The sequence below is a fragment of the Tiliqua scincoides genome, chromosome 10, assembly GCF_035046505.1.
Source record: "Tiliqua scincoides isolate rTilSci1 chromosome 10, rTilSci1.hap2, whole genome shotgun sequence".
Classification (NCBI taxonomy): domain Eukaryota; kingdom Metazoa; phylum Chordata; class Lepidosauria; order Squamata; family Scincidae; genus Tiliqua; species Tiliqua scincoides.
This window is the reverse complement of record NC_089830.1, coordinates 8,770,991-8,910,565: the sequence shown is the minus strand read 5'-3', so window position 1 is coordinate 8,910,565 and position 139,575 is coordinate 8,770,991. Positions and strand designations below refer to the sequence as shown.

General features: G+C 48.0%; 6 protein-coding genes and 1 pseudogene across 12 annotated transcripts in view; 6 read left to right on the top strand and 1 right to left on the bottom strand.

The window, feature by feature from the left end:
* Window positions 1–10,406, top strand: part of SF3A3 (splicing factor 3a subunit 3) — a 13,826-nt gene extending 3,420 nt beyond the window's left edge. Inside the window, exons 6-17 of the mRNA XM_066638437.1 lie at window positions 86–177; window positions 375–457; window positions 872–1,010; window positions 1,185–1,253; window positions 6,468–6,535; window positions 6,729–6,836; window positions 7,018–7,087; window positions 7,173–7,337; window positions 7,437–7,547; window positions 8,347–8,437; window positions 8,805–8,860; window positions 10,159–10,406. Of these exons, the coding sequence (XP_066494534.1) occupies window positions 86–177; window positions 375–457; window positions 872–1,010; window positions 1,185–1,253; window positions 6,468–6,535; window positions 6,729–6,836; window positions 7,018–7,087; window positions 7,173–7,337; window positions 7,437–7,547; window positions 8,347–8,437; window positions 8,805–8,860; window positions 10,159–10,236 (1,130 nt within the window). The 3' untranslated portion in view covers window positions 10,237–10,406. The remainder of the gene's footprint in view (window positions 1–85; window positions 178–374; window positions 458–871; window positions 1,011–1,184; window positions 1,254–6,467; window positions 6,536–6,728; window positions 6,837–7,017; window positions 7,088–7,172; window positions 7,338–7,436; window positions 7,548–8,346; window positions 8,438–8,804; window positions 8,861–10,158) is intronic.
* A 17,511-nt stretch (window positions 10,407–27,917) lies between these two features.
* Window positions 27,918–38,623, top strand: LOC136661146 (type II inositol 1,4,5-trisphosphate 5-phosphatase-like). Of its 5 annotated transcripts, XR_010794919.1 has the most exons (8): window positions 28,299–28,345; window positions 29,447–29,504; window positions 30,109–30,188; window positions 31,249–31,346; window positions 32,941–32,970; window positions 33,646–33,759; window positions 36,301–36,587; window positions 37,505–37,570. XR_010794919.1 is itself a non-coding variant. In XM_066638167.1 (7 exons), the coding sequence occupies exons 2-7, from the start codon at window positions 29,448–29,450 to the stop codon at window positions 37,549–37,551; spliced, it is 426 nt and encodes a 141-aa protein (XP_066494264.1). In that variant the 5' UTR covers window positions 27,918–28,001; window position 29,447; the 3' UTR covers window positions 37,552–38,623. The 5 variants fall into 5 exon arrangements, 4 of the variants coding, with proteins under 4 accessions (XP_066494264.1, XP_066494265.1, XP_066494263.1 ...); XM_066638167.1 differs by lacking the exons at window positions 28,299–28,345; window positions 36,301–36,587 and adding an exon at window positions 27,918–28,001 and having other exon boundaries at window positions 37,505–38,623; XM_066638168.1 differs by lacking the exon at window positions 36,301–36,587 and having other exon boundaries at window positions 28,292–28,328; window positions 37,505–38,623.
* An 8,007-nt stretch (window positions 38,624–46,630) lies between these two features.
* On the top strand, window positions 46,631–66,521 carry INPP5B (inositol polyphosphate-5-phosphatase B). 2 transcript variants are annotated; one of them, XM_066638165.1, is made up of 17 exons: window positions 46,631–46,748; window positions 48,414–48,584; window positions 50,369–50,470; window positions 50,712–50,826; window positions 51,731–51,847; window positions 53,095–53,282; window positions 54,715–54,826; window positions 57,805–57,914; window positions 60,158–60,293; window positions 61,449–61,559; window positions 61,846–62,008; window positions 62,350–62,585; window positions 63,203–63,316; window positions 63,680–63,764; window positions 64,475–64,602; window positions 64,755–64,872; window positions 66,007–66,521. In XM_066638165.1, exons 2-17 carry the CDS (start codon window positions 48,421–48,423, stop codon window positions 66,129–66,131), a joined length of 2,124 nt encoding a protein of 707 aa, XP_066494262.1. In that variant the 5' UTR covers window positions 46,631–46,748; window positions 48,414–48,420; the 3' UTR covers window positions 66,132–66,521. The 2 variants fall into 2 exon arrangements, with proteins under 2 accessions (XP_066494262.1, XP_066494261.1); XM_066638164.1 differs by having other exon boundaries at window positions 63,680–63,766; window positions 64,471–64,602.
* Window positions 49,252–49,365, top strand: LOC136661856 (5S ribosomal RNA; annotated as a pseudogene).
* Window positions 66,522–70,059: 3,538 nt separating the features above from the next.
* On the top strand, window positions 70,060–94,505 carry MTF1 (metal regulatory transcription factor 1). Of its 2 annotated transcripts, XM_066638972.1 has the most exons (11): window positions 70,060–70,173; window positions 72,882–73,343; window positions 82,491–82,729; window positions 83,363–83,494; window positions 84,376–84,449; window positions 84,846–84,979; window positions 85,988–86,065; window positions 86,348–86,456; window positions 87,273–87,805; window positions 88,072–88,135; window positions 89,378–93,174. In XM_066638972.1, exons 2-11 carry the CDS (start codon window positions 72,933–72,935, stop codon window positions 89,833–89,835), a joined length of 2,232 nt encoding a protein of 743 aa, XP_066495069.1. In that variant the 5' UTR covers window positions 70,060–70,173; window positions 72,882–72,932; the 3' UTR covers window positions 89,836–93,174. The 2 variants fall into 2 exon arrangements, with proteins under 2 accessions (XP_066495069.1, XP_066495070.1); XM_066638973.1 differs by lacking the exon at window positions 88,072–88,135 and having other exon boundaries at window positions 93,084–94,505.
* A 3,809-nt stretch (window positions 94,506–98,314) lies between these two features.
* Window positions 98,315–104,863, top strand: YRDC (yrdC N6-threonylcarbamoyltransferase domain containing). The gene is made up of 6 exons (XM_066638705.1): window positions 98,315–98,458; window positions 100,206–100,401; window positions 101,347–101,461; window positions 102,067–102,186; window positions 102,494–102,636; window positions 103,899–104,863. Exons 1-6 carry the CDS (start codon window positions 98,344–98,346, stop codon window positions 103,966–103,968), a joined length of 759 nt encoding a protein of 252 aa, XP_066494802.1. The 5' UTR covers window positions 98,315–98,343; the 3' UTR covers window positions 103,969–104,863.
* Window positions 104,864–105,985: 1,122 nt separating this feature from the next.
* Window positions 105,986–112,159, bottom strand: MANEAL (mannosidase endo-alpha like). Its single transcript, XM_066638683.1, has 4 exons — window positions 111,483–112,159; window positions 108,744–108,853; window positions 107,809–107,885; window positions 105,986–107,221 (listed from the first exon to the last, which is right to left on the bottom strand). Exons 1-4 carry the CDS (start codon window positions 111,988–111,990, stop codon window positions 106,585–106,587), a joined length of 1,332 nt encoding a protein of 443 aa, XP_066494780.1. The 5' UTR covers window positions 111,991–112,159; the 3' UTR covers window positions 105,986–106,584.
* Window positions 112,160–139,575: the final 27,416 nt, after the last annotated feature.

Here is a 139,575-nt window from a genome sequence, read left to right as displayed (position 1 = left end):
TGTTGGGTCCCGTTTTTTTTTCTTGCTATCTCTCCTTTCTTGCTGTGACAGTTCTAAGCTATCTCTCGTTGTCTTCTTCCTACAGATCTGGTGGAATTTACTGATGAAGAAGGATACGGCCGTTACTTGGATCTACATGACTGTTACCTCAAGTACATTAATCTCAAATCCTCAGAGGTGAGAGATTCCCATACTGTTGCCTGGGCTTGGGTGGACATTTCTTGGCCTCTCTCTTGCCCTCTGTGTATGCTCCCATCTGCCTGCCTTCTGGGCCTTCTCAAAGTGGGAACTATCCAGAGAACTGCTGGCAACAGATCACGAAGCTCTGCATTAATCAGCATGCTGATTAATGCTCTTTCTTCTGTCTTCTGCAGAAACTGGACTACATCACATATCTGTCCACTTTTGATCAACTCTTTGATATTCCCAAGGAAAGGAAAAATGCTGAGTACCGAAGGTAAGTACTTGCAAAACTCTTGATGAGATGGGGAGAGACAAGAGACACTGAGGCTGCCTTTTGCCTTGTGTGCACAGTCTCTAATCTTGTATTTCTCATCTGGCCTGAGTTTTTTTGTTGTATTCTCAGGTTGTTGAGGCCATGTTAGTGAAGTGGTCTTGTGCCGACAATGTTTCACTGTGGGCAGAATTTCCCCCCCCCCCCAATAAGGGGCTTAGTAAGAAGTAGAAGCAACACTGTTGCCACAGAGCACACCATCTCTCCGTTTGCTGGATGTAGAGAAATCCAAGGTCTCCTATATCTGGTGGAGCTGGAGAAATCCATTCTGTGTTCAGGATTGGGTGGGAGAGGGAGCCTTGCTTTGAGCACAGGAATTGTACCTCTCCCTGCATCCTCTTCTCGTTACTGTTCTAGGTACTTGGAGATGCTCCTGGAATATCTGCAGGATTACACAGACCGGGTGAAGCCTCTGTTGGACCAGAATGAGCTGTTTGGCAAAATCCAGGGAGAATTTGAGAAGAAGTGGGAGAATGGCACATTTCCTGGTTGGCCAGTAAGCAGTGTTTCTTGGGCAGGGGAGAAGATTGTGGTAGGGTAATGGCCTCCTGGAGCAGATGAGGCAACCTTTCCCATAGGCATCACTGGAGCCTCTTGCTTCTGCTAAGGAAGCTCCAGAATGCTTAAAAGATGCCTTCAATCACTAAGCCTCTTTATCTTCTCTTGGCAGAAAGAGACAAGCAGCGCCCTCACCCATGCTGGAGCCCACCTGGACCTCTCTGCCTTCTCTTCTTGGGAGGTTTGTTTGCTTAATGTCCCTCATTTGTTTTGGCTGACAAGGTAGCGGGACAACCCCTGCTGTCTCCTGGAATCTGGGTTTTGTCCAGGAACTTACTCTCTGTTGCACTGGAGGGGGAAGTCTTTGGTTAGAATCTATAGTCACATCAAGGTTTGATTATTATAATAACATGCCCTTTGTGGGGCTGCCCTTGAAAAATATTCACCAACTTTGGCTAGTGTAGAATATATTGTTGCAAAGTTGTTAACTGATTTAGATTCAGGAACCTTTATTGGCATAAATAAAACATAAATAAAATAAGACAATACATTTAAATCACACCTAAAACAGCCCGTAAACTCAACCAATACTCTGCCCTTACTAACTCACACCACGCCTCCTCAAAATTGCATACAGAAATTTTGCAACCTGGCGTGTACATGCCTCATTCTTTCTAATAGCAACTGATGAAGCACAAAGTCCCCCGACCCACGTATGGAAGACAAAATTGGCCTGAGAAACTGCAAATGCAGATCGTCAAACCATTTGCAAGTTAAAACCATATGTGAAAGAGATTCAGTGTCATGGGAGTTGCAGCTACACACCCTTGCTTGCACACTCAGGCCATTGTATCTCCCTGATGTAAAATTAGATGGTATAACATTGCAACGCACCAGGGAGAAGGCTCTCCGTTCTTGTGAATTAAATAGGAAATGTAAGTATGCGGGCTGTTTATCCAGGATTGGGAAAAGCGAAAACCTGAGGGGAGAACAGGTCGTGGTTGCAGCTGCAAACAGCTTTTGACGCTCTACATCCTCACCGGGTTTTCAGAGTTTTAAATGCCAACTCTGGTGAGAGGGCTCCTAACAGATCTGCTGAGAGACCTATGACTTGAACTTTATTTAGGAACAATAACAGACCCAGCGAGAATGTTGGATCTGTTAACAGGTTTCTGAGCAGAATATCTTGCTCAGACGCGTAACAAACACTTAACCAAAATTTGCAGAAACTCACTCAGGCCATGGTTTCTAACTTGTGTTGGCCCACTTCCAAACATAATACTGCGTATGGGACACAGTGTGGTAGAGCAAATATTTTATATAGGAACCATGATTGGATTCTCTCAATGCTGGCACCAAATGCAGACATCCAAATAGGTATTCCATACAAAATTTGGGCCTTAACTTTAGTATTGAAAATTTGCAGGGCAGAAGGGATATAAGAATTGCCCTATGCATAGAAAAAACATACAATGGCCTGCGTAGACAGTTTTGCAACCTGGATCCTCGCCTCCCGGTGCGGACTCCAAGAGAGTCTGTAATGATACAGAATGCCCAAATACTTGAATTCCTTGATCTGCCTGATTGTTTAGCCATTAAAAGTCCAAAGCTGTGGTTTCCATGATCTGCCAAATAGCAAGATTTTGGACTTTTCACAGTTCAGAGAGCTTGCTCTGTTCAAAATATGCCAAACCACCGCAGACACTCGCCTATAAGATAAGACCTCACGGATAAGCAGAGGGCAGGTTTTGAGGCACAAATCATAGAATTTTCTATGACCCTTGGATAAGTTGGGGTCATAAACTTGGGGGGGGGGGTCTGATTATAGTTTTGTCTGATTTTACCCTAGGCCAGATCCTGAAAAATAACCTATCAGTAATTGTTACCTAAGAACTGACAGTCTCTAATTTATTAAAAATATAGTAAAAGATCATAAGGTTCATTTTTATTCATAAACTTTTAAATTCTGGTCTTCACCTTTTTTTTGTAAACACTATCAATAATAACAACAACAATAATAATAATAACAGGTATTTATATACTGCCTTTCTTGGTCTTTATTCAAGACTTTATTCAAGGCGGTTTACATAGGCAGGCTTTATCTAAATCCCTATTTTAAATAGGGATTTTTACAATTTCAAAGAAGGTTCTTTCTTTCAAGAACTACTACATTCAAGGTGTTTCAATCCGATCTGGCTTCACATTCTGGCCTCCATCCTCCCACGCTCAGAGCAGATGGAATTGCTCGGCTTCAGCTTGTCAGCTGCTCCAAGGTCGCATGGCCTCGAACTGGCGGCCTTGTGGATGTTATCTTCAGGCAGACGGAGGCTCTACCCTCTAGACCAGACCTCCTGCCCTCCTTTGACCTCCTATCAAAGAGTAACTGCATTGTAAACAACATGCTAATAGAACAGTGGTTCCCAACCTAGGGTTCATGTACCCCCAGGGGCACTAAACAGGACCTTTAGGAGTACTTGAAAGAGAATGGAATAATGGCAATAATCCAGAATGGCTTGCAGGGCCAGCAAGGCAGGAAGGGAGGTAGCTAGTTGACTGTGAAAGCTCCACTAATAGCTAATTTTTGGTGATCAATTCATGTATGAACCAGTGATTGAAGACCAGCATAGGAAAAAAATTAAAACATAAAGTGATCTATCACTCAGAATTTCTCAGGACATTTCTGGTGCAAAACAATGCAAAGGCAGAGTCTCCTGCTCTTAAGCCAGAAGCTCTACATATAACATACAGCTTAGAACACAACTGGGAGCATGCAATTCAATTCACAGCAGAGATAAGCAACAGCAAATGGCTGTGACCAAGTGCAGCTGCACAAAGCTGAAACCCTATTTACGCAGAAGCAGACCCATTGCTTTCTCTGGGTGTTATTCCTAAGTAATGGTACTCTGAATTGTAGTTTGTGAGACATTTGATGGGAGTGTTTCCACTTTCAGGGAAGGTGCATCCTGCAGCTGCAACAAGCCCACCCTCACCTGGTCTGAGGGTTGTTTCTTCCTCTTGATTTACAGCAGGATCAAGGCTGTAGGGGGTTTCACTCTTAAAGAAGTGGGGTGATTCTGGGGAGCCAGTTAAACTCTGCTCTCTGTGTTGGGGGGATGTGCAAATGGAAACTGCTGCTCTAATCAGTTTCCTGGTCAGTTTCCCTGATTGCATGGCTTTTAAATAAGGAGCAGAGAAAGAGGAACAGTGGGGAAGGGAGAAGAGAAGGGGGGCACAGCGGTCAAGGAGAAGGGGGAGAAAACAGTACAACAGAGTGAAGGCTGGTGGAGGGAAGAGAGGGGCTGGGGCTGAAGGGCAGAGAGAAGCAGGCAGTGCAGGAGTGGGGGCAGGCGGGAGGCAGGGAGGCTGTGTGGGGGGCTCCCCTCCTCCCTCTCGCTTGGAAGAAGCAGATGCAGAGCTGTAGACTCTGCATGAAGAAGCAAACTTCTTCAAGCTATGATCTTTTCCTGGGAGTAAGCCCCATTGACAATAATGGAACTTACTTCTGAGTAGGCATGCACTGGCTTGGGCTCTAAAGCTGCCATCCTATGCGCACTTTTCTGGGAGTAAGCCCCATTGATGACACGCGTGGGAAGCGCTTCAGGCTCCTGCTCCCCTTTCCTGTCCTTTCGAAGACTAGCAGGGGTGGAGAAAGAGAAAGTCAGAGCCAAGGAGACCAGGCTCAGGGAGCCTGAGCGGGCGGGACTGCAATACCCAGGAGTAGCAAGGAGGAGGGAGCGGCAGGCGAGCCAAGCAGCTCCGTCAGGCTTCTTGCTCCAGGTGGGAAGCACACGGTGGGGGAGTGGGTGGTGCATCACCCTCCCCAGCAGCACCACTGCTGCTCCTCAGTGTGCCTGAAACAGCCCTGACCGCTAGTGGCCCCACAGATAAGGCGGATTCAGGAACGATCTGCTGGGACAAATTTATCGCCCTATAGGCGAGTATCTGATTGTGCCAGGCGCCATAAGCCAATTCTGGTTCGAGAAAGCAGGACCATATCATCTGCATAAAGCAGCACGGGAACTTTTACAGAGCCAAGTTTAGGACAGTGGGCATCAACTTTGTGCAAGTGAGTGGCAAAATCATTAACAAATAAATTAAACAGGGTGGGGCCAAGCACGCAACCCTGTTTTTTACTCCCTTATGCAGGGAAACCTCCCCAGACAAATCGCCTCGTGAGGACAATTTGATATGACCAGAGGTGCCAGAGTGGAGTCTCTGTATCAACAAAATCCATCTTCTATCAAGACCCATTTTAGTCAACTTGCCCCACAAAATCCACCGAATCGAATGCACCCTTGAGATCCAAAAAAAAGCAGCATATAGATGTGAATTTCGCTGCGAAGCATACTTTGTTGCAAGATGCGACAGGATCCAACAATTATTCATGGTTGACTTCCCAGCTCGAAACCCAGCTTGCTCAGGGCCTATAACATTGTTCTCTGATAACCAACCTAAAACTTGTCAAGCAAATGTTTGGAGTACATTTTGGCTACCACTACCAAAGGCTTATTGGTCGGAAGTTTTCAGGGAATCTTTTGTTGCCTTTTTTGTGCAGCAGAACCAAGATGGATTTTGTCCAGGAGGCAGGCATAATTCCTGACCTGTCCACCTGAGTGAACAGATCGGCTAGAATAGGGGCCCACCAATCCGGATCTAACTTACAGGTCAGACGGTAGACTGTCTGGTCCGGCAGCCTTTCCTACACTGAGCTCACTAATAAGCTTTTTAATATCTGAAGCTGTTACTGGAGGCCATTCCTGAGTATCCCCTAGGGAGGCATAATCAGTGGTTGGTTCTTGATAATTCTCATAAAAAAAGATTGATTTAAAATAGGACTCCCACAAAGACACAGAGATCTGTGAGGGTCCCATGGGCAGTTTACAAAAAAAAAACCTGAGATCACCCTCCAGAACTGCTTGGAATTTTTTTTTTGAGAGAGAGAATTGCGTTAACTGGAGCCATTTTTGTGGAGTATGTGACTCCACTTCTACAACTGTTCTGGCTGCTGTTTGTTTCTGGATGCAAGTTACACTTTTAAACTTTACAGTTTTAAATTACATTTACAGAATTAAATGACCTGGACCAAGTTCCACTTCCACCCAAACAGTGCTATCCATTTTTCTACTGTCAAATGAGGAAGCTCTTTTTAGGATTCAGCTTTTAAGGCTGATTGAAGTTTAGACTGGCAGGAATAAAGGAATAAGGTTTTTCAGCAGTTGTGCCCAGACTATGGAATTCCTTGCCCAGGAAGGAGTATCTTGCTCCCTTGGTATTTTGCTACTTATTAAAGACTCTTTTTCACTGGTTGAATATGGATTGCTTTATTTCCTTCAGTTGCTCTCTTGGTTCCCTGTTTTTACTGTAACTGTTTTGTAAGCTGCATTGAGCTCTTAGTAGAACCACAAGTTTGGAATAAACCAACGTTGAGTATTTGTTGATTTTTCCACTTGCACAGGAATTGGCCTCTCTTGGACTTGACAGGCTAAAATCTGCTCTGCTGGCGTTGGGGCTGAAATGTGGTGGGTAAGTGAGGGGTTTAATTTTTGTTTGGGGCTGGCTTCAGGATTGCTGCTGGAATGGATGTGTGAACTGGGCTCTGGAAGGCCTGCATGAATCTTGGCAGAACTTGGCAGCTTTGGCACACTTTCCATCTGGAAATGGAAGATTTTCACAGGTTTCTTCCCTCTTCCCCCCCCCTTTCTCCTTTCCTCCCCAGGACACTCGAGGAGCGAGCTCAGAGGCTGTTCAGCACCAAGGGCAAGTCCCTAGAAGCCTTAGATTCCTCCCTTTTTGCCAAGAACCCAAAGACGAAGGGGAGCAAGCGGTAAGTCACCTGTGTGGCGTGTTGCAGGGGGCAGCAGGGTGGGTTCAGCATGACCGGCACAGGTCTGCTAACCCACTTGACAGTTTTTGTAGCTCTCCCTTTTGCCTCTCTGCTGGCTGCCTTAGAAAGGCATGAAGAGTGCAGTTGCCTGCTTGTTCACAGAGCTGTTTTGCTTTGACAGGGACACAGAGAGGAACAAGGACTTGGCTTTCTTGGAGGCTCAGATCTATGAGTATGTGGAGATACTTGGGGTAAGTACCCCATGTCCCTTTCCCAGTTGTGGCCCCATGGCTGGGTTGAGTGAACCGCGTTCACAGCTTCTGCTTCCTCCCATAGGAGCAGCGGCAGTTGACGCATGAGAATGTGCAGCGCAAGCAGGCACGAACTGGTGAGGAGCGCGAGGAGGAAGAGGAAGAACAGATCAGTGAAAGCGAGAGTGAAGATGAGGAGAATGAAATAATCTACAATCCCAAGAACTTGCCCTTGGGCTGGGATGGCAAGGTGAGCTCTACAAAAGTAGAAGGAGCCTCCTCCTGGATCACGTCAGACTGGGCTTGTGCTCTCAGTCCTGCAAGCTTAACACTCTCTCTTGCCTTCCAGCCCATCCCCTACTGGCTCTACAAGCTCCATGGTCTGAACATCAATTACAACTGTGAGATCTGTGGGAACTACACGTACCGTGGGCCCAAAGCTTTCCAGAGACACTTTGCGGTAGGGGGGGGGGGGTGTTACGTGATGGTTTGGGTTGGGACAGTACAAGATGCCAAAGGTGGGAAGATTTCAGAGAACTGGTCTTGCAGAACGAGTTGTCAGCTTCAACTGGGGCTTCTGGATGGCAGGTGCATCTGTCTGTAACTGTTGATTTACTGAGGGATTTTTTATCCTGGCGAGGGTAGCCGAGATCTGTGAAAATCATAGTCAAATCTTAACTTCCATGTTCTCTCCACAGTTAATCTGTTCAGAGAGAAAGAGGTGGGGGGGGGGTTCCACTGGCTAAGGCAAGAGTCAAACGTAAGGCCTATGGACTGGATGCGACCCACAGAAGCTCTTTATCTGTCTCTCAGGCTTGCTCAGCACCACCATCAGATGTTCTTAGCTGCTAAACTATGTTGAGGTGTCACTGCCGAAAGGCAGCCCACCTGATAATTGGGCTCTCCTGTATTTTGAAAATACAATTTTCTCCTCTGTCATTTGCAGCTAATGAGTTTCTGAAAAAGTGCTTATTTCTGGTCATTACCTGCTTTATGACACCACTTCCAGCCCTCAGCAGGTTTATTGAATGCTATTCGGCCCACTGTATGAAACAATTTTGACCCTTCTGGGCTAAGGACATTCCAGGGGTTGCTCTTGGCTTTGTATTCTAAACCCAGTTGCTGCGATGGTCTGTACGAAGGGCAGGGGAAGAGACCAGCCTCTCCTTGCTCTTGCTAGTTGTTCTGAATCATTATAGCTACTTGAGGGAAGTCATGGTGCATCTAACTATCTCCTTGATCTCCACATCTGCTTGTAGGAATGGCGCCATGCCCATGGGATGCGCTGCCTGGGCATTCCCAACACAGCTCACTTCGCAAATGTCACACAGATTGAAGATGCAGTCTCGTGTAAGTGGCAACAAATAATCTCTCTGACACTGGCTGTTTTGGGATCATGGCCAGCACACGCTTGCACTGTCGCATTTGCATTTGCTTGGAACTAATGCAGGGGTTGGGTTCCCCCTCTAGACTGGTTAAAGGCTCTGTGACAACCTCCTTGGGCTTTTGGAGGTAGAGAAGGAGAGAATGGCAAGATGGGCTGCAAGAGCTTGAGGAAAGAAAGACAGAGACTTTGTCAATGGCAATGCTTTTACAGGAAACCAAAAACTCCGTTTGGTGATGAAGGCAAAGCCCTCTTGCTGTGGTACTAGCAGAGGAGTTTGGAAATGGGCCAGGCTGGGGATCCTCTGACCTTGTATTGCTCTTTGTGTTACAGTGTGGGCAAAGCTGAAGCAGCAGAAGGCTTCGGAGCGGTGGCAGCCAGACACAGAAGTAAGCAGGGGGATTGGCTATTATGGAAAGTGCTTATTTAGACCTCAGCCATGGAGGAATTAGTGACGTATCCCAGAAGAGATTCCCAATCTGTGAGGTGCAGCTCTCCAGAGGCGGCATGGGATGCCTGCTGCCTGGCAGTGAGAACTTGACCCTACAAACAGTGGTAGGAGACTCACAGCCCAATCCTATGCATGTCTCATTAAAGTCAATGGGGCTTACTCCCAAAAAAGTGTGGATAGGACTGGGCTGTCAGTGATCAGAGCTCCAGCATGCAGTTTTTGTGCACTTGAAAAAGCCCACCCACCCTGAGGTTCTTACCGCTAGTTGTAGCATCGCGTCTGGCCTCTCAACCCAGAAATAATTGGTGATTACAGTTCTGGAGGCCTCTGCAGCATGAGGGGGGCATCACAAGTGGGCGGGTCTGGGAAGCACTGTTTTATGCCTATATGCATGTGTGCCAGGCCCTGCCCCCCAAAACTAACCTAAATCATCCAGTACAGTATTGAAAAAGAATATATACAGATATTTAGATAAACACTGAAACTTCTGCATAAGAAGAGCCCTGCTGAGTCACACCCATCAAGTCCAGCTTCCTGTAGTGGCCAAGCAGATGCCTCTAGGAAGCCCACGAGTAGGAGATGAGGCATCCCCTTTTTCTCTGTTGCTGCCCTACAGCTAGTATGGAAAGGCAGGCTGCTTCTGAACCTGGAGGTAGCATAGAGTCCCTGTGGCTACAGACAGATTTGTCTTCCACAGCTATGTCTAATTCTTTTTTAAAACTAACTAAGCTAGTGGTCCACTACCTTACGCAGTAGAAAATTTCACCCATCCTGGGTGGTGGAAGTACTTTTTTTGATACGCCTAAATCTCCTGCCAATTGGTTTTATTGAATAGTTCCTGATCTAGTGTTATGCAACTTCTGTGTGTATGATTTCATACACTTTTTTCTTATTCCAAAACTGAACCATAACCCTGATTAAGCTTCCAAAATTTACAGAGGAAGTTTTCAGTTCTGTTTCTAAAGATTTTATATGCCATTAAGTTTAAGCAGGTATGTCATGTTTCTTGAATCATTTGTTCGCCTAAGGGGCCTCCAGCTGTTATCAAGAGAACCAGGAGACTGGCAATAGGGAGCCTTTTTGCTACCCCCAGGCTGCTCTGCTTGGTTGGAGTTGATGGGGCACAGGGAGCCTATCTGGACCTTCTCTTGGCATTCTGTTATTGCTTTGTTGTCATTCTCTCTCTCCCCCCCCCCCCCCACTGGAACTCAGCCAACTTCTCCCTCTTCTCTCCAGGAGGAATATGAGGACTCCAGTGGGAACGTGGTCAACAAAAAGACCTATGAAGACTTGAAACGTCAAGGCCTTCTGTGATTGGAGGAGATACTGGCAGCAGGACGCGCCCTCTCCCTCTTTCCAGCCCCCTTTCTTATGTGCCTGCATTTTCCTCTTTCCAGTGTGCAGGCACTTCAAGGACACTTGCAATGAGCTTTCTTTGTATGGATCTGAAAACATTAAAATAAATCTTGTCTTTAGAGATGGAAGGGATGGGATTCTGGTGTGTTTTGTATCCCTTTTTAATGGAGCAGTTCAGAATTCCAGCATGGAAAAATTCTATCCTTGATCACTAGGAGCTGATATTTATACCAGTCACCTCTTTTCCTCTAGAGCTATCCTAGGTTGGAGGAGGATAACAGGTGTCAACTGTGAGAGAGCCAATTGGAAGTTCCTTTTTTTTAAAACTTTGTTCTGGAGCTGCACTAGAAGAGTTGGAGATACAGAAAGTTTGTGTTCTTAAGGACAAAAGCACTTGGTTTCAGAGGCTGCATTCTGTTTGCCAATAAACCTGTCTCGTGGTTGTGCCATGGCAGTGGGGGGCGGCGTTCATGTTTCTGAGTGTCCCTTCATACAAAACACACATATGAGGAAGAGAAGTTTAGCCTCAATATGTGGAACATTCAATTCTCTGGTCTGTTATTTGGAGCCTGAAACAGGCACAGATTCACTACCTTATTGAAAACTAGACCAGAGTCAGACCTGCCACAAAGAAACAGGAAAGGGTTAGAGCAGGGGGTCTCTAAACTTTTTGGCTGAAGGGCCACTTCAAATATCTGGCACAGTGCCAAGGGCCGGGGGGGGGAATTAAATATAAAATTTAAATAAATACATTAGTGATGGAACTTAGATGAGTGAATAAGTGGATGGGCTCAAATAATGATTTCTCCAAGCAGCAACACAGCCCAAGAAATAAAGCACACACTTAAATGGACTCCCATTCCCCACCCTACAAGTACAACTGGTTGTTTGGTCACCTGGGCCAGAGGCTCTCAGGAGATCAGAGGCTGGCCATGGGCCAGATAGAGGCTCTCTGCAGGCCGCATCTGGTCCCTGGGCCGGGGTTTGGAGACCCCTGGGTTATAGGACCAAGGTTGTGGAGTCCCTTTATGTCTACAGGTATAGTTCCCCCTGTCCCTCCCTGCCTTTGCTCATTCCCCTTTTTGCTATCCTGAAGTTCTGTGCAGTAAGCCCCAGTTCTCACGTGAGGAAGCGGAGCACTACAAGAGTTCTGTAATGTACTGGGAGGATTTTGAGGACTGCAGGAGCCTGTGACCTTGGCAGAGGAATGTTGGACGTCACCCTTGATTGAAAGCTTCTTTTGGAGCGGGAAAGTGTCCCCATTGGCAAGCTGACTTGCCCTGACTACAGGGCCCATCTTTGTATGTATGATTATCATGTTGTGTGATCATTATGTTGCTGTTTCCATCTAGTGGGGCCTTAATGCCCACATGTCTTCTCTGCAGAATAGAAAACTAGTATTGGCATAGGAATAGCAAGCATATGGGAAGTCTGCTGGGTGGAAGATTCCCCTGTTTGGTGGAAAGGGGGGAGGGCAGCAGAAAAATATAAAATTAAATTCTGGCTTACAGAACAGAAAATCCTTTCGGTCCTACCACCTGCACAGATTTCATCTGCCGTTGCTGTGCTGCATTTCTCTCTGCGTCAGAAGCTTCCTGGCTGTCATTGCAGCTTGTTGTAGTTTCTGTGCTGCTACTCTGGGTCCCCACTGACCAGAAGTCCCTAGGAAGGAAAGGAGTGGATAATTAATCTAATTGGGGCGTGTTTGTTTCTGTAATTGCCCCAGGAAGCCAAAGCCCCAACCGCTATTTTACTGGAAGCAAGCTGGGCTATTTGAGCTTGGGAGGACAGAGAGAATCAGATCCTGCTAGATCAGGATGGGGCAGAGCTGTACAGCCTAAAGGACCTGTCTAAATGGCACATGAGACACTCAAATTGCAAAGAGGAGGTGGAAGCTATGAGCCACAAGTTCATTCCAGTTTGCCTGCAGAAAATTCTATGGCTTTGTGCTGTAGAGTCAGAGCATCTTATCCCGCAACCAGTGTCTCTATCCTTTTCAGTCTTTACTGAACTCCAGGTACTTCTCCAGGTACTGGCAAAAGTACCTTGGCTGGCAATAAGCTCTTTTTCTTATATACAAAAATCTTTTCTGATTTTTGTATATAAACTCACTGGAATGTATCTGGTTTCAAGCTACACACACAAGTCCTTCTACTGTTTATTCCCCTGCAAGACCTTTTGCTTGTTAACTCTGTGTTGAAGCCAGCAGCACAGGGTTTCTCAGTCGTCGCTTCCTTTCTTGAAATGAAGGTTTGAAGAGTTCTTGGGCTCTTGAGGGGCTGTGTTTTCACCTTTTTCTAAGATGGTTTATGTGCTTTGATGATGTTTCCAGCCAAGCTTTCAGAGGCAAGCAGGCTAAAAATCCCCATGAGGCCAGGCTTGATGGCTCAGTGCACCACCCCTCAAGCCTTGATGAGCACTGGTTGTGCCCTAGGTGAGGAGAACATCCAGGAGTTGAGTGTCTCCTTCCTCCACCCCTCCATGCTACCTGTTGGTTGGTGCCATCTCCGCCTAGGCGGGGAGGAGGACTTCCCAAGGGGCATCTCTCTGCCAGTATTGGAGGCAACCAGAAATTGGTCACAGGTGACTGGCAAGCAAGGTGAGTGGACGCAGCTGGTGGGTTGCTTTGGGGAACTGGCTAAGGAAATGGGGAGTGTGGGGAGGGAATTGACCTGTTTGGTACAGAAATGTTCTCAAACTAGGTTTTGGAAGAGAAATTCTTTGTGTGACTGATGTGCATGTTCCTTGTTCTTCATCCTCAATGGAAGGAAATGGTCCGGAAGAACTCGAGATAAGGGAGGTGTTGGAAGAATGTCTCTCTCTCTCTCTCTCTCTTAGTCTATGGATTGTAATGTGGTGGGAGATGCACTCCCCAGTTCTTTACCTGAAAACTATTGCCTCTTGATTAACATATATTTGAGGATTAGCCATGGAGAACTTTTAACATTTTGGTTCCTGAGCACAAGCTCCCCAGATCAGGGGTAATACTTGAGGATTAGGAGAGGGTAAAAACCAAGTAGAGTGACATGACATCAAGGCTTCAGTCTTGTTCCCCTTATCTTTTTCTCTACTCCTTGACATGCCAACTTTGGTAAGTTGAATGGGCACAATCTCTGCTCCATCATCGGGGCTTCTAAAGCTTTAAAAGTTGGGGTTAAGAGAGCTGGAGATGGATTCTGAACAACATAGTACCTTAGGGTGTTTGGTTGTTGATTGTCTGTTGGGCGTTGGTTGTCACTAGATTGCAGGATACGTACTTCATATCTGTCTCATTCTCTATTTCCCACTGAGGCTCAGCCAAACAGACAGTTGCTAAGCCAACAATGTCTCATTAGCCTGCCAGCAGCATTGGGCTTTGGGGCTTGTCAGTTTCCAGTCTCCATGGCAGCCACCAGTTGCTCAGGGATCTGCATGGGAACCTGAAACTGAGCCTGCAGCCCTCCCCAGAGCTCCTACATCTGGGCTCTCTCTGTCACTCTGTGTGTGTGTGTGTGTGTGTGTGTGTGTGTGTGTGCGCGCGCGTGCGCGCGCGCTGCATCCCTGAAAAATAGAACTATCCCAGTACACAGGCCAACCCACATTTTGCTTCCTTAAACATTACACCAATTCCTGGTTATATTTGGGGTGCCAATTCCAAAAATGGCATCCGTTTTGCCCTATCACATCTAGTTTTCGAGACACGGCATAGCCTCTTTAGTGAATGGTTCAAGCAGCGTTCTCATGAGGAAGCCTACACCATGGCTTCCTCATGAGGAAGCTACTTGAACCATTCACTGATGAGGTTATACTAGATCTCCAAAACTAGGTGTGATAGGGCAAAACAGATAACATTTTTGGAATCAGCACCCCAAATTCATTTCAAACCACCATAAAGTTTGGGGAAAACTTTTCTGACCTCAAAATAACCTTTTGTAGGTCTGTGTTATTAGAGACAGCTTAGCAGATGCATTGCTAACTTTATATGCAAATGAAATTAATAAAAATAACTCTGATAACATACACTGTTATCATACATTGTTTTATAGTACAACTAATTAACATTTATACAGTGCAGAGTTTGCAGAGCTGCAAATAACAAGAGACCTGCATCCTGGTGCCCTCCCTTGCATCTGACGTAGCCCATTTCTAAAATCAGGAGGTTGCACATACACACCATGGCTTGTAACCCAGAATGGATTTTTCCTCCAGAAACTTGTCTAATCCCCTTTTAAAGGCATCCAGGCCAGATGCCATCACCACATCCTGTGGCAAGGAGTTCCACAGACCAACCACACGCTGAGTAAAGAAATATTTTCTTTTGTCTGTTCTAACTCTCCCAACACTCAATTTTAGTGGATGTCCCCTGGTTCTGGTGTTATGTGAGAGTGTAAAGAGCTGTAAATGTTGTCCTTGTAACAACCCTGTAAGGTAAATAGTATTATCCCCGTGCTGCAGCCAGGATGGAATGGCTTGCCGAAGACCACTACTGAGCTCTTGGTAGAGGTGTGATGGGGGATGTCTGGTTCACAGCTCCAGTCTCTCAGCCATTATGCTACCCAAGCTCTAGATTAGGCATGCTTCTTCCTCATATGTGTGTGACAGAGAATGGATAATGAAGTTTGCCACTTGCATTATTTTTTTGTAAGTACTTGTATTTTTTTTAAATCTGCCCAATTAGTTGAGGCACCTTTTTAATTGACTTACAGTGCAATACAAACCTGCTCTGGAGCAGGCAGGCCAGCAGGCCTGCACTGCATCCAAGGCAGGATTGGGGCTGAAAGCAGCTCAGCCCTGGGTAAAGCCACTGCAGCCCCAATGGGGTTACTTGGACCTGCGCCACCTCCAAAGGTAGTGCAAATCTGAGCAGCCTGGGATTGCCCCAGGCCACCCGGGAATGGGGTTAGGATCCGGCATAACTGCCGGATCCTGGCCCCACCTCCCACTCCCTGCCCGCCTGTCTCCGGGATCACCCACTGCCCACCCTTCCCCCACCCCAAAACGCCTCCTCCACGGCCCCCCAACCCCTGCGTTGGCCGAGCTTGGCTGATGCAACCTACCTGCCTCCCAGGGTCCATGTCGGCATGGGGAGGCCGGCACATGTCCGTGCACCAGCCTAAACGCACTTAGGTCATCGCGAAAGTGCTTTATGGCACTTCCGCGACAGTATTGGGCCAGCGCAAGGGACATGTGCTAGCCCAAGGCCTGGTTTGGATCGGGTCCTTCAATTTTTAAAAAAATCTGATTTAATTGCTTAAACATTGCAGTCCTACTGAAAAACAATTGCGTTATTGGCCAAAAGTATCTCAAGAGATTTGAATCCTTGGATGGTCCAAGCAGTTCTGACCAGGTGGTGAGACACAAACTGGCCAAGTGTTTTGTGAACCGCTCAGTCGGCAAGAGAGCAGGTAACTCACAGGCAGCCAGTACAGGCAGCCAGTTGCATGTAAAACATTATAGCTGTAAAACGGCTTACAGAAGATGTTGAAAGACTTTTTTGTTTAGATGAGCATTTTAAATGCGGGATGAGTGGGCTGTTTACTTACCCCTTACTCTTATCTGCTGTTTTTATTAGCACTTTTATTAATAGTATTTTATTCCTCTGCCTATTAATGTGATGTGTTGTGCTATTGTGGATGGAATACAAGTTGATTGTTTAACCTATTTCCGCCCAGCCCACAGGTGTACGCATTTGATCCCTGTTGCGTATATGCAACGTTGGGCAGAAATGGCTTGATTGATTTTACTGAATGAATGTACTGGATGAATTTTAATGTTGCATTTTGGAATTTTTAAAATGTTTCCAATGTTGATTTATTTGTATTGCATTTGTGGTATTTTGATAACACAACTGTGTTGCATGTCCGAGTTCTGCCAGCTGCTTTGAGCACCTGTTGGAAAGGGGGAAAGCATTTTCTTAAACACTAATTAGGTCGATGAAAGTGTCGACCCAATGTGCGGTGGCAGTGAAGAAGGCCAATTCTATGCTTGGGATCATTAGGAAGGGTATTGAGAACAAAATGGCTAGTATTATAATGCCGTTGTACAAATCTATGGTAAGGCCACACCTGGAGTATTGTGTCCAGTTCTGGTCGCCGCATCTCAAAAAAGACATAGTGGAAATGGAAAAGGTGCAAAAGAGAGCGACTAAGCTGATTACGGGGCTGGGGCACCTTTCTTATGAGGAAAGGCTACGGCGTTTGGGCCTCTTCAACCTAGAAAAGAGACGCCTGAGGGGGGACATGATTGAGACATACAAAATTATGCAGGGGATGGACAGAGTGGATAGGGAGATGCTCTTTACACTCTCACAGAGCACCAGAACCAGGGGACATCCACTAAAATTGAGTGTTGGGCGGGTTAGGACAGACAAAAGGAAATATTTCTTTACTCAGCGTGTGGTCGGTCTGTGGAACTCCTTGCTGCAGGATGTGGTGCTGGCGTCTACCCTAGACGCCTTTAAAAGGGGATTGGACAGGTTTCTGGAGGAAAAATCCATTACGGGTTACAAGCCATGATGTGTATGCGCAACCTCCTGATTTTAGAAATGGGTTATGTCAGAATGCCAGATGCAAGGGAGGGCACCAGGATGAGGTCTCTTGTTATCTGGTGTGCTCCCTGGGGCATTTGGTGGGCCGCTGTGAGATACAGGAAGCTGGACTAGATGGGCCTATGGCCTGATCCAGTGGGGCTGTTCTTATGTTCTTATGTTCTTATGTTAATTAAAATGAGCTGCTAACACAGGATATATCATGATTTTCTGGACAGGAAAAGAGACTTCTCTTTGGACTTTGGCAACCTGCAAAATGGGGGGGGGGTGTGAGAATGCAACAACAATCAGTGTGAGTGTCCCAATTTGCATTATTTAGAGCAGTAATTGAAATCTTTTTCATCTCATGGCACACTGACAAGGCACTAAAATTGACAAGGCACATCATGCTGCTGGCAGGGGGCTTACATCCCCCAACGGCCCAACTATGACCTGCCCCAAACTCCTGTGACACACCTGCAGACTGTTTGTGGCACAGCAATGTGCTGCAGCACACTGGTTGTAAACCACTGATTTATGGAGGGCAACCTTCAAAAGGTCCATTGCAAATAGCATTGGTATTAGGGGGTGGCTAGGTGGGGCACTGGCTGAAGACCCCTGCAGCTCCAGTACCCAGTGGCAGGAGCAGCTGTGGGAATATGCAGGCCTGGGGCCTATAACAGCCCTGCACCGATAGGGATTGCAGAAGACAAAACGGAATCCCAACAAGGCTTCAGTCTCTTAGGGATGATGGCCAATGAAACAGATAAAGCAACCCATTTTTGACCCCCTTCCCCAAAGAGCTTGCAATAAAAGTCTGTGTTCTCCATCTACACCCAATCTTGAGTTTTGTTGTTTTCAGGGGAAGGAAGTCACAGCTGTGGGCAGCCACCAAAATTGCTTCTCTCTATCAGTGCACTTTAGGGCCTCACTTGGATGTTCCTTGGTCTTTGTTGACCAAAGAACATCATGTTTTGGGATCCAAGAAAGGCAAGCAAACTCTCTCAGATGCGTAACATGCCACAGGCATTGAGCGTTCACAGGCCAAAACTGGAAGGATCTCTTTTAGCCCCAAGCACACGGGGGTGATTTGGCATCATATGAAGAGTTAACTATTGGTGATGGAGTGGGGGCTGGTAAATGTGCACAAAGGGCAAAGGGGCTATGGGCAGTTGCCCTGCAGAATGGGTCAGCTGTTTCCTCTGGGAAAGCAGGCAAGTTAATGAGAATCCTGGCTGCCTGCTCCTGCCAGAGCCTCCCCCTGTGGAGACCAGGAGGAAAGTTTACTGTCTGGGCAGCTTTACCTCCAGGCCACAGATGTGTGGACTGAATCTGCCCTGGGGAGGTCGGATTGTCTGGCCACCTTCTCCAGGTTGGCTCCATTGATACCACCTGATGAGAAATGGTCCGACAGTGAGAGGTGACTCCTGATGCACTGCCAGTCGATGGCTGCTATTTCTCAAACCCTCTGCAACCTACAGCTGCCTCCCGCACACCAGCTCCCAGATCTCTATTCCTTGCCTCTGGGTGGGCAGCATGCAAGGTTACTGGGTATGTTGCCAGCAGAGAGATAGGACTGGGCCAAGTAGCCCAATGGCCAGTGACTGCTGCTTTTGTGTCTGACTGTCATCTGTGCTGCTGCCGTTACTCCCTCAGGGAGGGCACAGAGAAACTTGAAGAGTGCATACATGTTCCTTTCCTCTTCCCACATAGGGTCTTAGACAAGCACGTCACCTGGGTTAAAGATGGCAGGCCACAACTTCTGGATCTTTCCAGTCCAAAGTAAGAGCCTGAAACTTTCTACAGTTGTTGCCACCCTCCAAGAAGTTGAGATGAGTAGCAATTGGGCACAGTGGCATCACTAGGTTTTGTGATGCCACTAGGAGGCCAGCATGATGGACCTCCTCCCATGCAGTGGGCGGGTCAACTCCCTGGGTGGCGGGCATGGTGATGAAGCATTGCCCCACCCTTGCTGGTTTTTTGGCTAAATCTTTTGATAGAATAGAGATATTTCAACCCAGTTTGTTTCATTGCATTCTACATGAAATTACACATCAATTGTTATATGCTAGTATACCAAGATTTAAAAATTTTTGGTCAGTAGTGGTGGCCAAAGGGAAAGCATGGTTAAGACAGAAGAACGTGAATAGTCAGAGAAAGAAAAGCATCACTGGTTGAATTTCTGCCTGCCAAACATCTCTTAAATTACAAGAGCCCTGCTCAAAAGAAAAATGGTCTGCAACAGACTCCTTCAGCATCTGAATGTGACTCTTGGGGAGGATTTGACAGCCATCCACATTGGGTGGTAGACTAATGGCTTCCCAGGCAGACAGAGGAGCTATTTCTCCCTATCCCTCCAAACAAAGTCTATGTGTATCTCTTTAGGGTTTCTCCTGCTCTGGGTTGTTCTGCATTTCAGTACCTGGAATCTTTACACATCAGCAGGTGAGGTGGATGATGCATGCTGGGAAGGGAATTAGAAGGGCCAGGTGCATGCAGACAAGTGACAGGCCCACCATCCTGCCTGTGGTCTCATAACAGACTGGAGAGGAGACTCCCCACTGTTCTTTCCCATATTCCCTTATCCTTCGCACAGTGTCAGTTCTAGAAAAGACTTCTGTTCCCTGAGGCCTGCCACTGGCCAGAGCTGATGCTGTCCTCATTGTAATATCAACTCATCTCTCCTTCCTCTTTCAGACCCTGGACCCATCTCTGAAGCCAACACCTCCATGCCTGTAAGGAAACTCCCCCACTGCTCAAAATGCAAACATGGGGGAAGGGCTGGTTCAGGCACTTCTTGGTTGCTTTGAATGAGAAGAGGAGGATAGGGGAATTCTGGATCTGGAACCTTTTGCTGAGAATGGAAGTCTGTAGATCAGGGCCAGCCTTAGGGCAATTTGGACAAATTGGGCCCTATGCCTGGATGGGCTCCACACTGGGGCAGTGCGTGGAGCACCCACAACCACAGTTGGCACCTCGCTCTGTAGCTGACGCTCCAGCATGGAATCTTCCATGCTGAGGTGTCGCAATGAGAGTGTGGTGAGTGGAGCATTGCCATGGATGCCCTCCTCACCCCCATGGTCTAATTGGCTTGAAATTGTCGTCGTCGTCCCTCAGAAGCAATGGTGGTTACACCACTGCTGCTCATCCTGGTTGGGGGGGGCACAAAAATGTTTTGCGTTGGGCCACCTAAGGCTGGGCATGCTGTAGACAGAATCACTCACTGTGCAGAGTGAAGGTGGGATGGGGAACAATCCCTCTGGAAGGGATGGTGGCTGACACATTGGGCTTTTACAAGTGTCAGGTGTGCTGGCAATTCTCTGGGTGGGCTATCTGGAAGTACCAGACCACACCATCAGGTGAACGGTTTAAATTCCTTCTGTCTCTACAGCTCACCTGCCAGGCCTTCCGGTGTTTGGGAGAGAGATGCTATGAGGAAGAAGCTCATGGAAACAACACAATGAACTGCACCAATGAATTGCACTGTGGGGTAGGGAGCCCCTGCACCTCAAAGATCCTTTTGTTGTCTAAAGTCTCCCCCCCCCCCCCGCCAGAATGGGATGCAGAAGGAGGCTATGAACGGTCTTGGGAGGCTCTCGAGTGCCATCCTGGACCTCCTGTTTCCAAACAAGTGGGCAGATCATGTATTGTGGGGAAGGGGGATACACACTAATTAAAATGCTGGCCCTCTACTCATTTGTGACCCTGTTGATGCTTCTGTGACTCTTGCAGCTTTACCGTCTCAACAGCACCAGTTACACAGCCAATTGCAGCAATGACTGTGCCAATGCCACTGGGATGTGCGTAACAAACACCAGCACGAGCATGAGCCAGTGCTTCATGGAGTGCTGCAGATCTCCAAACTGCCTGCGTCTCAATGCCACTGCCTATGGTGAGTCAACACAACGGGAGGTATCCCAGGACGCTCTCCTGTGGCTTCTGTCAGAGGTCCAAGAGGCCAACCTCTTCTCTCCTGTCTCTTTCCAGGCGACCTGCCACCCACCACAACCCCAGCTCCCACGACCACAACCACTAAAGCACCCCCAAAAAACGTAAGTGGCAGTTCCTGTTTTTTAAAAAATTGTGTCCTACTTGTGCATCTTTTGCTATGGGAAGTGTCATAAATAAAATGTTCTGGCCAGGTGGCTTCTCTTGTTGTGGGCGTAAAGTTGTTCTGTCTCCCTTTTCTTATGCCCTTCACCCCACCTCAGACTGGTTGTTCATCCCTGGGCCAAGTGATGCCTACTAGGTGGTCTGTCTTCCTCTCTCTTTCTCTAGGGGAAAGTGTGTTCCACCTTCACCTGCCATGGAGAAGGCTGCTACATGAAACAGAAGGCCTCAACTGGATGCATCATGGGCTATGATTTTTGTGAGGTATTGTTTCTGATCCGACTCATGCACCCACCAGGTCCTTACCTTGATCCATTCAAGTGCCTGTTACAAAGATGTTTCTCTAACCCAGAGGCATACCTAGAAGCCCCGGCACCCAGGGCAGTGATGATGTCACATGACATCGTGATGTCACTTCTGGGTTCTCCTGGAGGAGGCTGGTGGCTTTGTGCCCCCTGTTCCTTGTCCTATAGAGGGCTCCCCCTTGAAGGGACACCACTTGAAGGGGATGCCACTGAGCAGAAGGAATGGGGGGTACAAAGTCGCCCTCTCCTCTGGGAGAACAATAAGTGGTGCAAGGCAGTCATGCCCCCCCACCTTAGTATATGCCCAGGGCAAGTGCCCCTCAGGTTTTGTCCTTGTTATGCCTTTGCTACAACCCCATGGAGCCCCAGCAAAGCAAGCAGCAGAGAGTCCAGAGGCATTGAGGAACAGAAGCCAACTACTTCACTGAGGTCTTTCTTTGTGAGCAAAAGACACCAGACACCTGAATAGGTCAAAGAAATAAATGTGAATTAAGATAATGGAGAGGAAGGCAAACACCCAACTTGAGGGCTATGTAAATAATTTGTTTTTATCTGGAAAGCCTTTTTTTTTTAATGAAAGAACCCTTTTCCAAACCCAAAACTTGAGTCAGGTTCACCAACAAAACCCCAGCCTCAGCTGCTCTTTATGTGCGGCAGACCAGTAGCATACCCAGAGGGGGAATGGTGTGGTAAATACTATAGGTACTGCAATGTGCTGTGTAAGCAGCCCCTCCCATTCACCCCCAGAGCCATTCTAGAAGGCAACCTGCAGGCACTCCCTCTGGCTACGCTATTGGACAGACCTCTCCTCTTCCACATACACTGTTTGGTCCTGGCTTGGCCTCAGGAGACCTGAGCCCCTTGTGAAGTCACTGGAGGAAGAAGTCTTGCCTTTGGGTGTAGCTCTATAGTTAACAGCCAAGCTTGTTCCCACTCCTTCAGCCCATGCCCAACACCTCTTCTTTCCCCCCTCTTCTTTTCAGATGAAGAAAACAGGACCCCACTTTGTGGCTGGTTGCAGCAAACTTTGCAATAAAACTGGTCCGGCCTGCACCGCGGGATCCAAGGGCCCTTGCTTTCAGGAGTGCTGCCACGCTATGCCCAAAGCCAGCTGCCTTAAACTGGATGGCAGAGTGCACTACAATGGGGCTGGGCGCTTGACTCTGGTGCCCCTGTACCAGCTCCTGGCCTGTGTAGCTGTCCTTGGCCTGACCTATGCCCTCTCATTCCCATCTGGCCCCAACTGAAGAGGATGGCCATAGATCAAGACCTGGCTGCAGGAAACTCAGGCTGTGCCTGGTGGCTAGGAAAGAATCCTTTTGTTCTTTGCCTTGGGCTCAGGGTCTCTTTCTTTCCAGGAAGTGAGAGGGAGGCGGTAGACATTCAGAAAACCACTCCCTTCTTTTCCCTTTCCTCAGACAGGTGCCCAAGCTACCTTGTTTTCACCCCAGTGTATCTGTATTTATATCTAAAGCAGGGGTGTAAAACAATGGTAGGCCTCAGAGGGGCAGGGGGCAAAAGATCCAGGCACCACATCTGTGGGCCCTATGAGAGTGGCACTCCTGCACCCACCACCCCCATCCATGTGCCTTGGCTGCCACCTCCACCCGCCCTCTGGAGCTGTTCTGGGAGGCAGAGGATGCCCAGCGCAACCTTCCCCTTGGTGCCCCAAAAACCATCTGAGGTTTCTTGAGCATCCTTAACAGTACTTAAGGAGCATCCTTAACTGTAACAGTACAGTTTTCTGTTGGAAAACTGGATGTTCTTTTAACAGCACTCCAGAAGCCTCAGACGACTTTTGGAGTGCCAAGGGGAAGGTCGCGCAAGGCTCTGTGCAACCGAGTAAGTATGGGGGGGGGTGGCATGTCATGGACCTGGCCCCAGGCAGTATAGGGGCCAGCTCCGTAACTGGTGTCACACTCATTTCATATAGTGGGCCGAATAGCATTCATGGTGCCTGCTGAGGGCTGGTAGTGACATCATTAAGCAGGAAGTGATGTCATTAAACAGATGATGGTCAGAAATAAGCTCTTTGTTCACATAAAAACTCATTACTGCACAAGACAGAAGAGAAAATATGCAAATCTTGATCATGTTTTCAAGATAGAGGAGAGCCCAATTATCACACGGGCCACCCTTTCAGCAGCACCACTTCTCCGCAGCAACACTTTGCTGAGAGACGATGCCTTGGCAAAAGCAGTGCTGCTGAAAGGGCAGCCTGCGTAATAATTGGGTTCTCCCAGCACCTCAGCAGTGCCTCCTTCTCTCGCCCCTCTTGGTCTGCCCTTTACCCTGTAGAATTCCTTGCAATCTGAGGTCTCGTTTCATGTCTCCCTCCTAGAGCCTTGGCAGAAGCAGCACTGCTGAAAGGGGGAGGCTCTGGGAGAACCCAATTATAATGGGGGCTGGATAAAGACTTTTGGCGGGCCGCATCCAGCCTCTGTCCCTGCTCTACAGAGACAAAACTTCCTCTGCCCTGGTCCGTTCAAGAGCTTAGGCTGCAGCTGCTAGACAGAGTAGAGAAGGCAGCAGACTTTATCACATAAAATTTCTGTTCATGACTTCTCAGCTACCTCCCCCAAAAGTTAACAAGGCAGTTTCCACAGCAATGAGAAAAGGCCAGCTTCCCCCCCCCCCCTTAGACAGAGAACTAATCTTCAGGAAAACATGAAGAAGACTCCAACAATTGCCAGTGGGAAGGATGTGATGCTGGGATGAAAGGGGGCAGTTGCTCTCCACCCCCCACTAAGTAAGCTACCACTTTGACAGGTGCCTCTTGCCCAGGCTTAGTCTTAAGGCCCATTGGAACAGCTGCTGGGACCAGAGCTGGCCTTAGGACTGGCAAAGGCCCCCCACTCACCACCATGGTATCTGGAAATAGCTGGCGGTGACATTATGTCACCACCAGCTATTTCCAGATACCATGGTGGTGAGTGGGGGGCCTTTGCCAGTCCTAAGGCCAGCTCTGGGCCTTCTGGCAGACTATTTCATTCCAAACAGTCCCAGGGGAGGACAAGCAAGCCCACACCCCGCTTACCATGCTACCCTCCCAGGTTGCCAGATGCTGGTTGCAGCAATAGGAGATCCGTCTGCCACTCCAGGGCAGAAAGTGGGGGCCCAATGTTATGACACAACCCACGTTGCCCTAAGGGCAGCCCTGGCCAGGATTTTCAAACAGGTGCTTCCAGGTTATACCTACAAAGAACACTGGCAGGAGTTTGTCCCTGTGATGCTACTGATCTGTGATGCTACCGCCTAGGCAGATAAAGGAGCATCTGGGCTAGTTGGGTAGGGGCTTTTATATTTGGCTTTCAACTGCAGGATCCAGAGCTGAGCCTTTAGCTGTGTTTCTTCCTCCCTTTAAAGTGGGCTCATTTGTGGGAGGGGGAAAACTGCCTTCCACCTTCTTGAACCTGATGTGTGCTGCTTAGAATATGGTCAGTGCTCTTTTTCTAGCTGCAGCAGGGAGCAAACAAGATGTAAAAGCAAATTATGTGGTGAGAATGGAGCTGCCAAGTTTGTGCCTAGGCCATTAGCTGGCATAACTGCTACTACCGCCTTCTGGGCGCTGTAGTTGAGGCTACCCGCACCACTCACTCAATGTCAGAAATGTATCTTTCAAATAATATTTGCAAATAAATCTATTTAACCAAATGGCTAATGTGGAGTAGTTTTTATGAGGAGAGTTACTACTTGGGAGGGGGGCTTTTAAGACTCTAGAGCAGGGGTGCCCAAACCCCAGCCCGGGGGCCACTTGCGGCCCTCAAGGCCTCTCTATGTGGCCCTCAGGGAGCCCCTAGCCTCCAATGAGCCTCTGGCCCTCCAGAGATTTGTTGGAGCCCACACTGGCCCAATGCAACTGCTCTCAGCGTAAGAGCAACTGTTTGGCCTCTCAAGTGAGCTGTGGGATGAGGGCTCCCTCCATTGCTTGTTGTTTCACGTCTGTGATGCAGTAGCAGCAGGAAAGAAAAGGCCAGCCTTGCTTTGTGCAAGGCCTTTTATAGGCCTTGAACTACTGCAAGACCTTCATTCATTCATATAAGTTCATCTTTAATATATTCATTTATGTAAATTTATTCAAATCTGAAATGTAAATAAATTCGCCCCCCCCCCCAACACATTGTCAGAGAGATGATGTGGCCCTCCTGCCAAAAACTTTGGACACTCCTGCTCTAGAGGTAACTGGATTACAGTTGTTCTGAGCAAGTGAGCAGTGGTGGGAGCAAAGAGATGGAGTGGCCACCACTGCTGGGTTTGCCCAGGGCCTCTGAGAGGAATTTTATTAGAAGGGTACAAAGTTTCTTTAATGCTGCTTTCCAAAGGGGGGGGGATGAAGCAGAGTAGGGGGAGGGTGGCAAAAGGGGTGGACAGCAGGATCCAGAGAATGGGAGAGAAATGGGTTGGTGGTGACAGCTGCTGTAGTCTATGGAGTCCTGGTCTACTGGACTTTCCAAGGTAGAGCCCAGGTCTACCTGCCAACATGGTGTCAGCAGCTAGATACAGAAATATGGAAAACCAAACACCCTCCTGAGACTGCTCTAAGGTTTTTTAAATATAGAAAAGCTCCTATACACGCCTTCATGGTAAGTGGATCCACAACCCAAGGAGCTACTTTGGCTCCCGGGCCTGAGTACAAATTATCCCCTGTACCCCCCTCTCATGGGTCCTGTGTCCACAGGGTAGCTGCAGCATCAGACTGGTTGAGTCAGGGCTGGCTTTAAGCCAGTTGCTCCCAATTGGGCCCCACACCTAATGGGGTCCCACGCTAGGATAAGCTAGTCTTGTCAAATGCACACAGCATGTTGCAAAGGACATTTTGAAATTTTTTTTCCCCTAAACAAACAAAAAATTTTTTTACTAAATCATTTCACAGCCACTAAAACAAGTGGTTTAGTAATTATTTACTTTTCAAAGGTAACCTACACATTTTGTTTGTTAACTTACAGGCTGACATGTATGCAGTTTCATATTACAATGTGCTTAGATGCATTTGGTCCATTAATTCACATGCACTTTTTAAGTGCACCATTTTATTGCTTTCTATTCTACCATAAGAGATATAAAGTCTATAATAAATTTTCTTTCTGTCTGTCTAAGATTTGACAGATCTTGGTTGTGAACCTGAGACCCTGCAAAAAGTGTTTCTAATCGGGCCCCGCAAAGGCCAGCTTTGGGCTGACCAAAGGGGCAGGGTGGCACCATTTATGAGGCCAACTGAGGCTGTTGCTTCAGGCAGATGGGAAACTACATGACAGATTCGGCTTGCCTCTGTTACTCTTCTGATTTGAAAAGAAAGAGGGGAATGGAGTCTTCCATGCCATTCCCTTTTTAGCTTTTTGATCCAGAGCAGAGGACCTCTGGATATTCACAGGGCTAACTCCAATGCCAGCCAGTGTCAGTAGTGGTGACAGCAGCAAGGAGCAGGCAGGACCGCTAAAGGCATTTTACATCTGGGACGTCCTCAACTGCAGCACCAACCCTTTGTGCAGAAAATCCACCTCCATTCCTTGAGGCCCCCCAAAGGTTGGTCGGTGCATTCATGCCCAGGTGGTGGTGCTCCAGGACAGGCAAGAGGAGGACCCTTGCCTTCATTGCCAAGGTGCCCACCCCTGCTTGGATGCTAACCGGCCTTGTCCATCCACAGCCCCAAAGGGCCCAATTTAACTTGGGGCCCCTGTGGAAAAGGCTCCATCATGCATTTTCAAAAGTACATCAGAAGAGCCGAGCTGGATAAAACCAAAGGCCCACTTACAGCTTCCTGTATCTCACAGCAGCCTACCAGATACATCAGGGGGCACACACGAGAACAAGAGACCTGCATCCTGGTGCCCTCTCTTGTGCCTGGCATTCTGAGGTAGCCTACTTCTAAACCAGGAGGTTGCATGTTCCCATCATGGCTTGTAACCTGTGATGGACTTACTCCAGAAATCTATCCAATCCCCTTTTCAAGGTCTCGAGGCTAGATGCCATCCCCATACTCTGCGGCAAGGAATTCCATAATTACGTTCTGCCCATCACTAGGAGTCTATTCCCATGGAGCCTTGAATGCAAAGATAACTTTTTGGGAATTGGTTCATGTGAGAGAGAGAGAGAGAGAGAGAGAGAGAGAGAGAGAGCATGCATGTGTATATCCATATCTTCTAAGACTGTAAGAGCCCTGCTGGATCAGGCCAGAGGCCCACCTAGTCCAGCTTCCTGTATTGCTCTGTGGTCCACCAGATGCCTCTGGGGGAGCACACCAGACCACAAGAGACCTGCATCCTGGCGCCCTCCCTTGCATCTGGCATTCTGAGGTAAGCTACTTCTAAACCAGGAGGTTGCACGGTACCCATCCTGGTTTGTCAGTTGTGATGCACTTTTCCTCCAGAAATCTGTCCGATCCCCTTTGCAGGGTATCTAGGCCGGGTGTCATCCCCACATGGCAAGGAGTTCCACAAGCTCAGTGAGAAAGGGCCCCGCTGAGCATCAGCATGGGGGGGGGGGGACCCGAGGAGACTTTCTGGCTGCACAGAGAAGGGGCTGGAGGGGGAGGAAGCTGCCACGGTGGGAGCGCGGGCAGCCTCCCCGCAGCAGGAGGGGCGAGCCGGGCTTGGGCGCAGCCGGAGAGGAGGAGGAGGGCAGCCAGCCCAGCTCTCTCCGCCTTTCCTGGCATGGGGCGAGCAGAAGGGTCGGGCCAGGCTCTCCGGAGCCTGTGCCAGCCCGGCAGGGGCCGCTGCGCTTCCTGCCTGGGAGGGAGCCGCCCTCTCCAGCTGCGCGTCCTCCCGGCACCCGGGCAGGGCCGGAGCATCCCTCGCCCGCCTCGGGTAGGTTTGCTGCGCGGCGCTCCTGCTGCGGTGGGCTCCCTCGCTCTGCGCCCCCCTCCCCGGGACTCTCCGGACTGGCCAGCGGGTCCGTCCCGGGCCTGCTGCTGACCCTCCCGCTCGCCCCTTCTCGCTCTTGGCTTGCCCAGCCAGCGGACAGCGCAAGCCGCGCAGCAGCCAGCAAGCGCAACGAGGGTGGTCACTAGGGTGTGGAACTCCTTGCCACTGGATAGTGGTGGAACTCCTTGCCACAACATGTGGGGGTGGCGTCTGGCCTGGATGCCTTTCAAAGGGGATCCAAGAGCTTGATGGAGGAAAAGGTCATCACAGGTGATGAGCCATGATGGGTATGTGCAGCCTCCTGGTTTTAGAAGTAGGGTGCCTCAGAACGCAAGGGAGTGGCATCAGGGTGCAGGTCTCTTGTCATCTTGTGTACTCCAGAAGGCATCTGGTGGGCCACTGTCAGATACAGGAGGCTGGACTAGTTGGGACTTTGGCCTGATCCAGCTGGACTCTTTCTATGTCCCTATGTAATTAATCTGTGGAACTCCTTGCCACAGGATGTGGTGATGTGGTGTCCCCGAGGCCCACAGGAAGCTGGGCTAGATGAGGCCTTGGCCTGATCCAGCAGGGCTCTCGTAGGTTCTTATGTTTAGGATGGTGCCTGAGGGGCACCTGCCCCAGACACTACTCTGGGGGTCGCAATCTGTAAGGCAGTCACTTCTGGGTTCTCCCTGGAGGAGAAGGAGGCACTGGCAGCTTTGCACCCCCTTTTGTTCTCCTGTGGAGGCCCCCCAAAGGGGAGCTACTGACATCCAAAGGCGAGCCTCCACAGGAAAAGGAAGGAGGGTACAAAGCCACCAGTGGTTCCTCCTCCAGGGAGAACTTGCAAGTGATATCACAACATTATGTGACATCACTACCCCAGGCACTGGGGCTTCTAGGTATGCCTCTGGCAGCAGCCCTACTCATTATCCCCCCCCCCGGTAAATCAGCACCTGCAGGCCCCCCCCCCCAATAAGTGAGCACCTGCAGTGGCGTGAGCCTACAGAGAGGACTCCACCATTTTGGGATGGAGGAAAGAATCCCAAGTTTTGAGGTGTTGTTAACCCATACTAACAACTCCTTGTCTGTAAACAGAGAACAGCCCAGCCAGCCAAGGGCTGAGCCAGCCACTTCCTCCCTGCTGTGCTCATTTTTTATTTGCAAAAGGATTTTTTTTTCTTTAAAATAGTTTTAAGTCATCAAAATGAAATTCTGCTTCCTGCAGTCAAAAGCGGCACTGTCCTTTCTACCACTTCCTGTTCTGCCTGTCATTAAGAGAACTGAGACTCAGTACACTTCGCCCCCCTCCCCAGCAAGCTGTGAATGGTTTGATGGGTGGAGGGGGTGTGTGCTTTGGAATTGTCAACTCCAGCTGCATTTTTCCCCCTTTCATTCTTCCCCAGGATGGACCAGTCTGTTGTCATCCAGGAGACACTGTCTGCTGGAGAAACCTGCGTTGCCATATCCTTCAGAAAGGGGGTGACCAAAAGCTCCAGCCTGCTTAACTCCAAGAGGCTGAGCTGAAGCTGGGCGGTTGACACTTGCCTGTCTGTGTTATGGGTGCAATTCAAGACAGCCTGGTTGTCCAGTGGGTTGGAGAAGGGTTGAGTGCCTGGCTGGATGCACTTGAGGAGGGTTGAGTGCTTGTACAGGGCAGGCTTAAGCTAGTTGGATTAACTGCTTCCAGTGGGACCCCATGCCTAAGGGCCCCCCACACCAGGGTAATCTACTCTAATCTTGTATGCAATTTTATATTAAAATGTTCTTCAATCCATTGGGTCCATCAACTCACATGCACTTTTTAAGTACACATTTTGATTGCTTTCCATTCTGCCATAGAGATATAAAGTATTATTTATATCTCTAAGATTCTGCAGACCTTCACTGTGAACCTGGGGCCTTGCAAAAGAAAAATGTTTTCAATTGGGTCCTGCAGCTCCTAGGACTGGCCCTGATGATGTCAGTAGGAGTTTGCAGGTGGAGTCAGGGAGGGGGCCAGCTCTGATTCTAGGAAGCATTTGCAGATTATCAGCTTTACTAGCCCTTCCTTGACTGTTGGCAACAGGCTGTGCAGGGCATCCTAGCTGGTGAAGAAGGCGTGGAGAGTCGATTGCTGGGCCTGGTTGAGAGCCATGGCAAGTTTATGTAAGTAGCTCTTGCTAGAGGGCCCTACCTTGTTTTGGTAACATGAAGAAAACCAGAACCATGGGACGTGGCCCTCTTTACGTCATAATGAGGTTACTTCCCAGTGCCACTGTTGCAATCATTTATTTATGTATTAATTTATTTATACTATTTCTCCAAGAAGCTCAGGGTGGTGTGCAGAATATGGTTCCTTCCCTCCTTTTGTCCTCACAACAACCCTGTGATGTAGGTTTGACTAAGAGATGGTCACCCAGCTTGACTCAAGCTTGACTCAAGTTCACCCAGGAAGTTTTGTGGCTGAGCAGGAATTTGAACCTGGATTTTCCAGGTCTAAATCCAACTCCAGAATCGCTACACCATCTGGGCTCTCAGGATGCTGATGTTGGTTATGAAAGTTTATATCCCGCCTTTCCCATGCCAAAGCAAATGCCCAAGGCGGCTTTCAAAGCTCAATAATAAAATGTGATGCTTCCATGTGTCTTGGAGTGCAATCCAAGGCACGACTTCTCAGAAGTAAATTGTATTGTAGTCAGTGAGTCTTACTCCCAGGTAAGTCCAGGATAAAACATGACCAATGGCATGATCCTATGCCAAAGAGCACAATGCCAGCAGTATCCCAGACCTGGCTCAGAACCATGGGTGCGGGTGCGGATTCAGAAGGACAGCCATCCTCGAGAGGCATTCATGCCTCTGGATCAGCATTCCAATCAGGCTGGCCGTGAGAGCTGAGGTTGTTTCTGCTTTTATTTCTGGTGGCTGCTTTACAAAAATATAACTGAGCAGTGCTGCTGCAAGGTGATAGTGTGTTGTAGATCTAGTAAATGAGTGTCAGGAGGTACCCCACTCCCGATGGTGGTGGTCTGACTTCCTGCTGCATGCAATTCCCCTCTGCTCATCTTTGCTGCATGATGGTGGCAGCATGCATGGTGCTGAGGAGCAGTAGACAGGGTGCTGAGGTGTGAACTCTAGGCATTAACCTGACTGTTGCTGTCTGTGGGAACGATGGTTGCTGATGGTGGAGGTTGCTTGGCTGTCTCTTCTCCCTGCTCTGTGCTTACAGGATTTGTCTGTACACACACCGGCGAATGGCCATCACTGCAGAGGATGTCTGCCTAGAAAGAATCCTGCTCATTCAGGATGAATTTGCAATAGAAGAAGGTAGAGCCTGTTACCCCCTTATGGTTTTTGATGGGAAGGGAGTCTTCTACATATTTTTTGCCTGTTGTTTTGGATCATCAAAATGATCTGGATTCCACATGAAGAGGGGATCCAGAATCAACCATGAACCTATGCCAGCAGTTGAATCCAGAATCAACCTTCAGTCCTATGCCAGAGTTGTGCCAGCATCATTACTATGTTGGCATGATGTCCATTATAACCTAAACCTGTCCAGCACAAAGGGAAAGGGGAAAACAAAGCCCAGGCAACTGGAACAGCCCCCCCCCCCCGTGGCTGTGTGGAAACCCTTCCACCAATCAACATTCTTCTGATGTGCAAGGAGCTAATGGTTACCAAGCCCCTGCCAATGGCCAAAGAAGCACTGGCAGGGAAAACCAAGCAGAGGGTGGGAACAGTTGCACTAAACAGCCACCACTAGGTTGAAGCCTTCCCCCAGCTGCACTCAGGAATGAGTACACAGCTGCTAACTGGGGGGGGGGGGGGCATTGTGCCCTAATGGCTGACCTGCACAGAAGACAGAGTCCCTGCAATAAAAATTCTTAGAAGATGAGAATTGACAAAGGGCTCAGTGCTACCCAACTTTCCAGCGCTGATGCACCTGCAATGCACCCCGAGTTTAAGGGAACAAACATCCCCATACTTTGAAGAGTCCTCTGTGACTGCCCCTCCAATGCAGGATGCCACAAATGTCCCATTGGCTGGGCATTAGTGTTGGAAAGTTGAATAGTTTTGAGCCCAAAGTATCTTGCCATAATCTTGCCAAGGATCAACAAGTTATTTGCACAAAAGTGCCCTTTCTCCATAGTTCCCATTATCACAGTCCCCTTGAGTGTGCATGTACTCTAAGTGTGGACAACTTGAGACCAGAGAAATATAATTCCTTGCTGTGCACCCCCTCACTGAATTCTGGACTCCCTGGCAGAGGCTTTAGAACTGGAGTTGGTGTTCTGTCATTAGCTACCAAAGGTAGTCTGTATGCTATGCTCCATCATAGGAAAGTAAGCGTAGATAGGGCCAAGGGGGTGGTGAGACGTTTTTGCGATGTTCTTTCCTTCTCTTTTGTTTCCTATGACTTTTAAAATTCCTACACCAGCTCTGACATCAGCATAGTGTTCTGCTGACTTTTGGGCCAAGAAAATCAACTGGAGGGGGTCTAGCACACATCCACCCCTCCTCATCTTGCCTACAGGTCCCTCCCACACATCCACCCCATTTGGGAATTTGAAGAGTTGGAGGGAAGTTGGCATCTGTGGCACACACATCGGTGTGATGTTGGGACTGTTGTCATGCTGGTATTGCTTTCATTGCAATGGCATCCATGGGCATACACCATATCCTATGCTGCTCAGATTGGTGTTTCAGAAGTATAGGATTGTGCCCCAAGAGAGCCAGGAGACAGATGTTCTCTCTGCCCAACAGTGCCAATGTCATCCCCTGCTAATCTTGCAGCTATCTTTTTGGGTAATGATGCAGGGCTTTCTCCTGCCCTAAGCCAATGCATCATTACTAGTTATGTTTTTATAGCAGTTCATGACCTGGCCAGCTAACTGCACTTCTCCTTCTCTGTTGACAGTCCCCCAAGAGTGTGATCTGCATGTTATAGGTAAGTATCTCATCTGCTGCTATAGGTCTGGCAAATGATGATTCTAAAAAGAAAAGCAGTTCTACATTTCCCCTTCTAAGACTCCTTCACCCCACATCCTGTCAGGTGGGACTGTGAGCATGACACTGCACTGTATAATTCAAATTTTGTACCTAAGAAAGCCAAGTTGCTGGTTCTCAAAAATAATGCAGGCCAGTGGGTGCATTGCATTGAGAGGTGAGGTTGAAACCTTTTAAATAATAAATAAAAGCATAATATTTTTCTTCTTCCATTAGCCATGGGGAGGGACAGGAAAAAAAAACTCTGATGTCAGCAAAGCCTGGAAGCCCATCTCAGCCTGGTTCAGTTCAGAGGCTGCTTGTCACTGACTGCCATGTTTTCAAGCTCATCTCTGCAGCAATGAGGACTAGAATTTTGCTTTTTGAAAAAATTAAAATCAGGATTCTCATAAATGCCACTCTTCTGTGGTGCTATTTTGTATGCACAAAGTATGCACAGCAGCCCTGTCTGCAAGCTGCTCAAGTGCTATCCTATCATTCATCCCCTCTGTTCTGGCGGTTCTTTTGGGCAGTGCTGGTGTGAGGTAAATAAGCCACTGTCATAGGTGAACCTCTCCCAAGATCAAGCCACAGCGTTCATGCTGCTCTCCTCCACTCTTGTATTCTCTGTTTGCAGGCTCTGATGTAACAGTCCGCATAACCTGCAGAGATGCCAGCTTGCTAGTGCAGCTGCCGTTTGGCTCACAGACGCGAACATTTTTGCAAGAGGTCCAGAATTGTTGCAGCCCAGGTATGATGTGGGTCAATGCTGGTGGTGGGCATCAACCCATGCTTAATTTTTACATGAGTGGATCTGGGGCACCAGCCTGCCTGGAAGTGGTGCAACCTGATATGGAAGTCCCAGTGGATAGGAGCTAGCCTTGGTTACTGACTTGGTAGTGAAGAGGACTGGGCACTCTAGACTTTTCTTATTATTAATATTTTGTAAGGCTGAGTCCTAGATTAGCTGACCAGACTAGCTAACCACACTCTGACATCCAGCTCCCAGATTTCAGCATCCTGGCTGGAAAAGGAAAGCCATTAACTATAACAGTGGTCTTTAACATTTCTTGTGCCCCGACTCGCATATACAAATAAATAAAATATGAGACTGGGGAACCCATCACTGATCCAGCCTCCCTCCCAGGACCCTATCCGCCGACCCACATCCCCAGCGCAACCCTCTCCCCACCCTCGTTATGCCCTCCCAGCACTGTTCATTGTAACCAAATATTAGAAAGAGCAGAAAAAGTCAACATGAAGCCTGACTCTACTGAAAGCTATTTAAGCACAATTGCTATGAATGTGAGCAGGACTGGGACACAATCTCCTGGTACCTGAAAGGGTACACCAGATGACTCCCCCTTTACCTGATGGTACTTGAGTCCAGTGGGACTTCAACCTATTTCATTCTCATGTTGTTCCAACTGCGTAACTGAGGCTTTGTGGCTGCATTGAGGTCCCAACCCCAAGGTTGAAGAACCAGTGGTTGAAGAACCCCAAGGTTGAAGAACCAACTATAAGGATATGCTGGTGTCTAGCATATGGAAAGAGAGGTCCTTGGCTGTGTGCTTGTTGCTTCTCACAAGCTGTATAGTGCTTCTAAGGGCCAAATCCTGTCAAATTTCCCTGCACCTATGTAGTTGCAGTGCAGCCCCAACATAAGGAATATATGTTCACATACCCGATCTTGGCTGATCTCAGAAGCTAAGCAGGGTCAGGCCTGGTTAGTACTTGGATGGGAGACCGCCTGGGAATACCGGGTGCCATAGTCTTTCAAGACTGAAGGTTGCCAACCATGTATCTTGAGGAGGCCTCTATGACTGCCCACCCACTGCAGGATGCAGTACATGCCCATTGGCATGGCTGCATCAACGCTGGAAAATTGGATAGGACTGGGCTCTAAGTCTTGCTGCTACCAGGAGCCGAACAGAGCTTTGTCTTGTTACTGCTGAATCCGTACCTGTGTCACCTCTATATCTTGACTGGCTCCCAAGGCTTGAGGACATGTCCCATTATGGTGCTAAAGCAATGTCAGCCACTGGGTCATTCTGGAATGTGGAGGAGACCAGTAGTTCTGAGAGAGTAAGCCGTTCCTTTGTGAGATGCTTCTCTTCCCTTTCCCATACTCAGAATGTCTTGATCCTGTAAAGCTGCAATCCTATGCACACTTTCTTGAGAGTAAGCCCCACTGAAGACAAATGGGACTTCCTTCTTAATAGATTGTGCTCTAAGGAGATGGGTCCTCTTGCAACTTCTCATCAATCTGTAGAGATTATTCTCCATTCTCTTGCAACTCTGCCACCTCCACTATCCACCATCTTGTCTAGCTGCTAGCACTCCAAGGGTTTTATTGTTGTTGCTTAGCTTGTAAAGTGCCAGGTACATTCAGAGCGTTCAGTAAATTATAATAGGCAAATTATGTATGGCTAGGTGGTAAAAGCATTCTGAAGGATGGATAAATACTCTGGGAACTAAAAATACTAATAACACAAAAAACTAATCCAAACCCACATTTTTATATTGTGAGGCCCAACCTGTGCATTTCCCAAGGCATCAAAGCCTTAGCATGAAACAATTGGCCTTTGTCATTCAGGCTCTCCTGTGTTCTCTTCCTGTCTTGAGCAACTCAGCCCACCTGTTTCCTGTGCTCACCCTTGAAGCTGGAATTTCCTGCTGGAACACCTTCAAGGTGCTACCCTGCCCACTTTGGCTTAGTTCCCCTTCCCAGTCAAAATGAAGCTTTGCAAGACAATCCTTTACTCCAAGTCAGTGGTCTACAACCGTTTTCATGCTACGACCCCAGTAAATAAATAATGGGAACCCACTGCCAGTTTTGTCCCCTCTCCTGGAACCTGATCTGCCCACCCCCAACCTGGTTGCCACCCACCCCCTTTCCCCCTACCTCTTGTGTCTTCACAACAACCCTGTGAGGTAGCAATCTGAGCAGGGCTGGCTTTAGGAGCTGTGGGGGAAGACAGCAAGAAAAGGCTCTTTAGGAGTATATCAGGAACTTAGTTTTGATAAGACAGTACCATTATTGGATTGGATCCTAGGCTTTGAAAGGTTGCTGCAACCCTGCAAATGATGCTTCATGACCCATTGGGGTCATGACTCATAGGTTGAAGAACACTGCTTCAATTGATCCATCAGCCTATCTACACTGTGTTAACTGTACCTTGTGTATCCTATAATAATCCAGCATAATGGGGAAGAAGGAAAAAGAGCTTTAAAAACCCCAAAGAAGTGTAAAGCTGTCAGCCACTATTCCAGCACTTCTTGCCTGTCCTAGGTACCCTTCATGGTGTGGCAAGCTGACAGTGCCATCAAGTGAACAGGACGTGAAAGGAGCATGGCAGTGGAGAGGCCCCATGACTTCAACATACCACAACCACAACCCACCTAGCAAAAGGCTGCTGCAGTGTCTTCTACTGCAGGAGCTACTATGACACAGGCACCCAAGTGGCAGAAACATAGCTCAGCCTGGAATCCCAGTACGCCAAGTTCAAATTCCCTTATGCCACATGCATACTGCTAAGAATATCAAGGGGAGGAAGAGAACTACCTTGGGAAAGGCAGGTAAGCAGAATAAATGCACAGGCCTCCCCAGGGCAAGGGCCCAAGTCCCTGTGAGGAAACCCATCTGTTGGAAAGAGACTTTTTGCCAGGGGAGGACCTTGGACAGGCCACAAGGGGAGCCCCAACTGCACTTGACTAAATAAGAATGTTGGTAACTCACTCTACTGAGACCCAGAAAAGCCAGGTTCAAGCCTAGCTTAGATGATGGCTATAGCCAAGAATAAACTCACCTTTGGCATGACTGGCCAGAAACGAAGTAGAAAGACCAGGCAGGTCTTAGTCTCACACACTGTCTAGTCTAAGGGGCAACTCTCTAACCATTCAACCCCAGCAAGTCACAGGAAAAGGACACCTCATAGCATCCTGCAGTAATCCCTCCTCCTGTCTAGCCATGTACATCAACATGGAATCTGCGTACGGAATGCTATGGGGAAAAGTGTGGTTGCATACAGCAGTGGTTCCTAAACTGTGAGCTGTGGCTTCCCAGGGAGCCATGGAAACCAGTCGGGGATCCACGGAACCCTCACAAAAAAACACACTGCCCTGTACAATGTGTATAGGATTGTAGCCCTAATAGAGAGCTGCAGCCAATGGCCCAGTAGGTTAAGGGAGCTGCCAGATAAAAAATGTTTGGAAGCCACTGGCATACAGGAATGGTCACAATCTCAAACCTAAGATGTGAGCTCTCACCGCAATGGGCCTGAAGGAACCACAGACAGTCCTGGCTGGGAGACTGTTGCGCATGAGCCAATCAGAAAGTGTGTGATGTGGGCCAACAATTTGACTTGCTTGTAACACAAGTTCCTTTGCATCAGCCCATCTAACCACACACAGTGTTCATGTGCATCACTGCTGGCATCTCCTACTCATTAACCCCAAATGTAGCCAGTGTCATTCCTCCCACTCTCTCTCCCCAGCTGACTGCCTCCATTGCACCAGTGAACATGCACCTTGTGAACCCTGAAGATCCTGCCCCCTTCCCCTTGGAGCAAGAGAATGGGCTCAGTGCAGATCTCTCTCCAGAGAGAACCCCCTTCCCTACCATTATTGAGCTCCGCTGAAGAAAAAAACTGGGGTGAGAGGAAGAGATTCTTACCTGCCAAGAAAATTGCAAGTGTAATCAAGCCAAAGCCTCTATTGAACAGCATCAGGGGTGCAGCAGCATCTGAAACACACATGTGGGCTTGCCAGCCATCTTGTTCCATCAGGGCTTTTGGTGCCTTTGAGAGTAAACTGACAGATAACAAAGTGAGGCCTGGCTGTACCTGTTGTATCACTGTCTATCATAGAGTTTGCAAAGCCACAGCAGCCCTAGGACAAGTATGCCGACCACGCCACAGAGGAACAGCTGGAATCACACTGGTCACTACTACCAGGGATGTTGTAGCTTCCCCTTGTGGTCTCCGAGTGTGTGGCTAGATGGGTGGGCTGATATAGAAGGGAACTCATGTCACATGCCAGAAAGGCGATTGGGCCATGGAGTGCACCCACTAACTGATTCATGTGCAGTTGTCTCCAAGCCAGTGTGCATCTATTTGTGCCTCTGGGCCATTTTAGTGAGAGAGCACTTCTCAGGGTTAAATCTGTAGCTTCCCCGTATCAGCTTTGTACTCTCCCACTGTGCTAGCATTGTATCGACAGGTTCTGGGTTCCTGGTGTATATAGCTGGCTGATGCTGCAGGATGCTAAATGCCCCATGTAGTGCTCTTTGCATGTCTGCTGTTGTGGCTGAGTGGTTAAGAGAGACCCTTTAGAGGCTGATCAGTGTAGATTCCAGATCTGCCTTTGTGTCCCTTTTTGTCTCTGCCATAGGCGTTTCTGGACAAACATGACTTTGGCCTTGATATTAACACTTCTGGTGCCTGGGCCTAAATTTGGTTTGCCTTGCCTGGATCTCTGTGTGACGAACTACGTATGAGCTTTGCTGTTTATCTGTGTGCAGCTGGGACTCCCTTATGGCTTGTCCCAGTTTCTCCCCAGAAAAAAGATTATTTCTAGCATGTGGGCTCTTCCACAGGGACTTGAACCCTTTGTGTGTGTGTTTTCTGTATGCCTGCCCCTTCCCAAGTGGCTCTCTTTCTTTCCTTGGTTTTGTGTGGTCAAAATATATATTCTTGGCAGTGTGTGTCTGGGTGAGTGGCATAATCAGATTCAAACCCCGAGTGCTGGGTTCCTAGCTGTCTGTGCCAATGCACTGCCTACAGTGTGAGAGGCACTGTTGGATCGCAGGTTGTGGGTATGGTATGCCAGTATCACAGGTTGGACCCCCTGTTGCCATGCAGGGCTCCTTCCATGACCTGCCCGTGCCACCCTGTGCTGTTGAAGGAGTGGCTAAGGTACTGGCTGACAGAGTTTTCTCTGAGGTTCTGCATCTCACTGAAGTTTTTTAAGCTCTACTTTGCTTCTCCCGCTTTGTGCCAGACTTGTTTAGACCACTGTAGGCCAAACTAGTTAAACCAGTGTAGACTGGTGGCTTGTAATTTGAGTACATGTATAACATTGTTGTGAGTCACATTCATTCTTTTATCTCTCCCTCCCCCTTCTTAGGCTACCAATTGTAAGTTCCTTGGGGCAGGGACCTTCCCATTTTTTCTTGCTTGTGCTACCCTAGGGATCCTCATCAACAGCATCATGCTTTCAGCAGCAACAATGTATGGATGTTTTTACTGGGGGACTACCCATCCTGAGCTGCTGGGAAATGGTGGGTGGTGCCACATTCATTTCCAGTTATGGTGGGTGCTGAGCCCCCAAAGCCTGTTTCATTCGTTCATTCATTGGGCACTGCCAGATGGGGTGTCTGACTGCACTTTTTTGCTCACTGTTTTGTGTGTGTGTGTGTGTGTGTGAGAGAGAGAGAGAGAGAGAGAGAGAGAGAGAGAGAGAGAGAGAAGCACGTTGCTGTTGATCCACAAGAGTAACACAAGCAAGAAAAGGGGGGAGGTCAGGCCCGTAGCCAGGATTCTAGAGATGGGGGGGGGACTATTTTTCGGGGGGGCAATTATGTTGGGTATCTATATTGGTGTGCAAAATGAAGGGATAAGTGCAGAGAAACATCAAAGACCCCAAATTTCATGAAGAGAAAATATTTTTGGGGGGTTATTGAAACACACATTCATTACCAGTAAAGCAATGTAACAATAATTTGCATAGAATCAATGCATCTCTGTATGCAGTGTAAAATGTATTTGTCTACATAGAAATAACATGCAATATATCCTTTCATTTTACACACCAGCACAAAAGATAGGTTTGCATCCCTGCAAAAGTAAAACATATCACTGTGATAAGGTAGTACTTGCTTGTATTGAAAGCCTTTCATTAGCTGATAACACATTGCTGATACATTGAAACATACTAAAATAAAATTTATTTACATAAAAGCAAGAGGAAAGATATGCAAGTCAAATACAGTAATGCCATTGGAACATTAGTTTTTTACAATACTCATTACTTTTAAAAAGCAAAGTACAGAAGATTTGAATTATTGAATCTACCTAGTAGAGCTGAATTCTCCTATCTTTCTGAGAGTTGAATCTCTTTAGAATCAGGGGTGGATCCAGTGTCTGTATGGGGAAGGGGGCCTTGAGCACTACTTTCAGAGCCCAGGTCAACCAGGTGGATAGAGCTTATAGCCTCTGTGGCTATTTGCTGGGTGGGTAACCTGGGCTCCCATCTGGACTTGGAACCCAGGTCCACCTGCTGGGTATACCTGGATGTTACCAAAAGGGCTGTTTTGTTTAGGGGAATTATTACACTGCCCTTATTGGAACATTAGGATTGTAGACTGGATAACAAGATGGCTAATGCAGAGAAATTCCCTTTTGCTTAAAGAGGAGACTGAGAGAAAGATAACTTTCAACAAAAGATTATGGTTTATTACAAAAGAACAAAGGTAAAAATAATGCACATGGAGAAATGATATTTCTTGGTCCTAATGCTTGAATCCAATGTACCTAACTTTCATGGTGGTTGCGTGTGAAGAGTATTTGGTGCATCTGAGGAAATCAGAAAAAGGAAGGGTTGTAGGGAAGGATTTTTGGGGTCCCTGCTCTGCCAACCTGCTAACTAAAGATGGGGAGAGAAGGGGAGAAAAAAGGGGGGAGAAGAAGGGAAAGAGTTCCAGACACAAGATAGTTACCTGTCCTTTAGAGCAGTTGGAGGGGGGTGGAGGAGTCCTGTGGAGAGGACCCTCTGACACAACACAGATGTGTTGGGCCTTGGAAAGAGAGAGAGCATGTGAGAGGAAGCCCTCTCTTATAAGGGGTTGGGAGACAGACTGAGTTGGATGGTAGCTTGGTTGCTAACACAAGGCTGGGTGCTTGGAGTATGTATACATTTGAATGGGGATCAGGATGTCAGTTATCCAGTGGGGTCAATTGCTGGCTTCCTAGAAGGGGGAACTTACAAAGACTGAGTGGAAACAATACCAACACAAAGCAGTTCAAGTTGGCTGTTTGTTGGGTGGGTAGACCTGGGCTCCCATTCCAACCAACCTCCTTGGCACCCACCCAGTGGGTGTTTCTCTGACACCCGATTTTGCTCTCCATCCCGGTGGATGCCCTTCCCTGCTGGCAGGACAGTTGGAGTGGGGGTATGCACCCATGGCCTCCCCTGGATTTGCCCCTGCTTAGAACCTTTCCACACTTAAGTTCTTGGTTCTCTTTAGCTTTCCATGCTTTCTCCACCAGAAAAAGGGTCTCCCCAGCCCCAAACAGCAGCCGTTAATTTTAAAAATATGTCTGAAAGGCAAAAACCCCACCATGATTTTGCCAAACAGAAATATTTCTCTCTGTCCCCCACGGCAATACCACAGTAGTAATTAGCATGTTCCACAGTAGAATGGCACCCTCCCCACCCCCTCTGCCAGTACAAGTAGAAATCTCCCTGGACCTTCCTTGTAGCTTCTCTTGACCAGTCCCGCTCTCCATGTGCTCTGGATGGGGGCAGGGTGACCAGAGGTCATAACTTCCAAGCAGAAGCACCAAGCCTTCTTTCCTCCTGTGCACGAAATAAGTTGCAAAAAGGGCATCAAATTACCCCCAACTGAAGCCATACTAGACAGAAAGAGGACAGGCCCAAACAGCAGAAATGGATCTAAAATCTCAGAGGCCAGACCCATGGTTTCCGCTCCACCCCCCCCCAAAGGCCCTTCCTGGCCCAAACAGCCAAAATGGTGCATCCAAAATCTTCTGCCTGCTCACCCCCAAATGACAACAGAGCCAGCAGCAGCCTTCAGGGTCCTGCAAAGTGCTTGCACAGCCACTCAGCTCACAGGAGGGAAATAGAAGGCACTGAACAGGTTCCCTCCAGGCTTTTTCCTGCCTGCCTCTCTGGTGTCCTGTGACTATCAGCAGCTTGCTATGGTTGCCCCTAAGGTGAGTTACTGAGCAACAGCAGCCAACTGGAGGAGCCAATTGGAGGAGAGCTCTCAACGAACAGAAGCTAAATTGGAGGCCATTCAATCATATTTGCATGACAAGTCTGGAAAAAATGCGGGGGGGGGGCAAACTGTTGGCTCAGGGGGGCAAAGCCCCCCACCCCCCCAAGGAACTTGCAATCTACTGTTCCTAAGAGGGGGGAGAGGCTTAGATACGAGAGAGAGCGAGAGAGCGCACATCATCGTCCATCCATGTTTTCCCCATGCTTAAATAGCTACACTTAAAGCCCAATCCTACGCATATCTACTCAGCTGTAAGTCTCATTGTGTTCAGTGGGCTTACTCCCCGGAAAGTGTGTATAGGATCGCAGCCTTACTCTCCTGGATCCTCTGACTTTTTGGCTACAATCCTCTGCACGCTTTCCTGGGAGTAGACCCAACTGAGCGCAATGGGACTTACTTCTGAGTAGACCTGCCTAGGATCGACTTGGGCTGCTAGAGAATAGCGGCAGCGCAGCGCAGCGCAGCAGCGACGGTGTGGTGCTTGTCTACTCGGATGCAAGTGCCGTTGTCTTCAGCGGGGCTTACTCTTGGGAAAATGTGCCTGCCTGAGCGGTGGCTGCCCCGCCTGGTTTGGAGACGTGCATGCCGAGATGCAGCGGGAGGGGAAGGATCTCTGGCCCGCGTAGGCGTGGAAGGAGCTCTGTAATTCCGCGTATCGCCGCAGGTGGGGAAAGCAGGACCTCGGGCCGGCAGAGCCCTCGGGGATCGGGGTCCCCGAACGAGGGGCGCGGCCCGGACGGGGCTGGATGCCGGCTGGCCGCTGCAGAGAGAGCGCTCGGGCGATGCGCGCGGCTCACCGGCTCCGCGCAGGTAGGAAAGAAGCAACTGGGCGACTTGGCTGAGTTCCCCCCCCCAGCTTCAGCTGCCTCCAGGCGCCCCCTCCCCGCAGTGAAGGCCAGCTAGACCCCACCTGAGCTGTGGTACGTCCTGGATGGACTTGTCCGGTGGAGAGCTGCTGCCGCCTTCAAGCCCCACCCCCCAGGAGGGACAGAGGGAGGGGAGGGCAACACCTGGCCTGCCTTGTGGGGTTGTCGTGAGGGTAGACGAGGCAAGACTCCAACAGGAGTGAGGAAGTTCAAGCTTCCTTATAGGGATGCTTCCTGGAGAGGAAGGGAAAGGGATGGAGACTCCTTTGGATGAAGCCCTCCTGGGTAGTGGCCTCCAGCCTTTTTGGTGCCTCTGCATTGACTCTTGAGATCTCTGCATTGAGGGTTGATGGAGTGGGTGGTCACAGATCTTGATCACAGTAGGTCCTGGGTTGAGACCACTGCCTAGGGCAGGGTTAGGCAGGTGCTGATGGGATTGGTGACCCACAACTGGTTCCATCAGTTCTGGGGCCTCTTCTGCAGGTGCTGGCTGGGGAAGGTGACCCTGTTGTGGTTGTCAATGGCCACCACTTCTGTGTGCAGGGGCCTCAAGCCTGAGTCCCAGCAGCACCTCTCATTTTGGGGTTGCCTCCCTCCCAGGATGCTGGAGAAGAGGGGGTCCAGCCTTCCGATGAAGGAGATTATGACAGCATCTGGTTGGTCCATGTGACCCTTGGCCACTCTGCTGCCTAAGAACAAGCATCCACCACAGACTCTGTCTGAGCCTTCCAGGAGCAGGTTGCTGTACCCTTTGCTCTTTGTTGCTGGGGTGTGCTGAGCAAAGGACAACCTGGAAGTTCTCAGCTGGCTCCCAGGCATTGCCTGGCTGGAAATTCGCAGCTGCTGTTGTTTCTGGCTGACCAGAGTTGCTCAGGAAAAGCCTGTACCTGCAAGTTCAGTGGCATGCACGGTGGTAGCGAATACATTTTGCTTCAGACACAAGGTGAGGGTGCAGACGCTTGCCAGCAGGTCTACCCTATCAGAGGGGCTTCATCCCTGGCTCCCTGCTGGCAATAGCAGCTGGCATCCCAGAGCAGAGATGCTTGTATGTCTTTGTGGCCCAGTACTCTGCAAGGCTGCCCTGGGATTCTGGGTTGGGAGGGGAAGTGCAATCTGGTTTGGCAAAAAATATTTTGCACTGGATTGAAGTGTACACAAATGCCACCATGCATGGTTGTGGGTCTGTGTGTGGGTCTTTCAGGTGCCTCTTTTATTTGTGAGTTGTATTTGTTCCGACTAGGGCAGACAAGCTAGAAAATATTCCAGATGCCAGGATCATGTTTTAAAGGGGCCAGAACCAGGCAGCGAAAACACCAACCCTCTTTCATGTCCCCCATCAAATGTCTGGGCATCTGGACATCTGCTGAGTCTTCTCTGTCTTATTATGAAATATTTTACTTGCGTTCTCTGCAGTAGGAGAAACACCAACCTCTTTAGGCTGATACTTGACTTGGAGGGGTGGAGAAGTCGAAGGGGTCACTTGCTGGATCTCTGACTCAAGTTGCCATTTCAAGGTTGTTTGTTCTTGGTGGTGGTGGAGGAGGGTATGTAGCTGGTCTCAGAACTTGCTCATGTGCTGTTTCCTCACATGGGACAACTGCCAGTAGGCAGCTTCTGTGTTATTCTGAGATGCCAGCATCTGCTGGTGCAGTCTGCCCATTTCTGGCCTGTGTTTATGGGAGGTGGAGAATGTCATAACTGACCGGAGCAGTGTTTCTCAAACTGTGGGTTGGGATCCAATTTCAGGTGGGTCACATAACATCTAGTGCAGCTGCCATTGAAAATATCCCATATTTTATAACCACATGTTCCCAACATAGGATGCTGGAAGGGTGGAGGGCTATGTGGTTATTTTGCTTGTGTCGAGGTTGTAAATAGGCTTTATTTTTCGTTCTGAGTCACTTTGCTATTGGAAAATAGCTGAGAATAACTTATTGTTGCATTCTTAAGAAAGCAGCTGGCTCCGGTGTAACAATGACTGCACTTCCAGCTTGATGATGTCACTTTCGGCCATGACATCACTTCCAGGTTAATGACATCACTTCTAGTGGGTCTTGGACAGATTGTCATTCTAAAAGGTGGGTCCCGGTGCTAAAAAGTTTGAGAACCACTGCACTGGAATGTAGAAAGGGCTGTTTTCTCTTGCCAGTTTGCTGAGAAACATGACCTATAGCACCTTGTCCTGAGCTTTCTGTAAGGTATCAAATTTTGCTTCTATTCCTGGAGAAAAATTGCTGTGGGTAAGGTCTTATTTTAAAAAGAAATCCTTCCATGTTCAAATTTTAGAATTGAAATCTGACACGTTCAGACTTCAAAATGTTGCATTCAGAGTTTTGCTGAGGTTTGGATGTGTATGCTGTTTTGCTGGGGAAGAGAGGATCACAGGCAGGGTAGGAAAAGTCCAAGCTACAAGCTTCGTCATCATTTCTCAGTATTTGCCCCCCACCATACCACTTTGCATGGTCCTAATACCCCCAGAAGTTACTGCAATAATGTCAGTTTCTTCTGGGAGCCAGATATGACTCAACACACACCCATAAGAGGCTCAAGGTATTCAAGGGAGGGCTTTTCTCGAGCGTGTGAAAAGCATGCACTGGAGCTTTGCTCCCCCCCAGCCAATCCTCCTACTACTGCTTGTTGTGTTGTGTTGCTTGTCTTGCTGCCACCTACCTACCATCAGACACCACCTCAAGTACTACCAGTGGTACAAGTACTACTGGCTGAGAACCACTGAGCTGCGTGATCTTTTGGGACCTTAGTTGAATGAGCCTTGGCATTTAACTCTTGTAATAAAGCCCCTCCAAAATATTTGCTCAGTTTGAGGGACTTGACTACTGTTGACCTGATTTTTGGTAGGGTAGCCCGAAGGAGAGGGGAGTGTGCCTAAATCCCACCCATCAGGAGGCTTCAGGGTTGCAGTTTGATTTCAAGCTTGACTGCCTTTCAATAGTAAAGGTGTAGGCTACACAATTCCCTTATCTAAAATCCTGAGGATGACTCACTTCAGGCAGGCCTGCCCTAGTATGGAGAGGTTTAGAAGAGTTGCACTCTTCTGACCGACTTTCTTCATGCCCTGGAATCTTGCTGCTGTTTTTTAATTTTTGTTTTAAATGTATATTAAAAATGTGTTTTCCCTTTCCTATGGCTTAAATATTTAGCCTTTGTTGTGCCTTCTGAAATTCCAGAACAATGTGAAATAGATTTGCTGTTAACAAGTGAGATCATTCCTTCATGTCACAATATCTTGGTGAAGTATGCCACCCTTTAGCCTGATTTTTGGCTTGGCAAGACAGAAATGGGAACCAAGAGAGGGTGCCTTGCCCAAGGCTAGCCTAGGCAGAAGGGTTTTTGGTAGAAGTGGGGCTTGGACGGGGTGACTTTCACTGGGCTGCAGTAGATCTCTTCCTTGGTCCCAGGGGAGGAGGGGATTCTGCAAACAGCCTGCACAGAACATGTTGCTTCCTCTCTCCTGTGGTCTGACATTCTGGTCTGTGTCAAAAGGCAAACTTTCCTAGAAGTTTTTTCATCTCACTTGCATTTGCCTTTTGTGTTTACTGAGCAATCCTTGGTCATTCCTTAGAGGGATGAACAATGTTTGCAGAGTTCCGGAGGCCTGGCCCTCCCCTCAGGAATGGAAAAGGCTAAGATAAGGGACAGCCTTTCCTGGGAAAGTACTTGACAGGCTGAGGTTTCCAAGACACTGCTGGAAAACTGCCACTGGAGAACCCACCATGAGCTTTCTTTTGCAGGAGTCGCTGGGAACGAAGATGTCAGACCGTTGGAGAAGCTGTCACCACCGCCAGTCCTAAACCAGGGATCGAGTGCAACTGGTACTACCAAGGCTGCTGTCCCCAGGTACAGCATAGTGGTCAAGTCCCAGCCCAGGAAATGTGTAAAATAATGAAGAGTGTGGCTCAGTGCATAACTGCTATGGCTCTTCCTCTGGGAAGGGGGCTTTAGCTCAATGGTAGAGCACGTGCCCTGGATGCAAATAGTCTCAGATCCAGTTCTAGAGATCCCTGGAATCTCTAGGTAAGGGAGAGAAAAAGTCTTTGAAACACTGAAGAGCCTCTGGCAGTTGGTGCTGACAACACTGAGCTAGACAGCAATGGTCTAAGTGTGTCTAAGGCAACTTCATGTGCTTTCACCACTGAATGCATAAGAACATAAGAAGAGCCGTGTTGGATCAGGCCAAAGGCCCAGCTAGTCCGGCTTACTGTATCTCACAGTGGCCCACCAGATGCCTTCAGGAACACACAGGAGACCTGCATTCTGTTGCCACTCTCTTGCACCTGGCATTCAGAGGTAGCCCACTTCTAAAACTAGGAGGTTGCACAAACCCATCACGGTTTGTAACTTTTGATAAAACTTTTCTTCTAGAAATCTGTCTAATCCCCTTTGAAAGGCATCTAGGCCAGATGCCATCACCACATATTGTGGCAAGGAGTTCCACAGACTAATTGCGCGCTGGGTAAAGAAATATTTTCTTTTGTCTGTTCACTCAATTTTAGTGGACGTCCCCTGGTTCTGGTGTTGTATGAGAGGGAAAAGAACATCCCTCTATCCACTTTATCCATCCCATGTGTATTTTTGTATGTCTCAATCATGTCCCCCCTTGGGCTCCTTTTTTCTATTCTGAAGAGCCCCAAATGCTGTAGCCTTTCCTCATCAGGCAGGTATCCCAGCCTAGTAATAATTTTGGTGGTTCTCTTCTGCACTTTTCCCAGTTCTACTATGTCTTTTTTGAGCTGTAGCGACCAGAACTGCACACAATAAACCAGATGTGGCCTTGCCATTGATTTCACATCTCAGCCCTGGGATTCAAAATGCATCTTGCAGGCAGACATCATCTGTCGCTGTTGCAATTAAGCACTGGGTGGTGCAGGAAGTCCTTTGGGCTGCAATCCTATGCACACATTCCTGGCAGTAAGCCCCATTTAACACAACTGAATTTGCTTCTTGGCAAACATGCATAGGATTGGGCTGCTGGATTGCACCCATGGTGGAAGACAAGATGCCAGGACAAGATTCTGGCTATGGTAAGATGCTAAATAAATGTAAGAGAATTCAGGCTTTGAAGTTATGCAAACTCCCTTATGCCTGGTGATAAATGCTTTGTAGAACTCTAAAGCTTACTCATTCCTTCACCAGTACTGCCCCTTGCTTTTCATTCTTTGGGGCCTGCCAGCAAGACCATCCCAAGGTCTCCTTGCCCCTGAAGCAGCATGCTGAATGCTGCCTTCCTTACCAGGCAATGTGCCAGCTTCTCCTCCTCCCACTTCCTGGACTGGAAGAGGGGAATGGAACTGAAGAGGAAGTGCAAATGAAAAAAGAGTGATAGAGCACCTTAGACTTCAGCTTGAGTATCAAGGCAGTTCTTACTGCTTGCCTCTTTGTCAGCCCTACCCTAATCCTTGTGAGTGAACCAAATTTTCAGATTAGTGAACTGTTTGCCAGTTGTGGCATCTGGAATCCACGAGATGAAAGTGCCCTTCCTCTGCCCTCCTTGCTTGTTCCTAGGTCAACTATGCCCAGGAATGAGGTCACTAGCGAGATGGTCCGCTCCTCTAGCGTTCTGGTGTCTGACAAGGTACAGGGCCTGCCCATGCAGACATTTGGATTGAGAGAGACCATCATCAAATCCCAGCTTGCTCAGAAAGAGGATTCATATACCCACCTGCAGAGCTTCAGGTAAGGGTGGCCCTGGGAAGGGTGGTGAGAGCAATGGGTCTTCAAACCTAAATTTAATGAGGTGGTTGTTTGTAAAGGCTTCTTGATTTTCATCCCACCCTTCTACCTGCAGGAGCAAATGCCCATTTCCCTGCTTGGGAATGAGAGACTGCTGGGTCTGGAGAACCCAGGGGATAACTTGTGCATGGGAGTAGCTCAGGATAGTCTCATCTGTTTCTGTCTGCTTCTTCTTCTCTGGGCTGGCACTAGGGTTCGTGTCACTAGGGTTCGTGTCACCGGGTGCGGGAGGCCAGCGCGTCACCCCCCTGCAGTGGGCGGGGCAACACTCCAGGTGGTGGGCGTAGTGATCTACCATCGCCCCGCACCCACTGGTTTTTTGGCTGTACCTTTTGATAGAATAAAGATATGTCAATGCAGTTTGTTTCATCACATTCTGCATGAAATTATACATTGATTGATATATAACATGATGGTATTATTTTTGCAAACTGTGATTTTAGTGATTTTGGTCACTAGTTGTGTCACCTCCCCCCCCCCCCCCCGGGTGTCAACTTACTAACACCCTATTGGAGCAGTTCTCGAACTTTTAGCACTGGAACCCACTTTTTAGAATGACAATCTGTCCAGGAGCCATCATAAAGCAAACTGAAATAAATAAAATAAATAAATCAACTGTTACCCTGCACATGCCCGATCTCCTCTGATCTCGGAAGCTAAGCAGGGTCAGGCCTGGTTAGTACTTGGATGGGAGACCGCTTGGGAATACCGGGTGCTGTAGGCTTATACCATAGTCTTTTGAGACTGAAGGTTGCCAACCATCATCACCATCAAAATAAATAAATAAGGGAAAGCCAGCCCTGTTCCACCAAGTGAATTTTCTCTGTAGCCTGCCTTCAATAACACCCCCCCAAAAAGCATCAGTAAGATTTTCACCCCTACCCAGTTCAATTTAAGTTCTTATATTTCAAGCATATCGCTATCAGAACCCACCTGGCTTTACAAGCCTGAGAGCCCAATCCTATGCCTGTCTACTCAGAAGTAAGTCCCATTATAGTCAGTGGGGCTTGCTCCCAGGAAAGTGAGGAAAGGATTGCAGCCTAAAACAGAAAAAAAATTCACCTTGCCCTGTCAAGCCTCTGTTTCATTCTTTTTATTGGGGGGGGGGGCTGCATTTTGGAGCATTTGTTGAGCTCCAGTTGCATCAAATCAGGACCATTCAGGTGGCCTCACATTTCCCTTTGCCTGACCTGCCCGGGAGCCGAGGCACATTTACTTGGCGTGTGAGTAAACGCGACCATGTGGCATAGTTTTGCTTTCCATAGGGCTCAATACATTTGCCAGCTTGGAGGGAGGGACCTTCTTCTCGGGTGTTTTCTGGGGGGCTACATTCATTGGATCAGGACCATTCTGGTGTTGTTGGATTCCTCTCAGCCTGCCCTTTCAGATGGACAAAGGCACATTCACCTACTGGCGAGTAAACGCGTGATATGGCTTGGTTTCGCTTTCCATTGGGCTCCATGCATTTTTTGTTATCTGGTTTTTTGCCAATAACTTTTGATAGAAAGGTGATATTTCACTCCCATTTTTTGCATTGCATTCAGCTCGAAATTCCGCATCCAACGGTATATAAAATGATGTTATTACTCCTAACCACCGTGATGTTAGTGCGTCACCCTCCCAGTGCGCATCACCCCCCTCTTGCGCGTCACCCAGTGCGGTCCGCGCCCCCCGCACCCCTCTAGCAACGCCACTGGGCTGGCATGATTTCTTGTGTTTCTTGGCAGGTTTTTTGTTGGGACATACAACGTGAATGGTCAGCCTCCCAGAGAGAGTCTCCAGCCCTGGCTAAGTCAAGACATTGAGCCTCCAGACGTTTACTGTGTGGGGTATGTTGTGTGGGGTTCTCCTCTGGCAACCTTGCGTGCACAGACACGTGTTTTGTACTGGGTAGAATATTGAGACAAGCCTGTGTTCTTCTCACAGAGATGCACGTGTTTGCCATGTGCAGAGGTGCAATCTGATGAATTAGAACTTGATTTTACTGATTTGATGGTGGGCAGGTATCCTGGGGGTGGGGCAGGAAGAGGACCATGTTTTCAGGTTCAGGGTTTCTTATCTTGCATGCAGCTTCCAAGAGATTGACTTAAGCAAAGAGGCCTTTTTATTCAATGATACTCCCAGAGAAGAGGAATGGTTTAAAGCTGTCACGGAGAGCCTCCACCCAGGAGCCAAGTATGCCAAGGTAATCTGGACTTGGGAGCCAGACTGAGTAGGCTGCAATACCTGGTACATCCAAGGGCATAGCTCTTGAACCAATTCATACAGTTGAACCAATTCATTTTGCACTGAAGAAAAATGATATGCCTTGGGAAGATCCTGGATGCATGTGTGTTGTAGAGGTTAAGGCAGAGGTTCCCAAACTGTGCATTGCGATGCCCCAGGCACTCCCTGGCAAGCTGCTGGCTGGCCAGCAGGGAAACTGTGCAGGATGCTGGAAATGGTTGGTAAGAAATGGCTGGTAAGAATTGATTGTGTGTGGTTTTTGCTTGCTTGGACAGGCCCTCCCACACACCCTGAGCCTCTTACTGGCCCTTTCCAGCATCCCGCACAGTCTCCTGCCCCGGAAGTAACTGATAATTACGTCATTGCCAGTCACTTCCAGGAGCTGCATGCTGCAAAGGAGTGCTGCAGAATGCTGAAGATTGGGAAGCACTGGGTTAAGGGGATGGTTAGTAAGCCTCTCCATCAAGGCAGCAAAAGAGGTTTGTGCTGCCTTTATCTCCTCATTGCAGGTTCTAGGTTAGCGGAAGAGGAAAAGGGGGCAACCTGTAATTGCATCAAAGACACCCAGTGTTTTCTTCCCAACTCCAAGGCAATAAAGAGAGGCATATGAGGTCATTCCCTGTTCTTATCTCCTTGTTGATCTAGTTCATTTTTGCCCAACCCACAGGTGTACACATTTGGTCCCTGTCGTGTACATATGCAGGACAGAAGAGACTTAAGGAGCCCAGGGTTGTGCAGCGGGGAGGGGGAGGGCTGCCTTTGTGAATCCAGACAGTTTTTTATCATCTCCAATACACGATAGCAGAGCTTGGGTTTCCTGGTTTCCCTCTGTGGCTAATGTTGTGAGTAAACCTTCTCTCCAGGTGAAGCTTGTCCGGCTAGTGGGGATCCTGCTGCTGCTGTACGTGAGGACAGAGCTTGCGATGAATGTCTCCGAGGTGGAGGCTGAGACGGTCGGCACAGGCATCATGGGGAGAATGGTGAGCATCACCAAGCAGTGTTTATACTGGGACGGGGGGATCAGATCTTGACCTTGCATCTCTTCTGTCACAGAAGGCATTGCTGCAAATCAGTGGGGACAGCCTGAGCCTTTGCTTTTTGAGCATGCAAGGTGTTTCATTTCATTAATTATTCTGATCTCCACATTGCAGCTGGGGAAGGGAGGCTGAGTGACTTGACTAAGACTACTTCCTAAGTTCATGGCAGAGGCGAGGTTCAAAGCAGGGATGTTATATGGTGTGCAGCTCAGAACCTTAGTCCCTGCACTGCCTCAGCTCTCTGAAAAGGCTGGCTTCTGATTCCTCCTATAATGGGCATGATGCAGCCATCAGCACTGATTCACTGGATGCAGGAGATTTTTTTTTACTGTATCTGTGCATTGTACTATACATTGGACCCTCTGCATCCATGGGTTCCCTGTCTGTGAATTTGACCATCCGTGGATACACAGTCCACATGGGTGCTTCTGGAGGCTTCCCACAGTTGTGTACCCCTAGAGGCCTTTCCTGGGTCACATTGGGCTGGCGACCAACTCTGTTAGCCTGTGTGGGCTGCAGAATGGCTTGGAGAAGCCTCTTGAAACTACTTCCAGTTTTTGAAGAAAATTCCGATTTGAATGGATGTAGCTACTGGAAGCTTCTGCAGGCTATTCTGAGGGCTTTTTCCCCATATGGAGACCCAAAGTGACAAGTTGCAGGGGATGATTGCAGACTGCTCTGCAAATGGAGCTCTGGGCTGCCTCCTGGCCTATGCTGGGTCCCTCCTTGCACTCTCCTGCTCACCTCAAAGTATTCACCCTGCTGGCTTTGGAGTTCCTGGTCCCTTGACTCAGGCTGCCTCTGTTCTCCCAGTTTGGTGTGCAGGGCAATTGGCTTACCTAATGTATTTGACACCCAGGGTGGACTGCTCCCACTGTCCTGCCCTTGGTCTTTCAAAGCCATGGGTAGACCTGGCCTCCATGTCGTGATTCCCCCAGTAGAGGCCAGGGCTACCAGTTGTTCAAAGCAAAGGACCAACCTGGTCTCTGTCTCAAGATACCCCCCCCCCCGGGGTGAGTCCAAGTCTAACCAATCTTCAAAGTGACAGGCACACAGTGCTGGCAACCCCTTATTGCTGACGCCAGGGCGGATTGCCCCCCTGGCCCAGCCTTGGTATACCACTGGTGCAGGGGAAGAGTGCCATCTCTCTCTCTCTCTCTCTCTCTCTCTCTCTCTCTCTCTCTGCTCAGGGCAACAAGGGTGGGGTGGCCATCCGGTTCAAGCTGCACAACACCACCCTCTGTGTGGTGAACAGCCACCTGGCAGCCCACGCCGAGGAGTATGAGCGGCGGAACCAGGACTTCCGAGACATCTGTGCCCGCATGCAGTTTTGCCAGCTGAATCTCGGCCTCCCACCCCTCACCATAAACAAGCACAAGTACGGTGTGGGGGGGGAGACGATAGCCCTCTTTCTCTCCATGGGGATAGTGGTGGTGATGCAAAGGAGAAAAGAATGGAAATGGGATTGTTTGATTTGGGAATGAAATGAACATTTCCCCTTCTTACAGAGTGCCTCCCCCCTCCTTAGAGAGTGCCTCCCACCCCATCTTTTTGAACATGTGCAAACTAGATATAGCCTGTAAATCTCCCCAAGGTGGCTGCTGGATTGATTGTAAAACAGCTATGGGGAGTGGCTACTTAACGCTTTTTCTTTCCAGCTTCTTTTCCATTCAGAATTCCCTCTGCCAAGCTGCTCTGCCACTTGTAGGGGAATCCGCCTCTTTCCCAGCTGAGAATGGTGTTGTGACTGGAAAAACAGCCGGTGGGAAATTTACAGCGCAGTCCTATCTTGCGCTGGAACAGGCAGCCCAGGAGGCCTGTGCTGTATCCAGCGCAAGATAGGGCCTCAAAGTAGCTCAGCTGGAGGCAAAGGGAAACTCTTCCCCTTACCCTGGGTAAGCCACTACAGCCCCAATGGGTCTCCTCAAACTTGTGCCATCTCTGGAGGAGGCATAAGTTCGAGGAGAGCGGAGTGGCTGCTGGGGAATTTCTGCCAGGTCCCAGCCCTGCCTTCTGCTCCCCCCTGCCCGCCCCTAGGACCTCTCTCTGCCCACCCTCTCCCTGCCCACTGCCCACCCCTAGGGAACACCTGCTCCCTGCCCACCCCTAGGGCTTGCATTGGCTGAGTTTGGCCAACACAAGTTTCCCTGTCAAAGTTGGCACAGAGGCTGGCTTCAGCCTCCGTGGGCCGGCACACATCCCTGCGCTGACCCAACTGACTCCCAAGGAGGTGCAAATGTGCTTTATGGCACATTTGCAACCCTCCTGGGCCGGTGCAAGGGACTTGCGCTGGCCCAAGGGTGCCTCAGGATTGCGCCCTTAAGCATCTTTCCCAAAAACACGCTCACCCCTCATTTCTCCACTCAAGACCAGGGGTTCTCGTGGCTGCTGTTTTTCCTTTTTGCGTTAAACAAAAAGACCACCATGGGTAGACTGCTGTATGCAGATGCTGTATGTTTTCTAGCTTGGCCTTGACTTGCAGTCATTCACTTTTACTGCAGAAACAGTGTTGCTTTCCATCTTGTAGTGACGTGCAGGAATAACAGTATGAAGGCAGCTGGGCATTCATTTGAAAACCACCTTGAATCCGCCATCCCCATGGTGGCTAGGGCTGTCATTGGTCCACTTATTTCTTTTCTGTGGTTTTTAGGGTCATGGTTGGGGTGTGGTTAGGGCTGCCTCCTTGGTTCACCTGCTGGACTGAGTGAGCGTTTGGGCTCATGTGGCTGGCTGGGGTTGGGGGTTGAACTCTAGTGGTGTCACCTTGCATGAGCTCCTTCCTTCCTTCCTTCCTTCATTCCATCCTTCAGCATCATCTTGTGGTTGGGAGACTTGAACTACAGGCTGGAGGAACAAGATGTGGAGCAGGTGAAGAAACTGGTTGAGGTGCGGGACTTCCAAGCCCTTTATCAGCATGACCAGGTAGGTTGAGGAGCTCTCCCTTGCCTGGCAGAATCCAGTGCTGCTGCTTAGCATAAGAGGGGCTATGCTGGATCAGGCCAAGGGCCTATCTGGTCCAGCTTCCTGTATCATACAGTCGTCCATCAGATGCCTCTGGGAGCATGAAGGTACCTGTATCCTGTTGCCACTCTTTTGCACCTAGCATTCAGAGATAGGATTCAGAGAGAGGTTGATTACTCTCATCATGGGTTGTAACCTGAGATGGACATTTCTTTCATAAACCTCTCCGATCCCCTTTTAATGGCTTCTAGGGCAGATGATATCACAACATCCTGTGGCAAGGAGTTCCACAAATTAATCATATTCTGGTTAAAGAAATATTTCTTTTTGCTGCTTCATTCTGCTGGAAGATAGTTCCAGTGGAAAGCACAGAGCCCTTGAAACTTATGGGGAATGGAATGGGATTTATTGCTGCTCCTCCCATGGAATGGTTGTGAATGGCTGGAGAATCCTGGCTGCTTCAGGGCCTTCCGATCTTGATGCTTAGCTGCTCACTTAGGTCTGAAATATAACAGAGTACAAATTATAAATTTGGCAAAATGTCAATGAAATCTCTGGGTTATTAAATGTGTTCATTTTGGGGGGGAGAGCGGGTATACTTAAGGAGTCTTTAACCTTAAATTATGTGTAATGTTTGAGTCACCAATATGTAGTATTGCCAAATTTTATATGTCACCAGGCCTCCCCTTGTAAGATTTCCAATAATGTGTATTGCTCCTCTTGCCAATTGCTGAATTCCAAAGAATGCAGGGAAGGAGAGACAAACATAATCACCAGCTTACCAAAGGTCACCATTAATGCACACCTGTGATCCTGTGCTTGGTGTATCTCAGTGATTTTCATCCTTTCTCGTCTTGCAGCACACTGGCAAGGCACTAAAATGGTCAAGGCACACCATCAGCTTTTTGACAATTGACAAGGCACACTGTGCTGTCAGTGGGGGCTCACATCCCCCAATGGTCCTATTGATAAATGACCCTCTCCCAAATTCCCGCAGCACACCTGGGGACCATTTGTGGCACACCAGTGTGCCATGGAACAGTGGTTGAAAATGGCTGGTGTATCTGCTTAGAAATAAGTGCATGGGATCAGTGAGGTCTGACTAGAGCCAAGAGAAAGCAGTAGGGAAATCTGCATGACAGTACTCAGTTCTCATCCAAGATGTAGAGTGCAGGAGGTCTGGTCTAGAGGGTAGAGCCTCCGTTTGCCTGAAGATAACATCCACAAGGTCGCCAGTTCGAGGCCACCGGCACCTTGCAACCTTGAAGCAGCTGACAAGCTGAGCCGAGTTATTCCATCTGCTCTGAGCGTGGGAGGATGGAGGCCAGAATGTGAAACCAGATCAGAAAGAAACATCTGAATGTTGTGGTTCTTGGAAGATAGAACCTTCTTTCAATTGTAAAAATCCCTACAGGGATTTAAATAGCCTGCCTATATAAACCGCCTTGAATAAAGTCTTGAATAAAGACCAAGAAAGGCGGTATATAAATACCTATATTATTATTATTATTATTATTATTATTATTATTATTATTATTATTATTATTATTATTATTATTATTATGTTTTCCAGGCTTGTGTGATATGCAGAGGGTCCTGATGGAACTGAGCTGTAGTTTTTGTGTGTTTTGATGGCCTGCCTAGAGTTGGGAGTCAGGGGTGGCAGGGAGTGGAGTTCTCATCTATGACTTGAGTTCCAAGGCAGGAACAAAGATTCCTTTTAGGCAGGCTTTGCTGGTAGTACTGAAAATGGCATGCTTGCTCAGAAGATACTGTAAGGTGTTGCATTAGACTAAAAGTACCTCTTGAACAGAGGAGGATGTTTTACCACCAGACAATGGGACTCTACTTTTGAAGGATGGAAAGTGCATCTCCAGCACTAGGTGAAACACCCAGTTGACTTTCATCCCAATGCAACACCTAACTTTAACCTTCTGCTTTGAGGCAATGAAGTCTGGCTGTCCACAGTGCCTAGAAATCCATATTGTTGCTTTGCATCTTCCGATCTCTGCCTTGGAAGGAAGCTGTAAGTTTCACGTTAGTGCTCTAGACTGGATGGAGCTTACTTCATATGGTTTTACATGTCCATATTTTGGAAATGGTAGGAGGGATACAACAATTTTTTACTCATTTTATTCAAGCAGTCTTGCATGCCTATTGAAACCATTTAAAGTTGATCCAAGCCTTCAACACTTGTACACCAATCCCTCCTTTAAACGTATTCTCTAGAGTTTATGATCTGCAGACTTCTCTACCCTCCATTATCATCTTCATGAAGAAGTGTTTGGTAGGACTCAAAAGCTTGTTGTTAGGATGCCTTTTGCTACTTTTGGTTGGTCCTTAATAAAGCACCACCCTGCTTTGGTTTGCAGTATTTTCAAATTTTTAAAAGTATTGATTTTATTAGGCTCTTCAATGCACAAACAACTCATTCAAGTCTGTAATCCTAGACATGCTTGCTTAGAAGTCAGGTCCACTGAAATTGGGGAAGGCTTGGGTTCCATGGCAGGCCACTAGAATCTAATTCTAAGCTACAATGCTCAGCTGCAGCTTTGGCCTCCTATACATTGCACACTGTTCATGTAAAACCTTCCAATCCTGGAATATGCCCAATTGCAAACAGTTCAGGTTGGGAGGAAAGAAATTCAGTATTTTTGCAAGCAAATTGACATGCTCCTTGAATGCTTCCCTCCCAGTTTTAGGCTAGGCTTGAGGTAATGGCTGGCCTTTGAGAAATGAAAAGCTGGAGAATGAAAGACATGCATGTCTTCAGCCTGGGTGGAAATGTCTTTAGCCTGCTGGCATTTCTTCAGTTGGGAAAATGGAACTAAGAAGAGGGATGAGAAACCAGCAGGCAGGCTTAGCTAGACTCAGAGTACTGAGAGAGAGAGATGGGTTCTGTGGGAGTCTCTCACTTTCCTCTCTTTGCTCTGTTCCAGCTGAAAATCCAGAGAGAGGCCATGGCAGTCTTCGAAGGCTATATGGAGGGAGAAATTTCCTTTCAACCTACTTACAAATACAACACTGGCTCTGATGACTGGGACACCAGGTTAGACTAGCTCTGTGTTTTGTGGCACCAACTTTGGGTGCCCTGCCCTGCCCTGCCCTTTCAGATACTGTCTTCCTGTTCAGGGAATTCAAAGGTGAATGGTCAGAGAAAAGTTGCTTTGGGGTCTACCTAAGAAACAGGGACTTGAACAGAAAAGTTGGCCATCTTCACTATGTATCTTAAATGCTGCTCTGGAGAAGTAGCACTGAGTAAGTGAGCTGATGCAGTGAGTTGACACAGGGAGTTTGCAATGGGTGGGATGGGGTGGGGAGGAGTGTTAGGAAATGAAATTTCTGGGCTGTGATGCCCTGGCTGGTCTCCTGGTAGAGACTGCTGCATCCTTGCCATTAGGTGATTGTGTGTTTTCCTTTAAAAAGTTAGAACTGGTATCTAGAGAATGCAGCCTTCTCTTCCTTCTGTCCCAGGGAAATAAAACAGGGAGGTTCAACCCTGGGTCTCACTGTGCCAGTTCACAGTCCTAGCTGGTACTATGAAAGCAAATGCAAAGAAGTCAATAGCAGCACCATGATATCTGCAGAAACAAAAGCTAAGGTAGCAAAAAGGGCGGTCAATCCTTACAGCATCTCTAGAAACCAATCATGATGTTCCACACTATTGCATTCAGGGAATGCAATACAGTCACCATTCCATGATATTCACATTGTTCACACACATTGTGCACAGTGAGTTCACATTGTGCAAACACAGATTGCCTGGAAGAGCACTTGTCCTAAAACTAAACCACATCAGTTCTCAACAGAGTGTAACACAATAAAATCTAAAAAAAACCACATCGGCAAAATGTTAACATACCTCAATTTATCAATCAACAGAAAAGAGCAGTCAGAACAGAAAACTAACCACCATCCCCTGCCCCAGGAACCAAAAATTGGTTGGGTAGGTCCAAAGGCCTTCCTGCAGAGCTGGGTCTTAACTTAGCATCTCAAAGACCAGAATTATGAAGCCTGCTGGGTCTTCCTAGAGAGGGTTGGTGCCACAACTGAGAAGGCCCTGCTCTTAACAGACACCTGCTGAGCCTCAGTGGATGCAGGCTCCCAGAGTGGGGCCCTCGAATGTTAAGTGGAGAACTGTAGGGAGGTACAGTTTCTTGTTAGTTTCTTGGAGAATGTGTGCTGTTTTAGGCAGTGAGCCAGGAAGACTCAGCTAGTTTGAAGTGGCATGGGGGAGGGATGCCAGACAATCAAGGCAGCCCAACTTCACTTTGTTTTTATTTTAGAAGCATGAACAAGTTATTCATTTAACATTCAGTATCCAGGAGTCCTATGCTTGGTCTCCCCCATCTACAGAAGTTACAGGGGTCCACTTCTCTGAGGTGGTGATCCCTGGTCTGGGCTATACCATTTCACACTGCTAGCGGGGATGGTGTTGAAACTTTTTTTTGGGGGGGGGGGAATTATCTTGCATAGTAAGGAGGATGCTTTGATGGTTGCACTAAGAATAGAAGCAAGGAAAGGGAATTTGGTTATCAGTTTGTATGTGAGTGGTTGTTTTTTTTTTACACACAGGAAAGGGAAAGCACAGTGGGGTTTTGAGGCAGTTACTGCAGCAGAGGGAAAGTGTTTTGCAGAATTTGTTTATAAAGGAGTTGCAAAGTCATCACTTTGAGAAGTTTGACTTTGGGGACTTGAATCTGCAACAGAGAACTCACATGTTTGAATGCTTCTCTGGACCAATAAATAAATAAATAATAGTCCACACAAAAGTGACATTTTGTTTGATTTGAAGATCCTACCTTTTGATCAAATGATCCTCAAGGTTGGTTAAAACAGACTGCAGCAATAGTGGTGGTGGTGATGGTACTGATGATGAACACCCACCTGTACACTGCACACACACAGCCCTTAGTTCTCTGGTCAAAGGCAGAGGCCAAAGTGTGATTCAGGTCTGCAGTCCTTGCTGGTAACTTAGAGCTAAACCAGAACCCTTCTCCCCTGACCACCTAGTTTTCTGCTTGCAGGGAATCCTTTTATTATGGAGGGAGCTTTCAATCCAGTGAGCCTCACCTGCAGTGGGTACAGACCAAAGTCTGATTCACTGTTTCCATGAGGGCTAGTCCCGGGGTGTCCTATAAAAGTCTTTGAGCAGCATCTCTAAATCCCCCCCTTCCTAGCAACAGAACAATAGGAAAATGGGGTAGATGAGTCCAGCTACCAAACTGGCTGAGAAGAGCCTTCCCAGGGCAGAGTTCTGTCAGTGCTGGCCTCTGTTCCCTTTTCTTGTAGTGAGAAGTGCCGCATTCCAGCCTGGTGTGACCGAATTCTCTGGAAAGGGAAGAACATCTCTCAGCTGAGCTACCGAAGCCACCCGACCCTGAGGAATAGTGACCACAAGCCAGTCAGTGCTGTGTTTGACATTGGGGTAAGCACCCACCCCCTTGTGGGGCTGAACTAGCATGTTAGAACATAAGAACCTAAGAACCCCACTGGATGAGGCCAAAGGCTCATCTAGTCCAGCTTCCTGTATCTCACAGTGGCCCGCCAAATGCCGCAGGGAGCACACAAGACAGCAAGAGACCTGCATCCTGGTGCCCTCCCCTGCATCTGGCATTCTGACATAACCCATTTCTAAATGGGTGTTGGGAGGGGGCAGAGCCTTGAGTGAACCCCTGTTGTTGGTTCTTGTTCTGGATTCTTCCCGCTCTCTTCACCCTTGCTATATCTGCCCGCCCCCCACTTTCAGCTCTCAGAACAGGCCTGGTTGCGCCATCAAACGGCTCAGTGTTTCACAACTACCTGTCCTCTTCTTTTCTGCATCTGTGGTCTAATTCTGGGGACTTCCCTTTGGTAACGTTTGTGAGGGCTTCCTTTTGGTAATGTTCTTAACAGCTAATTATGCATGACAGCCTTGGATTAGGCTTCTCCCACACTGCAACCCTCCCATACAACAAGGATGGAATCCCAGAAGAGGACTGATATGCATTTTGGCTCACAGAAACTGAGGCTGTGGGCTTAATTGACATCAGTGCCTAGTTTATCTCACTGTGCACATCTCACATTTGGCATCTGGCCTCGTCTGTCAATGGACAGGTGTCCTTCCCCATATCTGCAGGAGATCCATTTCAGAGCCCCTGCAGATACAGAAACCACAGTAGGAGAGAACCCTACATCCTTGCCCCCGTGCCCATGAATGTTGTTTAAATGCTTATCACTGTGAAAATGTTGCTTCTTTTTACAGGATGCTATATGCATGCAGGCTTATAGCACAATCTTGAGGCAGCCTGAATGCTTGAAGAGACTAGGTCAAAAGTTAACAGGAAGCTGTTAACTTCCTGCTTCCTGTTAGCATTTGATCTAGTCTTTTCAAGCATTCAGGCTACCTGCAGCCTACCTGCACGTCGTGCTATAAGCTTGCATGGTTATAGCGACCTGTAAAAGGAAGAAACATTTTTGTAGTGATAAGCATCTAAATGACATTAAGGGGTGTGGGCAGCGGCAGTGAACCACAGGTACGGGAGGGAAGCCTAGAAAGACTGTGCCAATGGCTGTTGATGATGGTGGTATGTCTCCCTTCCAGGTGAAGGTGGCGGATAAGGAGCTCTACTGCAAAACCTTAGAGGAAATTGTGCGCTCCTTGGATAAGCTGGAGAATGCCAGCATCCCATCGGTTGCTCTCTCCAAGAGGGAGGTAGGATGTCCCTCCCCCCCCCCACAGTGTGCTTGGCCCCCAGAGAGAGGGCTTGGTCTAAGCATGTGGTCTTCAGGACCAGCTGGTAAACTTTTGCCTGTGCCAGAGAAGACAGGGAGACCTCAACAATGTGACAGTGAAATGAACTGCAATCCTTTACACACACTTTCCTGAAAGTAAATCTCTTTGAACTCAATGGGACTTGCTTCTAAGTAGACATGCAGAGGCTTGTGCTCTAGGACAGGCAGAGTTTTATTGTGTTCAAGTCTCTCCTCCCACCTTGCAGTTCCTTTTCAAGGATGTGAAGTACATGCAGCTTCAAGTGGAGTCTTTCACCATCCGCAACGGGCCAGTTCCCTGCCAGTTTGAATTCATCAACAAGCCAGGCGAGGATGCCTATTGCAAGCTGTGGCTGGCTGCAAACCCCAGCAAAGGCTTCCTGTTGCCAGGTGAATTGGCTACCATGAGCTGGGGTGTGTTGCTCCAGCCCTGTGGAGTTGTGGCTAAGCTGCACCCACTAAGATTCAGTTAACGTTTTGCTTGAGAAGTGGGCTGCTCATGGATTGCCCCTCGGGTTGAGGATTGCCCTCCTCTGGATTTAGCTGACCAGTGTGATGTCCCCCAGACACATGGAGCATGAGGTGGTTGACCCCCCTGCTCCCCTTAGCTGTGCCACTGCAGGAGAAGTCTCCCTCCACTCACCCCCCACCCACTTCTCAATGTGTACCTCAGGGTGTGGCTTGCAATTGTGTGATGTTGTCATCATAATGCATCTTTCTTCTCCCTGAAGACTCTGAAGTGGTTGTTGAGTTGGAACTGTTTGTGAATAAATCGACTGCGACACGCTTGAACTCTGGAGAGGACAAACTGGAGGACATCTTGGTGCTGCACCTTGATCGGGGCAAGGATTACTTCTTGCCTGTTTCAGGGAACTACCTGCCCAGCTGCTTTGGATCTCCCTTGCAGACACTCAGTTACATGAGGGAGCCCATCCAGGACATGTTGCCAGAGACCATCAGAGAGCTGGTGAGTTCTTACAGCAATAATTACAGTGGTTGCAACATTTCATTGCTGATGGGAGGGATGAGAGGCACTGCCAGTGGGGGAGCAGTATGGGTGTCCCCTTGTTTCCGCAGGTGACCTGTTCCAGGGACCCCCTGGTGGATGCGAAAACTGTGGATATAGGAGAACCCTGTAGATGCAAAGCTTCACACCCCTGCCATGCCCATTCTCCCCTTTTCAAGCCATCTTGTTTCTTGCTTTTACAGACACTATAAGAAGAAAGCTACAAGCAGGCAGGCAGCATGCATGATAGTCTATGTGTCTTAGTCTCCTTAGTCTAAGCAAACTTTAACAGGATGCAGGACAGTTCCTGCTTCCTCTTAATGTTCTGATTGTGTCCCCCTAGTATGCAGTCTGCCTACCTGCTTGTTGCTTTTCTTTTGTAGCATCTGTAAAATCAAGAAACCTGATGGCTTGTTAATGAAATAAATGGGGGGTAACAGTAGGGGGCTGCAGAGAATTGTGAAGAACTGAAACTGTGGATACTGGATCAGAAGATACAGGAAGGATGCCTGTTTTACTCCCTCATGCTGTCTTCCATGGAGTATGCTCTTTTGATGCAACATTTTGCTCCACATCAGACCTTGATGCCTTTATGGGAAGGAGACGATGCCTTCAGGGATCAAGAGCCCTTAGAAATCCCCAAGGAGCTATGGATGATGGTAGACCACCTCTACCGCAACGCCTGCCAACAGGTGAGGATCTTATTGCATATATTTTCTGTGCACTTGGCCAAGTCAGGGCTGGATGGCTGCACAATGGTGTCTCTTTCAGCAGGATCTGGTGTATAGCTCTGAAAGCCATTGGTGAAGAGCTATATCAGAGTTGCAGAAGCTGGACGCTGGTGTACTGTGCCAAGGTGCTTTCCAGCACGGGTTCTAATCCTATTGATATGTCCATGCTTCAGCAACATTGCTTCTTGCACATGATAGCCTGGCTGTTCAGGCTGTGTTGTACAGTTGGGTGTGTTGGTGCTGTACGTGACTTTTGGAGAGGTGCCGTCTCTTTTCTCTCAATGCTTGCCGTAATTCTGATGCTCACGAGGTCCCTGCTTGCAGGAAGACCTGTTCCAGCAGCCTGGCTTGAGATCAGAGTTTGAACAGATCCGTGATTGTCTGGATGCAGGAATGATGGACACTCTCAGTATCCTTTTAAGAAAGGGTGTTTGGAAGAGCTATGGCAGTTTTGCTCCTATGCTTCTCTACAGATAAGAAACACCCTCTTCCCTTCTGCGCACCCCCAGAATTACACTCTATTGTGAGTCCTGCTGATTGCCCCTGAAAGAGACACCCCCTTCCTTAGTTCTTCTTCCATCTCTCTTAATGTTCTTTAGGAACAAAAGAAGGAAATGCCATGCCATAATAGACCTGAGGGTGCAGTGCCCAACAATGGGTGTATCCAATATGGAAAGAAAATATTTCTTTACCCAGCATGTCATTAGTCTGTGGAACTCCTTGTCAAAGGATGTGGCGATGGTGTCTGGCCTAGATGCCTTGAAAAGGGGATTGGACAGATTTCTGGAGGAAAACTCTATCACAGGTTCCAATCCATATGGGTATGTGCAATCTCCTGGTTTTATCTCTAACATCAGGCGCAAGGGAGTCACAACAGAATGCAGGTATCTTGTTGTCTTGTGTGTCCTGGAGTCCTCTGGTGGGCCACTCTGAGATACAGGAAGCTGGACTAGATGAGCCTTTGGTCTGATCCAGCAGGGATCTTCTTATGCTATGACCCAGATGAGCAGGTCTCAGACAGCTGCAGACCCTTGCAGAGGCTCAGCACTTGTGGCATAGAGTCAGTGCTGAGAGGTACCACCTTGGCTATTGCCTTTTCTTTAACCGTTGCTGGTCCAGTTGGTAGCAATCACTCTGTAGCTGAAGCGCTTCTGCTGTTCTTGGAGAGCCTCCCAGAGCCTGTCATCTGCTACAAGCTGTACAGCAAGTGCCTGGAGCATGCTGACAGCTTTGTGCTGAGTTGTCAGGTAAGGCAGTCGTAGTGGGCAGACTTCCCAAACTGGGAGGGGGGGAGACAAACCAACACACTGCAGCGATAGATGCATTTCAGCCTATGACACTTTGCACCTGGGGATTGGTGTGAAAGGACAGTATCATCCACTCCCTGCTCTTCCCCCAGGTTGTGTCCACGTTGCCCAAGTGCCATAAAAATGTCTTCAGTTATCTGATGGCATTTCTGCGGGAGCTGCTGATCCACGAACACTCCAGAAAAAACCACTTGGATGCAAATATTCTTGGTAAGGAGATCTGAGCGACCTGCTAGTCAAACGGTTTTATCCCATCCTGCATGGGTGGGAGAGTGCAAAGTGAAAAACATACTGGGTACTTCATCTGGTATGGCTGTTGGTTTGTTTATTTGAAAAAACTCATAACCCGTTGTTCCCATGCCAAAGCAAATGCCCAAAGTTCCATAATAACATGTACAACATAGCAATAAGTAAAATCGTTTAAAGGTAAGAAACAAAACAAAAAGACAGCCCAGTAGAGCCATGGGTGGGGGTACCTATTTGATCCAGAAAGAAGCAGCCAAGCCACAGCACTATTGCAGAGGGCAGACACCATCAACCAAATGCCAGACAAAACAGACGTGTTTAGAGCCCTTGCCAAAAGCCATGAGGGAGGGGGTAGCTCTTAATGGTTTTAATGCTCTGATTGCAAGTGGTGAGTTTGTAGCACTCTGTGCCCTTAAGTAGATTGTTTTCAAAGGGGCTGATGCAGGAGGTGGTGCACAGGTGTCTCAATTCTGATACCTGGGGGCATTTAAGTACAGTTGGGACCTCAGTATCTGCAGGGGATCCATTCTCTAACCCTCCTCGGATAGCAAAAATCACAGATGATCAAATCTGCAATTTTCAGCCCCATAAGTCCTCTAAAGGGAACTCGAGCTGCACTCCGGTCCCCTCCAGAAGGCTTTCTTAAACCCGCAGAGGCAGCCCACATCTGCCCACTGCCTCTGCAATCTTCAGAATGGCAATTTCGGGCAAAAACCACTACTTCCAGTTTCCCAAAGGAAACCGGTTGTGACATTTTTATGCCATATAAGGCATTCTTAGGCCTGGGGAAGCCCTTGGTGTGGCCTGCCTCTGCAGGCTTTAGAAAGCCCTCTGGAGGCAACCAGAGTGCAGTTCCTATCACCTCCAGGTGGGGCCAAGACTCAGGAGGGACTCACATTGAGCCAGATCCAAGGATACACAATCTGTGGACATGGAGGCCCCACCTGTATTTGAACTGCCATGCCAAGAAATTTTCACTGTTTGCTTTGTGTTTTTGTTGGCAGGAAGGGGAGGAAGAGAGAAACTGTCTTTTGGATACTCATATGTCCTGTTCCTCTTTCAAAAACATTAATTAGCATTTCCATGTTTTCTGTACAGCTAGTATATTTGGGGGCTTATTGCTGCGGCCCCCTCCTGACCACCCCAAACCGACTGTTGCCGAGAAGCGGAAGGCTCAGCAGTTTGTCCAGCATTTCCTCTTGCGGGAATGTGGTGTGCTGTGAGGACTGTGGGCTAGCAGATCCGTAAGGAGGGCCACTGGGCTGTGTGGATTCCTGCAAAGATAATTTTGTATATGCAGAGTATTAGATCCAACAGTATTTTTATGCAAGAGAAGCACAAACCATCAGTTCTGGAATACGAGTATGAAGACGCAGCTGCTGCTGTATTAACAGCACTACAAAGGACAGTAGATTTCATAGTGAATTGTACATGAACAAGGGCTTGATGCACTCACTTCCTTGACTCATGAGGCATCTTGAACTTTCTGATGGTGCCCATTCTTGTCTGTCATTGCCTGTACACTTAAATCCTTAAAGTTGTAAAAAAGGTACTTTTTTTATAACTAAAAAGAAAATAATATAATGTGAATTTAACATTTTAAAAATTTTAAATGTTCTGTATTGGCCCTCCTTGTTCATCTGATACCATCTGTACAGGGATGCCATGTTGTAGAAGTGGGTGGGGAGTTTGAAATGAGTGTTTTCCACCTCTGCTATGCGTCAGCTCTCTCTGGGTCCTGCAGGCCTCAGCAGACAGAGGCTGTGCCGACACTGCAGGGACACTGGCATGATGTCTGTTGTACCCCAAACCTGGCCAGCAAAGGCAGGGGAGGAGGCGAGAGAGTATCGGCCGAGTCACGTCTTGCCATTTCAGCAAAGATGCTGATGTCTCCAGCAACCACAGTGCTATTCAAACAACATTGCCGGCCGCACTGCTGGCACCATGGCAGCCCAGCTATCAAGTGGCATGGCTCTGATGTCACTGCAGCCAAGCAGCACATGACACATGCTTGCCCTGACAACTGAGCGATGCCACACAGACATGGAAACAACAGCACAGGCACAACCCAGCAAAGGAGGCCAAGCCACAACATCCCAAGGTTGCCTCATGGGTCACAATTCCAGACACTCCTGTCCAGGAGCTGCCTCCCTGGAACTCGATGGAGACTTGGTCCTGGACAGATCTCCCAAGGATAGGTTGCAGCACACATGGATGAGGAGACCAGGGAAAATGCGCCACTGCCGCACCTGTAGGCACCCAGCTAGAGCAGAGCTCATGCATATTTCTGCTCACCAGACACCACTGTGCCCACATAGCACCACCCACAAGGTACCCTGCACATCTGCCTGTTGGTGGTCCCAGGGCCAATGCACATGGCAGCATCAACCTAGCATACACCCAGCACACTTCCAGGCCATCTGCAGCAAGCACTGTCTCCCCAACACCATGGTGAGGCTGCACATGAGACAGGGGCAGGGGGAATGGAAAAGGTGCAAATAAAGATACAGGGAGTCCCTACTGACTGGTCCCTCAGTCCTGCTGGCAAGGGTGCCTATATCCTCAGTTGGCTGACTTTTTGGAGGGCAATTGAGGAGCAGGCCTGGAGCTCTGAGCCTGTTGTGAGAAGTCAGTACAGCACTGGTTTCCAAACTGTGAGCTGAGGCTTCCTGGGGAGTCACAGAAAGCAGCTAGGGGAGCTGCAGAATCCTTGCAAAAAACCCGCCTTCCTATTCAGTGTATAGGATTGTACCCCTAATGGGGAGCTGCAGCTAATGCCCCAATAGATCAAGAGAGCTTATAGTCAAAAATGTTTGTGAACCACTACAGAGCAGTATTGCAGTCCCTCCCCTGGACAAGTGTAGAGGCCAAGGCTCCTGCTCACTGTATAGGGAAATTATCATTATCATCAGCATTGTACCAGGAGAGTAGACAGCATGATGCAGAGTGAAAAGACAAATCCCTGCCACAACTGGCTTGCAATACAGGTTGGGGACTGTGAGAATCAGAAGGACCTTGCAATGCAATGCACCACACCCTGTATGTATAATACCCTGTATGTATAATTTGGATTGATGATCAGCCTTAAGAAAACACAGGTCATGGTTCAGGATGTGGACTCACCTCCGTGCATTACAATCTCTGCACATGAACTGGAGGTTGTCCATGACTTTGTGTACCTTGGCTCAACAATCTCCGACACTCTTTCTCTTGATACCGAGCTGAACAAACGCATCAGTAAAGCAGCTACCACGTTTTCCAGACTCACAAAGAGAGTCTAGTCCAACAAGAAGCTGACAGAACTTACCAAGATCCAGGTCTACGGAGCTTGTGTCCTGCGTACACTTCTGTACTGCAGCGAGTCATGGACTCTTCTCTCACAACAGGAGAGGAAACTGAACGCTTTCCACATGCGCTGCCTCCGACGCACCCTCGGCATCACCTGGCAGGACAAAGTTCCAAACAACACAGTCCTGGAACGAGCTGGAATCCCTAGCATGTATGCACTGCTGAAACAGAGACGCCTGCATTGGCTCGGTCATGTCGTGAGAATGGATGATGGCCGGATCCCAAAGGATCTCCTCTATGGAGAACTCGTGCAAGGAAAGCGCCCTACAGGTAGACCACAGCTGCGATACAAGGACATCTGCAAGAGGGATCTGAAGGCCTTAGGAGTGGACCTCAACAGGTGGGAAACCCTGGCCTCTGAGCGGCCTGCTTGGAGGCAGGCTGTGCAGCATGGCCTTTCCCAGTTTGAAGAGACACTTGGCCAACAGGCTGAGGCAAAGAGGCAAAGAAGGAAGGCCCACAGCCAGGGAGAGACCAGGGACAGACTGCACTTGCTCCCAGTGTGGAAGGGATTGTCACTCCCGAATCGGCCTTTTCAGCCACACTAGACGCTGTTCCAGAACCACCATTCAGAGCTCAATACCATAGTCTTTCGAGACTGAAGGTTGCCAACTACACCATACCCTGTATCCACCCCCTACTGCAGGTTGGGGACAGGATGCACTTTCAGTAGCACAAGCAAATGGGTGGGTGGGTGGGGGGCTTCTCTTGCAAGATGCCTACAAGGATCCAGCACACGGGGAGCTGTGGGGAAAAACACCAAGGGACCTGTGGAATCCTTGGGGAAAAAAACCTGCTGCCCTATACAATGTATACGGTCCAGTCCTGAATACATTTTATACTTATTGTAAACTTTTAATTTAGTTAATTTTGATTTGATTTTGTCATATGGGCGTATTAAAAAAATTTCTTACTTGATAACATCACTTCCAGCCATGACATCACTCCCAAGTTAATAACATCACATTTTTTAAAATACAAAAAAAATTATTTCATTTCAGATTTTTGGATTTATTGTAAACTTTTAATTAAATTAAAAGTAAATTAAAAGTTTACAATCAATCTAAAAATGGAATTAAAATAATTTTTTATTTTAAAAAAACGTGATGCCATCCACCTGGGAGTGGATTTAATTTTTAATTTAATTATTAATTTAATTTAATTATTTACTTTTACTTAACGCACAGCCCAATCCTATCCACACTTTACTGGGAGTAAGCCCCATTCACTCTAATGGGACTTACTTCTGAGTAGACATGCATAGCACTGGGCTGCAAATTAAATTGGTTAAATTAAATTTACTATTAATTTACTTAATTTTGATTTAATTTTGTCATAATGTTCCCTGCTTGATGACGTCAATCACTCTCATGACATCACTCCCAGGTGGATGACATCACATTTTTTTTAAATACAAAAAAATTATTTCCATTCAGTGTTTAGACATATTGTAAACTTTTAATTTAATTGGGAGAACTTTTTGGGAGAAGGGCGGGATAAAAATAAAGTTTTATTATTATTATTATTATTATTTTAATGTAATTTATTTAATTAACTTGGATTCGATTTTGCCACGTGTCATGATTTTCTCTGCTTGGTGACGTCACTCCCTCCCGTGACGTCACTCCCAGGTGGATGGCGTCACTCCCAGGGGGTTGGAATGCTGGAGGACCTCCGCCCTAAGCGGGCCAGCCTCTAGGGGGCGCCGGAGGGTGCCGCTGTAGCCCGCCTGTCTCTATGGCAGGAGCCCAACCGGAAGTGGGACTCTCCCGACGTGCCCCGCGGCAGGCGGAAGCGGAAGCGTGGATGTCTGCGGCGCCTCTCTGACGGGTCGGGGACCGAGCGCCTGGCTGGCCGGCCGGCCGGGCGTGATGGCGGCGACGCGGGCTGGGCCCGGCCTGGCGCTGGAGGGAGCCGGTGAGGCGCTGCTGCGGGGTGGGTCGGGTCGGGGCTGCCCGGTCCCTCCCCTCCCTCGGCGGGTCGGGGCTGCCCGGGCCTCCCTGCGCGGCCTGCTGGGGCCTTCGTCCTGGGGCCTTTGCTGGGCCTTCGTCCTGGGGCCCGCCCTCGGGCTGCCCTGGCTGGGGGGCTGGGCCGGACTGGGGGGAGGGGTGACTGCTCTGGGGTGGGGGCTCTCTTTATATTAGAAACTTGGCGGGTTCTCCTGGGGGGCAGAAATTGGGGTCGCTGTGGGCAGTGGGGCACTCCAGATACTTGGGGGGAATGGGGCACTCTCAGGGGAACCAAGAGGAGTGGTGGGTTCTTCCTCTCTTAAGGTCTTCAAGTAGAGGCTTGACAGGGGCCTGGGGGGGTTGTGGGGCACTCATTTGAGGTCATCAGGCAGAAGCTTGACAGGGGCCTCTGGGGGGAGGCAGAAAGTGGGGGTGGCTCTCAGGGATACCAAGAAGAGTGGTGGGTTCTTCCTCTCTTAAGGTCTTCAAGTAGAGGCTTGACAGGAGCCTGGGGGGGAGATGTGGGGGTTGCTGGGGGGAATGGGGCACTCTCAGGGAAACCAAGAGAAATGGGGGGGGTTCTCCCTTTCTTGAGGTCTTCAGACAGAGAACATAAGAACAGCCCCTAGATCAGGCCATAGGCCCATCTAATCCAGCTTCCTGTATCTCACAGCAGCTCACCAGATGCCCCAGGGAGCACACCAGATAACAAGAGACCTCATCCTGGTGCCCTCCCTTGCATCTGGCATTCTGACATAACCCATTTCTAAAATCAGGAGGTTGCGCATACACATCATGTCTTGTCCAATCCCCTTTTAAAGGTGTCTAGGCTAGACGCCAGCACCACATCCTGCGGCAAGGAGTTCCACAGACTGATCACACGCTGAATAAAGAAATATTTTCTTTTGTCTGTCCTAACCCGCCCAACACTCAATTTTAGTGGATGTCCCCTGGTATAACAGGCACCTGTTTAGAGGCATAACAGGCACCTGTTTGGGGAAAAGTGAGGGGGCTGGGGGGGAATGGGGCACTCTCAGGGTGCCAAGAGAAGTGGGGGTTCTTTCTCTCTTGAGGTCTTCAAGCAGAGGCTTGTCAGGCGCCTGTGGGGGTGAGAAAGTTGGAGTGACTAGGGGAGAAATGGGGTACTCTCAGGGATACCTGGGGGGAAATGGGGCATTCACTTGAGGTCTTCAGACAGAGGCTTGATAGACGCATTGGGAGCTACCCCAGAGAGGCATTTTCTGCTTCAAGCTGGGGGGAGTGGAGTAGGAAGCGGCTAGGAGGGGGTGGGGCACTTGAAGAACTCAGGTGAGGGAGAATCCACCATTTCTCTTGGTATCCGTGAGAGTGCCCCTTTCTTCCCCCAGCCACCCCTACTTTCTTCCCCCTCTCCTGCTTGAAGCAGGAGATCCCTCTCTGGAGTATCTCCCACTCTCAGGGATACCGAGGTGGTGAGTTCTCTCTCCCTTGAGGTCTTCAAGCAGAGACTTGACAGGTGCCTGTGGGAGCTACTCCAGAGAGGCATTTTCTGCTTAAAGCCAGGTGGGTGGATTTGAAGTAGATCAGTGTTTCTCAACCAGTGGTACAGGCACCACCAGTGTACTTGAGGTGATATCTGGTGGTACTTGCAGGACCCCTGCCATCCAGCAGTGAGACCAAGAATGTGATGCAACAAACAGTGGTAAGAGGCTTGGCTCAGCAGGCAGAGCTCCAAAGCATGCTTTTCTGTGCTTGAAAAAGCCCTCCCATTCACCCCGAGTCTCTTAACTCGTGTTTGTCACATCACATCTGGCCTCCCAACCCAGAAGTAACTGGTGACGCCATCTCCACTTGCTTCCAGTGGTACTTTGATTAGGTGGACCATGTGAAGTGTTATGGTGGAGGGCAAAATTTGAGAAGTACTGGAGTACATGGCCCTTCCTTCAAGTACAAGACCCCTTCCTTCCTGTATTTCTGTGAGAGCAAAGTTGAGATGCAGTGATCCCACAGGGGGCTTTAGCCTTTGGAGTCCAAAATCTTCTGAGGTCATTTCCAACCTTCGCAGAGTGCTGTTAAGTGAACTTGGCAGTATGTTTGGTGGCAGACATGTGCTTTATGTACAGCACATATGGTATAGCATAGGCTTCTGACTCATAATTTGCAGTAGTAGCTGAAGACGTTATGTACAGGATGCCTTGCCTGGTTTTTGTAATACAAAGCTGAGAACAAATGTATCTGTTCTTGGCCAGTTTGTGGTTGTGTGCAATCTAGGTGTGCAATGCTGAACTTCTCTGGGTCTGAAATCTCTGTTACGCCCCTTACATGTTCCTTGCCTAAAGATTTGGTGCTGGCTCTTACCATGTTTCTTTTAAACCTTGCTGGGACTTGTCTCTCAGAAGGAGGATTTGCTGTCATGAACAATAGTTGTAGGTAAGGTTTACTCATGGCTGTTATACGGTGAATTGTTGTCATTATTTCTAAATAACTTTCTTCCATAGCACCCAAACTGAACATGCAACAGGTAATGACAGTTTGCCTAAAGCAACTGAAGCATATTCTGCATGGGACAGAATAATAGAATTGTAAAGGAGCAAAATAAATCAAATTATACAAGCCCTGAAAGTCAAATTAGTATCAGTTTTCTAATGTTGATCTGATCAGGCTATTCTAACTATGTGTTCTGTATTCTGTTCATAGGTGAACTGTTGTGTACTAATTATGTGACTCGACCCTGATTTCTACCTAGCCATGGGGGAAAACAGTCCTGAGAATGTAATCTATTATGAAGTGGAGGAAGATGACTTGGCCCAGGATGATAAACCGTTGAGGTTTGTGGACAAGAATGGCCTTGTCCCATCCTCATCCAGGATGGTGTATGACCGGACAACAGTTCTCATTGAACAAGACCAAGGGCCGCTGGAGGATGAGGATGATGACGGGCAGTGTGGGGATCACCTGCCTTTTTTTTCTGATGGTCATGAGGACAGGTTTCATTTGATAGCTGACCATGAAGGAATGTCCCAGGGTTATGTCCAGCACATTATTTCTCCAGATCAGATTCATTTGACTATCAATCCTGGCTCAACTCCCATGCCACGAAACATCGAAGGAGCCACCCTCACTTTGCAGTCGGAATGCCCTGAGACCAAGCTTAAAGAAGTAAGTAATGGACTGTAATCCAGCTACTTTCCCCTTTCTGGAGGCATTTTATCTGGATCTCAAAGTGTTGCTTTTTGTGGTACTCTAAAAAATGCTGTATTCTGTTCTTTATTTTTTCTCTGGGGCCAGAAATTGCCTTTCTCCAAACATGTATCTTCAACAGAGAAGAGGTGCCTAAGCTTCCAAGCTGACACATGCTTCTCTTTTAAGACATATTTGTGAAGTAAACCAAACGTTACATCTCCATGCATCTTTTGATAAAAGGATGACTCCCAGAATATGTAACTGTGGGCACAATCCTCACCAACTTTCCAGCACTGGCATAGCTGTGTCAGTGGGGCATGTGCTGCATCCAGCAGTTGGGGGGCTGTCATGACGGTCTCAAGGTAAGGCAATATTTGTTCCCTTACCTCAGAGGTGCATTGCCCTTATGTCAGTGCTGGAAAATTGGTTAGAATTGCGACCTGTGTCTTTTAAAAGTAAGATGGAAAGCAGGCACCACAGGATGGTGCTAGGTAGAGCCTCTGACTTTCTGAGCTGACATGTACCTGTAATAACAGAATGGCTGCTGCATGTCTACTCTCGCCATACTAAGTCTTGAATAGTCATAGGTGAATTCAGTACTTCATGTTGTTTTGCCCTTCTTGGGAATCTTTACAATACTAGAACAAAATCACCAGGGCTGTTTGTGCTTTTTAAAAACAGAAACGTGAGAATTGTGTCATGAGATAGTCATGACAAGAGAAATTCTGCAATTTTTGTTTTGAATCATACTGCTGTTGGTGACTCTGTCCTGGCCACTGAAGTCTCTCTGGCCCCTGGAAATCTTATTCCACAACTCTTCTGCTGTCTTAACAGCTCACCAGGGTTTACAATCATACCCTTGGAGCAATTAACCAGAAATATGCTAGAAAACTGTATAAGAATTGTAAAATGCTGGAGAAACCAAATTCTGCCCAAGTGTAGAAACTGCACTCTTGCAAAATCACTGGATTCTTGTAACCTTGACTAGGTGGGGTATGCTTTGAAGTGGAGAGCAAATCCAAACTGCAGTAATTGCTCTAAAGTAATCTAGTTTTGATCTGTGGAGCAGTGATTAGGAATTTGAAGCTTTAGATACAGCACTTGGATTCTAATAGGTAGAAATAATCTTTTGTGTGGTTTGCATAGCAAATGGGTTGTTTATATTTTAATATGTTAACAGCAGCAAAAATTCCTGTACTGCATTTTCTGTCAGTGTATCCACTTTAAACTTGGATGTATTGTGCTTTGATTATTTGGATGGGAGAGGAAGGATGTGCTGCTCAACGGAGTCTTAAGGACCCACCTTCTATAAGCTTATAATCTGAAATAGGAAGCTGGAGTCCTAAAACTGCATATTTCTGGGGAAGTGGTGCTGGTTTCAGTGTGATTACTGAGGAGTGTGCTGGATGAGTTCAGCCTTCAACAAACTGATTCCTTGTAACACTTTTTACTGCTTTAGGTGATGAGGAATAATGAGACTGATTTAGTTTGAGCAACAGTGGAGATTACATTCCCTATCTCTAGTTTTATAAGGTTCCCACAAATAACATTCACGTGGAGTTTTCAATCGATTTTGAGTTGATCATGGTAAAGCAGACCATACATTTGCCATGTACTTTTTACATACCATGTACATGTATGTAATGTACATGTACCATGTACATTTTGCATACATAAAGCAGACCATACCATTTGCTTTTGGAAGATGTATGGAAGATGATGGAGGTAGTTTTGAGGAGAAAGGCTTTAGCTGTGTATGTATGAATGGCACAAAAGTGGGTGGCACTTAGGCACTCCTATGAGAGTAAAAATGCTACTTGCCATTGATTGGGTGGATGTAAGCTGGACTGGGCTCTTACAACATCTATCATATCCTAAGCCCATCCTGGCTAAGCCACACCAAAAGCACACATATACCAGTGTGACAAGTGCCAAATACCAAGCCTGCCCTGACAAAACAACACTGGTGCGGCCCTTCCTAGTAACACGCCTAGCAGCCATGGAAACATTGACACAACCTGCTATTCACGGAACGGCATCCTGATGGCAGCGTGGCATCCATGTTGTATCCATGTGTTATTGCCGTGAAGTCGGTAACTCATCCATCTGTCGTTAGTGTGATGTCAATCGCTGCATCCAATCAGCCCCAACACTGGCAGCTAGAAAAGTGCCACTAGAGTGAACTGATTAAGGGGCAGAGACAGGTGAAGGGCCAATGAGTGGCCAGTGCTGGGGGGAGGATGCTGCCAGCCAACCACTAGGAATACAGCAACTGTCACCACCTCAACCACAGAAAGATGCCGAAAGGACACCACACCACATAGCACAGCATAAGGATGCCACAGGAGTCTCAGTGGAACCAGCAGCAAAAGGGCAAAAAACAAACAAACATGCAAGCCTCTCAATAGCAAGGGATTGCATCCCTGTGAGGGCACCTGCCAGCCAGAAGGAATCCTTTTGCTGGGGAATGGACTGGGATGAGTCACAAGGGGAGCCTCAAAAGCAACAGCACTCAAGCAAAGCAGGATACCAGTGGCTCACTGCACAGAGGCATGATCTGGGTGCCAGATGAGACAGGTTTGAGCTCAGTCATGGAACTTGCCCTCACCAGCAAGGTGCTCACATTTTGACTGACCAGAAACACCTATGTCAGGGACAACAGAGGGAAGCACACTTAGAACCTACATTGACCACAAAGCTGCTTGCTAACACCCAGCCATAGCAGGAAACAAGCAAAGAGCACTTTGCCTCACATTTGGCACAGACTAGCACATAGAACTTTCAGAGGGAACACTGCTTGGGCCAGTCATTGGGTTGGCATGTGACACAGGGCTGTTGTGCTATTGTGAGTTACACAGTAGACAGCCGGATAACAGGTGCCTGTGAGAACTAGCTGCACCAGTTGGTTGCCTGTCCACTTTGGAGTTTGCAAAGCCACAGGGGCCTGACTGGAATGAGTAGCTCAGTAACCCTACCAAGCAGCAGTTGGGCCCTTACTAGTCAGTTCAGGCAGGCTATAAGCTTCCCTTGGGATCTGTATGGTGCCTTTGCTGGTAGGACAGCTGCCTGTGGGGATCGAAACGAAGCACAGAGAAGGTAACGGACTTGACAACCACGTCAGTAACACCTGTTCTTTGGCTTGAGATTCTTACTTGGTGTTTGTGAGGAAGAGTGGTGTTCTGTAGTGTATGTGAACATAGTAGCTTGTGACCTTTCCCGCGGGATGGGGGCTGCAGCTGAACTGTGCAGAGGACCACTGTTCCACCCCTTGTGGCAATAGTCCAGTTCAGTCAGTTTCCAGTAGAAAACATACTGCTTGAACACTTTTTTTTCTACTTTGAACCCTTGTGCAGCTGAAGGGGCATGTACACCTGGCTGTCTACGTTCCTTAAAGTTAAAGGTATTATCTGATTTGTAAGGAAGAAGGGATTAACGTTGTTGGATAGGGTGGCGGCCTCTGTAAAGTTATGTGAACTGGTGTTTTAGGGAGCATGGTTCTTGGAAGAAGTTTTTCTATGTAGTCTGGAGAGGCTTCAGGCACAGATGCACGCAGTCCCCAATAAAATGTTCCCAAAATCTCATGGAGGTATTCTCAAGTTCTCATCACAACCTGGCTGTAATTCTTTCATCCCTAAACCCTTGCTCATTTACTGTGAAACTTCTGGCAAGAGCCTCCCCCCACCCTGCCTCATGGATGTTGCTCCATCTGGCTTTTCCAACCCTTCCCACACTGTTAAACTTGATGAACTGCTTTCCCGAACTTTTTTCACAAGCTCCTTGGCAGTTCATTCAGGTCCTCCAAGAGCTGCCTTGTCAATGTTCTAACTGATGCTGTACACCAGGCGTGCTCAAGACGTCGATCGCGATCGACCGGTCGATCGCAAAGCAAAATCTGGTCGATCGCGTGCCGAGCCTCCCGTCCGCCATGTTGAAAGGGGCGGGAAAGAGCCCCAGAGCTTCCGATTGGCCCGCCATCGCATCCGGGACACTCGGCGTCGCCGGGCCAATCGGGAAGCTCCGGGGCTCTTTCCCGCCCCTTTCAACATGGCGGGCCAATCGGGAAGCTCCGGGGCTCTTTCCCGCCCCTTTCAACATGGCGGGCCAATCGGGAAGCTCCGGGGCTCTTTCCCGCCCATTTCAATCAATGAAAGGGGCGGAAAAGAGCCCGGGAGCTTCCCGATTGGCCCGCCATCGCATCCAGTGCCGAGGAGCCGCGGCGGAGATGAGCAGAAGCTGCCCCGGCTGTGGCGCATCCCCCAGGGGCGGTGGTGTGGGCAGGCGGTGCTGGAGCCCGTGGCCGGTGGGGACACTCTGGTTGCTGCTGCTGCCCCACACGGGCACCACCGTCCCTGCCTCGGGCGCCGGGCGCTGTGAGGCTGCGGCCGGCGGGAGGGCGAGCGCCGCCGGAGGCGCCGCCGAGACCCCCTCCCTGGGGACAGGTAAGGGGAGCCCGGGAGGAAGCGCGGCGCGAGGCTGGGATTGGCCCTGCGGCGCTCTCGGATAACTTTTCCTGCTCCCAGAGGGTCCTGTTCCCAGAGCTGAACTTTTTCAGCTCCCAGAGGGTGAGCTGAGCAGGCGCCTCGGGGCAGAGGGAGGGCGGGCGGGGAAGAGGGTGTGGGGCTGCCCCCAAGTTGCCCCCCTGGAGGGCTCCCCAGCCGCTCCCCTGGCCCCGCACCTGGTGTCCCCCCACTTCCCATCACCCCCCCAAGTTGCCCCCCTGGACGGCTCCCCAGCCACTCCCCTGGCCCCACACCTGGTCCCCCCACTCCCCATCACCCCCCCAAGTTGCTCTCTTGGAGGGCTCCCCAACCCCTCCCCCTGGCCCCGCACCTGGTGCCCCCCCACTTCCCATCCCCCCTCCAAGTTGCCCCCCTGGAGGGCTCCCCAACCCTTCCCCGTGGCCCCACACATGGAGTCACCCCACTTCCCGTCACCCCCCAAGTTGCCCCCCCCGGAGGGCTCCCCAACCCCTCCCCGTGGCCCCACACATGGAGTCACCCCACTTCTCATCACCCCCCAAGTTGCCCCCCTGGAGGGTAGATCTCCAGGCCTTGCTGGGTTTCAAAGTAGCTCTCCAGCCAAAAAAGTGTGAGCACCCCTGCTGTACACCCTTGGGTAACTTGGGAACAGGCAAGGGGCCCCAGGGCATGGTCTGAGTGCACATGATGTAACTGACTTGAGGCAGTTAAGCAGATCTAGGTCTGGTCACCATCTGTCTGGGTGTCCCCTTGGGAACTTCATGTACACCACCTTGAGTTGCAGTAAAGAAACCTGATTTAATTTGAAGGCGGGGGAAGTTACAGAGCTTTTTCTTGCAGTGGGACTAATCTCAGCAGTGCAACCTGGTTCTCTGTGGGGGGTGCCATGCTCTTCTCCTGTATTCTTGTACCACGTGACTGGACTTCAGAACTGTTAGCAGCACAACTTGTTCAGAAAGCTGCTGCTGCTACTGAAACCACTTTTGTCACCTCTGCCAGCTTTGGCACCAGACTCTATAGTCTTTTTCTACATTAGCCTAAGCCACTCAACTGAGCCAACAAATCCTTTGCTCAGATCTCCCCATGGAAGGTGGGCTAGTGATAGTTCAGTGGCTGTTAAATCTTTTTGAGTACATTAGTGGCTGGTTCAAAGTCCCCAAGATTGCTTTAACTGTCCTTTCAAGAAAACGAAAAAAAAAAAAAATAGAATTGTCTAATTCGAATATAACACTTCAAAATAAGTTTCAGGCAGGTTCCTCCTTAGTGCAGCTGTATCCCAAAGAGGAGGCGTGACTGTTAGGAAGAGACCCCTTCCTAGCAGACTATGTGTGTGCACATCCTGAGGGCAATGTACCTTCTATGGAACATGATACTAGGGTATTTCTGTCCTGATCAAATGTGTCCAGTCATTGGCATCCCTGGGTATTTGGATCTGGAATTTTTTACATTCCAATTATTTGCATCTCACTATAACTGGGCAACAAAACCCATGTTCCTAAGCCTCTTATACCAGCCTTAACCTTATATTTGCATTTTAAAACTACGTCAAATGTAAATATACATATATTGGGATAAAAAAGTTCAGGATGCAAAAAAAAAAAAAAAATGCACATGTCCAATACCAGAATGCATTTGACTGGGATGCATTTGTCCAGGATGCAATGGTCCTTTCACCATGGGACACACCCAGAAGCTTTCCCAGGTCTCTCAGCTAATGTTAGCTACTTTTGTTCAGCTCCTTCAGAATGACAAATGTTTTTAGATATAACATGCCAAGCACTAAACAGCTTACACCATTGTAAGCCCTGGGCAGGATTGTGTCCAGCAGGAAGCATCAGACTTTCAGTGTGACCCTAGACTCTTGGATTGAGCTGCCCCATGAAACCAACCATCAATCCACTCCCAGCAGCCGAGTCTTGCAGGTGCCAATAGCTTGAGCCTGAATTGTGTCTAAATGTATCAGATGCAGTCATGGTGCCCCAAGAACTATTCTGGTTCAACTGGTTGTCCCATTTTGGGGAGAGTTCTGGATATTACTCCTCACGTTCAGTGGAGATGAAAGGGAAGGTGACTTGAAAGTCGTGGTGACCTTCCAGTAACAGCTGCTGTTTGTTCTTCCCTACTGAGAGTTGAAGCTCTCTCTGTAAACATTTCAGCACTGTGCCTATTGTTAGATTCCACCTGGGAAGTACCTATTTCACTCACTTGGGAGGTTCCTCCATCCTTATGCTGTAGTAGAATATCTAATGCACTGGAGCCTTTGGCCCTTTTTTACTTTGCGAAGTGGTTGTTTTCATCCACTGGAGAGAGGAGAACATCCTGGCTTCTCAGTTTGGTGACCTTTCTCTGGTCACCTTGCAGAGTTGGGTAGGCTATAAAGCATGCCTTGCCCAAGAGAGCCTGGTTACCAGGGTGATCCGGGAAGTTGGAGAAGTCTACTTAAAATATAGGTTTGCATTCAGTGTCTTCCAGAGGCATAGCAACTTTTTCAGCAAACAGTATGTTAAAAAAATAAATATACGTTAAAAAAGAGCCTTGCTGGATCCAGCTAATGCCCCATCCTGTCTAGCTTACTATATCTCCCAGTTGCCCACCAGATGCCTCTGGGAGCACACAGACAACAAGATGCTTATATCCTGTTACCACTCCCTTGCATCTGGTATTCATAGATAGGCTGCCTTTGAAACCTGGAGGTTGCATATAGTTATCAGCTTCAGCCTTTCATCATAAGCTTTTGTGGATCAGTGTCCACATCAGCAGAAACGTTCTCCCTCAGTTGGCAGATATGGGGTTATAGGGGATAGAGAAAAAGAAAGTATAGTAAAAAGATGATGGGATAGAAGAGTCAATGACCATTATTATGGAATGTTAAAATGTGAGTTCAGTAATTAAGGGCGCAATCCTAACCCCTTATATCAGTGCTTTCCAGCACTGACTTCAGGGCAATGGAGCTCTGAGGTAAGGGAACAAACATTCCTTTACTTTGAGGAGGCCTCAGTGAGCCTTTGTCCCAACTGCAGGATGCAGCACACGTCCCATTGGCACTGCTATGCCAGTGCTGGAAAGCACTGACATAAGGGGTTCTATGCAATTCTATGCTTGGGATCATTAGAAAACGTATTGAGAACAAAACAGCAAATATTATAATGCCATTGTACAAATTGATGGTAAGGCCACATCTGGAGTATTGTGTCCAGTTCTGGTCGCCACATCTCAAAAAAGACATAGTGAAAATGGAAAAGGTGCAAAAGAGAGCAACTAAGATGATTACTGGGGCACCTTCCTTATGAGGAAAGGCTACGGCGTTTGGGCCTCTTCAGCCTAGAAAAGAGGCGCCTGATGGGGGACTTGATTGAGTCATACAAAATTATGCAGGGGATGGACAGAGTGGATAGGGAGATGCTCTTTACACTCTCACATAACACCAGAACCAGGGGACATCCACTAAAATTGAGTGTTGGGAGAGTTAGAACAGACAAAAGAAAATATTTCTTTACTCAGCGTGTGGTTGGTCTGTGGAACTCCTTGCCACAAGATGTGGTGATGGCCTCTGGCCTGGACGCCTTTAAAAGGGGATTGGACAAGTTTCTGGAGGAAAAATTCATTATGGGTTACAAGCCATGATGTGTATGTGCAACCTCCTGATTTTAGAAATGGGCTAAGTCAGAATGCCAGATGCAAGGGAGGGCACCAGGATGAGATCTCTTGTTATCTGGTGTGCTCCCTGGGGCATTTGGTGGGCCGCTGTGAGATACAGGAAGCTGGACTAGATGGGCCTATGGCCTGATCCAGTGGGGCTGTTGTTATGTTCTTATGGGTTAGATTACACCCTAAGTTGCTTTATTTACTGTTACTTCTGTTTCGTATTGTCACTGTTCTTACCTCTTTTGAACTAGGTATTTCTTTCTTGAAGGTAAGTTTTTACTGTGATCCTCTTCAGTTGTGGCAGCCCTTCACTTTGGTTGACTTGTGTGCTGTTTTCTCATCCCAGAATGGGTGATTCATTTATCTCTGAATGCAAGGAAGTGGCAACAGGGTACAGGTATCATGTTGTCTTGAGTGCTCCCAGAGGCATCTGGTGAGATACTGTGAGATACAGGAAGCTGGACTAGAAGGGTCCTTGGCCTGATCCAGCAAGGCTCTTCTTATGTTCTTACTTAAAGCATTTCATCCTGCTCTTCAGTGACAAGGGTGACTGACTTACATTCAGTAAATAATTAAAACAATAAAAGCTGTTTGTTCCCCCCCCCAACCTTTGATGGGTGCTTCTTCTCCTGTTCACAGGGCAGTTGGTGGTTCTGCTGGTCTCTGGGAGGGGAGGCAGGACCCAGTCCCAGCTGAAGAAGAAGCAGCAGTAGGTGACAGTGACATTTTGCCCAGCTTTCTTTCACAGATTGCTGGAGAAAAACCGTGATAACCCTATGTATTGATTTCAGCTTACGCTATTGATTTATCTGATGTCTCAATCACATTAACACCATATTCTTCTTTTAGGAAGCTTAACATAGCATGTATGGAGTCATCCTTTTTTTTTTTTTTCTTGCATTACCCCTGTGAAGTAGATTGAGCTCTCTTGTGCCCATTGCTGAGAAGAGATGGCCATATACATGGTGGAGATTTAAGTTGTGCCCTATTTGTTTCACAGGTGAAGCGCTATCAGTGCACCTTTGAGGGCTGCCCTCGTACCTACAGCACTGCAGGCAACCTGCGCACTCACCAAAAGACTCACCGGGGGGAATACACCTTTGTATGCAACCAGGAGGGATGTGGGAAGGCCTTTCTGACCTCCTATAGCCTCAAAATCCATGTTCGTGTCCACACCAAGGAGAAGCCTTTTGAGTGTGATGTTCAGGGCTGTGAGAAAGCCTTCAATACACTGTACAGGTAAGAGCCAGAGGGCTTCCCCCCTCTCAATCTCAAAATATTCTACATGAAGATAAGCGTGAGTAAGGGCAGATTTACTTGACTAAGACATCCAAAATATAACCATAAATCTTAGAGCATCTTTGTCCTGAGAAAAAGTTAGCTTTTTCTCTCTCATGTAATTCTTAGCATGTGTGTGGTGCTTTTTAAGTGTGCAAAGCATATCTATGTATTATCTTGTAATCCAAACAACAACCTTTAGGGTAAGTTTTCTTGCTTAAGGCCCATCTAGTGAGTTTATAGCAGATGTGAGATTCAGAGCAGAGAGGTCCTGGTTCACAACTTAGCATCACACCATAGTCAGTGCTTTTTGATCCTCTATAATTCACTTGCTGAAGTGTAACTTTCCCTTCTGGACTACTGTTATGTTAGAAGGGAGGCTGTTCTTCCAGCCTGTCTATAGAGTCTGCAAGAAGGACAGTTCACTTCCAGAGAGGCAGACCAGTTCTGGATGTGGCTCCCTGGCTCGCACCTGTCCAGATGAAGCCTGCTGTTTCATGTACTTTCAATGGAAAGATTGCCTTGTTGCTTGCCTCTTTGGTTTGGGCTCAGTCCAGAAGAGGCCCCACAGTGACAGTTATTTCCCTTCTATAGGTTGAAAGCCCATCAGAGGCTTCACACAGGGAAAACATTTAACTGTGAATCGGAGGGTTGCAGCAAGTACTTCACCACGCTCAGTGATCTACGGAAACACATTCGGACTCATACGGGAGAGAAACCATTCAGGTGAGTCCTCCAGTTGCAGTGGGGCAAGGTCTGCCTGGCTCACTAGCTAATCATTCTAGTGCTGCTGAATAGGCGACTGTGCTTCACTTTTCTTCTGGGTCCTCTCTTGTGTGCGTCTTGGGTTACAATAATGTGTGCACTCATTGCACTTCAAGGCTGTCTAAAGTCTGTCTTGGTCACACCCTATGTCCACCTGAGTCAACGGGGAACGGTTTCTTAACTCTCCTCATTCTGATTCCATACTGTATCTGCTTTTGACTAGTGTCCTGCTGTCTGGCAAGTTCTGCCAAGTTTTAAAACTTGGCTAGTCAACATTTTCATTGCTCATGGCCCAAAAGTGTTGACTTCACTAGTCAACATTTTCATTGCTCATGGCCCAAAAGAGCCAGCGGTTGCAGCCGTTGCTAGCTGCTTATGAGAGTGAATGTCAGCAGTCATTGTGCTGCAGTGATGAGAGAAGTTGCATCTCCAGGATTTTCCTCTCCCCTTAAAAGCATAGGAACCCTGTCCTGCATTGAAACTGGACCCAGCAGTGCTACCTTGGCTAAGCTCTGAGCTCCTTCTAAGTGGCAGCCTTGCTTGTTACCACTTATAAGGAGCTGTAAGATGGAGCTGTGGCATCTGTGTTTGTCGTGATGCCTTCTTCAGGGGCAGCCTCATGTCTGCACAGAGGAATGCCTTGCCTGCTGTTGCAGTATTTATTTAATTTATAACCTGCTTTTCCACATGAACACTGTGCAAAGTGGCATACAAGTTTAGCTTTCAGAAATTGTAAATGATAAAGCAACACAATAAAAGAAAACTAAATATCGGTTTGAACTGGTCTCTACAGGATGCTTCCTATTGCTTTCTCAATGTTTCTTCTCTACTTAACCCTATAGGTGTGATCATGATGGCTGTGGAAAAGCCTTTGCTGCAAGCCATCACCTAAAAACACATGTCAGAACACACACGGGTAAGTCTGTGGGGATGAACCATTCTTGGATCTCTTACGAAGGCAAGCACCTGGCATTGGTGCAGGCACATGGCAACAGCATTGTCACAACCTGCTTGCTGGGTCTGAAAGATGGTTGTTACTGACTCAGAATTGAGGAAGCTAAAATATTACATGAAAAGTAGTTTTAAAAGCCCAAACCAATATAGGAAATAGAGGGAAACTCCTTATGTGGTAGCTGACTTGCTGAATATTTTTCACTGAAACCTGCTCCACCAGGTTCCTACATGCTGAGTCCATCTCCTACCTCACCTGATATTGCCACAGTCCCTGTTGCCCTCTGTCCAGGTCTGAGCAACAGGGAACTCAGGGCAGCTTGACTGGCATCAGTGCCTGCATTTTTTCCTCTTCTTGTAGGTGAGAGACCCTTCTTCTGTCCCAGCAATGGCTGTGAGAAAACTTTCAGCACACAGTACAGCCTAAAGAGTCACATGAAGGGACATGAGAAAGGGTCCTCCTATGCTGTGCTCCCCAACAGCGGCATCTCTGAGGTGAGTGACTTCCCTCTCCACTGATGATAGCGAGGTTTTCTCTTGGGAGGAGCATCATTGCACCTTAGTCAACACACTGTAGTCTACCTATGATATTAGACTCTCCATAGCCAGGGCTTTTTTTGGGGGGTGGGGGGCATGCAAACATCCACATGATTAACAGCAACCTTATGTATGTCTACTCCGAAGTAAGTCCCATTTTTTTCAGTGACACTTACTCCCAGGTAGGTGTGTGGGGTTGCAGCCTACGTGACCATGATTTGAACCTAGTTCTCGCCTATCCTTCATGGACATCCTGGTGAGTGACTTGGTGGGATTCAGTCCCTCACCATTGAAGCTATTTGTGGAGTCTGAACCGAGACTGCAAAGGCTGCGAGAGACTGAAATCAACCTCAACTTGGCATTTCCCCTCTTAATGGCTTATTTTTAAACTCTGGAATTCCTGCCAGGTCTGATTAGCAAAGATAAGATAATGTAATATTTTGAATTTGAGCTAATCATCAAACAGTGGTAGTTAAACGTTAAGGCTTGTCTAAGCATTCATTAGAGTTTGAGGGAACAGAAGGGACATGGGGTGAGGGGGCAGATTGGGGGGAATGGTCACCAGGATGACTGCATTTGAGGATCTGGGTAAGTAAATCAATAACTAGGCAGTTGTGTCCCTCTTATGCCAGTCTAACCTAGTAGTCCCACATAACATAGTGGGAATCCTGTATCACCCTGTGAGTTGGGAGGAGCTGGGGGGGGGAGCCACTAGCCCTCCCTCCATTGTCCATGCAGCACCATCAGCACGCACCAGTCACACTCCGCCATCACTCTGTTTGTTGTTCTGCTGCCTCCTTTGTTGAGTCATGTTGGCTTATTTGATGAAAGAGACAGAAAATGGATTTTGACCCAAGTCTTAGATTCCCCCTGACTACATGTTGTTAAATCAAGGGCTGAAGCCCCTTGAACCATCCATGCTAATATTTTAAATGCTCTACTGATGCGCCCTTTCCTCATCTGCAGGATACGAACAACTCACTCTGTCTGAGTGACTTGAGCCTCATGTCCACAGATTCAGAACTGCGGGATAGTTCAAATACAGTAAGTATCTTTTGTATTCAGTAATGTGGCATAGAAAAAGCACCTAGCCTTTTCTTTGGGTAAGAATTGGCATTCTTCATTTTGGTGGCTGTGTTCCTTGGTCTTGCTGTAAACCATGCAGGGTCCTTTCAACCCTGTCAGCCAATTGCTGCAGTAGTCACTAAAACTAGGAGTTAGACCTGTGAGTGTGTCCGTCCAAGCAAGTGGCTTGCATTGTCACCAAGCTCAGGCACAGGTTCTTATTGCTGCCTTGGAGTTCCTAACTGCACCTCCTTTTTCCAGATGCACGGGCAAGACCTGAGTACCATCGTACCAGCAACCATCTGGAACGTGGAGCCCATGTTCCAGAGCTCAGAACCTCCTGCAGATGAGGAAGACTCTAAGCACACAGGTGGGGGGCTAGTCCGCATCACCTTTTCTTTGGCCTGTTGTTAGTAGTGACTATAGGAAGTTAGCAAACTGCCCTGAGGCTTAGGACTTGGCAGGATTGGTGCCAAGTATGCAAGGATGATGACTGGAGGAAACTAGAAATGACATGCTCCTGTTCAAAGAGACCTTCTGCTTGTCTGTCACATTTTTGTACCTCCCTTCTTACAGGGAACTCAGGAAAGTGAACATAATTCATTCCTACTTTTTTGTCCTCAGCACAATCCTGTGAGGTAGATTAGGCTGAGAGATAGTGACTGGACCAAAGTCACCCAGGAGCTTCATGGCTGAGCGGGGATTTGAACCTGGACCTTCCAGGTTTAAGTTCAACTTCAGAACTACTGCACCATCCTGACTGTTCACTGCAATGAAGACCTCCGGTATCCTGGTGCCATAATTAGCCATCCAGTGACAATGAAGGAATAAGTGCAGAACAGGAGTGCATTGATTATAAGGAGTTTCTCAGTTAGCTGGTCATGCCCTCTTGGGGAGACCTGGGCTGTACTAACTTAACAGAAATCTCCAGAAGTGTGTAACATCTTGTCTGTGTGGCCCTTTCCAACCTTCCTGGAGTTCTGACATCAAGAACAGCATCCCACACACTTAGGCTAATGGGAAAACAAACTAGGGTTAAGAGGGTCCTCATCTTTGCAAATGTCTTGTTGAAGCTTTCTTGGAAGTCAGATGTGAAAGCTAGCCCCATCCCTGTATGTTCTGAGCCACAGCTAGGTGATGCTCTTCTCCAGACCTAACAGTTTTTTTAATGGTGCTTTTTTATTAGCCACCACCTTGATTGAAAATTTTGGTGGTGATGCGGGCCCAGCTTCTGCTGTCCAGCCACCTGCAGGAGAGACCACAACGTTGTCCCTGCCACTTGTTCTGCAGCTTGACATCTCTGAGCCTGCCCAACCGGCACTGCCTCCTGTCCCTACAGGGACTCAGCAAGTGACGTATGGAGCCCCACCCACGATCCTACAGTCCCCAGAAGTGCCTGCTTCTAACAGCACACCGTTTGCAGCCAGTTCCCAGGACTTTCTTCAGCACATCCAGACACCTCCACAGCCTGTTAGGACTGGCCTGCCTGTGGTCACAGGTGTCCCTGCACCAGCAGCACCGAGTGCCCCTGAGGTTCTACCCAGCGGGATTCAGACTGTACCTGTGGGAGGGAGCTCTGTACTGTCTGGCAGCCCCACTATTACTATCACCCCATCACAAAGCGCAGCCATCCTCCAGTCCAGCATCGTCATGGGAGAGCAGAACCTCCAGTGGATTTTAAATGGTGCCACCAGGACGCCCCAGACCCAAGAGCAAATGGTTAGTATAACCTGCACAGAGAGTGCCAACAGGAGTAATTGGGGTTGTGGCCTTAGGGTTCCATTTTGGGGGTCCCAGGCTATGTTGTCAATAATGAGCAGGACTGCAAGGGTTTGTCACCTCAGCTGTGTGGTATCTGCAAAGCGAGAAGGGCCTGTTTCTTAGAGGCCATAGGAATGAGCTTCTTCTGCTGCCTGTCTGGGCTCAGACAGACAGCAGTGTATCCCAAAGTGTGTCTCTGCTTAAGTGTGTTTCTCTTCCCAAAGCCACAGGCCCCAGTGGTGGAGAACGTCTTTTTTACTACTGCCCTTCCAGTTGCTGGTAATGCAGGTAAGTTGCATGAGAGGCCTTGAGTCACAACTTCCTGTTTTTTTTCACGGCACACTGGCACTGCAAAGGGTGTCATCAGCTTAGCCTGCTTCCTACACTGACACTGGAAGGGACCAGCCTGAGGTAGCAAAGTTTGTGGGGTGGGGGTGGAACGTGCCATCCACTTGGTCTTTCAAGATGTGTTCACATTCAGCAAGGAATGAACCTCTGCCCCATAAAATCTACTCCCTGCAGGTGATCTCTAAGTGAAATCCACCAGCTTTCTGTATCCTTATGTGTGCATGTCCTCCTTTCTATAAATCTATGGCAGACAGTCAGCTATAAGTTGAGGAAGTGAGGTTGAGGGAAAAAATGAGAACACTCCTTAGGTGAAGAGTCTCCAAACTGGCCCATGGTGTGCATCAGGGTTAGTCTTCCAGGCGTGGAGCAGTATTTGCTACTTACCATTTGCTGCTTACTTAGTATTTGCCTTACCATTCTGTGCCACAGCCTCCAGTTTTCACAGCCGGTCTTTGCACAAACTCACACCAGGCAGTAACTTCCACTACCAGTTGCCCCAGAAGGCGTTGTGCCCTGATTTCGGCTGTGAAAACTGGCGACTGCAGCACAGAATGGTAACACTTCACTGCTGTGCAGCACGCAGAAGGCTAATCCTGGTGCACCGGATTGGGCCCATGGGCCAGGGTTTAGGTGCAGGAGAGTTACAGCACAATCCTCTGCATGTTTACTCAGAATTTAAGTCCTGTTGTGTTCAGGCCAACTGTAGAGGATAGCAGCCTGAAGCATAAGCATTCTCTCCATAACTATAGTGAAGATCAAGGGCAGCAGAGCAGGCAAAGACTTATGGTAATTCCCCCCCAGCAGGCAACTGATGCCAGGCCATGTCCCCACCCTTCTGGCATAACATTGCCAGAAAGTTAGGGGTTTGGCATCCCCGGAGCCTTTTGTGAATAAATCATGTTGGCAGTACTCCGATGACTCATCCTGGCAGTTCTATAGCAGCATCTCCTCCTGATGCCCAGCAAGGGCATTCTGCTGCTGCCTGAGCCTTTGCCCAGGGTCAAGATGCTTATGCTGCTAGAGACCCTGCTGTTGAATGTTTCCTGACCATTGCTGCCACACTTCCCTCATCTGTTTTCTGCAGCTTGGTTTTGGTAGGGAAGCTCTGGAGTGTGCAGAGGTTTGCAGAGAAGCAGCTGGCGCCTGCCTATGAACTGATTGTCTGTCTGTGTTTGTTTCCAGGGACTTCGGTGCAGCAGATTGGCCTGAGCTTGCCTGTGATCATCATCAAGCAGGAGGAGGCTTGTCAGTGTCAGTGTGCCTGCCGGGACTCAGGCAAGGATAAGGCCAGCAGTAGCAGTAGGAAGGGCTGTTTCTCACCAGGCTCCAAGGCTTCAGAGGAGCCTCCTGTGCCAGGGTCTCAGCCTCAAGCCTTCCCTGTAGTCACTGCCTCTGCTGCCGCCGCCACCTCTTCCTCCTCATCCTCTGCTGCTATTCTCTCCTCCATGTTGCCTCCTGCTTGTGAGCAGAGCACCCTGGCAAGGAACCTGTCGGACTTGCAGACCCAATCCCTAAGTGCCATGGATGTCTCGGACTTCCTCTCCCTCCAGAACCCCGAGGCCCCTTCCCCACTAATTCCAATTGAAGCCCTTCTGCAAGGGGAGGAAGAGCTTGCCCTGGGCAGCAGCTTCCCCAAGTGAAGCCCTCCTAGCCTGGCCCGAGAGGGCAGATGTGGAAGGATTGGCAGAAGCCTGTTGTGCCCTGGAAGGTGGGTCCTCTCCCAGGGAGGAGAGGCCTGTCCATAGTGACAAAGCAAAGTTATGCCTAAACTCCTGGGCTGCACTCTCTGGTCACTTTGCCTCCCGGTGATGTAACTGGGAACTGGGAATCACGGCTTGTGGGGCTGGCTGCTCTGTAGTTGCACCTTGCTAAGATGGTGGTGGGAGTTGGGGAGCAGGGCTACTGGCACGTGAGGTTCTTGTTACAGTTCCTGGGGGTGTCTTCAGTACTAAGTGTGCACTATTACAATTGTCAGGAGGGTAACGGAGAATAAGATGTTAGTGTGGGAGATGTCAAATGGTGAGGTGGGCTCTTGATCTAGAGGCAGCTGCATTGTGCAGGGTGTTGTTGCCGCCCATTTCAGTGTCAGGCAGGGGAGGGCAAGGCAGGTGCTCCCCAGGGGCTTCCCTGTCAGAGTGCAAGGCGCCTCGCATAGGAGTTTGCACATAAGCAGAGGGGCTTGTTCTGTCATGGCAGCTGGGTTCTGCCTCTTACATAGAGATCCTGCTGGCTACTGGAGTGCCACTGAACAGCTGTTTGGGTGTTTACATGGAGTTCAGGGGCTAAAAGGATTTGCACTGTTGCAGCTTTACCAGAACCACTTGCTCAGCGCAGCAGCTGGTGACATAGTGAAGGCACCCATGGAAGCCTGGCAGGTGGTTGCCCTGGCTTGACAGAGGTGTCTGTGGAGGCCTCCATTTGCGTCAGGTAGAGCTGGCTCTTGCCACTAAGGAACAATTCAGCCAGTTCCAGTCAAGCACACACACTGACTGTGCTGCGTCTCCCTAGGGCTACCGATTGCCATGGTGTCTCTGGAGCAACTGCAGTGAACTGGCACTTGGCCAGCTGGTCCTCCAGCTCTTCCCAGATGCTTCCTTTCTCCTGTCAAGTGTCTGATTCCTGTTCAGTCCTACCCCCACCCTGCTGTGGTGAAAAGTGTGTCCTTTCTTATCTTCTAACTTACTCAGGGTAAAATCCTAACATAGATTCCCCTCAACCCAAAGCCTGTAAGGTTTCAGTGTGTGTAGCTTCCTTTGTCACATTTTATATATCTATTGTGTTGCTACTTTTAAAGAATAGATGCCATCTGCCTGGATTTCTCCCTAGGGGAGACTGTAGGAGAGACCTAATTCAGAATATTTGTCTGATGGCCAAAGGGATAGTTCTTGAGAGGCAGCCTGATTGACACAAGGGCTGCCCCTCCCCCCCGCCCTTGGCGCTATCCATCTTAAGCTAGTCTGTAGCAGGGCAGGATCAAGAGGGTTCAGTGCTTGGGCTGAAAATTATTCAGCTGTGGTAACTGTTGGTTTTCAAGGAACTTCCCAGTAGCATGGTAAGACTCAGCAACCTCAGGGGAACTTCATAGCTGCTTAGCACAGACCTCCCACTGCACGTTCAACTATGTTGACAATTAACAGGCAACTCAGAGCACAATCCTACACTTGTCTATTCAGAAGTAAGACCCACTGTCTTCAGGAAAAGTGTGCATAGGATTGCAGCCTCAAGTGGGCAGAGCCAGGAAGTGCTGATGATTATTTCAGCCTGTCCCATGAGGTGGCTGCTTCTGTACACATATACGTTCCACATCTTGGCTGTTCTACTTGGTTCTCTCTGGTGGAGCAGCAGGTGGAAATGGAGAGCAGAGAAACATCCTTGTGATGGTTCTTGCTTCTGCTCTCTTATTTTGTTAATATGAAGCCAGGCCACATCATAGGAGTGTGCCAGTAAGCCATGCATAGCCTAAGGGTGTTCCTTGGTTGGACATGGAGAGGCCGCCATGCTGGATAGCCAGGGATTAAGAGTTAGCATGTGAACTCTATTAGGATAATGCACCACAGGAATGGATGTTGGAGACCTGCTCACAACAGGTGCAGTGTGGGAGCATAATCTTTGCTCAGCATGTGCCGCTGTGAATAGAGGTATTTGAAAATTGTGTTAATTACCTTAATCAGAAGTAAGCCCATTGTGTTCAGTAACATGTAGACTATAATCCTGCCTTACCCACTGGAAACAAACATCTCTACCTATGAATTCCAGGCCTGCTTCTCCAGCTAGTGCTGCTGTGGGCTCAGTTGGGGTAATTTGGTTGCGCTGAGAACCCAGGTTATGGAGAGCAACTGGAGAATCCTCTCTGGACCCACATGGAGATTGTGCTGGAGAACAAGTTGGCTGCATTTGCTGGAAGCTGCTGCTGCTGGAATTTAGAGAAGGAAAGTACTTTGCTGGGATTGCTCCACTGACACTCGCATGCTGGGCTCTAAAATGCACTTTAGTTCTCTTTAAGCTGACTTGCTGCAATTTAATTTGTAAATACTCTTCACAAAGTTATTAGGGTTCCCCCCCTTTTCGCTCTGAGTAAACGTTAACTTGGGTGTGCAAAAAGAAGAGCACTTAACCCCAGTGCAATATGTGTAGGTAGCAGTGGCATCCACGTGCGCTCTCTGTGTGTCCGTGCATGCGTGAGATGGGTGGATTTGGTGTGGGAACCAGCTCAATTATGTATGTTCTGCCCCCTTCGAACTTATGCATCTTTAAGCAAATGTCCAGTCTATGCAAAATTTCCATTGGGAGCCTGAGCTGAAAGGAACTTCTGCTGTCTGAGGTGACTTTGCTCACTGCTTGGATACAGAGTCTATCAACTGCCATGCCCCTCTTCTGAGGGGAAGAAGAAGGAACAGGCTGTCCTTGGATGGGCATGTAGCACCTTCTAGGGTTGGTCTTCTGGATATCACATTCCTGCCTTACTTCACTGCAAGTGACTTGTCACCAGAAGTGGTAGAGCCCTGCAGGTGTCAGTTCAGACAGATTTGTAGTCTCTGGTGCCCGTGGTCTGTAGCTGCGAGCAGTTCAGGTGCCAACAAGAGAAACTGCTCTTGATAAACAGGGACATGGAAGAGGTGACAGCCATGTCACTGATTGGCTCCCCTTTTCTGCAAAACCATAACCAGAAGACTCAGTCCTCTTTGCAGAGATTGAACAGACTTTCAATTGGAGGCTGTTCTTGAATGCTGTGGGTGGCTGTTTGTTTTAAATTGGGGCATCTTTCCTTTTAAGCCTGTTTCAGATATGGGGTCTCCCTTTCCATTTTGTTTTTAAAGTAACCATTCCCTGTATTCAGGGTCAGGGCTGACATGTAAGATTTGCCTCCTGTATTATTGTTTCTTTCTAGGGTTTGGACTCTGGTTCTGCACTGAGAAATGCCAAGGAAACTGGATATTTATGTGGTGGTGTGTGTCTGTCTGTGTGCTTGTTTGTGGAAATGGTGTGTAACCCACACTGTGTTTCTAGTGGTGTGCACGCTGGCCAAAAAGTGGTTTCTATGCAGTGGACACTTTCAAGTAAATACAGTTTCTACTTAACACATGGGGATGTTTTGGTTTTTTTGTTCCCCTCCTATACTCTTCACCAGTAATGCCCAGGGAGATTCTTTGATTTTTATTTTTGCAGTCTGTTAAGTGAAATGGAATCTTCCTTTGCCCTGCAGTGTTGTCTCTTTCCAAATGCTTAGATACTAAACCTCTTTATGTAGGGAAAGAGGAGGAGCTGCTATTCTCTCTAGCACTGGTTGGGTGAGTGTGGAGATGGATGCAGAAGCTCCATCAGGTACCTGCCCCTTTCCCACTTTGGATTAATTTGAGGCATCTTGGGAGGTGGGTACTTTCATTGCTCCTTAAAGAGGGAAGGGAAGGTTGTGGGTACACCTGTGCCCACTGTGCAGTGAAATGCTACCAGGTGTTAATACCATGTGTGAAATGGATAAGGTGGGGGAAGAAAATCTCTCAGTTAAGGCAAGGTTTTTCAAACCCATTCACCACTGTCACTACCTGCTGTTCAGTGGAGAGCAGTGGTTAGCATCAGGACCCACCTTAAAAGAAGTTTCACTTTACTAGTCACTCAGCACTCTGTGGCTATAATGGTGATTGGGCAGCAGTGCTCCTCCTAAGTAGCAGGTTGTTTAACCCTTGATGCACATAGCCTAATCTGCCCTCTTTGCAGACCACCAAAAATTGGGTTGGGGGGCCATGGACCCATAATTTGAGAACCACTGTCCTAGAGTGTTGGAGTTAGGGACTCCTAAAGGTTCTCAGATGACATCTGTGATGTCCCTTTCTGGGTCCTCACTTCCAACCTGAACCAGGAGAGGGGGCATTCGCCCCCTTGACTCCATGACAGCACATGGTGTTACTGGGTCTGAGCTCCAAGAGACCTCCTTGTCTCCTGTTGCCTGCTTCTTCAGGGCAACACTGAGTTAAGTGGAGGAGATTTGAAGTTGTCAGTTTCTCTCAGGAGTGCATATGTTGTGTTTAAGCAAATTTAATTTAACTCTGAAACATGGGAACAAATGTCCTTGCATTGTGTGATGTGAAGATGTTAGTTAACAGGTACAGTACTTCCAAAGGAAGAGCCTCTCCAAAATCCCAGAAGCATAAACATGAATTTGTATTTTTGAAGAATGTAAAATGTGAAATAACAGTGTTTGCTTAACTGCTCCATTTTGTATAACATTAATATTGTACTTTGAAATACCTGCAAGGAAGTGGGAAATTAATTTTTTTAATTGAAAGCAATATTAATACCAATGGAATCCTAATTAAATGCTTATTTAAACCTGTTGCCTTTGGAGGAGTCATTTCTTGAGGTGATGGGGCCTGCTAGAGCAGGCAAGAGAGCCATTTTTTTTCTCTCTGCCCTAATCATACATGACTGAGGTATAGGTGAGAAGGAGGTGGCAGCATGGACCTCAATCCAGACATGGGCCAGAGACCTGAACCTGTGGAAGTAGGGGAAGAAGAGATGTGTGTTTTATGCGTTCAGTCGTGTCCAACTCTTGGTGACTTTATAGGCAAGAGCTATACAGGCAAGTGTCAAATGCAGAAAGCCTTGGGTTTGGCAGTGGGTGAGAGAGCCCTGAAAGGCCAATTCAGGTTCCTTAGAACAGCGTTTTTCAACCAGTGTGCCACAGCACATCATTGGTGTGCCACAAAAGTCCACAGGTGTGCCGCGGGAGTTTGGAACACAAGTAGTTGAAAATTGCTGGAAAACCCTTCTTAGTTCTGTGGCTCTTTCTAGGGCAACACTCTGTAGTAACAAATTGTCTCTCTTGGAGGAGGAAGAGGGATGGACAAGTCCTTACTACAGACATTTGCCCTAGAAACAGAACCCAGATAAATCTCCAGGAAGCTGGAAGTGACACCACAAGAGGTGAAGACAACAGTGGTTCAGTGTGCTGTGAGAAAAATGTTGAAAGTCACTGCTTTAGCCTCTTTGATGGGGCTCCCTCCACTTTTCTGAATACACTTTACCACTTGGCAAGTGCAAAGGACTGTGTATTGAGAAATCTGGGCATTTTTATTGTCCTGGCAAGAAGTGAGGAAAATCTCATGCATCTGATTAGAAACCTGATTGAATCAGATAGTTCTGCCTACTTGGCAGCACAATGCAACTCAATGCAACACACCCATCCACCAAACAAGTAAGTTACAAAAACAGCAAAGGGCCTAGTGACATCTTGGGAACAAGGCTAACAAGCCTACTGTGGCATAAATGTTCATAGACCAGAACCGCTTGATTAGTTACACAAAGTCAGGTGACCAGGTACAGTGGAGGACAGAGTGCAGACCCTTCAACTTTAGGGCTTCTGGACCTATAACAATAGTGCAGGAATTTCAGCAGGTGCAGCTTGTCATCTTGCAGCTAACATCTGCTGGAATTCCCTTCTCTACACAATTGTCCAGGAGCTCTGAAATTGAAAGGCTGGCCACCCCTGCTCTAAAACCTGAAAGTTGCTTATACCCATCATGGCTTGTAAACTGATGGACTTTTCTTCCAGAAATCTGTCCAATCCCTTTTAATAGGATGCCATCACTACATCCTGTGGCAAAGAGTTCCACACACTAATTGCATGCTGGGTAAAGCAATTCTTTTGTCTGTCCTAACTCCCTACACTCAATTTGGTGAGGTGGCGGGCGACACCAAACTTTTCCGAGTGGTGAAGACCAGAAGTGATTGTGAGGAGCTCCAGAAAGATCTCTCCAGACTGGCAGAATGGGCAGCAAAATGGCAGATGCGCTTCAATGTCAGTAAGTGTAAAGTCATGCACATTGGGGCAAAAAAATCAAAACTTTAGATATATGCTGATGGGTTCTGAGCTGTCTGTGACAGATCAGGAGAGAGATCTTGGGGTGGTGGTGGACAGGTCGATGAAAGTGTCGACCGAATGTGCGGCGGCAGTGAAGAAGGCCAATTCTATGCTTGGGATCATTAGGAAAGGTATTGAGAACAAAACGGCTAATATTATAATGCCGTTGTACAAATCGATGGTAAGGCCACACCTGGAGTATTGTGTCCAGTTCTGGTCGCCGCATCTCAAAAAAGACATAGTGGAAATGGAAAAGGTGCAAAAGAGAGCGACTAAGATGATTACGGGGCTGGGGCACCTTCCTTATGAGGAAAGGCTACAGCGTTAGGGCCTCTTCAGCCTAGAAAAGAGACGCCTTAGGGGGGACATGATTGAGACATTCAAAATTATGCAGGGGATGGACAGAGTGGATAGGGAGATGCTCTTTACACTCTCACATAACACCACAACCAGGGGGCATCCGGTAAAATTGAGTGTTGGGAGGGTTAGGACAGACAAAAGAAAATATTTCTTTACTCAGCGTGTGGTCAGTCTGTGGAACTCTTTGCCACAGCATGTGGTGCTGGCGTCTAGCCTAGACGCCTTTAAAAGGGGGTTGGACAAGTTTCTGGAGGAAAAATCCATTACGGGGTACAAGCCATGATGTGTATGCGCAACCTCCTGATTTTAGAAATGGGTTATGTCAGAATGCCAGGTGCAAGGGAGGGCACCAGGATGAGGTCTCTTGTTATCTGGTGTGCTCCCTGGGGCATTTGGTGGGCCGCTGTGAGATACAGGAAGCTGGACTAGATGGGCCTATGGCCTGATCCAGTGGGGCTGTTCTTATGTTCTTAATTTTAGAGGGTGCCCCTGCTTCTGGTGTGAGAGAGGGAAAAGAACATCCCTCTATCCCAGTGGTTCTCAAACTTTTAGCACGCGGACCCACTTTTTAGAATGAAAATCTGTCAGGACCCACAGGAAATCATGTCATGACTGCAAGTGACATCAAACAGGAAAATTTTTGACAATCCTAGGCTGCAATCCTACCCACGCATACCCATAAATAAGTCGCGTTTACTATCATTGTTAGAAGCATATTATAGTAGCCTGTTCAAAGTACAGATTTGTAACATTTCCCCAAATGCTGTCACATACCATGGTAGCATCAAGTCTAATAGATTAAAAATAAAATTTTGAAATGAATGGGGACCCATCTGAAATTGGCTCATGACCCACCTTGTGGGTCCTGACCCACAGTTTGAGAAACACTGCTCTATCCATTCCATGCACAATTTTATACATCTCATGAGGAACAATGTGTCAGCTGGGGGCATTTAATAACCCTGCTGGTTTTCTGGTCCAGATTATCAGCCTCTCTCCTGGACCCAGTTGGGGACAGGGGGCGGGGTCTTCCCTAAAAATGTAAGAGCCCTGCTGGATCAGGCCAAGGGCCCATCTAGTCCAGCTTCCTGTATCTCACAGTGACCCACCAGATGCCTTTGGGAGCATGAAAGCTGTATCCTCTTGCTGCTCCCTTGCACCTGGCATTCAGAGACAGGTATATGTAACCTCCTGGTTTTAGATCTGCCCAGCCATTTTCAACCACTGTGCCATGGCACACTGGTGTGCCACGAGTGGTCCACAGGTGTGCCGCAGGAATTTGGGGGGAAGGTCATTTATTAATAGGGCCAATGGGAGATGTGAGCCCCCACTGCCAGCATGGTGTGCCTTGTCAATTGTCAAAAACTTGGTAGTGTGCCTTGACCATTTTTAGTGCCTTGTCAGTGTGCCATGAGATGAAAAAGGTTGATAATCACTGGACTAGCCTATCGGGGCTTGTAGCCTGTGAAGGACTTTTCCTCCAGAAATCTGTCCTATCTCCTTTTTAGCCTTATTTGCCCAACGTTGCATATATGCAACAGGGATCAAATGTGTACACCTGTGGGCTGGGCAGAAATGGGTTAAAGGCATTTAAGCCAGACTCCATCACTACATCCTGTGGCAAGGAGTTCCACAAACTAATGGTACAGAAATGCTTTTCTCTTGTCTGTTCTGACTCTCCCTGCATTCAGTTTGATGGATGAGAAAAGAATGCAGTTCATTAACCCCCCAGTCTTGGAGGGAAGGAGAAGTTAAGCCCTGCAGGGGTGCACAACAGCCCTGCAGGGTTGCAGGGCACAGCAAGGGTTGAGCCTGTTGCATCAGCCCTCCCTCCCCCCACGTGGCTCTTGAAGGGGTGGGGCACTGACGTCAAGGGAGGAAGCCGGAGGTGTCGTAGGAGCGCCTGGCTGTGCAGGACGGGCTGTCGCTTATGCTGGGCAGCGCGAGCCGCGGAGCGGTGCGGGCGCTGGCGGGTGCCGGAAGCTGCGATGGGGGAGCTTGCAGGGGCAGCGTAGCTCGCCTGGCTGGATGCAGCAGCCCGCAGAGTGAGTGCAAAAAGCAACCAACCCCCCTTCCTCTGTGCGTGTGCAGAGTGCCTCTTCCGCTCACCCCACCTTGGGGTGTGCTGGGCTGCATTGGAATCCAGCCAGAGGCTGGAATGTGGGTGTCCCCCCCCCATGGGTGTCTACTCCCTTCTCCCTCTTGAAGCCAAGCTGCAAAGACTTCAGCCCCCCCCCCCCCCCAACAAAGCCCCTTCCCAGAATCTTCCCTGCTTGGATTTCCTCACTCCCAGGCAGTGGGCAGAGTTCCACATTGTGGGTATTATACAAGGGCTCCCTAACCACCATGATGCATAGCTGCTAAACATAACAAGAGCTATGCTGAATCAGGCCCAGGGCCCATCTAGTCCAGCTTCCCCTATCCCCTATCCATCTAGTCCAGCTTCCCACTGTGGCCCACCAAATGCCTCCAAGAGTGCACAATACACCTGCATCCTGTTGCCACTGACTTGCGTGTGGCCTTCAGAGCTAAGCTACCCCTAAAACCGGGAGGTTGCATGCAGTCATCATGATTTATCACCTGTGATGGACTTTTCCTTCGGAAATCTGTACAATCCCCCTTTGCAGGCATCTAAGCCAGATGTCATCACCACATCTGGTGGCAAGGAGTTCCACAGACTAATTGCATGCTGGGTAAAAAATATTTCTTTTTGTATGTTCTAGCTCTTCCAACATTCAATTTTAGTGGATGTCTCCTGGTTCTGGTGGTGCGCAATAGGGAAAAGAACCCCCGCCCCACACAGATCTCTGTCTGGCTATTCTTGCTCATGCTGCTTCTTCCTTCACCCTCTTGAAGCAAAGCTTCAAAAACTCCAGTCCCTTCCCAGAATCTTCCCTACCTAAATTTCCTCATTCCCAGGCAGTGCACAAAGTTCCACTTTTTGGGTATTAATCCAAGGGTCCCCCCAGCCACCATGATGCATAGCTGCTGCTCCTCCTCAGCGGAGGAGCTTTTGCAATGCATTCCAACAAAACACCCTGGGTTAGATTCAGTGGTCTTCAACCTTTTCTGTGCCATGGCCCCAATCAGTCAAGTCAGTAAGTATGAGACAGGGAACCCACTGCTGATCCTGCCCCCCGTGACCTGATCCATCCACTTCTTGACCCTGCTTCCCCTGCGTCAGGGATGTCAAGCTTTTTTCATATAGAGGGCTGAAGTTAGCATTCAAGGTGCCTGCTGTCAGTCTTAAGCAGAGGATGCCCAGAAATAAACACTTTGTTCTCACAAGAAACTCACTCATGACCTGCAAATGACAGAAGAGAAAATGTGCAAATCGTGTTCATATTTTCAAGATATGGGAGAGCCCCATTATCAAGCTGGGAGAGCCCAGTTATAATTGGAGCTCAATAAATGCTTCTGGGGGCTGCATTCAGCCTGTGGGCCTTGGGTTTGACACCCTGTGTCTTATGCCTTGTGTCTTCTCAACAACTCTATGAGGTGGCAGCCTGAGCAGGGCTGGTCTTAGGAGCTGTGGGGCAAGAACTCAGTTTTGAGAAGCCAGTGTCTAATGATTGGATCCAAGCCCTCTCTTGCACAGTCCTTGAAAGGTTGCTGCGACCTCACCCCCCCCCCACCACCACCAATGAAGCTTTGCCACTCCATTAGGGTCTCTCTCCATTACAGCCACAAGTGGAAGAACACTGGGTCTGAAATCTTCTTGTATGTGCACAGGGACCCGTTTGGGGATCGATGAGGTCGACCTCAATGCCTTGCTTTGTTTCCATCCCACAGGCAAGAAGGATGTCCTGGCTGCAGCAGTCACTGTCTTGCAGGAGGGTGGCCTGGTAGCTGTACCTACAGACACCATCTATGGCATTGCCTGCCTGGCACAGAACTCACAAGCCGTTGAAGCCATCTACAGGCTGAAGGGGCGCAATGGAAGCAAGCCACTGGCCATTTGCCTGCCAGAAGTGGACCACATTTACAGGTGGGAAAAGTGATCAGAAATTTGATGGGTAAGGTACCCAGGTGACTGGGTCAGATGGTCCCACGTGAAAGAATCAACAGAGATCTGAGCCAGCCTGCTTCATAGCACCAGTATATGTGGACAATTTGTTGTGTTGTGTTGTGTCTCCAGTGCTTTTTGTTTAGTTGCATCCTAATCTGCTATCTTGTCCTGCTCTTGGAGTTGGGGGAGGAGGAAAGAAGGATAAGACTTCATGTGTGCTTCATGAGTGGGATTGAGCCAAAAATATCACATCCATCCCAATCACTGAAGGACTCATGGAAAACTCCTGGCCTGTAACTCCCAGCTCTGCCCCTCTGGATTCCTCAACATGTTGGGCTGTTGCCTCTTTAGTCTCCTCTCTGATGCTGAAGCTGTACATGGTGTCTTGACTGCCCTGACAGTTAAAGCTTATTCTAGTTGCAAAATGAGCTGGAGTTCCATTTCACTTTCCTACTTGGTCTGGCTCTCCAGTTTGGGACATCGCTAAACTCCTAAGCAGTTAGTTGCTTTTTCTTTTAGACGAAATCAAACCCTGTCCCTGAGCAAAGAAAGAAGCAGACCTAAAAGAGCCTTTAGCACACCTGAGCTTTCCATTCTTAAGAGTATCAGGAAGGCAGAAGCCATTGCAATCCAAGGTCCTCTTTCCTCCAATGGTTCTCTTTTCCATCCTGCCCCATGGCTCCTTTCTGATATTAAGTGAGGCGGCCCCCTGCCATTCCAGTGACTGTCTATGTGTTTCAAAAAAATAGTTCAAAGCAAAAATAATGGGGTGTGTGTGTCATTTTTCCTCTTCCAGCCTGGAGACCATTGTACAAGTCTGCATTTGGCTCAGTAGCCCAAGCTGTTGAGCTGCTTACCCCAATGCATTGTTGTCCTTTCCTCTTCCCTGGGCTGTTTCTGAGCTTCTGTCTTTTCCTTTTTCAGGTACTGCAGTGTCAGGGTGCCTGATGAGCTGCTGCATGATCTTCTCCCTGGACCTGTGACGCTGGTCCTGGAGCGCTCCGAGGCCCTCAACAAGGACCTGAACCCATTCACCCCAGTGAGTCATGGAGATGGGTTCTCTGCTTCCTACCAGCAACTGACCCCTGGCCTTATGCAGCCACTTCCCAGGGGTTCAATAATGTTTTCATTAACTTTGGGAATCCCACTCCCCCCCCCCCCCAACGAATACACAGGATCTTTATTTCTTTCTCAAAATTAAAGTGCAAATTGCTGGACTGAGAATGTTGGTTGCTGGGAGAGAATAAAAATGTTAACACTTGGTTGGGAGTCTCAAACTAAAAACTGGTATTTTATCTTGCCTAGGTAACCAATGTCTATGTTCTGCCCTGACCTAGGTGGAGTTTTGGAAAGTTCAGAAGTAACTTAGGCCCAGTCCTATATAACTTTCCAGTGCCAATACTGCTGCAATGCAGGTATAGGAACAAACATTCCCTTACCTTAAGCATTCTCAGTATGCAGCACGTACCCTATTGGCACAGCTGGATTAGCACCAGAAAGTTGAATAGGATTGGGCCCCAAGTCCCTCTTCCTGCCCTGTTCAAGCATTTGTGAGGTTTCACCTCCACCCTATGGTATGGTATGTGGGTATCGACCTCAACCTTGAGAATAGCAAACTTCATATCTCTGTCCCTTGTGTTACAGCTCGTTGGTGTCCGCATCCCCCAGCATTGGTTTATCAGGGAGCTCGCCAGGGCATGCGCTGCTCCTTTGGCCTTAACCAGTGCAAACATCAGTGCTGAGAAGAGCACCCTCACAGTCATGGTAAGAACAGTTTGAAGTCCTGGGGTGAGGCACAAGATGATGTGAACCTTGTCTATCTCTTTTCAGCATGGGTGACCTGGAGCCCTGCACCAAAACCAATTTGCTACCATAAAAGTGCTCCTTGCAACAGGGTGGAGCCCGTTTGTCGAAGTAGGACATCATTGCTCAGCCAAAGGAGGGGCTGAAGGGGCATGAAGGGAAGACTGTTCCTGTCTCACGATTCCTGCCTTGTCCCTAGCTTACTTGGTGATGCTTGCTTCCTTGGCTCCTCTGGCTTGAAGTTCTTAATGTTCTTCTTATTTTCCAGGAGTTCCAGGAGCTCTGGCCTCACTTGTCTCTGGTCATTGATGGAGGCCCAATTGGGGACATGCATAGCCCAGAGTGCCGCCTGGGCTCCACTGTGGTGGACCTCTCTGTCCCTGGCCAGTTCAAGGTCATTCGGCCAGGCTGGTAAGAACTTAAGAAGGACCCTGCTGAATCAGGTTATGAACCCATCTAATTCAGCTTCCTGTATTTGTGGCCCACCAGATGCTTGTGGGAGTGCACAAGTCAATAAGATAACTGTCTCTCATTGGAACTCCCTTGCATCTGGCACTCGGAGATAGGGTACCTCTAAAATCAGGAGGCTGCATATATTCATCATGACGTAACCTGGGATGGATCTTTCCTCCCTAAATCTGTCCAATCCTCTTTTAAAGGCCGCCACACACACTGTGGCAAATAGTACCACAGATTAATTGCATGCTGGGTAAAGAACTATTTCCTTTTTGTCTGTTGTAACACTCCCACCAGTCAATCTTAGTGGATGTCTGCTGGTTCTGTTGTTGTGTGTGTGAGGGAAAAACTTTCTATTCATAATTTATGTCTCAATCTTGACCTCCCTCAGGTGCTTTCTTCCTGAACTGAGCAGCCCCAAACACTGTAGCCTTATCTTGTGTCCCAGCCCATTAATCATTTTGTGGGCTGGGGCACCTCCCTTAGGTATTCTAAAAGGCAGGACACCACCTGTTCAACACCTTCTCCCAGCCACTTGCACTTTTGTAGGCTAAGGAATCTCCTTTTTCTAGCTCATTCCCTTCCAGTGAAAAGGATGGACCCCCCCCCCACCACAGCACAGAAATGTTGGGGGCCTAGAGATGAATCTATGACATCTGTTATAAATGACTTCCTGTAAGCCAATGTTTCTCAAACTGTGGGTTGGGCCCCATTACATGGGTCACGAGCCAATTTCAGGTGGGTTCCCATTCATTTCAATATTTTTTTTCATATATTAGACTTGGTGCTACCATGGTATGTGACTGGGGAAATGTTACAGATCTGTGCTTTTAATAAGCTACTATATATATTCTTTTAACCATGATAGTCAATGGGACTTACTGCTGGGTAAGTGTGGGTAGGATTTCAGCCTACGATTGTTAAAAAAAATTCCCGCTTGATGACTTCACTTCTGGTCATGACATCACTTCCAGTGGGTCCCAACAGATTCTCATTCTAAAAAATTGGTCCCAGTGTGTGAGAACCATTGCTGTAAGCACCTGTGTTTGCTCATTAATGCGTGAGAGGATGTCATGTTAATTTGGGGCACACCTCATATTCTGCACTTGCCTGGCTCTTTCCAGGAGTAGTTCTCCCACAAATTGAGGTGAAATCAGTGCTGCAGCTTTTTCCTCCCCCCCCCCACTCACTTTCTGTTTTTTTTGCTCTCTCCACAGTGCACTTGCCCAGACAATTGAAATCTTGGTCACCAAGCATGGTCTGACAACTGAACTGCCTGCTCAATGAAACTTACACCAGGTGCACTTGAGTGCTGTGTGACTCTTGAGGAAGTTGCTCTCAGCAACCTTGTTCAAGAAAGGAGAAGGGTTTAACTCTGCTCTTCCTGGGTCCAAAAGGAACTTCTCTTCCCAACTAATGTCAGTGGCTCATCGCAGCTTGGAACCTGTAGCATGGAAGGGGGTGGATCCATGGAAGAAGCATTGCCCTCCCCCTTTGAATTTAGAAAGGGGTGGTGGCAACAGCACATGAAGTTCAGAATGTGTCTAAAAGACTCCTCCCTCTCAATGACTTCTATCCAAGGAGGCCAGTTTCCTCTCTCCATCGTTGGAGTAGCAAGCTTGTGAGAGTAGAAGACGGACACATCCTCCCATGGAGGACTTGAATAGCTGGGTATGAATGAGACAGTTCAACTAAGGACTTTGGGGATGGACAGTAGCATACTAAGGCAGAGTCAGAGGGGTACACCACCCTGGGTACCATGTCAGAAGGGGTGTCAAGGTGGGGGCACTTGAAGTGGTTGTGTGCCACTCTGAGTGGCCAATGGCTTTTTTCACAGTTTTTTCTCTTGACAAGCAGAAAAGGCAAAAAAAAAAAAAAAAGCATCTCGGAGTGCTGCTGGAATCTGGAAGTAATTGGTTTTTGACATCTTCACCACAGTTACTTCTAGGTCAGGCACTTGGGATGACATCATGAGATATGGCTCCTAGGTGAGACCACCTATGTCACTGGGGGATAGGCAACAGTATTAAGTGGCAGCTGGGAGGGATTGCATGTTAGCAGGGACCAATCTGTCTTGAGCCTCAGCTGTGCTTGAAACATGGAGGGCCAAGGGGAGTCTGGTCCCAGCATGCTGCAAGCTGATTGTGGACCAACATCATTAAAGTGCAGACTTTTTGCAGCCTGTTTTGCCTCTGCCTTTGTTCCTTCTTATGCCAAAACATGGAATGGTGTCTTTCTTAACCCATTTTTGCCTGGTCCATAGTGTACACATTTGCTCCCTGTTGTGTATATGCAACATTGGGCAGAAATTAAGGGCTGAAGTGAGAGAAGACATACTGCTATGAATGATAAAATGAGAGCAGAATCCCATCATTTTGTCTACTACCCCCTACCCTAAGCATTCACAGCAGTACCATTCTCTTACTAGCAAGTACATAGCCTGCACACTGTGCTGGCTTGTAGTTCAACCCTTTGCACTAAACCATGGGTGTCAAACACATTTCATATAGTGGCCTGTGGTGCCTACGGAGGGCAGGAAGTGACATCATTAAGCAGATAGTGGCCAATCACAACCACTTTGTTCTCAAGTATGAACTTTTCAAATGTCAGAAGAGAAAATATGCAAATCTTGATCATATTGATCATATCATATTCAGCAGCACTGCTTCTCCTGAGGCTTCCCTTTGCAGCTCAGCAGCTGAGAGGTACTCAATGCCTTGGCAGAAGTGGCACTGCTGAAAGGGTGGCTCTGGAAGAGCCCCAATTATAATGGGTGCTGGATAAAGAGCTTGCAGGGACCACATGCTTGACACCCCTGCACTAAACCAAGAGCAGTTAATTACGTGTGACAGCAAGTACAAATTCTGCAAGCAATGAAGGATCTCGGCCTGAAGGAGCTTCCAGTGCCTGCAAGAAGTCTCCCTCCATAGTTCCTACCTGTAGGTCAGCAGTCTCCAAACTATGAATCGCTGCATAGCATGGCCATTTCTGTTCATGCCACAGCGACTTATCTTTCCAGCCAATCTTGTCAGAAATTTGTGCCGGGCAGATGGTTATGCCTGGAAAGCGGGGCACAGAGTCTGCTAAGGGTGATGGGCAGTGGAAGCAGCTGCCCGATGCAAATTTCTGACAAGATTGGCTGGAAAGATAAGAGGCTGTGGCACAGAATGCACCACAGCTGCATCATTTTCCTGGTGCTGGATCCGGCCTGCGGTTTGGGGGCTACCGCTGTAGGTCACCCATCTGTTCTGCTTCTCTACAGCTGGCTGTGCTGAAGTAGCAGATGCCAACAACTGCGGTTCTCATTTTATTGCAAGATTGAGTGCACTTTGGATTGTGAAGTTCCAAAACCATGATAACGTCAAGTATGTTCTCAGGGCTGAACATTAAATGCAGCGTGTTCTAGGGGTAGGGCTAACACACAGGAGATTTAACATTTTCCTGCAAGTGTTTGAGGTTTAACTGGCTGCAGCAGCCGTTGAAATAAATATACCTGGGCTGCCACAGTGTCTAGTTGAACAAATGGGTGTACAATTCAGCTCAGCATTCCCTAGAGAAGCCAGCTCTGATACTAATTTACCTCTTGCTTGCAGCAGGAGAGGGGGCAAGGAGCACACGGATTATTCATCAGAAATAGTTGAGGATCCTAGAGCAAGAACACACTTACTGAAGCAGGAACCCAAGTATCATGCCTGATGCTCTGCACACTGATAGAGTGTGGTGTTATCTAGGAACATAACAGTCTGTTCAGAGGTGCCTGAACTATGCCAGCACTGAAGGTCATCCCTGTTCATGCAGTTTTTTGGAGTTTACAGCCCTGGGGAGCAGGTTCCTCTACCTGTGCTGTGACTGGTTCCCCCTTGGGCTACTTTATGCCCACAGACCTCTAAGGCTTCAGTTTGTTCACATCAGCCACTGTTCCTTTTCCTTGCTGTAGTGCTCTGCCCACCGGCGGGTCAGTTCCAGGTACATGTCTGGCTGATGGGGCAGGTAATCCAGGTAAAGCCGTGTCGAGGTCTTCTTGGGCACAGCCTTCTCAATCTGGGTGCCCTCGTGCCACTCATTGAAGGAAGTGATGGAGACGATCTCCGGGCGCACCATTAGTGCTGCCTGCAGGGCAGTCTCATAATACTTGCCATTGACCCTGTTGCGGGTGTTGTGGTTGTTCCAGGGGCGGATGCTCGTGTCTATGTATCCAGGCCCCACGCTGGGGATGAAGAGGAGATTGTTGGAGTCACAGAAGGCTTTGATGGCTTTCCAGTTCTGGTGGGAGGAGCCGTAAGAGAAGCCATTGGATGCAAAGTATGTGTAGATACCATCATAGCCAGCCGCAAGGATGTCGTGCTTGTGTCCCTCTTCCACCAGCAATGCAATGAAAATAGCATCATAGGGAGTGTTGCGCAGTGAATGGGAGCCTGATGGGGTTAGCAGGTTGGCCCATGCTTCAGGAGACGTCAGATAAGAGTCATAAATATAGAACAAGGGCAGGCTCCGGCCAGTGCTGGTCTTGTATCTGTAGAAAGCTTCATGGGTACCATACCTGGCAAGAAAAGAGAGCATTTAGGGCAGCCTTGGGTGTAAGGTTTAGCAGCAGCCAAAACTTTTGCTCTATACCTCTCTAAAAGAACAACTTGGTACTGTGCTCTAAACTAGCCTAGTGACTAGTTTCCCTGCTCAGAGTCAGCAGGATTTTTTTTTCTTTTGCTGCAAATAGCTGTCTAAAAAATTATTCTGATTGTGCTGTTCTTTCCTAAGGAGACTGCTCGCTTGTAACTGAACAGAATATTCCCAAGTAGAAGTTGATCCAATGGTTGTGGATTACGTTGCAGTCAGGTTGCAATACAAGATAATTTCTTTCAAGCCAGCTGACTGTTCTTAGCTTGCTACAAGCCTGGAGACAAACTCAATAAGCAGTTTTCAAATGAATAAATAATGCCTCTCCACTAGCAGGGTCTAGGATTTCACAGAGGCTGCAGTGCCCTCTGTATCTCAAAGGGTAGCATCTACTCATGCTGGGCTGTCATAGCTGGTTCCACCTTCACTCTGGAGCCAACAGCGTCGGTGCCACTTTTCAAAGTGGAGGTGACCTGGCATTTGGAATTGTCCCTCTAGGTTTCGAGCTCGTACCTGTCTATGATGTACTTCACATTCTTATGCACTGTGTTGTCATCACGTCCTTTGTACGGCTGGATGTGGAATGTGACCTGCAGAACAGGAATACATGGCCACAAGTGCAATTATAAGAACTTTGCTGGGGGGGCACTTTCATTAATGGGTTGGTGGAGTTAGTAACTACAGAAATGATCCCCTTGTTAACCACGGTGCTTCCCCTTCTCCAACCTTTGAAGCCGCTATGATCTATCAGTGGTATGGGTACTACCAGCAGTGTTTGGTGGTACTCGCAGGACCCCTGGACACCTGCCACCTGGCAGTGAGACCAGGAATGCAACACAACAAACAGCAGTAGGAGGCTTGACTTGGCAGGCAGAGCTCTAAAGCATGCTTTTCTGTACTTGAAAAAGCCCTCCCCTCCAACCCGAGCCTCTTACTGGTGTTTGTTGCATCACACATCTAGCCTTCCAATCCAGAAGTAACTGGCAATGATGTTTTTTCCAGTAACTTCTGGAGGTACTTCAAATATGTGAACCATTTGAAGTGGTAAAGCAGAGGATAAATGTCAAGAAACAGTGGTACATACACACACTTTGAAAACAGTAAATACAGGATTCCTTCTTTCCCAAAATGGTTGTCTTAAAATTATGAAGACAAGCAGTTCATCAGCTCCCCCTCCCCTCCTTTTACATCAGTTAGAAAAATGAGATGCTTCTCTGACCTGTCCCCATGGCTCTCCAAAAGTTCCATTATCCCAAAAACACCCTTGCAGGGGTTCACCCTCTTTCCCCTATTGTTAAAGACAAGCTGATGATATCTGGCTTAAGTTCGCACCCCTTAGTTATTAAGAATATTTATATGCTGCCTGCAAGCCTGGGTTTGGAGCAGTCTGGGTTAAACTGAGGGTTCACTGTAACACCAAGCTGTAACAACAGTAGAGTAAGTCTCACCTTGATGGTATATCTATGTGCAGCATCCAAGATGAAAGGTACCAGGCTCTCTGAAGGCTCCCCATTGTCATCTGCTAGGCCAGGTGGGTACCAGGATAGAACCATCACACCTGCAGTAAGACAGAATTGCACACAGCCAAGGAAGTGGAAACAGTCTTGGATCTCTCTTATATGCAGGATAATTTGAATCCCTCCTTAAATCCAGCACTTATAAGCCCACTGTCCCTCAACACATCTAAAACCAAAGGGGAAGCTAGCCACCCCCACAATGGTAGCCCCCTGCTCTGGGTTAGCAGTGCAGAGAAAAGGTCATTCTGCAGTCATGGAAGTGGGTCAAGGAGGCTCCTCCAGCATTCCTATAAACTCCCACTGATTAACTGGATCCAGAGCATTTTAAACTCTTAAGCAGCACCCACAAGAGGGGGGACAACCTGCACTGCTTCCTGCCCTGTGAAGGAAAGCAAGGCCTCTGCAAGGAAGTTATTTTGCAGAGATCTGGTTTGAGAGGAGCTGTCCAGGACAAGGCAGTGCTGAAATTTCATTTGGGCTTCAGATGTCGACATTTCAGCTGCAAGTCTTTTAGGTGAAGCCTAGCCTAGAAACACTAAATAAAGCAAGCATGAAGTTATGCTATCAAAAGAACTCCCCCTCTAGTGGTTTTAGATCCCACAAACACATTCCCTTTGCAGCACTAACAGCAGCCCGTTCAGTGGTTGCAAGGTGCATTCTTGGCCAGAGGACTAAGGGCCCAATCCTATTTTTCAAACGCTGTGCCAGCTGAATCCTGCAGTGGAGGGATCCTGCAGTGGAGCGACTGCACTTGGACCTCCTCAAGGTATGGGAACATGTGTTCTCTTACCACTGGGCTGCATTGTGGCTACAATGGAAGCTGGAAAGTTGGATAGGTTTGGGCCCTAAGATGCAACATCCTCTCCTATAGCATCAAGACCACAAATCCAGCCATTGCATTTGCCAGGTTTATATGCAAACCATCCCTCCAACAGTGGTGCGCAATCCAGGGAAGGGCTCTCTTTTCCTCCTAGAGTGCTGCTAGTGTGAGTAAAATTAAGGACTGATGCATCAGCTCCACAGGTACAATGGCACATACCCCATTACTCATTAGCCTGATAAAATATCAGTGCCTGCCCCACTCCCACCTTCCTTCTTCATTCATCTCCACACCTAACACTTAAAGCAGGGGTTTCCAACCTGCAGCACGCCATGTGCCACTTTTTATGTAGAGAATCTTGAACCACTCCACCAGTATTGCTACTGGGTGAGCCAATGGTGGGGCAGTCAGCCCTGGGTGTAAAATGAGCCAGTGAGTAGCCAGCAGATCTCAGGGATTTTGAGGTGGGTGCCAAGTCTACCCACTGTTTTGAGTGGCCACAGAAAGCCAAGGGTAGACCTATTCTCTGCCTCAAGATACCCTGGGTACCCAAAGGGAAGACCTGGCCTCCACCAAGGGATCTTGAGGCAGAGGGTCCAACAGTGTGCCACTTATAAAGTATCCATGTGCTACCTTTGGCATGCATGCTATGGGTTGGCCACTGTGACTTAAAGAAAGGGACAAGGAGGTGCTCTTGTAACCCTGAAGCCTGAAATGAGAGCGGACTGACCCTGACCCACAGCACAGCCATTCTTGATCCTGTGGGCTGAACTGTGTGCACATCTGGAGGGTGGGGAGTGGTATTCCACATCTGTCAGCACATGTGCTCATTCGGTACACACTCTCCGGACCTGTGGGCTCAGAGCCTTGGGCAAATGCCCTGCAAGTTATATATCTGGACTTCCAGAAGGCGTTCGACACGGTCCCTCACCAAAGGCTACTGAAAAAGCTCCACAGTCAGGGAACACCGGAACCAGAGGACATCCACTAAAATTGAGTGTTGGGAGGGTTAGGACAGACAAAAGAAAATATTTCTGTACGCAACGTGTGGTTGGTCTGTGGAACTCCTTGCCACAGGATGTGGTGACGGCATCTGGCCTGGACACCTTGAAAAGGATTGGACAAGTTTCTGGAGGAAAAATCTATTACGGGTTACAAGCCATGATGCGTATGTGCAACCTCCTGATTTTAGAAATGGGCTATGTCAGAATGCCAATGCAAGGGAGAGAACCAGGATGCAGGTCTCTTGTTATCTGGTGTGCTCCTTGGGGCATTTGGTGGGCCGCTGTGAGATACAGGAAGCTGAACTAGATGGGCCTATGGCCTGATCCAGTGGGGCTGTTCTTATGTTCTTATGTTAAGTCTGGAAGCAGAACCTCCCAAAGCCACATGGTCCTTCTGGGACTCCATCATTAGAGGTCCTTGTTTCGGGTGAGTAAAATAAGATTACAGCTTAAATCAGGGATGTCAAACTTGTTTCATGCAGAGGGTGGAAGTTAGCATTCATGGTGCTTCATGATGGCTGGAAGTGACATCATTAAGCAGGAAGTGACATCATTAGACAGACACTAGCCAGAAATAAGCACTTTGTTCTCACATAGAAACTCATTAGCTGCAAATCACAATGTGCAAATCTTGTTCATATGTCAAGATATGAGAGAGCCCAATGATCAAGCCTGGAGAGCCCAGTTAAAACTGGGGCCAGATACATTACCTCCAGGGGCCTTATGCTTGACATCTGTGGCCTTCCTGAACACAATGGACTTGCATCTGAGTAAGGTAAATCACACCACCTCTACTCCCGCCATCCCCAGCCCTTTTCTCCCAGGCTGGGCATCCTGCGGCCTTACCGATGGCAGCAGTGCGCAGCTGGTTCATGTGCTCCTCCAGCACAGCCGGGTCCCGGGAGCTGTAGGGCCCGAGTGCAGGATAGAAGCTGGCACCCAGGTCGTCGGGGGGGCTGTGGCGGCCCTTGGGGTAGCTGGCGGAGATCTTGGGGTCCCAGTGGGCCACCATGACATGGTCCCAGTGCAGGTAGCGGCTGTCGAAGCGCGGGCTGCCGTACCAGGTGTAGTAGAAGGCGTGCAGCGCCGAGTAGACCCCCTCGGGGCCGGGGGCCGGGGCTGCTGCCGCCGCTGCGACCCCCCTGGCCTCCTGGGTGCCCAGAGGGGGCGGGGAGGCTGGGTGCCGGGCGGCCAGGGGCTGCTGCTGCTGGGGGTCCAGGTCCAGGTCCAGGCCGGGTGCCAGGGCGGAGAAGCCGTCGGAGGGCTTGAGAGTGCGCAGCGCCATGAGGGTGCCAAAGACGAAGAGCGCGCAGAGGAAGAGCGCCAGGCAGGCGCGGCGGCGCAGGCGCACCATCCTCCCCAGCTGTGCCCAGTGGGAGACCCCGGGGGGGATCAGCCCGGCCCGGTCAGTCTGGCCGCCCCACCTGCGGGAGCTCCCTCTAAGCCAACGCAGGCCGGGGGCGGCCAAGGCACTCCGGCCGGCCCCCTCCAGCAGGCTCACCGCCAGCCCGGGCGGGAGAGCCCATCGGTGCTAGCCGGGAGGATGCGCTGCTCTCTCCTCCTCCACTCCCCCAAGCTCAAGAGGGTGGTACAGTCCACGGGGGGAGGGGCGGGAGAGCATTAACCCTTCCTGGCCCCGAAAGCGCCTGCGATGCTCCAGGAGCGTTAACCCCTTCCTGCCCCCCAGCAGCATCTGGGGGTTGAGAGGCTGCAAAGAGTATTCACCCCTTCCTGACCCTGCTGGCGCACGCTCAAGCCTTCCCAGCATCAGATGAAAGCATGGAAACTCCGCCAAGGAAAGTGGCGGCTTTGTACCTGTTCGGGGCTGGGGGCTGTCGGCGAGCCCCCGAGCAGGGACGATCCCCCCTCCCGCTGCAGTGCAGTGAAGAGGAATTGGGAGCGATCCACCCCTTTGGCATGAGAATCGAGCCCCCTGGCAGAGCGCGGTGGAGAAAAGGTAACGGAGGAGGAGGAGGCTGATCTGAAAGAAAGGTGCCTTCTAGAGCCGTTCAAAGGAATGAGTTTTTAACTGATGAATGAGAGCCCAGGCCTACGCATGTCTACTCAGAAGTAAGTCCCATTAGAATCAATGGGGCTTACTCCCAGGAAAGTGTGGATAGGAGGATTGGACTGTGAGGCTGCTATCCTACCCACACTTTTCAGGGATAAGCCTCATTGAACAGAATGGGACTTACTTCTGAGTAGACATGCATAGACTTGTGCCCAGAATCTACTGTTACAGCTCCAGGCAGCTTCCCCCCCCACTACTAAAGAATTGAAATTGGCCCCCACCTCTGATGAGTGGGGCTGGAGCCCACTATCAAGAGGACCAAAAATGGGGCTGCAGTCCATTACCAAGCAGTACCCACAGAATTAGGGACGTTGAGACCCCAGGTGTCTCAAAGGGAAGAAGGAGCTGCTGATACAAGACTTGGAGCCCAAGCCTATGCCTGTCTACTCGGAAGTAAGTCGCATTATTGTCCATGGAGTTTACGCCCAGGAAAGTGGATAGGATTGCAGCCTTACACGACCTAGAATATTCAGGAGCAAATGGGGCTGCAGTTCTATGCACACACTTTCCTGGAAGCAAGACCAATTGAATTAAATGGAACTTACTTCTGAGTAGACATGTATAGGACTGGGTTGGGAGTGAGGGCTCTCCTCTCCAGCTGCGGATCCCAGGGACAGAGAACATGGTCCAAAGGGCGCTCGTCATTCCTTTTGCAATCTGGTCTATCCACCCATACAAGCAACTGGCTAGAAGTTCACAACAGGCACCTAGAAACACAAGGAGCTGAAAGCAAAGGGACCTATAAGAAGCTAGACGGAATCCTATGCATGTCTACTCAAAAATAAGCCTCAATCAGTCCAATGGGACTTACTCCCAGGTAAGTGTGTACAGGATTGCAGCCTAAATCACTAAAACGCTGACCAGCTTAATTGTAATGCAGGGAGTCCACATCCTGAACCATAACCTGTGTTTTTTTAAGGCTGATCAGTCCAAAATCTTAGCAGGCCTTGCTAAAATGATCCATGAGCTGCTGGAGATCTTTGGCAGAGTGGGTAGTGACAGTTGCATTCGCTGGCAAAGAGGAAGTCACGCAGACATTTCAGCTGGACTTTGCTCTCAGTCTGGAGAGGTTGAAGAGCTTTCCGTCTGATCTGGTCCGGACATAGATGCCTTCTGTTGCAGTTCCAAAGGCATGCTTCAGCAGGACAGCAAAGAAAATTCCAAACAAAGTTGGCACAAGAACACAGCCCTGCTTCACTCCACTTTGGATATCAAAGGGGTCTGATGTGGAGCCATCGAAGACAACAGTGCCCCTTCATGAACTCACCTCCCTGCATTACAATCTCTGCACATGAACTGGAGGTTGTCCATGACTTTGTGTACCTTGGCTTAATGATATCTGACACTCTTTCTCTCGATACCGAGCTAAACAAACGCATCAGTAAAGCAGCTACCATGTTTTCCAGACTCACAAAGAGAGTCTGGTCCAACAAGAAGCTGACGGAACTTACCAAGATCCAGGTCTACAGAGCTTGCGTCCTGAGTACACTTCTGTACTGCAGCGAGTCATGGACTCTTCACTCACAACAGGAGAGGAAACTGAACGCTTTCCACATGCGCTGCCTCTGACGCATCCTCGGCATCACCTGGCAGGACAAAGTTCCAAACAACACAGTCCCGGAAGGAGCTGGAATCCCTAGCATGTATGCACTGCTGAAACAGAGACACCTGCGTTGGCTCGGTCATGTTGTGAGAATGGATGATGGCTGGATCCCAAAGGATCTCCTCTATGGAGAACTCATGCAAGGAAAGTGCCCTACAGGTAGACCACAGCTGCGATACAAGGACATCTGCAAGAGGGATCTGAAGGCCTTAGGAGTGGACCTCAACAAGTGGGAAAGCCTGGCCTCTGAGCGGCCCGCTTGGAGGCAGGCTGTGCAGCATGGCCTTTCCCAGTTTGAAGAGACACTTGGCCAACAGGCTGAGGCAAAGAGGCAAAGAAGGAAGGCCCGTAGCCAGGGAGACAGACCAGGGACAGACTGCACTTGCTCCCAGTGTGGAAGGGATTGTCACTCCCGAATCGGCCTTTTCAGCCACACTAGACGCTGTTCCAGAACCACCATTCAGGGCGCGATACCATAGTCTTTCGAGACTGAAGGTTGCCAACTATTACTATTGACCAGCATGAACAGAACTTCTTCTGTTGGTTGGTCCACTAATGTTTTTGTAAAGTACGTTTGCACTGTTTAAAGGCTGTAGTTGGGAGACTGGGCACTAGATGGCGATCTACCATTGCTGGGACATGTGAGTGAGAAAGCCTTCACTGGACACGGGGCACGCACGGAATGGGGTGGCCACCGTCTCTATGCATGAACTTGTGTGGATTTGGGATTGAAGCCATTGAAAGCTTGCAAAGGGACATTGTGGCCACTCTGTACAATGAAAACAGCACAGGGCCAAAGCCCATCATTAATGGGCATAACACAGGGAGTGAATTAGGTGGATCTTTTTTATTTAAAAACCAACAAACATAGGGTCAAAGGTGGTACTTAACAACAGTGGTGTCACTAAGTTTGCATCACCTGGTTCGGGAGGCAGCACGACACCCCTATGATGGACTTCCTCCCATGCAGGAAGGGCAACACCATGAGCGGTGGGCATGCTGATGCACCATTGCCCTACCCAAAGGTTTTTTGCTATAACTTTTTATAGCATAGAGATAGCTCAACGCGGTTTGTTTGATTGCATGCTGCATGAATTTACTCATCAAATATATAACATATGGTAATATTCAAAAGTACCAAGATTTAAAAAAATTTTGGCCAGTCATGGTGTCATGCCTCCCCCTCCATTATACAAATCAAAAGTAAGACCAACTGGAGTACTATGTTCAATTCTAGCCAACACATTTCAAAAAACGTATAGTGAAACTGGAAAAGATGCAGAAGAGAGCAGCAACTATAATAATTAGTGGGGCTGGGGCACCTTCTTTATGAAGAAAGGTTACAACATTGAAGACTTTTCAGTCAAGAAAGGGGGTCATGCCTGAGACATATAAAGTTATGCATGGGATGGATATAGGAAAATTCCTTTCCCTGTCATGCAACACCAGAACCATGGGACATCTACTAAAATTGCTTGGCAGGAGAGTCAGAACAAACAAAAGGAAATATTCTTTTACCTACCACATGATTAACCTGTGGAACTCCTCATCAAAGGATGTTGTGATGAAACCTGGCCTAGAATTGGAAAGATTGATGGAGGAAAAAGTCCATTACAGGTTACAAGCCATGATATGGTACTAGCTTACTGGATAATTGTGTCCTGGTCAAATGCATCCCGGTCATTCATGCTGGTTTATGCATCCTGGATATTCATGCTGGGTTTTTTTATCTTTTATTTTGCAACCCAGTTATTTGCATCCCACTATAACTGGGCAACAAGAAACTACAAATGGGCAACAAAACCCATGTTATATATCCTAAGCCTCTTACCCCACCCCTAACCCTACCTTTGTTTAAAAAAAAAATTAAAAAGTACATCTAATATAAATACTGTATACATATATTGGGACACAAATGTCTGGGGTGCAAAAAGAATGGATGTAAATGTACAATACTGTTGGGATGCATTTGATCAAGACACAGTTGTCCAGGAGACAATGATCCTGTTATTCATGACTATATTCGACCTCCAGGTTGTAGAGGTAGCCTATCTCTGAATGCCAAGTGCAAGGGAGTGGCAACAAGATGCAGGTACCTTGTTGTCTTGTGCACTCCCTGCAGCATCTGGTGGGCCACTGTGAGATACCTGAATGATTCAGCAGGCCTGATTCAACATCAGGCCTGATGTTCTAAAGGAGAGTCCTTTAGATTGCATAGGCTCTATGCACTTCTCTTCCCAAGTTCCCCTTCAGTTACACTGATCCTGCATCCCCCAAATGTGGAAATGACTACCTGTGTGATTGGCTGCAAAGAATCACTGTGTTTGAGCAACCTCAGAGGTTCTGCACCCAAGGAACCAGCCACAATCCTTCCTTTTACACAAAATTGGGAACTTTCCTACCTGTTCGTTCGTTCGTTCGTTCGTTCGTTCGTTCGTTCGTTCGTTCGTTCGTTCGTTCTTTCTTTCGTTCTTTCTTTCGTTCTTTCGTTCTTTCGTTCTTTCTTTCTTTCTTTCTTTCTTTCTTTCTTTCTTTCTTTCTTTCTTTCTTTCTTTCTTTCTAGTAGTGTGGGTAGTAGTTGGAATGCTACTGTCTGATTCAGTGATTTTCACTCACAAACCAAAATGCAAGATGTGCTCTGCAGGTAGACCCAGGAGTAGGAGGTCCCTGCAGACTTATAACTCTTTCTGCAAAGGCACTGGGCATGGAAGAGAAGGCTGGTGCTGGGGCAAAGCCTTTCAGATGCAGCTGATGCCACATTATTGCCCTCCCCAGCTCTGGTGGTGAGCAAGCCTGCCCCTTGCTTCTCACTTCCAAGCAGGTGTGAGACAGGCTCCCTTCATCCTGAGCTGGTAGTGATGGAACATGACCTTTCCAGTTTATTGCATGACAAGAGACAAAGACAAAAAGGCTCCTCTTGTGGCCAGTGAGAAACTCTGACCATACGTGCACTGAATAATTAAACTCACCTTCCTGCACATGCTGCAGTTTTAAAAAAATGATCTTTAAAGGTGTCTTAGTGTACCTGCCTATTTCCTTCTGGGCTCACCTCCTATTGCCCTTCGGAAACCAGGGACTGGGAGGTATGTGAATCTGTGTACTCCGTTCCCCCCGCCGCCACCACCCCTTTCCTGTACAAAGTAGCTATCAGACTGTGAAGGGTATTTAGAGGGGAGCAGAACAGAATGTGTGAGTGGGGGGGATGTGATTATGTAAAACCCCAAATTAACATCTTTTGATGGTCAGCTACAGGAAAATTAATCTGGATTCACGCTTGCCATCCTAATGCAGCCAGCCCACAGCTCCTCTGACACGGTTCATCACAGCAGCGGCAGAGAAAGGGGCTGCTGTGGAATTGATTTGGGAGTTGGAGAGAATTAATTAATATCTCTGCCTGCCATTCCAAGTGGGAATCCTTCCATGTGCAGCCATTTGAATGCCCTCCTTCTGCAGAAAAAAAAGTTGCCTCTTTCCCCCTTTCTGCTTGGAGGTTAACTAAATGTAATTCAGTTTCCTGTTTAGAGTCAGGGGGACTTACAATGGCTCTGGTGTCAGCATGATCAAGTGGCTGCCAACTCTGACTGAAGCTCTTCCCAGAAATTTTCCACTCCAACCAGAGGTGTCACTAGAAGCCTGGCGCCTGAGGCATTGACATCCTGACATCACTTCTGGGTTATCCCTGGAGGAGGCACTGGTGGCTTTGCGCCCTTCAAGGGGAAGCCTCCACAGAATGGGGGTGCAAAGCCACCGCAGTGAGTGCCCCCCTCCTCCAAGAGAACTGTAAGCAGTTCAAGGTAGTCATTTTGAGGTTCTCCCCAGAGGAGGAGGTGCTGCCGGTTTCATGCCCCCTTGGAGTAATGCCTGGGGGTAGGTACCCTCAATGTGATGTAGTGTCCTTAAACCTGGGAGGATTTGTTAACATAACCAGGATTGCTTAAATAGTCCTTGGAAGATGATTGATGGCGATTCCTAGAGACTCTAGGACAATACCAAAGGGTTGGCAACCCCACCCCAGCTCAATTTACAGTGATGTTAGCAAAGTTTCGGCACAATCCTAGGCAGGTCTACTCAGAAGTAAGTCCTATTGAGTTCAATAGGATTTACTCCTGGGAAAGTGTGGTTAGGATTACAGCCTTAGTGGCTTGGATGAAGAGTGCTGGGGGGAGGAAGGAAAGGGAGGGGAGGTCTCCCACCCCCTCCTTGCCTTGGGCCCCACAGCTGTTGCCACCTTTGCTTCAGTGTGAGTGTGGGACAAATTCTGGTCTTGCCAATTTCTAGAATCTAGAGACTGGCCTCAGAGATTGACACACAATAGCTCTCTTCCACAGCTGTGATACGGAATCATTTGCATGTTTACAGGGATGATGGAATAGTAATTGTATTGGAATTGGCTAAAGTTCACAATGTAGTACTATACTGTATATGACACAGGACTCCTCACTGTGTGGGATTGTTTTCTAAAGAAATTAGACAAGGAGGGGGTGACCTGGTTCTTCGAGAAGAGGCCCTGTCCCTGAGCTTTGTTTGAAGTAAATTTCAGGGTGGAAGATGAGAAGACAGAAAAGTCTTTCAGACTAATTAATTCCAGCAGGGCCTTGTGCAAAAGATCTCAAGTTATGCAGTGATCCCCTTTGAGTTCAGGCTTGTGGGCTGAATGGCTAAGAGAGGTGATGCTGTGTTCCTATGTGGATTTCTGTCTGTCAGGCTCAGTTGTGTTTGGCATGAGATGGTCCACCAACTGCCTCACCTGACCACAGAAGGGCTATTTCTTGCCCCAAATGCCCTTGTTTCCTGCCAAACAAGGGCCATGATACTGAGCGTGTGTGTTTCTGAACCTGCCTGCACTACCACATGGAAGCAGGGCAGCTAGGAACATAAGAACATAAGAACAGCCCCACTGGATCAGGCCATAGGCCCATCTAGTCCAACTTCCTGTATCTCACAGTGGCCCACCAAATGCCCCAGGGAGCACACCAGATAACAAGAGACCTGCATCCTGGTGCCCTCCCTTGCATTGGCATTCTGACATAGCCCATTTCTAAAATCAGGAGGTTGCACATACACATCGTGGCTAGTGACCCGTAATGGATTTTCCCTCCAGAAACTTGTTCAATCCCCTTTTAAAGGCATCCAGGCCAGATGCCATCACCACATCCTGTGGCAAGGAGTTCCACAGACCAACCACACACTGAGTAAAGAAAATTTTCTTTTTTCTGTCCTAACCCTCCCAATACTCAATTTTAGTGGATGTCTCCTGGTTCTGGTGTTATGTGAGAGTGTAAAGAGCATCTCTCTATCCACTTTATCCTTCCCATGCATAATTTTGTATGTCTCAATCATGTCCCCCCTCAGGCGCCTCTTTTCTAGGCTGAAGAGGCCCAAATGCCGTAGCCTTCCCTCATAAGGAAGGTGCCCCAGCCCAATAATCATCTTAGTCGCTCTCTTTTGCACCGTTTCCATTTCCACTATGTCCTTTTTGAGATGTGGCGACCAGAACTGGACACAATACTCCAGGTGTGGCCTTACCATCGATTTGACAACGGCATTATAATATTAGCCGTTTTGTTTTCATGATCAATTATATCTTTTCTAATGATCCCAAGCATAGAATTGGCCTTCTTTACTGCTGCCGCACATTGGGTCAACACTTTCATCGACCTGTCCACCACCACCCCAAGATCTCTCTCCTGATCTGTCACAGACAGCTCAGAACCCATTCGCCTATATGTGAAGTTTTGATTTTTTGCCCCAATGTGCATGACTTACATTGAAATGCATCTCCCATTTTGCTGCCCATTCTGCCAGTTTGGAGAGATCCTTCTGGAGCTCCTCACAATCACGTCTGGTCTTCACCACTCAGAAGAGTTTGGTGTCATCTGCAAACTTTGCCACCTCACTGCTCAACCCTTTCTCCAGGTCATTTATGAAGAGGTTGAAAAGCACCGGTCCCAGGACAGATCCTTGGGGCACACCGCTTTTCACCTCTCTCCATTGTGAAAATTGCCTATTGACAGCCACTCTCTGTTTCCTGGTCTTCCTGGCCTCAATTCAGGAGAGGCCCTGCCCTCTAATTCCCTGACTGTGGAATTTTTTCAGTAGCCTTTGGTGAGGAACCGTGTCAAACACCTTCTGAAAGTTCAGATATATAATGTCTATGGGTTCTCCCGCATCCACATGCCTGTTGACCTTTTCAAAGAATTCTATCTGGTTCGTGAGGCAAGAATTATCCTTACAGAAGCCATGCTGATTCTCCCTCAGCAAGGCCTGTTCGTCTATGTGTTTTGAGATTCTATCTTTGATGAGGCATTCCACCATCTTACCCAATATAGATGGAGTGGGGCCTTGGCTGCCCAAGGCTCTGTTTGTGGCAATCTAGACCCTGGTTCTCCACTCCCTGCATCACTTGGTCTGCTGCTATCCAGAAGAGAGAGACATGGGACATTTAAACCAGATTACAAACATTTACAGACCGGAGTTGTCCTGAGAGTCAGGATTCCTGGAGAGCAAGTCCCTTGCTCTCTGCTGCTGAGATCACTTGCCACCAGGAGTGGGAAACCACTAGATTATGTGGCTGGACTTTCTGACCAGCTGGTACTCATTGTCTTCTCTGTTCCAGGTTCTCTGTGTGTGTGTGCACCCACACACGTGTGATCCTGATTCTGCACCATCTTCAAGTGTTTGATGCAGGCAAATGAGCTGCAAATGATGGGGAAGACCTTCCCTTTGAGTTTTACAGGAGGTCAATGGGGAGGGTGGAGAAGGACCCTGGAGAGGGTGCAGTTCAGTGCATGAAGGTGTTGGCATGCTGCACCAACCTACCTGCTACTTACCAAGCTTCCTTCCTTCCTGTGCTGCTCCAGGGCATCCTTTGGAAAGGATTCTTATTAGCAGAGCTCGCTTCTTGCTCTCCTGTCCCCATCCCTCTTGTGCTGTCAGCATCAATTTGAATTTAATTTGCAGAAGGTGCCTATTGGGTGGCTTTTTTACTTAGCACAAAATGGGAAAGGAGATAACATTGATGGGGGAGAATAATACACGTTCATATTCGTTTTGCCTTCTGGAAGGGAAAGAGACACCAGCAAAACTTCACTGCATTTACATTTTAATGGGAAATGTTCTGACTGCCTGCTCCACAGGCTTGCAAATTGCTTTCCAGAGAGAACCCCTACTCTCCTTCCAGAGTGTGTGAAATGAAAGAGTTTTGATGGAGGCAGGGGAGTGGGGACTCTCTGCCTTGTAAGGGCCAGGTAGTGGTGGTAGGAACCAGGCAGGCGGGCACCAAGGAAAGAGGCAGGGCTGGCCTTACGAGCTGCAAGGCCCAATTTGGAATATTTTTTTGTGAGGCCCCAAGTCGTTGGGCAGGTTCTGGCACTGGGCAGGACACATGTGGGTTGGTGCTTTTGTTGTCCCAGTTCAAGAAGTGTTTTCTGCCTTCCATCCTATGCACAGATTTCTCCTTGTAGTGATGGATGAGTGCCATCACACTCATAAAGAAACCACTGATAACAAGATCATGGAGGATTACTTGCAGCATAAGCTGAAAGGCCAGCAGAAATGGTTCTCTGCCCTGTCTGGTGGTCCATGGGGAGTGTGAAGTGCTGGCAACTGTGGGTGGTCTTCTTCACCCTCCTTGGTGGTTCTTCTGTCATTGCTCTCTGCAACAAACAAGAAATTCAAGTGGGCAATTCCACTTGGCTCTGTACAGCGGCATCACTAAGGAGTGCAGGCCACACCGGGTGATGCACATGGAGGCAGAGGTGACACCATTACTGGCCAAAAATTTTTAAATCTTGGTATGTTTGAATCATGTCATCATGTCATATACCAACTGATGTGTAATTTCATGCAGAATGCAATGAAATATCTCTATTCGATCAAAGGTTATAGGGGAAAAAAACAGTGGGGCGGGACATGTGCACTGCACATGGCATTGCCTCACACACTGCATGGGAAGAGGTCTCATAGGCACTGGCGTTGCTCTCTAGCAGGGGGGCAGGGCACTAAGTTTTGCAGGGAGCCTCACCGCATAGTGCAACAGGCCCCTCCCTCTCCCCTTAGGAGCCATTCCCTCTGTTTAGCCTCACCACAGCATGCAAGCAGCTCCTCCCCGCCCCTGTGGAGTCATGGGGGGGACGGGACAGAGACGAATGGCTCCCAAGCGGAGGGGGAGGGGCTGCTTGCATGCTGCAGGGAGGCTCTCTGAAAAACTTATTGCCCCGCCCCCCCTCTAGCTACGCCAGTGCTCATAGGGGTGATGCACTGGACTACCATTCCAGGTGACAGAAACCCGCCACTGGCTCTGTCCAATGCCTTTGAGATGTGTGAGCTGCCTGATCAGGGACTGGACAGCTGAGTTGGTGTGCAAAGCATGGGAAGTGGGCCGGGATGTGTTGCCTGGAGTTTCAGGCAGTCCCATTCTCTAAAGTCAACCCTGGAAAGAGGGTGCTGCTTGGAACACCCAGGTTGGATCTTTCTGTCCTGATTGCCCCCCTTCTCCTTGCCACAGACCTAGAGGCATCTGAGGCTTCATGCATCTCACTACCTCATTTTGCTGACATGATGTTTCAAGATAATCTCCACAATTTTAGGAATGACAAAGAAGTTCTGGATTTTTTTTTTTAATGGGAAGAATTGGAGGAATCATAAAAAATGTTGTGATTCCTGGACCTTGTTTGTTACTTCCAGGTTGTCAGTAGCACTTCCAGGGTGACAGTAGCAAAAGCAGTGGAACAAACTGACTGGACTAGACTGGAGGAGAGTCTGGTATTTCTTACTCCCCTTGCTGTCTGTGATCTATCCGCCCAGTACCCTTTCCCCACCCCTCCCTAGTCAATGACTGAAACAGGCACTCCAAAGAGGCTCTCTTCTGCCTTTGCCATAAAAAGAAACCCAGAGGTGCAACAGCAGCTTCATTCAGTTGTGTTAAAAGCAACTTTCATTTGGCAGATGTTTTTCCAATAGCCACATCAGAAACGAAGGCAGCTCTGAAGTCAACTCAGTCATAGCTCAGGGGTTTGCTGTTCATGGCTTTGGGGATTGAAGAGAACAGAGATAGGCAAGGTTAGGATGGTAACAAGCAAAGGAAGAGCTGGCAGGCACCGTTCATTTCAGCTGCAGGCTTTTGTGGCTGAACAGGTGGATCTGGGCTGGATCCAGTCTAGCCCATGGCTGCATCAGCAGAATGTGTGTTCTGCTGGTGCAGTGTGACTGCTATAGTAGTCACAAAACACAAAGCTCCATCGTGCTGCCTGGCCACCATCATAAACCTTGAGGGGCAGCAGCCAGGCAACAGCTGCCTCTGTGGGAGTCCCAGAGTGTGAGAGGTGAATGGGCCAAGTGGTGAGTGTGAATGGGGGTGCATCAAGGGCGGGAAGGGGGTGGTTATTGGTGGCAGCAGCTCTGCCAATATCCTATCCGGCTTCCATGCCTCATGTATCTCCACCTGTCTGGATCTACTTGGTCTGGTGCCAGCAAAATTGCAGGTGCAGGTTTGACTACTCAAACTGCACCTATTGGTGCAGTGGAGGCTTACCCAGCCTGGAGGAGTTCTATGGGACTGCCCCACCTGCAGGAAGCAGTGTGCCCTCCAGAGGCCAGGAATTCAATAGAATTGGGCAGTAAGTGTTCTGAATCCATCCCCTGGAGACAGCCCCTGGAGACAGGGACTTATGCAAAGGTGTAACTATGGTGGAGCTTGAGGGGTACCTGCCCTGGGTGCTATGCACATTACTGCTCCTCAGGTTCCACCCTAGATATGAAGGAGGCACTAGTGGTTTTGCACCCACTGTTCCTTCTCCTTAAAGGGAATCCACGCTCCCTCCTCCAGGGAGAACCCAGAAGGAACATCAAGACATCACGAGATGTCACTGCCCCCCCCCCCAGTACTGGGGCAGTGCGTTACGCTTCTGGCCTAACTTGCAATGAACAGGTCTAGTTAGCAGTTTGCTCAGGCCCTTATGAATCTGGGTACTACTGGACTGGTTCTTTGCAGCATTAGCCCCCTCCCCTTTTTCCTTGCCATCTGTTGCAGAATACTGCACCAACATTCCTCCCACACGGCAGACACAGTAGACTGACTGTTCCCCTTTTACCATGTCTGCTGTGTGCTGTATCTGAGCATGTACTACTCAAAGAGAAGATGAAACAGTTGTGCTAATGGCAGCTCACGCTGCATTCCTTTTGTGCTGTACCATTGTTCCCAAAAGTAACAGGTTTTCCTTGTTAAAATATAGGGAAAAGGCTAAATATAGGTTAAAGGGTAACCTATAAACCTAAAAAGTTTAACCTAAAATATAGGGAAAAGGACAGTGGAGGGATGATGATGAGGTTGTGGGAACCCCCAATCAAGAGGAGTGAGCAAAATGTGGCAATTCTAGACTCAGCACCCCCATCTGGAAGCAACCTCTGTTTCTTGTTTCATCCATTTAACTGTGAAGCTGGATATCAAGCCCATTGATTCTGCAGGCAGGAATGCCACAGAGCTCATTTGCTAACTATATTCCATCTTTTGAACCCCAGAAAGGCCCCCAAGGCACTGATGTGATCCAGGCCCAAGGAGGCACAGCCACATGAATACACACACTCTCCTCTTCCCCCCCCCCGAAGCTCAGTCTCTCTTAGTACCTTCCTTGAAGTACAAGCGCTCTCGCTCTCGCTCGCTCTCTCTCTCTCTCTCTCTCTCTCTCTCTCTCTCTCTCTCTCTCTCTCTCTCTCTCTGTTCCCCCCCCCCCCAATAAATTTTTTAAAAATCCTAACCTCTTCTTCCCCCACTCAGAGCTAGGGAGAACTCAGCACAGGTCCTCTGTTGAAAGTTGCCTCTCCCTGTGCTATACAGTGTGGTCGTTTGTGCAGGCTCCCTGCTTTTCTCAAGGCTTTTTTTTTTTTAACAGAATGGAGGCAGCTCTTCCTGCTGCCTCCCCAGAGATTGTTGACACAGGCACCCTGCCAGTTTTTTCCCCCCATTGGAACAGGATTCACACCCCAATCTGATCCAGCTTCCTACTTACCAGCATTCTTGTCTGGATTAAGCCTCCTGGGGTGCTGCAAGGTTAGAAGTATCATTCTGAGATGCCTTTGCTCCTACCAGCCACACTATTTTGCTGGGCGCCATTCACAGCTTGCAGTTCACTGACTCTTGGCCAGAGAAGGCCTTTGTGTGCTTAAATTATCAATGACACTTTCTTTGAACACTTGGAGAAACTGCTTGATTAGCAATTATTGGTGCAGAACTAGGGGGCCTCTTGCCAAAGGAGGACAAGCATCACAACGGGCTGATTGCACCTGTCAGGTTCGCCATCCAGTTTTTTAGATGATGTGATTCCAAGAGGCTGGTGGGAGCAGGGCCAGCTAAGCTAATGTGTGGGTCTTATGTTGCATTTTTTAATTACTTGCCCTGGAAATAATTAATATTTATACGGCTGGCTCAACAGAGGACAGTTCTGGAAATCTGGAAGATCTTGGAGGAGGGGTGCTGGCATTTTGGTGACCAGGTTGATTCAGAACTACAAAACTTGGTTCAGCCTGAAGCAACATGTGCTTCTGTCTCTCAGGGAATCTGGGTTTGTCGGTGACCCCCCAAAGAAGGCTCTTTGGCTTTAGGTTCAAGGCTGCTGGTGGCTTCATGCCCTTAGTTACTCTAGCATCTCAACCTACCTGGCCCATCTAATTCAGGCAGGATAGGGGCATCAACAGCTATGAGCCACAAAAGCTAAAGAGAAACTCTGTGTTCAGGGGCACTCTTCCTCCAAATGCCAACTGATATGGTCAAGCAACAGAGGATGACCCTGCACAAAGTCAATATCCAGAGGCGCCTAGCTGGTCACTGTTAGAAACAACAGTGTCATATAGGGCACAATCCTAAGCAACTTTCCAGCACTGAGATAAAGCAATGCAGCTCCAAGTTAAGGGAACAAACACTCCCTTACCTTCAGGAGGCTTCCGTGTCTGTCACCCAACTGCAGGATGCAGCACACGTGCCATTGGCACATCTCTGCCAGTGCTGGAAATTTGGTTAGGATTTGGGCGATAGTTGTTGAACAATATAGGGGAGAAGATAAATGCTGCAGGACACCACAAGCCAAAAGCCATGGTGCTGAGCAGGAGTCTCCCTGGAATTTGCCTGCAAGGTAGGCCCAATGCACTATCTCTGCAGCCCAACTGGGCAATCTAGAAAGACGTTCTGAACAATAGTATTGAATGCCACTGAGAGGTCCAAGAGACTCAACAGGAATGCATGTCCCCAGTCCAGTTCTTGGCATAGATCAGGGGGTGGCCAAACTGCAGCTCACAAGCCACATTCAACTCTTTGACATACTATGTGTGGTTCTTAGAAATATGTTGGCCTAGCTCCCGTTTGCATCAGGATTAATACAAAAGGCAAATAAGAAATTGTCAAGCCTTTTAATTATTTACTGGGTATAAACTGAGTCCACTGGATTAAAACCTAGATTAAATGCAGTGGTGTTGATACGAGGTAAGCCTGGTAGGTATGCTATAGTATGCTTACCTGAAACGTAAACAGCATGGTCCATCTCGGTCTGTAAATTAGAGTAAAAAAAATGGTTTCGGTTTTTAAAATGGTTTCAGTTTTTTTCAAAGTCAAGCGTTTGGCTGGACTTAGCTGCATGCCAAGTTCTCTGCAGAACAATGTTGATACATTGCATCAATAGGTCTTTGTTTTAACCAGAAGAAAAAAAATTGTTGTTTGTGCTTATACAATCCGTCTGTCTTTCTTTTTACCACATAGGCTCAGTATCATTGTTTTAAGCTCAGAGTTATATAGGTATATACCTATGTAACTCTGGCATATAGGTAGATAGCTATACAATATTTTTAGAGCACTATGCTGTACACACATGCTGGAAACAGTATTATGGCAATATTCACACCAAGTCTCATATAGAAGAACACTAGTCAGCTTAGTTTTCTTATTATTATTATTCTTCATTTTAAAACCAGTTTTGGTGCATACACAAGTGTGACTAACATATAGTAATATTTTAAGTAAGTTTTAGTGGTCTAACAGCATTAAAGGGTTTAAGACAACATATCAAAGCTATTTTCTGGTTCACATCAAAGTCATTTCCGGGTTAACATTGCAAAGGTCAGGTTCCCAGAGAAAAGCCTGAGGTAGCAGTTTTTTGTTTTTTAGCTGAGCCCGCAACCTTTTCAGTGGCAAGTATGTTGCCTTTCACGAGCTACAACGAAGGCCAAAGTAAGTCATTATGAGATGAGGTCATTTTGAGCGAAATTGCAAGTCTCTGGTCAATTGTCAATTGTCTGGTCAGAGGAGCCTCTGGTCCTCCAGAGGGCTACAATATTTGAGAAGCATTTAAATTCTTCAATGTGTTTACTGATCATGAACATTAAACCAGTAGTGTAGCTACACGTGGGCTACAGGGTGGGGGGGTTGCACACGCAGGCAAAAATGCCCGCGCGCGACTATCGGGCTGCTGCAAGGCACACAGGAGAGGTGCTGCTGTAGGCACACAGCAGGGGAGAGGAGATGGGGGGCAGCAGTTGACTCGCTGCTCCTCGCTGCTATTTCCCCCCGAGCAACTTATGAGTGGGCTGCAGGCTTGGGGCAGGCACTGCGGAGCAGCAAGCCCAGCAGCTGAGATGGTGGCGGTGGCAGTGACAGCAGCCGGGGACTGCGTGGGCTGCTGCTGCTTGCCCTCCGCAACTGCTGTGAAGTCGAGCCCCAGCAGCGCTCCACAAGAACTCCGATCTCTGCTGCCTGCTGGGGGGGCAACAATTGAGCTCCTCCAGACAGGCACACAGGAGGGAGGCATACAGGAGAATTAAAAGCCCAGCCCTGTGCATGTCTACTCAGAACTGTCCCATTAGAGTCAATGGGGCTTACTCCCAGGAAACTGCATAGGATTGTAGCCTAGGCCGCAATCTGCCCCTCCAAACATTGTCTGGATGGAAGAAAAAAGCTAGCAACCTTCCACACAGTGCTGGGACCAGCACAGGAACCCGTGGGGGAAGGGGGGGCAACAGTTAAACCCGTGCGCGCCTACAACTGCAGCCCAACCTAAGTTGCTCACCAGGGTTGCAATCCTATCCACACTTACTGGGAGTAATCCACATTGACTGTAATGGGACTTACTTCCATGTAGGCATGCATAGATTGTGCTCCAAGGCTGCAATCATATGCACACTTACCTGGGAGTAATCCCCATTGACTATAATGGGACTTACTTCCAAGTAGGCAAGCATAGATTGTGCTCCAAGGGTGCAATCATATGCACACTTACCTGGGAGCAATCCCCATTGACTATAATGGGATTGACTTCCAAGTAGGCATGCATAGGATTGGGCTCTCAGATGGCTGGCTGGCTGTGAGGGGTTCCCTATACAGGAACCTGAAGAGGAGAGCAGGCAAGGCAAGGCATTTGAAGCAAGCTGAAGTGAGCACTGAGCAGAGCAGCACATAGCACCCAGAGCAGACCTGGCCTGGCCTCTTACTAATCATCATCATCTCATCATTTATTTGAAATTCATGGATCCTTATTCTATTCCAGTTCCTAAAGGTAAGCTGCTGGCTGTAATGATTGTCTCCCCTGCACCTCTCAAACTGTATATACACACTTTCCTGGGAGTAAGCTCCATTGAGCAGACAGGCATAGGATTGGGCTCTAAATCAGATATGCCTTTTAGATTTGTGGTCACTTACAGAAGTAAGAGGGGTGGTGGTTTGAAAGAGGGCCCCTTTAGTTTCCTCTCTTTTTAGAAGCTTTCAGTGATCTCTACGAACATTTCTATTTCAAGCCTTCTGATTTTAGTCCTCTGTAGCACCTGACACATGCTGCTTTTATGATTTATTGATTATTGTATGTTATGTGCTTGTATGTTCATCCATTATGCCTGTGATTGTTTGCTGCTTTTTTACATTGCATTTTACAGTTTTATTTTACATGTATACATATTTAAATTGTTGTAAGCCACTTTGGATGCCCCTCAGAAGAAAAGTGGGATAAAAAATTAAATAGGCAAATAAATAAATAAATAACACAGTTTTAATTCATACAATTTATTCATACAATTCTAACTTTCAACATCCTTGCTTTTTCAAAATATTAACTAACATTTCTCACTCACTAACAAATAAAAAAGACCCAAATTAATTAATTAAATTTGATTTCGTTGTGGGGGGGGGCTACAAAATGTTCTTTGCACTGGGCAGCAAATGGGTTAGCTACGCTGTTGCAAGGTAATCCTAAATGTTCCAGGGTAATCCCAGATGTTGCAAGAGATCCCAAGATTCCAAAGCAAACTCAGTAGGCAGTGGTGATCCAAGCGTTTATTGTAAATCCAAAGGTTCCAAAGGTTGAGAGTCAGAAGTGAGAGTGAGAGAAGTCCCCCCGAACGCTCTCTGAAGCTCGCTTTTATTACAATCTGGGGTTCCCTCCTTGAAACACATTCATTTCTCATTGGAGACAATTCATTGGTGGGTTACAAATCACCAGTTGTTTCAGATTACGCAATTCCATACATAACATCATACAGATTTGAGCAGGCAGTAGATGGACAATTGACCAGAAGACAATTGACAATTGACCAGAGGCTCCTCTGACAATTGACAATTGACCAGAGGACACAGTAGCTACACTACTGGTTTAATGTTCATGGTCAGTAAACACATTGAAGAATTTAAATGCTTCTCAAATATTGTAGCCCTCTGGAGGACCAGAGGCTCATTGGAGACTGGGGTCTCCCTGAGGGCCAGATTGGGAGTCCTCGAGGGCCACAAGTGGCCCCAGGGCTGGGGTTTGGTCACTCCTGGTTTAGGCCAAAAAGTAGATTGGAAGCCAGACTGAAGTGGGTCAAGGGAAGCAGTCAAAACTATCTCTGGAGTTGGGTACAGTAATTGTCAAATACAGTGGGATCGGGGGAGGAAGTTCTTTAACAGAGCAAACAGCTGTCATTTTCAAAGCAGGAAACATATGAAACTCTGTCATTCCTCTGACTCTGATTCTGGAAGGATCGGTTCCATCAGTTTGTTGCATCTGGTCCAGTTCTCTGCAATATTTCTGACTTCAAAATCCGTAAGAAACACTTTTTTCTACTGTAGTCTGCATGAAAGCCATTGCATTCTGACACCAGCACCAACAGGAATTTTTTCCCCCAGGGCAAATTGCAGGTGCAGGGGGCTGACTGAGAGTAGGACTGCAGCCCATGAGCCCAATCCACTGGTGGTGGTGAAGAGAGCTAGTATGGCTGTCATCAAGTTGGTCACTCGCTTTTTGTTGGTTACTGATTTGTTGGGTGACCTGCACTGTTACATCTTATAATAAATAAATAAATTAGTCTAGTCTGGCTAATGTTTACTGAATAGAAAACAAGTTCTCTGGCTCCAATCATGGCTGAATCATGCGCTCAAAGTAACATATAGTTTGACCCTCACATTCCTTATTCAAAGGGTCTAACTGCTTGTCCCAGTTTCCAGTCTAGTTTCCAGTCTCTCCTCTCAGCTGCAGAGTGTCAGTAGAGACTCAGAGCCCAATCCTATGCATGTCTACTCAGAAGTAAGTCTCATGAGAGTCAATGGGGCTTACTCCCAGGAAAGTGTGGATAGGATTGGGCTGTCAGGCTCTAGTTTAAGCTGATTCAGGGGCCGTGAACCATCACCAGGTGCAAGAGTTCATTGCATCACCCCCCCCCCCTCGTGATGAACCACTTCCTGTACCAGACCATACAGAATAAATGACAATCTCAAACGCACAGCCTAAATGCAGTTGGTGTACCCCCCCTTAATGTTATTTATTTATTTATTTTAATATATAACAGTGCAGGTCACCCAACAAATCAGTAACCAACAAAAAATGAGTGACCAACTTGATGACAGACCACTGAATAAGAGTTCTAGTATTAGCTCTGATACAAGGAAATGAGAACACTCTAACATTTTATTAGTTTGCTGCTGTGTCATAACAACACCTCATTGGCTGGCAGAACAATCAGTCTTATTGTCTATAAAAGTCTTGAGACTTTTATAAGGTCTCCCTGACTGGGACAGGGTGATGCCTGAACAACAGTCCCTTGGATTGGTCCATATCTTCTGACTTGAGTCCACAGTCTTGACTCCTGGCTCTATTTCTGACTTCTGAGTCCTGGCTTGGTTCCTGAAAGAGAGGGTGGGCTAGTGGATCAACCTACAGGGTAGTGCTTATGTCTGTATCTCCCTGCTCAGCACTGTGCATCATTTCCTTCGCCTCCTCATAAATCAAGAGGCTGATGTGATCTTCGGTGGAGGCCAAAAAGAGCACCGTTTATCATTATTAAAGATCTGTCAACGCTGCGGAGACGTGATTAATAGTCGCTAATTTAGATCATGAATTGCTTCTGATACAATAAACTATTCATATCCAAAGCCCATCACACAGCTTTCTAGTTATTAGGAATTAATGACTCATAGAATACACTTGACCAGTTAGGATGGTTTCTGAGCCCTAGAGAAGAGAAGTGGGCTCTTCTCCCACTGAGTGTTCCTTAAGTGAGTGTGACAGAAGAGCGCATTTCCTTGATGTGAGATGTGATTCAGATTTGTGGGAGTTGCCAGGAATCTTGCAGCCCCCACTTGCAGCCCCCACATCCAGCAAAGCATTGCAGTTCTTGGTCTTTGCAGATGGCCCATCTGTGGTTTCTGCCCCTTAGCAGCTGTTTCTGCTTCACGGAATTCCATTTCACGCAATTCGAATTCCGTGCTGTACGATCAACTCGGTGTATACATTGTTGGTTGCAGCTGCTGCTGTTCCCATATCTTCTGTCTGGGTGGCAAAGGCACAGAGCAGACATTTTGCAAGAGGATAGATTGCCTGGACTTCCAGGGGGGTCCTGCAGCAAGTCGGCAGCATCCGCTGAATTCATGCAGCAGGTTTTACATACCCTTCCTGAATAAAACATGAAGTCTTAAATGAAGAACTTCTAAGGTTTGACTGATTTTGGCTGTCAAAATCTCCAGTTAAGCAGTCTTCCAGAGCTCTGCTCTCAACACTAGAATCACCACGCAGGTGTCTGGAGTTCATAGCCAACAATGGTTTTGGCAAAAGCCTATTCCGATGTTGCATGCTAAAGGTAAGGCCCACTTCTAAGTCTTTAGTAGGGGTGGAGCAAGATCCTGCATGAGCCATGCTGGTGAGGTGACACCCTTGTGCCAGTAGCAGGCTGCAGGTTGTCCCATGGGACAAAAAGTGGGTAAATAGGTCTGTGGCAAAGGAAGCTTCTTGTGCTCACTCATAGTTTCCACTCCAATGCTATTGCAAGGCTACATCAATCCAAGAGGTGTTCTTACTTAAAACATTCCCTTTGAAGGCAATGGACAGCCCCAGAGAACCTCCTCACTCTTAACTCTCTGCCCCATCTCAGTTGCAACAGATAGAATTTGGGCAAACTGTGCAACCACCAGCAGAATGTGGGGAGTACCATGTGGGAGAAAATGTTATCACCTAGACCAGGGGTGTCAAATACAAGGCCCAGAGGCGGCCCACAGGACCTCTTAATCCAGCCCTTGAGCTCTCCCAGCACCACTGTCAGCTACTGAGCTGTGATGAGGTGTCACTGCTGAAAGGGTGACTTACGTGATAATTTGACTCTCCCATATCTTGAAAATATGATCAAGATTTGTGTATTTCTCTTTGGTCAATTGCAGCTAATGAATTCCGAAGTGAGAAAAGTGCCTACCTTAGACACTCGCCTGTAAGTCGATCCCACAGATAAGCCGAGGGCAGATTTTGAGCCAACAATCATGGAATTTTCTATGACCCTCAGATAAGTCAGGGGTTAAACTTGGGGGGGGGGGGTCTGACTATAGTTTTGTCTGATTTTACTTGAGGCCAGATCCTGAAAAATAACCCACCACTAATTGTTACTTAAGAACTGTAGTCTCTAATTTATTAAAAACATAGTAAAAGATCATAAGATACATTTTTATTCTTTTTAAATTCTGGTCTTCATCACCTTTTTGTAAGCACTATCAGAGTAAGTGCACTGTAAACAACATACCAGTAAAACAGTGGTTCCCAACCTGGTATTCATGTACTCCCATGGACACTCAACAGGACCTTTAGGGGTACTTCAAAAAGAATAGCATAATGCAGGTCATGCTCCAGAATGCCTTGCAAGACAGGAATGCCTTGTAAGGACCAGCAAGGCAGGAAGGGAGGTAGCTAGTTGGCTGTGAAAGCCCCATCAATAGCTAGTTTTGGTCATCAATTCATGTATGAACCAGTGATTGAAAACCAGCACAGTAAAAAAGCTGAAACGTAATATGGAAAGTGATCAATCACCCAGAATATCTCAGTACACTTCTGGTGCAAAACAGTGCAAAGGCAGAGTCTTCTGTTCTTCAAGCAGATAAAAAGAGAAAACACTGTGATGAATACATGAAGTCTAGGCTTTCATATAGAGGAGATGAGGGCTTGTATTATTAATTACAAACATTTTGCTAATAGCAAGGGTACAATTTATGGAAATGGGCTGCCAAGGGATATGCAAGTGAAAAAGGTTGGGAACCACTGCAGAAGAACCATGAATCAAATCCACCTTTAAGGTGTCTGGTGTGTTAAGCCAGAAGCTCTGATACAGGGTAATGAAAGCCATTTATGCTATGCAATTAGAACAAATTATTAGTTTAAAAGCCTAATAGAGCAAGTGCTTAGCAGCTTAATAGGGAAAATGTTCACATGCTTAAAAAGAAACTTAAAAGCCATTACTGTCTCTGTCTGAAGAAGTTTGAAACTGCAGGCTGACAGCTTTGCTAAAATTAACAGAGTCTCAAGGAAGCTCTTGGCAGCATACCAAGGCATCTGGCAGGATATAGCAGGAGAACAATACACACATTGAGGATGCTGGGAAGCTCCCATTTTAAGCTCCCTGCTTGTATGGCAAACTAAACAGAGAAGCAGTTTGCAGTTTTAAAATCATTATTCTTTCAGGCTTCTTTTAAACCAAAGGACAGTGTTATATACATATATTAAACACTAAGAGAGCTATTTAGAAGGTATTATACCAAAGCATCATAGAAATGGCAAAAAGATTGCTTGCTTGCCAATTATTCTTCAATGCCTTAATAGTTATTGTCTTTAAAGTGTAATCAACATATATATAAAGGCATAGTAGCTTTAGAAATGAGTTTTAACTGTTAAAATGTTTAATAAAATCATAAAATACACAGAAAGGTGAAAAGCTATTTCCAGCTAAAATCAAAGGTCTGTCTCACAGGGAGACAGCTCACAGACTTTGGAATGTGGGAAAAGCAACTTCTCAAAGATAACACTCTTGTCTTGGCACCAGAAAGTGGGGAAAGCAACAGGTTATGAGAATGAGGAAAACAGGACTTGCAACATTATGGTGAAGCCTTAGCAAGGAAAGCATTATCTTGTTTGGCAAGCAAAATAGGAATTTCTAACAAACAAAGATACAAACACCTGCAGAAACCAGTTAGGAAGAAGATAAGGCAAAGCATCCATGAGAGAGCCTCTGTCTGGGCTGCAACAGACAGAGGGAGCTGTAATTTGTTTAAAAGCAAATGAGAAAAGATTTCTTAAAAGAAATCCTTTTTACAATAAGTTTAGTTTGTTTTGTATTAAATATAAGAAAGTACACCACTATACATCCCAAATGTAACAGATTACATATAGAATCAGAACATGGAATAGAGGCAAGTCCAAAGGGCTCAGCTTAACAAAGGTTGGCAGAAAGCCCCACAGTGTCTGATAGGAACAGGAGAAGGAATGTAAGAGATAAAGAGGTGGCTCTAGCCAAGGCCATCTAAATTAAGGATGCCAAGAAACAAGTACAAGGACATGCCAAAAGGCCAGTTCTGAATAAAATTGAGGTTACAGTGCACTCTACTGGTACTTGAAAACAAAGTTTTCTATATGTTTAAATGTATGGTATTGCCTTATTTGAAACCTGTAACTTGAAGCTCACCAATCAAATGTCTGTGAGGCTATCTCTGGCCAATCCAGAGTAAGCCCCATCTATGACGTCAAACTCTAGCCAATGAAAAGTTCATATTCCTCAAACAAAGGACCCAAATTGTAATAAAAGGGTCAGGTTCAGATTGAAAATTGCTCTCACTGCTTTGGACTGGAGTCCTTTGAGATGCTTGTTGCTGGCAATGAAATAAAGCTTGCAGACGATCACCACTCATGCCTACTGAGTCTTGCTTTTGAACCTTGCAACACCTTGCAACAGCTCTACGTACAAAATACAAACCAGAAGACATAACTGGGAGTGTGCAATTCAATTCACAGCAGAGAGATGCAGCTGCATATATTTGTAACACTTTTTACTCAGAAGTAGACCCACTGCTTTCCATGGGTAATTATTCTTAAGTAAGGGTGCATTGAATTGTAGCCTGCTTCAGATGGAAAGGAGGATTCCCATCCTGGTGTTTCAAAAAATGGACCTGCTTTGCAAGCATTTGCAAAGCAGAACCAGGCTGCAGCAGAAGGAAGGAGAATAAAAGGTTATCAAACTGCTTCTAAGGAGCTGTGCCTGCCTGCTGCTTGAGAAACTTGGCTCCTGTCTGCCCTTGAGAAAGAAACTTTTCAGAGTTGAAAGACTTTGCCCTCTGATTGACCCGGAGATAAGTCCAAGTGAGAATTGGAGCTTGATTACTTGGCAAAAATTCCACATACTATAGGCGAGTAGTATTTCTGGTCACAACCAGCTCAATGACATCACTTCTAGCCCTCATCAGGCATCATGAATGCTATTTGGCCCACTGTATGAAATGAGTTTGACACCCCTGACCTAGATAGGGGAGAGAAACTGGAGCTTAAGATGGAGGTAGCTACAACTGGGAGTTCTGCTAATTTGCAAATGGATGCAAATTGATTGCATGTGGATGTTCCATTGATTCTAGATGGGTTTGCACTGCCCCCCACCCCAGGATCTGGTTCTTGGTACTCTTACTGGGGCTACTTTTAGAAGCCAAAATGGGATCAGTGACTAGCTCCAACTAGTACCCCAGCTTCAGTGATTAGACCTAGCCACAGCTGTCCATACTCTGGTCATCTCCTTATTGAACCACTGTAGAGTTACTTATATTCCAATAGCTCAGTGGTTGCCAAACATGTGACTGCTGTGTGCTAAAAAACCAGTCCCCATACTGTTCCGCCTCTGCGTTGTGTTCTTTCCCAGTAGATGTGGGTACCAGGGCACTCTGGACAGTCACTTCTGTTGTCTGGCATCCCAAAAGGCTGTGCAACAGGACGTCTGGACAGACGCGACTGCCCAGGGTGTCCTGGTGCCCAGATCTACTGGATAAGAATGCAACATGGAGGTGGAACTATAAGCTCCACTAATGGAGCAGAGGGCTTTCCCCCAAACCCTGGATTGGCCCCTGGGTCAGGGTTTGGAGGAGCCTGCAATAGCTGAAAGCCTTTTTTTTTTTAAATTTTGCTTAGGGAGGGTTTTTCTTTTTTCTTTTTTTCCAATTCATGCTGCAAATTTATTTGTGTCTCTATAATTATGTTGTGGCACTATCTTTGCTTGCTTTAGGATTTGTCATCGTTTAGTTTTTAAATGACTGTAAGTTGCCTTGGGCACCTCCTTCTCCAGAGGGGAAATAGGCCAAAAATATTTTAAATACATTAAGTATGCTAAATGGGACTTGCCTTGAAAAGTATCTGGAAAGTGCCATTGGGACAGAATGCTGAAACTCAACTTAGCCAAGACTGTTTGTTGGGAACACGTCACCCCCAATCAAGTTGTGTTGGTGACCTCCTTGTTTCTGGGTTCACCATTAGCTCTCGTCTTTAAAGCCCTAAATGATTCAGGATCTGGGTGCTTTAAAATAACTTGAAGATAGAACTTTGTTGCTCTTGATTAAACAAACTAAAAGCATTTTGAATAAGGAGTGTCCCAGAGTAACTGGGCAGTAGATGTTTGACACATTGCTAATTATTTTTATTTCATTACAGTTATCTAAAAGTAGGAACGATGATGGTAAGTAATATAAGCTGCAGCTGGCAGGTACTATCTGAACCTGCAATCCTACCTGGGAGCAAGTCCATTGAACTCAATAGGGTTTGCTTTTGAGGCAACATGCATAGGACTGCACTGTTAGCTGCACATGGCTCCTCCTTCCTTACCCAAGAGGGACTCTCTCTTCTAAGGTCGTGCCTGTTGTGACCCATGTTGGAATTGCCTGCAAGCAAAGTAGCACCCACTTTTTCCTCTTCAGAAAAGCCAGTTCTCTCCTTCTTCTGCATGAGAGCCCTTCAGATGATTAAGAACATAAGAACATAAAACATAAAAACAGCCCCACTGGATAGCCCCATAGGCCCATCTAGTCCTTATTGTCTAGCCTTATTTTCTTTCCATGCTTAAGGGAGAAGTTTCTTCTCCTCATTTGCTGAAATTTCATTTTGGTTGAAATGTGAGATCATGGAACATGCAACATTATCTCTAATATGCAATCCTAGCTCCTAATGCAAATGAATTTAAATCTCAGTGGGGCAGCTAATTGCAACTCTGCCCCTTTAGGAAAAAGTTACTGGAGTGTGATGGAGAATGTCAAAGACTAAGGGCCCAATCCTATCCAACTTTCCAGTACCGGGGCTGCAGCAATGCAGCCCTGAGGAAAGGGAACAAATATTCCCTTACCTGGAGGTGGCCTCTGCAATTGCCCCCTACCACAGAATGCAGTGCATGCTCCATTGGCATGGCTGTACCAGCACTGGAAAGTCAGATAGGATTGGGCCCTAAGTCACAGTGGGATGAATCCTGCTGAGGCTCTAAGGCTTTGTGAGCAGGTCTATGGTGAAGCCAATCATTTTAACTCTGAAGCATAGAATCCAGTTCTTATAAGATCAGGCCCCAGAGCCCAGCTGCTCCTGGGATTCTGCTTGAAAAGAGGTTGCACTTTCTCAATCAGATTGCCAAGTGTTTTCTGGCCAGTCTCCTTATGCCTTTAACGTGCATTTGTGCTTTAGAGTCCAATCCTGAGGTCTGCGGCACGGCTCCACACCACGAACCACAGTCTCAAATGTGCTGTAAGGCACGTTTGCGGGGCTCACCACCAGGCTCCCGACTGGCGCTGGGCTAGCACATGGTGGTCACCTGGGTTCCGCAGCTCCGCGGTCTCCCGGACCACTGGGCTGCGGAACTGGAGGTGGGGGCGTGGGGGAGGCGTGGCCAGGGAGGGGGAGGCGTGGCCAGGGGCATGGGGGAGGGATGTCAGGGGGAGGGGGAGAGGTGGATCCAAGGCACTCATGGAGGGCTGCGCGCCCTTACTTTAGTGCCGACCTTTTGGGGCTGCTTCCCTTACTTGGGAAAAGGGGATAAACATCCCTTTCTCCCAAGGAGCTTCCTGCAGTAGCACTGGAGGTGCAGGATCCGGCAGGAGCCCCTCCATGGAGCCGCCAAGCCTGGGAGCTCTGGGCAGCTCAGGATTTGGCTGTTAAACAATTCAGGAGATGCCCTGCTTTGGCCTACAGGGCAGTGATTTTCAACCAATAAGCCATGGCACATTGGTGTGCTGCAAATAGTCCACAGGTGTGCCTCAGGAGTTTGGGGGAGGGTTGTTTATTAGTAGGGCCACTGGGGAATGTGAATCCCCCACCGGCAGCATATTGTGCCTTGTCAATCGTCAAAAAAAGATGGTACGCCTTGACAATTTTACCACCTTGTCTGTGTGTCATGAGGTGAAAAAGGTTGAAAACCACTGCTCTAGGGAGATGGTAAGTATCTTCTTTCTTGGGAATGCCTTTGCTGTTATGTGGTTGAGGGTGTTTTTATAGCTCTTGGCTGGTTATTTTATTGTTTTATATTGTTACTATGTGTTGTGCATTAAGGTTTTATTGGGCCAAGTTACTTGTTTATTGCTATGGATTTTTAACCTTAAGTCATTATGAGAGCCCCATGAGTTGGAGATGCAGAGTGGAAACCTGAGCCACAAATAATAGAACTGCAAACAGAGTTTTGACCATGGAAGCTTCTCCTGTCACACAGTCTATATGTGGGAAAGGCTTCTCCTGTTGGATTTCTGCCAGGCAGTCATTGAGCTGCTTAATAGCACAGAAGCAGCCCTGCCAAGACAGTTCTCCCAAGTGAGTATGAAGATCTTTCCTGCCCCTTGCTTTGTGCTGAGCTTAGGGTCAGGATGAAAGGCCTGCTTAGGATGGAGAAGGCAGGATTAAGGCTCTTTCTGTCTCTTGCTATCTCTTGCTTTCCACTTGTTTGAAAGTTATCCATCTGACAGCTGCAGCAGGGCCTGAGATAATGAGGCTGAGATGCTACAAAGACTCTCC

What these genes read in the sequence shown, in the direction of transcription:
- LOC136661146 (XM_066638166.1), top strand. An exon ending in CTGGAGAAACCTGCGTTGCC is followed by an intron (nt 29,505 to 30,108) that starts ATATCCTTCAGA and finishes TGTTGGCAACAG; the next exon opens with GCTGTGCAGGGCATCCTAGC. An exon ending in CCAGAATTGTTGCAGCCCAG is followed by an intron (nt 33,760 to 37,504) that starts GTATGATGTGGG and finishes CTCTCTCCCCAG; the next exon opens with CTGACTGCCTCCATTGCACC.
- MTF1 (XM_066638972.1), top strand. Translation starts at nt 72,933, where the DNA reads ATGGGGGAAAACAGTCCTGAGAATGTAATCTATTATGAAGTGGAGGAA. An exon ending in CCAACAGCGGCATCTCTGAG is followed by an intron (nt 84,980 to 85,987) that starts GTGAGTGACTTC and finishes CCTCATCTGCAG; the next exon opens with GATACGAACAACTCACTCTG. An exon ending in TCCAGTTGCTGGTAATGCAG is followed by an intron (nt 88,136 to 89,377) that starts GTAAGTTGCATG and finishes GTTTGTTTCCAG; the next exon opens with GGACTTCGGTGCAGCAGATT.
- INPP5B (XM_066638164.1), top strand. Translation starts at nt 48,421, where the DNA reads ATGCCCAGGAATGAGGTCACTAGCGAGATGGTCCGCTCCTCTAGCGTT. An exon ending in ACCCACCTGCAGAGCTTCAG is followed by an intron (nt 48,585 to 50,368) that starts GTAAGGGTGGCC and finishes GTTTCTTGGCAG; the next exon opens with GTTTTTTGTTGGGACATACA. An exon ending in TTGCTCTCTCCAAGAGGGAG is followed by an intron (nt 61,560 to 61,845) that starts GTAGGATGTCCC and finishes CCCACCTTGCAG; the next exon opens with TTCCTTTTCAAGGATGTGAA.
- YRDC (XM_066638705.1), top strand. Translation starts at nt 98,344, where the DNA reads ATGCTGGGCAGCGCGAGCCGCGGAGCGGTGCGGGCGCTGGCGGGTGCC. An exon ending in GAAGTGGACCACATTTACAG is followed by an intron (nt 100,402 to 101,346) that starts GTGGGAAAAGTG and finishes TTCCTTTTTCAG; the next exon opens with GTACTGCAGTGTCAGGGTGC. An exon ending in ACCTGAACCCATTCACCCCA is followed by an intron (nt 101,462 to 102,066) that starts GTGAGTCATGGA and finishes CTTGTGTTACAG; the next exon opens with CTCGTTGGTGTCCGCATCCC.
- MANEAL (XM_066638683.1), bottom strand. Translation starts at nt 111,990, where the DNA reads ATGGTGCGCCTGCGCCGCCGCGCCTGCCTGGCGCTCTTCCTCTGCGCG. An exon ending in GCTGCGCACTGCTGCCATCG is followed by an intron (nt 108,854 to 111,482) that starts GTAAGGCCGCAG and finishes GTCTTACTGCAG; the next exon opens with GTGTGATGGTTCTATCCTGG. An exon ending in CACATAGATATACCATCAAG is followed by an intron (nt 107,886 to 108,743) that starts GTGAGACTTACT and finishes CCTGTTCTGCAG; the next exon opens with GTCACATTCCACATCCAGCC.